Below are 144,179 nucleotides of genomic sequence, written 5' to 3'. Positions count from 1 at the left end.
AACCTGAAGATGCACCAGCTTACAGGGTTCCCACACTGTCAGACAATGAGGGGTGGACTGCCACGGGTTAGCGATGCGCACGGCCCCCGCAGACAACAAAGACACACCACACAACACAACACACAGGGATAAGTGGCAAGGATAGGAGAGCGAAGACGTAAATGATAGGAGCAAGATTATTTCCTACAACTAAGCAGGCAGGGCTGTGATACTCTTCAATTACCACTTTGTATATAGTTTATGCACTCTTTCTCTGTCTCTATTCTCTCCTCTATTCATTTCACTTTTATCCTCTCTCTCTTTTTCTTTGTTTTGCTCTTTGAATCTCTCTGTTGCCTCCCCTCCATCTCGCTCAATCTTTCATCATCTTTATCGCAGGACCTGTCCATCCACCTCACATAGTTACACTTTCTCTATGTCCCTCTCCTTTCCCGGTCAGTAAAATTCTCAGTCATTCCACGTAGCTAAAGTATGGGTCACTTGACTTCAAAATAATTCAGTTGCCAGGTAGGATAAAGGCCAACATGACAATGTATAATATTTACATTTACATTTTACATTTTACAGTTTGTATTGTTATTGAGAGAAGTGTTGTTGTGATCGGGGAAAAAATCGAAACAGTTACATATCGGAATATTACTTTGGACTATACATATTTTGTTTCTTCTAGGTAGCGTTAGCTAGCGCTAGTTGGCTGTACCTGCGCCATAACTTGTTTCTATTATGGCTCTTTCTTGTCTCTCTGCAGCAAGGAGCAATATGTTTGGAACATCAAATCGCAAGAAAATCGCATTATCGAATTGCAATACATATAGAATCGTGAGAATCGCAATACATATCGTATCGGCACCTACAGTGGGGGAAAAAAGTATTTAGTCAGCCACCAATTGTGCAAGTTCTCCCACTTAAAAAGATGAGAGAGGCCTGTAATTGTCATCATAGGTACACGTCAACTATGACAGACAAAATGAGAAAAGAAAATCCAGAAAATCACATTGTAGGATTTTTTATGAATTTATTTGCAAATTATGGTGGAAAATAAGTATTTGGTCAATAACAAAAGTTTCTCAATACTTTGTTATATACCCTTTGTTGGCAATGACACAGGTCAAACGTTTTCTGTAAGTCTTCACAAGGTTTTCACACACTGTTGCTGGTATTTTGGCCCATTCCTCCATGCATATCTCCTCTAGAGCAGTGATGTTTTGGGGCTGTCGCTGGGCAACACGGACTTTCAACTCCCTCCAAAGATTTTCTATGGGGTTGAGATCTGGAGACTGGCTAGGCCATTCCAGGACCTTGAAATGCTTCTTACGAAGCCACTCCTTCGTTGCCCGGGCGGTGTGTTTGGGATCATTGTCATGCTGAAAGACCCAGCCACATTTCATCTTCAATGCCCATGCTGATGGAAGGAGGTTTTCACTCAAAATCTCACGATACATGGCCCCATTCATTCTTTCCTTTACACGGATCAGTCGTCCTGGTCCCTTTGCAGAAAAACAGCCCCAAAGCATGATGTTTCCACCCCCATGCTTCACAGTAGGTATGGTGCTCTTTGGATGCAACTCAGCATTCTATGTCCTCCAAACACGACGAGTTGAGTTTTTACCAAAAAGTTCTATTTTGGTATCATCTGACCATATGACATTCTCCCAATCCTCTTCTGGATCATCAAATTGCACTCTAGCAAACTTCAGACGGGCCTGGACATGTACTGGCTTAAGCAGGGGGACACGTCTGGCACAGCAGGATTTGAGTCCCTGATGGCGTAGTGTGTTACTGATGGTAGGCTTTGTTACTTTGGTCCCAGCTCTCTGCAGGTCATTCACTAGGTCCCCCCGTGTGGTTCTGGGATTTTTGCTCACCGTTCTTGTGATCATTTTGACCCCACGGGGTGAGATCTTGCGTGGAGCCCCAGATCGAGGGAGATTATCAGTGGTCTTGTATGTCTTCCATTTCCTAATAATTGCTCCCACAGTTGATTTCTTCCAACCAAGCTGCTTACCTATTGCAGATTCAGTCTTCCCAGCCTGGTGCAGGTCTACAATTTTGTTTCTGGTGTCCTTTGACAGCTCTTTCGTCTTGGCCATAGTGGAGTTTGGAGAGTGACTGTTTGAGGTTGTGGACAGGTGTCTTTTATACTGATAACAAGTTCAAACAGGTGCCATTAATACAGGTAATGAGTGGAGGAGAGAGGAGCCCCTTAAAGAAGAAGTTACAGGTCTGTGAGAGCCAGAAATCTTGCTTGTTTGTAGGTGACCAAATACTTATTTTCCACCATAATTTGCAAATAAATTCATTAAAAATCCTTCAATGTGATTTTCTGGATTTCTTTTTCTCAATTTGTCTGTCATAGTTGACGTGTACCTATGATGAAAATTACAGGCCTCTCTCAACTTTTTAAGTGGGAGAACTTGCACAATTGGTGGCTGACTAAATACTTTTTTTCCCCACTGTAAGTATCATGATAATATCGTATCGTAATGGCAATTCCCTCCTCAAAACCAACATTTTCACTTCACGCCATTAAAAAGGCAAAACGAAAGAAAGAAAAAAAGAAATGAAGAAAGTAATTTGTCTTCTCTTTCAAGGATGAATAGTTGTCACACCGCAAAATATAATATCTCTGGGAACTTTGGCTCATGAGTCTGGTAAAATGATAATAGCTGATTTTCTGATGATTCACCAATGGCAATTGCTTTCTTGGGTTTTTGTCTTTTCAGCGTTAACCTGGGAGTTTTTGGGATCTGTATTTATTTGCCTATTGATTCACAGGAGACCGTAGGAAATTCGAGAATAGGTGTAGCTGTGGCAAAACAACCTATTAGATTAAAGATTAATCTACTCTTAATTATGAGGACATCGTCATTGGTGGAAGACTTTCTTGGTGCGGCCAAGAAAGACCACAGGAGTTTGGTGGCACCTTAACTGGGGAGGACGGGCTTGTGGTAATGGCTGGAGCGGAGTACGTGGAATGGTATCAAATACATCAATCACATGGTTTCCATGTGTTTGATGCCATTCCATTTGCTCCGTTACAGACATTATTATGAGCTGTCCTCCCCTCAGCAGACTCCACTGGTTAATACTAATCAAATGAATTAAATGTGCTTCCCAGTCTTCACATCAAAGATGCAAAGAGAGCCCCTGAACTGTCTTGTCACATGCCAATGAAAGGAACAGCGCCATCTTGTGGAAGACCAAGTCACCCCTGCAAGACGATGCACACACACAGACCACTGTCTCATCTTCAAACTTCTTCCCCACGTTCATTTTCATTAAGACAAGCCAGAACAAGGTCAAGCCCCTCTCTGAAAACCCCCCTGATGCAATGTTGTGTAAGTGGTTGTATAAAAAATATTCCACTGGAATTGCATCGAAAAAATGAGCTGTCTATGTAATGCGATACGTAGCGAACCTTGTTGGACACAGAATTTCATGGGTGGGTCATGGATATAAGAGCTATTTGGCCATACCGCTGAGTGGTAAATCAACAAATTGATGCAGGGAAAATATTTTTCCAAGCCTCTCTTCTCTTGCTCGTTGGAATGAATGATGGTACAGTTAGTTCCATAGAACAGAGATACTTTTATTTTTATTTCTGGCCAATGACTGAACTTTTCAAATATTTTCTCCAGACTTTCAGGAATAGTAGCTGTGGTTTCAGAATGTAGTTACATAATTGATGTTACATTTCAAACCATGAATAGCCTAAGCAATTAATACATTTCTAATAAACAACTAGGGACACTAATAGTATTTTCTCCATCTCCAATCGCCATGCCCTGCGTTCTTGAAATTAATACTAATATTAGAACTGGAACGCAATGGGAATGTTGCTGAAACGTCTCCCTCCATTACTATGTGTAAAGCGGGTGGGAGCGAAATAAGTGGCGTGTTTAAGAAACCGCATTGCTTCGCCTTTGGCCGGGATCCAGATTGCGGGCCATGCTTGGAATATCTCCCTTTTATCGAATTACTCTCGGCAAGATTGTGGAGAGACCCATTTGCACACTAACCATAAACATCAGCACTGACTCCACACTTCTCGCACAACCGGTGCCATGCAATAGGTTGTTTTGGCCCTCTGTCCCTTTCAGGGGAAGAAATCCAACGCCATTTCGTGATATTGCACTGTCATCAAAAACTGGTCCCAGATCTGTTTGTGCTGTCACACAACTCTGCATGTGACAATGACCATAGGAGTTGGCAAGACACAAACATATCTGGGACCAGGCTTGGATCATCATGGGTCATGCACCTAACACTTTTGATGGAGATTTGATGGTTCAGTTTGAACCACCCAAAAACATTTTGGAACGATTAAAGGTGAGTGTATTGGAGATCTCAGTGGCCCTTCAAACACCATTAGGCTTACAACGTTGCATGGCCCTAAGTGAATGGTTATTTTCAGTCATCCCTCTTCCCTCTCTTCATATCTCTCATTCATACCAGGACATGATGAACCCAATACATTCCTTGATTTCTAGGTGGGGTGTGTGTGTGAGAGAGATGGGGGGCTATTTGGGGAATTGGGGGTGTGTCAACGTGTGTACGTGTGGGTGTGTGTAGGGTGATAGTCATCTCGTGACAAACGCATTGGTGACTCAAAGAGGGGTGTAAGGCAGAGGAGGCTTGTGGGAGGAGCATAGGAGGATGGGGAATTTCATCTGTGCAATGTCAGCCCTTACACAAGAGGAGGCTGGTGGGAGGAGCTATAGGAGGACAGGCTCATTGTAATGGCTGGAATGGAAAATGGAACAGTAAAAACATAAAAGATATGAAACCACATGTTTGACTCCATTCCATTAATTCCATTCTAGCCATTACAATGAGCCCATCCTCATATAGCTCCTCCCACCAGCCTCCTCTGGTGTAAGGGCTGACATTGCACAGATGAAATTCCCCACTAAAGCCCCCCTTCTCTATCTCTTTCTCTCACTCACTCTCTCTCTCTCACACACACACACATTAATATTGGCTGCTAGAGTCTGGCCAGTCCAGAAAAGCCCCCCTTTCCCTACACCCATAGCAACTCTTTGAGTAGCCACAGCTGCATGGGGCAACATAGGTATTCCATAAATGAAGTCTGGGATTCGCTATATCAAGTTTAATCAGTCATAACCTTGACCATCACAGCCTAGAACAAGACCAAACCAAACAGATGTAACTGGACCATTATTTTCTTTATCTCTGTATTGTTGGGAGGGGCCCGTAAGTAAGCATTTCACTGTTAGTCTACACCTGTTGTTTACCAAGATGAGATTTTATGTACTTGTGGCTTTAAATTTTGTCATTGTTTGTTTTAACAAACTACATTTGTGCATGATAGTCCATTAATTGAGGCCAACTGAAGTGCATTGTCACAACTTTGATTTTCTTCACACCCTGAGGTTGCTTTCTATTCAGTAAAGTATATTTCCATGGCTTTAGAAAACTGTCGGCAGCTTGCCCCACAGGGCAGATAGATCTAGATAAGCTTCTCCATCAATAGAGAGAACACGTCAGTGTGTCTCACCCAAGACATCTGAAAAGGACCATTTTGAAAGAAGCTCCTGTTTCTCACAGCCTTTAAATGGGCCAACGTGGCTTTAGTTCCTGGTTCTCATAAGACGTGATGTATACTGTGGTGTATAGGGAGTTGGGACTATTATGACTGATAGAGGCTCAGCTATCACTGGCCACTTAAGCCCAACTTCTTCATTGTACTGCTGCTACCTTTTGTTCCCAACCACATTGTAACTAACCAGAACCCCACTGGATGCAAAATGTCCCTAGGTGACATTTCTTCTGGGATGGGCAACTCCAGTCCTCGGGTGCCGGAGTGGTGTCACACTTTTTCCACATATCTAATCAACACAGCTGATGAAACTAATTGCATTCTAAACTAAAGATCATGATTAGTGGATTATTGGAGAGATGTGCTATCTGGGGCTGGGGTGGCAAGTAGCTTAGGCAGGTAGCTTAGTGGTTAAAGAGCGTTGTGCCAGTAACCGAAAGGTCGCTGGTTCTAATCCCCGAGCCAACTAGGTGAAAAATCTGTCGATGTGCCCTTGAGCAAGGCACTTAACCCTAATTGCTCCTGTAAGTCGCTCTGGATAAGAGTGTCTGCTAAATGACTAAAGTGTGACAACAATCAGGCCCCCGAGGACTGGTGTTGCCCATCTCGATTTAGCACATACTTATATTTTTAGCTTTAGGCCTAACTGAATAAATTATTTGGTAACACTTAAAATAAGGCCAACAGGTACTGTATAGGCTAATGCATTATTATGTGATCATTTACAATGCTTTGAGGTCATACGTTGTTGTGCTTGCACCCCCAAAAAATATACAGTTGAAGTCGGAAGTTTACATACACCTTAGCCAAATACATTTAAACTCAGTTTTTCACAATTCCGGTCATTTAATCCTATTAAAAATTCCCTGTTTTAGGTCAGTTAGGATCACCACTTTATTTTAAGAATGTGAAATGTCAGAATAATAGTAGAGAGAATGAGTTATTTCAGCTTTTATTTCTTTCATCACATTCCCAGTGGGTCAGAAGTTTACATACACTCAATTAGTATTTGGTAGCATTGCCTTTAAATTGTTTAACTTGGGTCAAAGGTTTCAGGTAGCCTTCCACAAGCTTCCCCCATAAAGTTGGGTGAATTTTGGCCCATTCCTCCTGACAGAGCTGATGTAACTGAGTCAGGTTTGTAGGCCTCCTTGCTCGCACACGCTTTTTCAGTTCTGCCCACACATTTTCTATAGGATTGAGGTCAGGGCTTTGTGATGGCCACTCCAATACTTTGTTGTCTTTAAGCCATTTTGCCACAACTTTGGAAGTATGCTTGGTGTCATTGTCCATTTGGAAGACCCATTTGCGACCAAGCTTTAACTTCCTGACTGATGTCTTGAGATGTTGCTTCAATATATCCACATCATTTTCCTTCCTCATGATGCCATCTATTTTGTGAAGTGCACCAGTCCCTCCTGCAGCAAAGCACCCCCACAGCATGATGCTGCCACCCCTGTGCTTCACGGTTGGGATGGTGTTCTTTGGCTTGCAAGCCTTCCTCTTTTTCCTCCAAACATAACGATGGTCATTATGGCCAAACAGTTCTATTTTTGTTTCATCAGACCAGAGGACATTTCTCCAAAAAGTACGATCTTTGTCCCCATGTGCAATTGCAAACCGTAGTCTGGCTTTTTTATGGCGGTTTTGGAGCAGTGGCTTCTTCCTTGCTGAGCGGCCTTTCAGGTTATGTCGATATAGGACTCGTTTTACTGTGGATATAGATACTTTTGTACCTGTTTCCTCCAGCATCTTCACAAGGTCCTTTGCTGTTGTTCTGGGATTGATTTGCACTTTTCGCACCAAAGTATGTTAATCTTTAGGAGACAGAACGCGTCTCCTTCCTGAGCGGTATGACGGCTGCGTGGTCCCATGGTGTTTATACTTGCGTACTATTGTTTGTACAGATTAACGTGGTACCTTCAGGTGTTTGGAAATTGCTCCCAAGAATGAACCAGACTTGTGGAAGTCTACAACTTTTTTCTGAGGTCTTGGCTGATTTCGTTTGATTTTCCCATGATGTCAAGCAAAGAGGCACTGGGTTTGAAGGTAGGCCTTGAAATACATCCACAGGTACACCTCCAATTGACTCAAATGATGTCAATTAGCCTATCAGAAGCTTCTAAAGCCATGACATCATTTTCTGGAATTTTCCAAGCTGTTTAAAGGCACAGTCAACTTAGTGTATGTAAACTTCTGACCCACTGGAATTGTGATACAGTGAATTCTAAGTGAAATAATCTGTCTGTAAACAATTGTTGGAAAAATTACTTGTGTCATGCACAAAGTAGATGTCCTAACCGACTTGCCAAAACTATAGTTTGTTAACAAGAAATGTGTGGAGTGGTTGAAAAACGAGTTTTAATGACTCCAACCTAAGTGTATGTAAACTTCCGACTTCAACTGTATTGAACAGTTTCCAACTGTCCCAGTCAGAGAAAAATAATCAAAACAATTCTGTGAGTCTGTAATCTTGAATCTGATCTAAAAAGAATGGGGGAGTCGTCCACTTCGAGTAACTGCTTCTACTCTTCACTCATCCTCGGCCAAGTTCAGGCTATAGCAGATGCCTCCTCATTCATTCCACACTAATCCTCTGTCAGTATCTGGTCTGCATCATCTGCGGTTCGAGCCACCACCAAACCTTATCTTTCTACCCCGTGTCACAAGAGTGTTACTGTCCAACTGTTGTGCTGCACAGACAGGCCATGACGCTGCTCCTCATCACCTTCCAGGCCTTGAGCCTTCTACATTCCAGTCCAATGACGGGTGACCTCAATGCAGCTCTATATACAGTATATTCTGTATAGCTACACCCCTTCTCTTTAGACTACATTTTGTGTTCATACTTGTCCATTTTGGCCAAACTGTATAGTAGTAGACAGAAAACAACTGGTTCTGGATTCCACTTGCTTTTTAGTTTCCATGCAGTGTGTAGTCTGTTGACATTGTTGAATAGGCCAATTAACCATGTTAGCTTATTTTACATGCCTGCCTCCACAAATATTTTTACAATATTTAACATTTTTTCCTGAAATCTGGGTCGAGAGACAGAGAGGAAGAGAGCGAGAGAGAGAGAGAGAGAGAGAGAGACAGAGAGCATCCATCTGGCAAGAATTACACAGGCAGACAGCTCCCTCTGCTGGCCCAAACCTCTAATCGATTTTAGAGCGCTTCAGAGAGACGTGTGTATTAATGTAACAATGATGAATTGTCAACATTTAACCAGCCAAATGAACATTCATTTAGCTTAATAAGCACATAGCTTCTGCTTACCACTTCAACATGACATTGTGAAAACGCAGGAACACAGTTTCTCGTCCTGGCAAAGTTGTAGTCATTTAGCAGAGGCTCTTATCCAGAGCGACTTACAGGAGCAAATAGGGTAAAGTGCCTTGCTCAAGGGGACATCCACAGATTTTTCACATAAACCAGTGACCTTTCAGTTACTGGCCCAACCATAGAGATAGAAAGAGGCCTCATCATTGTATCTGTGCCATTATGGCGTCTGTTATTGAATGTTTTTGTTGTTGTATTCTTTTGGTATTCTTTCTTAAAATTGCATTGTTGGTTAAGGGCTTGTAAGTAAGCATTTCACTGTAAGGTCTACACCTGTTGTATTCGGCGCATGTGACAAATAACATTTGATTTGATTTGACAGCATGGGCAGTGCCATTGAGGCTAACTCCATTTTGAAGTAGTCTATTTTCTTCTTCACAATTGGCTGATCCCTCTTGATGACCCAGTTTCACATGACTCCAACAGGGTCACCAGGATGGAACAGCCAATGAAGTTGGAAGTCCCACCCAGTTGACTTCATTAAAATGATGGCAGCACTCAATGGTACTGCCCATGCAAAAATGGCCTTTTGGCCACTAGAGGCCTCTATGATTTTATATTGGCCCAACGCGCTTAACCACTAGGTGGCTAAAATATTGCCTGCAATTATCATTATGTAAAAACGTTTGTTTCAAATATTAAACGGAACATTTGTTTTCAGTGATAACATATTGTTTTCTAATATTTATATAAGAGAGGTTGATTCTCTTTGCTGATATTATCAACATTACACAATTAACTCATGTTCAGGCATCTTCAAGTCGACAATATTGAGAGGACTCAGAAATGGTGGACGTAAGAGAAACAGCTGATTGTTGAAGGTGAGAACTAGCTAGCTAGCTAAACCTAGCCACAAGTTACCAAACATTCAGCTAGCCTGCAAGCTTTTACATTTGGTGAAAGACGACATTACTGAAGGTCACAACATGAAAAATGTGTGTCATTGTATGTATTAAGCATTATTAATTATTAATCTCTGAATGTATCATAAAGTCAGCTGTTTCACTAGCAAAAACGGTACATAACCTAGCTAGCTAGCTATGCTAGGGCAGAGAATAGCCTTGTGCTCAAATGACTCAAATGCCAAGTCTAACCCACCCAAGACAGTTATTCGTGCTATATTGCAATTTGATCACTGTGACCAGTTGAACAATTTAAAACTGTCAAGAAAAAAGAAATGCATGGGACATGACACCCTTTTTAAAAAGTCTACAGTTTGACTGAATAGCAGGTTATAATGCATTAACAAATCAATGCTTCTTGACATACATTTGTTCCTTATGCTTGTGGTTATAGTTGAGCCAAGTGCCTTTCAATCATGGGATTGCAGACGATCTGGAATAATTACAAAGTCTTGATTGTTATGGGCACCAGCCTTGGACTCATACACTGGGGTTGGTACAACGTCAAGTCGCACCCTGCAGTACACAAGAATAAACAGGACTATATTCCTGAACCAGGCATTGTGGCATATGTTTCGCCACCTCAAGCCCCTGCCAAGGCAAAGTAGCTGGTGAAGGAGAGTGAGGTAAGCATGTTGGAGCACTTTATTATTGTTATGATTATCATCCTATCAATCTTGTTGGAGTATGTGACATTTTCTTTCTTCACTCTAATCTAAGGCATGTCAAGGTCTTGTAGCAGCCTATTCATATTTCAAGTAATTCCTAAGTGACACATCCTTCAGATGTGTAGATCACCTTCATTCTGAGTTGCCATGGTAGGGAACCACAAGTATCTTGTATCCTAATTTTTCTCTCTTTTGTCCAGTGACGTACACATCCTTCAGAAAGGACAACACCTACTAGGCTATTTAGTGGACTGAGACTATGAAGCCCCAGAGCTGGTTGAGGAAGAACTGGCTGTGGGTGGCTGGGGGGTCCTTCCTCGGCATCCATTTAACCACCTGGCTCATGCAGAGGGCTATGAGAAGTGTCGCTCGCTCTGAGATGGCACTGAAAGAGAAGGATTCCCAGGAGTGACTGATGGTGAGGCATTTTGCCATGGGACTGCTATCTATTTAATGACTCACGTGTGGAGTAAATGGAATTTAATTCTGAACTCAAGATAATGATGTAATTACCTGTGCTTGATTAGCTGTAAATGTTATTCCTCTGTTAGAGATCAAATAAAATGATGAATTTCATAATAAGTCAAACTGCAGAGTAACTTGCTTACAGGTGAACATATTTCAGCCAGGGAAGACTAGGGCTACATCTCAAGACACTTTACAGACATCACATAATCGGTTACATTTAAAATGTCAGCCATGAAACACAAACATTTGATTCTTTCCATTGAAGCAACATTTGAGATCATATTAAATTAGGACAAGGAGTGGGTTTAAGTACCATTGCAATTGAGTCCAATATTGGGACCTCCATTCCTAACATGTTCCATCCCTAACATCTCTAAGGCCTTTTTCACACTATTGTGCTGACCCAAACCGTACTGTGCTGGTTCAGGAATTTTATTTTCACATGCCCCTTTCCAGCATGGTTCCAGCAACTATGGTGAATGCGTAACCAGGCCTGTGCAATACAGCTCGGCTGGCTCAGTAATGTGGAAAGAGTTTAATATTTTCCGTCATCAGCACTGCTCTTTCTCCAGAGCAGTGCCAATGAAGGAAATTAGATCAATGTCAATGAAGGAAATTAGAAAGCCACCTTGGATTGAAATATTGATGTGGCCAATGTCTTCTTTTAGTGGAATATGTTGTTGTGCTCTCTAAAACATGATACCCACATGAAAAAGCTTATACTACCCTCTAGGGGTGGAATTGGAGGATTACAACTACTGTCATGTAATAACACATACTGTTAAGCTTGTCTGTCAAGAACCTCAGTGATGCACTAGCTCGACTCTAGTTCCCGAGGGTGGCAATGTTTGCCAACTCTCTGGAACTTAATTGATTGATGAATGTCACTGCTTAGCTAGATATTCCATTTACATGATTTCCAGTAAGCTGAGCCTTTGTCCCACCTAATGAAGGATGACATTGCCTTTGGACTTACCTAATCAACCAAGCAAACATGAAATTCAAAAGTGTAATAACATATGCAGCAGTTATTAATCATATCATATTTGATTAACTGCATAAGAAAAACAGACCATGTTCTTTTTTCAGACCCAAGGTAAATAAGCAGAGCTTTAATGAGCCTTTCCAAAAGTGAAGTAGTTCATCTATCCAAGAGATCCGTTTTTGCACAAAGAGGAAAAGGCAGTCAGTCATCCCTTTCGATATAAAAAATGTTTTTCCTTTATTCTTTCAAGACACCCCCACCGCCCCCCTTTCTCTTCCCCATGAATTCTTTATCCATTGAGCTTTGACCATGCTGAATGCTGGCACATAATTCATTCCTCCAAGCCAATGGAAGTATGTAATTACAGATATGTTGCTGTAAGTGTGGAATATCATCTAGCTCTGACTACAATGAGATGATAGGTTCAATATGTCTAGTTAATGAAAGCTAAAGCGTGGTAAAATGGGCTCCACAGAAAATAGCAATTTAGGACAAGCATTTCATTTAAGAGTTCAGTAAACGCCAATATCATGGCTATGACTAATGATTTTAGCTAGGTCAGTCCATTTGTTCAGGCTTCTCTGGTTTGCTGTTCTTCTTAGAATATGAAAGGTATCACAGCTTTCCTCGACCGAGGGTAGTCTTCAAACTTCTCTTGGTAGTACCTGAAAGAGAAGAGAATGTCAGATTGAAGGAATCCTACCACCATGCTTTTCCATTGTAAAATATCAACACAGTCCATGCTTATTGCTTCGCTGAAAGACCTATACATTGTATCAATACCAGTGAACATGAGTGTATCAGTGTGAGGATGAGCATGAAGAGATTACAGAAGGTTCTAGAGGTTGGACCTGTCAGTACCTGTGGTGGTGGTAGGCCCGCGGTCCAATCGAGCACATAGTGAAAAGGGCAAAGGAGAACGTCGGCAGGGACCACGTTGCTAGGGCATACCCGCACCACTCCAGAATCTCTCCAAAGAAGTTTGCTCCGGAGACATACTCAAACATTCCCCCTGGAATAAAAAGTGTCAGACAGTTAATTCAGTAGTAATGAAGTAGGATCTTTACACTCATACCTTGAGAGTAGGTCACAACATTTCAATCCCTGACCTTTCAGACCTTACTTCATGTCTACTACCTTTTTTGGACCCAGCACCCCATGTCAAGGGCTCCATGTTTGAATATACTACTTGGATAGTTAATTCACCCAAAGGTGGGTGAAAACAAATCTGCTGTGGCCTTCATCGCTGTTTCATCTTTCTCCAGCTTTTGCCGTATGGTTCTGATAATAGTTGCAAGATGTTCCTTTTGAACCTTTCCGTGAGGTAATGGCCCAGAAAACTGGAATATTTTCTTCCTGTGTCTGAAGTTTCTTGGCCAAACTTTGAATGCCTTGTTTACATTGCTCACAATCTTCTATGACCCTGGTGATTACATAGGGCACTTAAAAGCCCAATGCAGCCGTTTTTATATCAATATCAAATCATTTCTGGGTAACAATTAAGTACCTTACTGTAATAGATATCTATTAAAATGGGGCAAAAATAGCTTTTTAGGAACAACAACAACAACAATTATTTCTCAAGCAAGAATTTTGCTAGGACTGTCTGTGAGTGGTCTGAGTGGGGAGGGGGAAACTGAAAACGAGCTGTTATTGGCAGAGAGGTTTGGAACTCTGTTATTGGTCTATTAACCAATTTACCACATGGTGATGTCACCATGGAAAGCCAAAACTCCTGCCCATGCAAACCTGCTGAATAGAAGGTCCTGTGTATATTGTATTTTCAACCAGCAATTATCAGGAAATATTATTTCTTCATAATTTTACAGTGTTAGTTTCATCAGCTGTTGTATAGTATGATATAAAACACAGGAAATACTTAATTTTGACTGCACTGGGCCTTTAAACATCTTTTGATCAACACAGGCATAGTGCTTAGGAAGTAGAGATCAATGCAAAAGGTCACATTGACACCAGAATGTTCTGAATATGCTCTGCTTGTTCTGTTTATCATCACATGGCTGTGCAGACAGTGACTAAGTAAAGAGTACAGAACATGGTTATTTGGCAAAAGAGTCACGTTTTTGCTATTGTTTCACAAGACTGGAACAGTTGCCGAAACACTGCCTGGCATCTGTTATACGGAATTCCATCTGGTACCTTTGGGAATCTTATAAACAACCTCTCCGGGTGTTCTCAAATTTAGAAGAATGTGGTCGCTGTGAATGTTGATGGCCATTCCCAGGAAAAACATCAGCAAACCTGAAAAAAATATACAGGCACTTAATGCAAACCACATTCTAGTTATATAAAAACAAGCTGTTAAAAGCTTTCATGCTGGCAGAAGCTTGTACAATGCGACCCCAAACTCAGACTTTGTCAACAAATCATTATTTATATTATTGTGGAAGAATACTGTCAAAATTGTCGTCCCATATCCTGCTGGGACCAAAAAATGCATGTTTTGAAGAATCTAGCCTCATTAACTGACCAATAAACACAGAACGTTGATAAGGAGGAAGCGAATGCCAACTTGTTTTGTCACAGTTCCAGGCTGAAAGCCTCAAAGTTCTCTGGCCAGATTAGAGTCCCAGACTGCACGGCTGGTTTTCCCGTTGTGTGTTTTCCTAACAATTTTTGGGAGAACTGTTTTTGATCTCACTTAATCTACAGTAGCTCTAGCAGTTATCAAATGTTACCCTTTAAAGGGTGAAATTAATTACTTTGGAAATTAATCTATAGCATTTATTTAGGGCTTCAACATAGGATACCAAATGACTGTCAAATGTCTGTGAACATCATCCAGGCACTGTAATATTCAGAATAAGTGCTGGGAAAAGACTGCTAAACCATTTCCGCTTGGATCTCACTTACCGGTGCCCAGACGAATGTCGGTCTGCCACGCATCATCGTACGTGGCACAGTGGAGCATGTAGTGGCCTTGGAGAAAACCGTTGACGGTGCAGAAGACTACCGCAGAGAAGACAATGTAGAGAGGGGAAGGGCGGCCTTTGGTCAGCAAGGAGTAGATGAACGTTCTTGCAAAAAATAAAACAATATTGATAAAGAAGTCAAAGATTAGTCAATATAGCACTGCTGTGTAGAAACAATGTGAGTAACTGGAAGCCATGCAGGGCCGTGTTTCTTAACGTAGATAGAAATAGATTATGTAGAACAAACATTCCCCTGTAACAAGTAGAATAAGGGATCACGTCATCTCTTCATTACATTTCTATCTGTGACGTTCTACAAAGTTGTGCCCTATACTGATCGAGTAGGTACTGTATAACGGTTCCCCTCCCTTCTCCTTACACCCTGGGCCTCTAGTCAGTCTAGATACCTCCCATTCCCTGTAACACTTGTAAACAGTGGAACATGATTTGAGTCACACCCTGGGGCACTTCTGTTCTGACTTCTGCTCCTTCGTCTTCTGTTATTTGAGTGAGCTCCAGGTAAGGGCTTATGTGCTTGGTGGCTCACAACAAAGCCCTGGGTCATGTTCATTGGGGCACAAAATATTGCAACAGAACTAAAATGATTGTTTCTTATTGGACAAGTTCAGGTATTACCTCCACGTTTCAAAAATGTTTCTCCATACTGGACATGACCCTGTTGAGGAAAGTTTGATATGGCAGCAGATATGATGACGAGAAGAAATGTGGTGACTAACATACATTCATGGCAGTGTGCTGACCTGGTTTAAGGGAAGTTGTGAGTTTTATGCACGTTCAATTCCCTACCATGTAAATATGTTCACACCCGGTCTCCTTTGAGAGTTCTCCACAGGTTTTGACTATGTAAGAGCTCAGACACACCAGTAGGATGGTCAAACGTTTGCCTGCCGACAGTACTTAGCACCTCTGAACAGAGTGTCGGCAGTCAATCTCTTTCGTGTTCACACAGCAAAGACCTTGAAGTCGTCAGCCACTCAGCCTTGTTAAAATACTCCACACCAGAAGGTGGCAGTAGCAATGTTTGGCAAGGCATGTCCATGTGTGTTGCTTTATGGTCAAGTCAATGTTAGCTAGCTGCGGTAATGTTGTAGAAAGCCCTTGCTGATACTAGATAGATGGCCACAGCTATATAACTAACTAGCAATATGACAAAGAAACAATTTCATTCACACTCCATAATCGCATACAGCCCAAAGATAAATTTTTAGCTAGCTGGCTAACGTTAGCTAAATGGTTAACATGTTTCGCTAGCTAGCTAGCTCTTGTGCTAGCTAGGTAAAGTAAAGACACTGCATTGACTCTCGGCAGCCAGCTACAGGCAGCTGCTTCATGGAAACTAATCCATTGTGATGTAATTATAATGTTACTAGCTACAGTGGCCAGATAGCTAGCTTGGTAAAGCATTTAGTGTTGTGTGCATTGTGCTGCACTTACTACCCCATTCATTTCATATGAAGTGTGTGTGACTGCCTTGCTCAGTTAGCAAGCTAACGTTAGCTCACTAACTACGAAGCTAGTGCACATTATGAAACCTAACAAAATCATTTTTCAAGCAAAAAACTCCTTAGATAGACGTAAAAGATGTAAAGACTTGCTCTAGAACAAAATATGTATTATGCAGCTTTGTTTTACACTGAACAAAAATATAAACGCAACATGTTTGTGCTATCTGATTGGCTCAAAGTCAAGTTGTCGGCCACTGCCGAGCATTGTGATTCTACAAGTAGAAACGGCAGGTTCGTCAGAACCAGATCGGTATGCAGCAGGTACGTCCAGTGGTGTAGTGGTGCCTGGAGAAGTGGGTATACTCTAATTTTTACAAACATTTCCCAAACGGCCTGCCCGGTGAAGGAAAGGCGCACTGTGTGAAAGATTATATGACTAACAGTGACATACACTTTCACAGTCAGGCCAACCCAAGCTGTTCTGTGCAAGTAAGCTAATAGTAGGCTTATTATTGAAATAGATGAATGAGACTGCCAACTGACTCAGAAATTCACAGGTTTCAGGTTTTTGCTCTCAAAAGCTAGGTTTCCATCCAATTGGCGAAAGATTTTCATGCAATATTCTAAAATCTGCATTAAGAAAATATGCGCATTTTCCCACCAGTAGTGTGTTTCCACCAGGTTTCCACCAAACAGACTTGTTGCGGATAAAAAGCAGTAGGTGATGACATAGTGCACACAAAATGTACTTTTTCATGTACCAAATAAAAATCTATGGTTCAATGTGTTTCCATTGCATTTTCAACTCTACTGATAGTTTTGTCACAAAAACTGTTGCGTTAAATAGCAAATGTGCCTACTCTGGTCTTGCCTACTCACGTGCGTTCTAGCCAACAGCTCACAGATGCTAGGCTAGTCTAGGCTACATGATGAGATTCTTATGGATAAGAGCGAGAATATTTGTATTTGTCAAACGGCAGTCAAGCATCAATCATCATGTCATCAGAATAAGACCCTCGATATTTATTGGAAAGGAGCGTCAAGCTCATCACCGTGCACTTTCACCACCCTGTGTTCATCATAACTTATTTAATCTTTAGCCTAATAAACAACATGGTTTCCCGAATCATAGTGGGAGCACAACACATCATATCATCGTGTGACTCCAAGTTTACTTGGATATGATGGTTATTATATCAATATTTGAGCTTAAAGGCGTTTCCACCGCCATTTCTCACATAATACATTTTACAGACACAAAAAGATCACAGCTAGTCGAATGAACAAATTATCTGTCGACATTTATAAAATTGTACTGAAACTTGTTTCCATCACAGCTGTCCTGATTTTTGTATATATATGCTATGACTTTACTCACATAAAAACTGTGGCTGGTAACCACAAATTAACTTTTAAGAAGGCACACCTGTTAATTGAAATGCATTCCAGGTGACTACCTCATGAAGCTGGTTGAGAGAATGCCAAGAGTGTGCAAAGTGTTCATCAAGGCAAAGGATGGCTATTTGAAGAATCTCAAATATAAAATATACCTAGATTTGTTTAACACTTTTTTGGTTACTACATGATTCCATATGTGTTATTTCATAGTTTTGATTTCTTCACTATTATTCTACAATGTAAAAATAAAGAAAAACCCTGGAATGAGTAGGTGTGTCCAAACTTTTGACTGGTACTGTATATATTTTGTTTTGGTTTTGTTTTGGAGTTTGAAAATGTACTGGCCCAAGCGGGCCATATGAAAGGTTGATTAACTGGCCCGATTAGCCGGCAGCCCTGAATGTTGAGCCTGCAGTCTCTTTAGCTGATCCACTCCCTGTACTCCATGTCATGTGCCAAAGAACAAACGCCACCTGATGGAGAAGACAGATTTTGGGCCCAGTCATCCCTCTCACTTCGCCTCTTCCTCTCTGATGTAACTCAGAAATGTCAGTTAATTACTATAGCTCCAGCCTTCGGCCAATCAGTGTAATCTTGTAAATACCGGATCTCTATGGCATGAAACATCATTCACCCAAGTTTCGTCAAAATCGGGTCAGTGCTGTCTAAGATATAGCATGTGACTAAGGGATAGATGGATGGACAGAGACCATGGGGGACAACAACAAAATGGGATGTTCTAAGTCCACAACAATGCTTAAATAACATCAGGAGACCACTTTTGAGGTCTGGGAAAAATCAAAGAAATGTAGATTCTTGAGTGTAGTTACCCTTTAATTCAACTACCCAGGCACCTAGCTGTGTGTCTGTAGTACACATGAGATGAGTTTGCAAAACAAATGGCCACTGGATTGATGCAAATAATCATAATACCATTCTGCTAGGTCGGCGTAAGATACTTTGTAGCTAGTTAACATTTAATTGAGAAGGTTTTTGGGAAAGCCTTTTCATCTACCAGAAGACAGTTAGGCCTATCATTGGCTTCGCTATATTTTTCCTGTGCCTTAATTGTTTGAAACCTGAACGTTTTACTTCATATTATGAGGCATGTCTTACCTTGCTTCAAAGTAGCCTTTAGGCAAAATCCCACCATAGAAACGTGGCGGCAATTATTTTATAAAGATTTCCTCATATGCCCTCTCCTGTTCTATTGGTTTTCAAAGCAACTTTCATTGTCTAGCAGACAAATGCATTATCCTAGTCATATTAGCAACGGTTAAATAAATAAATACATTTTTTTATTTATTAGCAAAATATATGGCAAATAGAAATCAAATATGGATGGTGTTAAGAGATAGATGGGTGGTGTTGAATGGAGTTGAAGGATGGGACTAATAACAACTAACAACAAATAATAACAAGATAACTAATAATGTAAGCATACTGTGTCCATAGTAGGTATAAGCTGGAAGTAGAGGCCTAAGCATTGTTGTTCACTAGTTTACTCCAAGTAGGGAAAGGGTGGTGGGGTTGGAAAGTAATAATAATGTAAGCATACTGTGTCCATAATAAGTATATAGGTTATAGGTTGAGAGCTTTTGTGAAGATATGTTAGAAATATATGGCATATAGAAGCAAACCGGATGGATATCATGAAAATGATCGGAGAGGTTGAGGGTAAAGGAAGTTCAGGAGTAAAAACAAACAAAATAATTATTGTAAAATTGACTGTGTCCATAAAATGTATATAGTATGTATAAGCTGGAAGTAGAGGTCTAAGTTGTTTACATTTTAGTCATTTAGCAGACGCTCTAATCCAGAGCGATTTACAGTTAGTGAGTGCATCCATTTTTTTTTTTTCATACTGGCCCCCCGTGGGAATCGAACCCACAACCCTGGCGTTGCAAACGCAATGCTCTACCAACTGAGCTACATCCCTGCCGGCCATTCCCTCCCCTACACTGGGCCAATTGTGCGCTGCCCCATGGGTCTCCCGGTCACGGCCGGCTACGACAGAGCCTGGATTCGAACCAGGATCTCTAGTGGCACAGCTAGCACTGCGATGAAGTGCCTAGTTTACTCCAATTAGGGAAGGGGTGGTTGGGTTGGAAAGTAAAAGGATATGTATATGTATGTGAATGTATGTATGTGTATATATATATATATATATATATATATATATATATATGTATATATTTGCGAGAAAAAAAACATGGGGGATTGGAAGTGATGCAGACAATTACATTGATGGAAGTTACAATCTATCTGCAATATTAAAGCTGATCTACCACCTAAAAAAACAAACAAACATTTTTTTTTTTTATCTAACATTCTGATCTGTTCTATCAGTCTTATTAATTGATATGACGTATACCTCCGCTACACTACTTTGATACGCATCGTGGTAAGAAGTGAGTATACGCAATGCTCACAAAAAAAAGTGGATATACGTAAGGAATAAACGCTGACGTTCTGTACATTATCTTGGAAATAATGGACGACGAGGCAGAGCCGAGTAGCTTTCTGTAACTTTGAAGCAAGTATGGTCTGCATGTCTAGGCGCATATTACATATTTTGTTTCAAGAAAGAGATGGAATGGTCTCCTACTGTGATAAGTACCTATCGGCAGTCCATCAGCAGTCATGCTTAACTGAGTTTCAAAATATTTACGTTGCTGAGATTTCTTACTTTTATTTTCAAATTACACAATTCAGAACAGTGGCATACATGGAACCTCCAGAACAAGGACATTTACCAACCAAATTAGTAATGTTCTGTTGAATGTGATTCATCCCGTTATTAGGACCATGCAGAGTGACGCTGAGACTCAAAAAAGTATTGCAAATTAAACAAACCATACAACTATATGCACAAGTATTAATTTATACAATTTCCACTGGAAATTGTACAAAAACATTTACTTGAAGTACAATGCAAATGCAAAGTTTTGTAACAGATTGATGTTTTTTTCTGTTTATACCGTCATACATTTTAAAGAGAAAAATCTGAGTCTAAGCCTCACTCTTTTACCGGGGCGTGGAATGTCCCTCTAGTCTTCACTCAAAAATAGTGAATAGGGGACTCTTTAAAAAAAATAGTGAATAGGGGACTCTTTTCATTGAATGGCCTGCATTGGTATTGCACACACAAAGATCAACTGTGTAGGAGGCAAAGACATATGTTCAACACCTTTTAAGTGAAATGACTGCTGTTGTCCATGACATGTTGTCCATGTGTTTCAGCTGATTTAATGAGTTAAAAGATTCCAGACTCCATTGCAAGTTGGTATGTGGACATAGTCTGGTCCCACCATCACATATCTAATTCTGCTGTCTAGCCAAGTGGGGACCAGGCTAATGTGGACACATACCTTTGGAAGTAGTGCAGACAGAAGGTCCAGAGAAGCAGGTCTTTGCCCAGGCTGGGCTGTGTGTCGGTGGAGAGCAGAAGGAGCATGGGCACCAGGAAAGAAGGCAGCTCCTGGAGGAACCAGGCCAGCTTGGCAGGGCAGGTCCTCCCTGGGGTCCCATCCGAGGTCACGTAGCGTCCGTACTGGGTCTGGGTCCTGGTCTGCCGAAGGAGATACGCCACCCCACCGACGATGAACCCCCAGCTGAGGTAGTGGATCACATTCTCCTTGCACTCCATTATTATCCCCCTCTCCTTCTCTCCTTTCTTCTCCTTCTCTTCCTTCAGGTCCTCGTGTCCAGCAAAGCTTCCACGATCTCCACGCTTTGTCAAGACCGAGTAGCCTCCATCTGTGTATGCTGGTGTGTGAATGGGAAAGGAACACTTACTACTCCCAACTCCTCCCCTTTAAAATAACGTGAGGCTCTCATGCTTCAGTCACTGTTGAAATCTGAGAAGGATTGTGATCTTGCTGGATAAGTAAGCGTGCTTTATGTAAGTAGCTTGTAAGTAACTTCTCAGCACTACTATGAGTGTGAAACATCACCAAGATGAAATAAAAAAAACTTAATGAGTGATTACTTGATATAATTATTTTAAATTTTTTAAGTGAAGGATAACTTCCACTTACAATTGCAGAACAAATAGACCTAATCAAAACCATTAAAAACATTGCCCTCCAGTCCTTGCATACTACATGTACCACTATACTGATGTTTTTCTAATAGTAAAAATGATGAGTGATCAAAGTTGGCCCTTGACCATTCAATCTTCTCAAGAATGTAGAAAATTTGCCACGAGGCACTCTGTCTGGAAAGGGGTAAATTGTTTCAAAAGGAGCTTGGCCTTTTTCCAATATCAGTGACATTGTACTGTGAGAGAAGAGCAGGGTTTGGTACTAACGCATAACAGGTTTACATAATCAGATTTTAAAAATGAAGTAACTGAAATCAGACCAGATTACTTTAAAGAAATTGTTTAATCAGATTACAGTTACATTCTTAAAAGCAGTTGATTACATTTTAGATTACTTCATCTAATATCAAGATGCAAGTGTTTGCCTCAAACACACTAAAATGGCAGGTTTTCTGAAAGCTGTGCTGAGCCACACAGCCCGGGAATTGCTGTTCTAATCTATTTGAAATGTAAACACTGCCAAATTTGCTCTCCTTGGTTGCATTCCAAAGAAACGATTAAACCAAAAACATCAGATCACCACTTATGGAGAACTGAATCATTCCATCTTTCATCAGAATCTTTGTGTCAAAATGACAGTAGTCAACACAGCTCCACCCAGTTCACTTCTCATGCACTGGGATGACACACATTACAAATCAGCTGCTTACTGGTCCTCTGTAGCTCAGCTGGTAGAGCACGGCGCTTGTAACGCCAAGGTAGTGGGTTTGATCCCCGGGACCACCCATACACAAAAAAATAAAAATAATGTATGCACGCATGACTGTAAGTTGCTTTGGATAAAAGCATCTGCTAAATGGCATATTATTATTACTCAGCTAAATCTCTAGTTTCCATGAAAATGTGTACACTAAAATCTACCTGTCTGTCTTTGCAGACAGATATACTTGTTTTTGCAATTGTATTTGCACAATTGATCATCCAAATCGTGAAATAATCAGATATCTCTTGGATCCGTTGCATCTTTTGTTATTGAAGTCTTTATCATACCAGACTGTTATGCTAGGGTGGGTCAGACATTCAAATTACCATTTCCTCTTTTACTGGCCACAATTTACTTGACTACTCGGTGTAGAAGGCCTATTATTGCGCAATCAAATAATGAGGGTTGGGAATGCTTTTCCTGGAACATGACAGTGAAGCTGATATTTTAGCAGTGATGCTATTTAATCAACAAGATGCAGCAGACAGCTGAGCCAGCACTTGCCCAAAGATGCTGGGAAGTTTGGGGGGAGCAGAGTTAGAGAGGAAACTGATTGGTCTGCATCATAAACTGAGGAGGCAGGTGCTGTCTAACCAATTAAGTAATCCCCTATTTTTGAGTAATCCAATAGATTTTGTTACTGCATTTTTCAAGTAATCTGCCCAACCCTGGAGAAATCACATCCAAACGTACCAATGTGCATATACAACTTACTTATCATAATATCTAAACATTATTGTTTTTACTTTAGTATTTTAAGTCATTCCACATTTCTTAACTGTTTTGAATTATTCAATAATGTTTCAAAGACATACAGTGCTTATAGAAAGTCTACACCCGTTGAACTTTTTTCACATTTTGTTGTGTCAGCGCAATTTCATGCATTTAAGGATTTTTCCTTTCCCCTCACTTGTCACGTGTCTTAGGTCAGTTAGGATCACCACTTTATTTTAAGAATGTGAAATGTCAGAATTATAGTAGAGAGAATTATTTATTTCAGCTTTTATTTCTTTCATCACATTCCCAGTGGGTCAGAAGTTTACATACACTCAATTAGTATTTGGTAGCATTGCCTTTAAATTGTTTAACTTGGGTCAAACGTTTCAGGTAGCCTTCCACAAGCTTCCCACAATAAGTTGGGTGAATTTTGGCCCATTCCTCCTGACAGAGCTGGTGTAACTGAGTCAGGTTTGTAGGCCTCCTTGCTCGCACACGCTTTTTCAGTTCTGGACACACATTTTCTATAGGATTGAGGTCAGGGCTTTGTGATGGCCACTCCAATACGTTGACTTTGTTGTCCTTAAGCCATTTTGCCACAACTTTGGAAGTATGCTTGGTGTAATTGTCTATTTGGAAGACCCATTTGCGACCAAGCTTTAACTTCCTGACTGATGTCTTGAGATGTTGTTTCAATATTTCCACATAATTGTCCTTCCTCATGATGCCATCTATTTTGTGAAGTGCACCAGTACCTCCTGCAGCAAAGCACCCCCACAGCATGATGCTGCCACTCCCGTGCTTCACTGTTGGGATGGTGTTCTTCGGCTTGCAAGCAACCCCCTTTTTCCTCCAAACATAACAATGGTCATTATGGCCAAACAGTTACAATTTTGTTTCATCAGACCAGAGGACATTTCTAAAAAAAGTAAGATCTTTGTCCCCATGTGCAGTTGCAAACCGTAGTCTGGCTTTTTTATGGTGGTTTTGGAGCAGTGGCTTCTTCCTTGCTGAGCTGCCTTTCAGGTTATGTCGATATAGGACTCGTTTTACTGTGGATATAGATACTTTCGTACCTGTTTCCTCCAGCATCTTCACAAGGTCCTTTGCTGTTGTTCTGGGATTGATTTGCACTTTTCGCACCAAAGTACGTTCATCTCTAAGAGACAGAACGCGTCTCCTTCCTGAGCGGTATGACGGCTGCGTGGTCCCATGGTGTTTATACTTGCTTACTATTGTTTGTACAGATGAACGTGGTACCTTCAGGCGTTTGGAAATTGCTCCCAAGGATGAACCAGTTGTGGAGGTCTACCATTTTTTTTCTGAGGTCTTGGCTGATTTCTTTTGATTTTCCCATGATGTCTCACAAAGAGGCACTGAGTTTGAAGATAGGCCTTGAAATACATCCACAGGTACACCTCCAATTGACTCAAATTATGTCAATTAGCCTATCAGAAGCTTCTAAAGCCATGACATCATTTTCTGGAATTTTCCAAGCTGTTTAAAGGCACAGTCAACTTAGTGTATGTAAACTTCTGACCCACTGGAATTGTGATACAGTGAATTATAAGTGAAATAATCTGTCTGTAAACAATTGTTGGGAAAATTACTTGTGTCATGCACAAAGTAGATGTCCTAACCGACTTGCTAAAACTATAGTTTGTTAACTTGTAAACGAGTTTTAATGACTCCAACCTAAGTGTATGTAAACTTCCGACTTCAACTGTATCTACACACCATATTGTTTTTATTGTGAAAAAAAGTATATATAAAAAGTACAAAAATGAAATATCATAATTGGATAAGTCTCCAACCCCCTGAGTTAATACTTAGTGGAAGCACTTTTGGCAGCAATTACAGCTGTGAGGCTGTTGGGATATGTCTCTACCAACTTTTCACATCTAGATTTGTCAATATTTTACTGTTCTTCTTTACATAACTGTTCAAGCTCTGTCAAGTTCCTTGGAGAGCGTTCATGGACAGCAATCTTCAAGTCATGTCACACATTTTTCGATTGGATTTAGGTTGGGACTCTGACTGGGCCACTCAAGGACATTTACCTTTTTATTCCTTAGCCCCACCACTGTAGCTTTGGCTGTGTGCTTCGGGTCGTTGTCATGCTGAAAGGTGATCTTCCATCCAAGTATCAGCTTTTTTGCAGAAGGAAGCAGGCTTTCTAAACACACGGAAGTGCAAACACACCAAGCCAGTCGTGAAGAGGGCACGACAAAGCCTATTCCCCCTCAGGAGACTGAAAAGATTTGGCATGGGTCCTCAGATCCTCAAAAAATTATACAGCTGCACCATCGAGAGCATCCTGACTGGTTGCATCACTGCCTGGTATGGCAACTGCTTGGCCTCCGACCGCAACGCACTACAGAGGGTAGTGCGTACGGCCCAGTACATCACTGGGGCCAAGCTTCCTGCCATCCAGGACCTCTATACCAGGCGGTGTCAGAGGAAGGCCCTCAAAATTGTCAAAGACTCCAGCCACCCTAGTCATAGACTGTTCTCTCTGTTACCACACGGCAAGCGGTACCGGAGTGCCAAGTCTAGGTCCAAAAGACTTCTCAACAGCTTCTACCCCCAAGCTATAAGACTCCTGAACAGCTAATCATGGCTACCCGGACTATTTGCACCCCATCTTTTTACGCTGCTGCTACTCTGTTAATTATTTATGCATAGTCACTTTAACTCTACCCACATGTACATATTACTTCAACTACCTCAACTAGCCGGTGCCCCCGCACATTGACTCTGCACCGGTACCCCCCTGTATATATAGCCTCCCTACTGTTATTTTATTTTACTTCTGCTCTTTTTTTCTCAACACTTTTTTGTTGTTTTATTCTACTTTCTTTTAATTAAAAATAAATGCACTGTTGGTTAAGGGCTGTAAGTAAGCATTTCACTGTAATGTCTGCACCTGTTGTATTCGGCGCATGTGGCCAATAAAATTTGATTTGATTTGATTTCCTCAAGGACTTTTCTCTACATTGCTCCATTTATTTTACCTTATATCCTGGGGCCTTATTTATAAATGTTGTGCCCATTTTAAAGTAATTAAATATCAATTTCTGAAAAGACTGTGTACGCACACAAATATTGAGATTCATAAACTTGGCGCACGCCATACATACACGTTTCCCATTATAAATCAGACCTGTCGTAAAACTGTGCGTGCATGAACGAGCATTATGACTCCACCTGAGTAATGACCATCATTCACCTTTTATGGTGACAATAACGTTCTCACGTCAAGTTCAGTTTTTTTTGCGTGAAAACTGCCGCATGCATGTTTTGGGGCATATTTTGTGCTTACACAACATTTAGAAATGAGGCCCCTGATGAGTGCCACAGTCTCTGACGATGAGAAACATCCCCATAACATGATGCTGCCACCACCATGCTTCACAGTAGGGACAGTGTTGTTTGGGTGATGTGCCATGTTGGGTTTGTGCCAAATATAACACTTGTCATTTAGGCCAAAAGGTTCCGTTTTAGTTTTCGTCAGACCACAAAACTTTTTGCCACATGGCTACAGAATCTCCCAAGTGTTTTTTTTGTTGCATACTTCAAATGGGATTTAAGGTGGGATATCTTGAGTAATGGCTTCCTTCTTTCCACCCTATCATACATGCCAGATTTGTGGAGCAGAGGAGGCTGGTGGGAGAAGCTATAGGAGGACATGCTCATTGTAATGGCTGGAATGGAATAAATGGAAACTGAGTCAAACGTGGTTTCCATATGTTTGATGTTTGATACCGTTCCATTAATTCCATTCCAGCCATTACAATGAGCCAGTCCTCCTATAGCTCCTCCCACCAGACTCCACTGTTGTGGCATGCTTGGGATATTGTTGTCACATGCACACTTTGACCAGTCTTGGCCATAAAAGCCTGTAGCTCTTTCAAAGTTGCCATTTGACTCTTGCTAGCCTCTTTGATCAGTCTCCTACTTGCTCGGTCATCCAGTTTGGAGGGACGGCCTGATCTAGGCAGGGTCTTGGTCTTGCCATACACCATCCACTTCTTAATAATCGTCTTGACCGTACTCCAAGGGATATTCAAGGCCTTTCAAATATTTGTATACCCATCCCCTGATCTGTGCCTTTCCACAACTTTGTCCCGGAGTACTTTTGAAAGCTCCTTGGTGCTCATGGTTGAGTGTTTGCTTTGCAATTCACTACCCAGCAGAGGGAACCTACAGGAACTGCCAAATGTATCCTGAAATCATATGAATCACTACAATTTAACAGAGGTGGAGGCCAATTAACTTGGTGTGTGATTTTGAAGGTGACTGGTTAGCCTGAGCTAATTTAGGATTGCTATTACAAGGGGGGTGGACACTTATCCAACCAAGCTATTTTTGTTTAATGTTTTTATTGATTTTCCAAAAACAAAATCTGAATATTTTTCTTCACTTGGAAGTTGTGGGGTAGGATGTGTAGATCAGTGGAGGCTCCTCAGAGGAGGTAGGGGAGTACCATCCCCCTCAGTGAATTTCATAAAAATAAACATAGTGAAACATTAGAAAGGTATTATTTTTATATAAAACTATACTAAATATAATCACGTCACCAAATAATTGATTAAAACACACTGTTTTGAAATGAAAGTCTACAGTAGCCACAACAGCACTCTCTGGGGTACCACCATGGTGTAGCCGGAGGACAGCTAGTTTCCGTCCTCCTCTGGGTACATTGCAATGTTCCCTCTAATTTATTTCGGCACTGAGCAAATTTCAGGTCTGCAGAGCGCAAACATGAACTTGTGAAAATTCTGTGCAACTTCCAGCACACGTTTACTGTGAACACTGAGGCTGTACCCGCTTTAAGTTACAGTTTCAGACAGTGGTCAAGTTGGCTACTGTGGTTATTTGATCATAATGTAGGCCTACCAGAGTGGCCTACTATCAAAAACAATGGAGAAAATGCATCCCATAACATTTTAACATGGAAACAGCTGTTCTATCATTCAGCCTACAGTAGCAGCCAATGTGTGGTGTTCAATGTAGGCCTATATTCCATGAGACCTTTGAAAAAAACATGCAGGGCTTGACATTAACCTGTTTATTCACTTGTCCTTCAGACAAGTAGGTGACTGAAATGTTGTTGTGTTGTTTGATTCAAGAAACCACTTTACAAAATAAAATGCATTATAATTCCCATACAATTATTACAGAGAATCAGACAAATTATGATACTTTCTGCCTTTTGGCTACTTAGCTTATTCAAGAACGTCTCAAAATACAACACTGCCCCTTTAAGACAAAAAATAGCTCTTTACCCGACTTGTTTTTCAAAGATGTCTAGAAATGTACACGTTTTGTGCTCTTGTAGGAAGCAATCGAGTGGCGCAGCGGTCTAAGGCACTGCATCTCAGTGCTTAAGGCGTCACTACAGACCCCCTGGTTCGATTCCAGGCTATATCACAACCAGCCGTGATTGGGAGTCCCATAGGGCGGGGCTGAGTCGTGTCACTGTGCCAATGCAATAGAATCCTACTCCAATGTGTTCTGCCTACAACAAAATCTCTTGCAAAGTTTGCTTTGTTTCGGTATATTGCATTGAAAGTGGCTAATATTATGTTGATTCGGTCACAATTCCCATAGTAAAGGGAAAGTTGAGTGAAGTTCAATCTCGTGCTTCTCTGCGTGGGCTGATATGCTGATATTTCTTCTGCATGGCAGTCCCGGGGAGCTGCGCCCATGCGCACAGTTTAGAGGAAACATTGGTACATTGACGTCAATACAAAACCTAGGAGACTCATGGTTCTCACCCCCTTCCATAGACTTACAAAGTAATTATGACAACTTCCGGAGGACGTCCTCCAACCTATCAGAGCTCTTGCAGCATGAACTGACATTTTGTCCACCCAATCAAAGGATCAGAGAATGAATGTAATACTGAAAGCATAAGCTACAGCTAGCTAGCACTGCATTGCATAACATGTGGTAAGTAGTTGACTCAAAGAGAAAGACAATAGTTGAACAGTTTTGAACAAATTAATTTCTTCAAAAATGAAGGAGAAGCAAGAGAGAGAGAGCTAGCTATATTTCATCATTTTTTCACTTTCACTTACTTAGCTAGCGAATGCAGCTACCTAGTTTCAAACACCCGACTCAAACAGAGAGGGATGCGATGTTCGGTAGCTGGCTATGGCTATCCAACACTGGAACTCTTCCAAGTCAAGGTAAGCTTTTGGTTTGATTAATTTATTGCCACTTGGGCCCACCAGTGTAACTGCTAAACTGCTTGCTGTACACTGTACTGCATGATTGTAGCTAGCGGGTTTACTAATGCATTAGTTCTAGTAGTTATGTTGACTATGACGTTAGCTAATTTGGTGACAACGATGTAGACTGTGTGTAGCAGTTATGGTATGAAGGTTTGGCTTGGAACGTTTTTTTCACCTGGTCACAGACAGCTGTTGTGTTGTGCACTGAGGTCCACAAGCGAAGGGAAAAGGTGAGAGGAGGATAGTGCGTAGATGCGAGAAGGAATTATACAACGAGCAATGTGATCACGCTGTTTGTATGTGGGCTGCTATGAAAGTGAACTGTGTTTGCGGGTGATCAGGGGTGTATTCATTACGCCGATTTTGTTGAACAACGTTTCTTAAATGGAAGCGAACGAAACGGGGATAAACATACCTACATTTGTCCAATAAAAACTCTTGTTTGGACTAATGATTACACCCTAGATGCAGGCAAGAGTGTGCAAGGTGGTATTGAATGTGTCACTGTCTGTCACCTTGATTACTAAAACATTTCTCTCCACCTGTGCACCTACGTTTTAAACTTTAATTCGTAGGCTAGGTTGTACCAACCTCTTGATGGGTATAGGGAAAATTAGAGTATTTGGTATTTTATTAGCAGTTGTGGAAAAAGTACACAATTGTCACATACTTGAGTAAAAGTAAAGATACCTTAATAGAAAATGACTCAAGTAAAAGTGAAAGTCACCCGGTAAAATCGTTTTAAATATACTTAAGTATCAAAAGTAAATGTAATTGCTAAAATATACTTAAGTATCAAAAGTCAAATAAAAGTATACATTATTTCAAATTCCTTATATTAAGCAAACCAAACGGCACCATTTTCTTTTTATTTATTTACGGATAGCCAGGGGCACACTCCAACACTCAGACATCATTTACACACAATGCTTTTTTGTTTAGTGAGTCCGCCAGATCAGAGGCAGGAGAGATGACCAGGGATGTTCTCTTGATAAGTGTGTGAATTGGACCATTTTCCTGTCCTGCTAAGCATTCAAAATGTAACGAGTACTTTTGGGTGTCAGGAAAAATTGATGGAGTAAAAAGTACATTATTTTCTGTAGGAACAGTGGCGGCTCCTGAAAAAATTCTCAGGGGGGGCAATTTTTCTGATGATTTAGGTGACCTACACACATTTTAAAAAAAGATATGTCCAGCAACAACATGAAGACAGGGGCAGCATATAAGTCAATACCAGAAGCATTTATTGACTGATCTCAAAAGTGTTGGCTTACAAAAGCAAAATAAGTTATCACAGTAAAAATAATGAAGGGTGTTCTTTCACATTCCTCAACACTGCATAAACAATATGCATTTCCATAAAACACCTCATCTAATTGTGCCACAAAGTTGAAAAGTCCAAGAAAAATACCAGGGTTGGTGGAGCCCTCAGTTTCATCTTTGCCTCGCAAAGCTAACTCAAACACTCCGCAAAACTTCACACACTGGATTAGCCGGCTGAGGATGTGGCGGTTCTTGCTAACCTCATCGTTGTGGCGGCGGACAGCTAGCCTGTATCCCTCATCCAGTTGAGTGGCAATGTTCACTCTCCCCAAAGCAGACAATCTCAAACAGCTATCCATGTGGGTCTTTGACAGCTCATGTTTCTTAATCTTTTCTGAAAGATGGTGCATGTCCGTTACACCAGTCGCTGTCCAAGCGGTGCTGTCTGCCGTGCCGCCTTCAGGGTGAAAGAGTAAGCAGGGGTAGCAGAAGACTGCATTAGCTACATCGCAGCCTGCTAGCCAGGTTTTTCGTTCGTACCAATTTTTGGAAAATCCTCGGGTGTAGGACTTTCCCCCTTTAGTAGAAACCTGTTGAATTATAAAATTTGGTCTGGGAGGTCCTAATTGTTTCGTTGCCAATTTATCTTGATTTGTTCGCCGACAAAAAGGAACTTCTTTCAAAGAGACAATCGAGTTGCACTGAACGCTAGCCATCTTGACAGTAGTACGTGAATTGATTGACGCTGCTACCCGCTCTTTTCTTAGTTACGTTCATGGTTATGTTACGTATGACGAAAGCGCGTAAGTGCAAGCCCTCCCGGAACCCATAGAGATTGTATTGAAAGCTCTGATATTTGAAAAAAAAAGATTTTACATGAGAGACTTCTGGGGCGATTTTCAACCTGACTGAAATCGCCCCAAAAGGGGCGGGGCCATTTGAAGCACGACTTTAGCCTGATTGGACATTTAGTGGCAGATCAGACGTCTAGATTAGAACACTGATAACTACTGTTGCCGTGATATAATTGATTAGAAAAAAAATCCCTTCCTTTTCCCGTTTGGCAGTGCGTCGCCCATATCGCCCTAATGAACACACCGCCCCTGTGTAGGAATGTAGTGAAGTAAAAGTAAAAGTTGTCAAAATTATAAATAGTAAAGTACAGATACCCCCAAAAACTACTTAAGTAGTACTTTAAAGTATTTTTACTTAAGTACTTTACACAACTGTTTATTAGGATCCCCATTGGCTGTTACGAAAGCAGCAGCTACTCTTCCTGGGGTCCACTCAAAACATGAAACATGACATAATACAGGACAATAATAGACAATAACAGCTCAAGGACAGAACTACATACATTTTAAAATGGCTAGGTCAAATAGGGGAGAGGCGGTGTGCCGTGAGGTGTTGCTTTATCTGTTGTTGTTTTTTAAACCAGTTTTGCTGTTCATTTGAGCAATATGAGATGGAAGAGAGTTCCATGCAATAATGGCTCTATATAATACCGCATGCTTTCTTGAATTTTTTCTGGATTTGGGGACTGTGAAAAGACCCCTGGTGGCATGTCTGGTGGGGTAAGTGTGTGTGTGTCAGAGCGGTGTTTAAGTTGACTATGCAAACAATTTGGAATTTTCAGCACATTGTTTCTTATTAAAAGAAGTGATGCAGTCAGTCTCTCCTCAACTCTTAGCCAAGAGAGACTGGCATGCATAGTATTTATATTAGTCCTCTGATTACAACGCAGCTCTGTTCTGGGCCAGCTGCAGCTTCACTAGGTATTTCTTTGCAGCACTTGACCACTTGACTGGACAATAATCAAGATAAGACAACTAGAGCCTGCAGGAGTTGCTTTTTTGAGTGTGGTGTCAAAAAAGCAGAGCATCTCTTTATTATGGACAGACCTCTCCCCATCTTCACAACCATTGAATCAACATGTTTTGACCATGACAGTTTACAATCTAAGGTAACACCAAGTAATTGAGTCTCCTCAACTTGTTCAACAGCCACACCATTCATTTCCAGATGCAACTGTGGTCTAGAGTTTAGGGAATGATTTGTACCAAATGCAATGCTCAAATATCATGTAGCAGCCTAAACCTATCGATGTTACATTGAGCTGGGTGAATGGAATATGAAGGACAGTCATCCAATATGCTGAAATAGAAATAAGGCCATGCTCATAAACATTATTGATCGTCCTCCCAAATCTTAAACGGCACCGACTGCCACTGGTGCCTATTTTAAAACCTATTTTAATGTATTTGAATTCTAGGCAATAAGGCAACAAAACATTTGAAAGGGGGTGTAGACTTTATATAGCACTGTAAGATGAGGTGGTTGTATTTGCACACAAAAAAAATGGTTACAAGTTTAATCGAAAATGATTTTTTCTATATTTTTACTTTTAACATTCTTATTTTTTTTTTGTATTTTTACGAAGCAACATTTTTTTGAAGTCACAAGTTGTCTAGTGACGTTTCAGAAGCACGGATCACGTGGTCCACCAGACATCAGCTGATGACTTCCGTTGTTGCCATTCTGCTTGTCGTTGGAGATAAGAGCAATTGCAGAAGCGCTTTATTTCATCCAAGAACGGACTCGGTTTCCCTGGTCTTGTTGATGTCAAATTAAGGATTAAGAAGGTACTTTGACACGTTTAAAAACGAACTTTAATATAGGATGTACAGCTTTTTTTCTTATACTAATACGCTTGCTAGCTAGTCAGTAAACTAACTTCCACTTCTCACAAACTGATCTAAATACCAGACTGTAGTGGCTAAATCAATCCATTGCGTTAAGTCTCCTTTTAGCTAGCTACATAACGTTAGAATATCCTGAAATTATGTATACATTTTTAGCCTACGTTTTTCGATGTCAACATACTCGATAATGCAGTCAGTCAAAAAAAGAGTGCGGGACTATAATGATTGGGCGTCAGTAAAGTTGCAGTTCCTTCGGGTTTTTTTGTCAATAACGTCGCAATGAATTTTGTCTTGACTCATTTGTAAAAAGAAATTGCAGCAGTGTCCCTCTCCTCAGTCGTCGCTAACATTCCATCAATGAGTGCTTCGGACAGTGAAGAGGACTCCTACAATGAGAGGACAGCTCTGGTTGCATCCAAGATACCGCCTGTGCCATCTTACCAACAAGACCCCGACCAACCCCAGCCTGCAGACATGGAGCCCAGGGTAGGTGTCCTCTGCACTGTTGGGCAAGTGCCCTTTCCCGGAGCAGGGACACCTTGGATCATTTCAATGGCTCTATCTCAATTGGTTTTTGTGATTCCTTGCATCCTATCTCCTCACCTCCTTCGCAACCGTATTGGAGGAGATGGTCCAAGGTCCCTCCCAGGACCGTCCCCAAAGCATTTTGAGAAGTAGGCGAGGAGAGCGGATGCAATGAATTGAGAAAGAGCCTTTGAATAAAGTGTCTGCAACTCTTAGATAGTGGTGATTGTGATGAAGATATACAGTTGTGGTCAAAAGTTTTGAGAATGACACAAATACTAATTTTCACAAAGTCTGCTGCCTCAGTTTTGATGATGGCAATTTGCATATACTCCAGAATGTCATGAAGAGTGATCAGATGAATTGCAATTCATTGCAAAGTCCCTCTTTGCCATGAAAATGAACTTAATCCCAAAAACACATTTCCACTGCATTTCAGCCCTGCCACAAAAAAGGACCAGCTGACATCATGTCAGTGATTCTCTCGTTAACACAGGTGAGAGTGTTGACGAGAACAAGGCTGGAGATCACTCTGTCATGCTGATTGAGTTAGAATAACAGACTGGAAGCTTTAAAAGGAGGGTGGTGCTTGAAATCATTGTTCTTCCTCTGTTAACCATGGTTACCTGTAAGGAAACACGTGCCGTCATCATTGCTTTGCACAAAAAGGGCTTCACAGGCAAGGATATTGCTGCTAGTAAGATTGCACCTAAATCAACCATTTATCGGATCATCAAGAACTTAAATGAGAGAGGTTAAATTGTTGTGAAGGCGTCAGGGCGCCCAAGAAAGTCCAGCAAGCGCTAGGACCGTCTCCTAAAGTTGATTCAGCTGCGGGATCGGGGCACCACCAGTGCAGAGCTTGCTCAGGAATGGCAGCAGGCAGGTGTGAGTGCATCTGCACGCACAATGAGGCGAAGACTTTTGGAGGATGGCCTGGTGTCAAGAAGGGCAGCAAAGAAGCCACTTCTCTCCAGGAAAAACATCAGAGACAGACTGATATTCTGCAAAAGGTACAGGGATTGGACTGTTGAGGACTGGGGTAAAGTCATTTTCTCTGATGAATTCCCTTTCCGATTGTTTGGGGCATCCGGAAAAAAGCTTGTCCGGAGAAGACAAGGTGAGCGCTACCATCAGTCCTGTGTCATGCCAACCTTAAATCATCCTGAGACCATTCATGTGTGGGGTTGCTTCTCAGCCAAGGGAGTGGGCTCACTCACAATTTTGCCTAAGAACACAGCCATGAATAAAGAATGGTACCAACACATCCTCTGAGAGCAACTTCTCCCAACCATCCAAGAACAGTTCTCAAGAGGCGGGTGGACAAACAAAAACCCACACATTTTGACAAACTCCAAGCATTGATTATGCAAGAACGGGCTGCCATCAGTCAGGATGTGGCCCAGAAGTTAATTGATAGCATGCCATGGCGGATTGCAGAGGTCTTGAAAAAGAAGGGTCAACACTGCAAATATTGACTCTTTGCATAAACTTAATGTAATTGTCAATAAAAGCCTTTGACACTTATGGAATGCTTGTAATTATACTTCAGTATACCATAGTATCATCTGACAAAAATATCTCATAACACTGAAGCAGCGAACTTTGTGAAGACAAAAATTTGTGTCATTCTCAACTTTTGACCACGACTGTACTGTGGGTACCACAGCCACTACTTGCTATTTTCTATTGACTCCTTCATAGTGCAATAATAACACTTATTCACACCATGTACTATTTCCATGTAATAAGCAATGCTAAAAAATGCTCCATTACCTTGCAGCGGCACCCGGTGGCCCCAGAGCCTGCAGCTGAGCCCCCCAGCCTGGACAGGAGTGTCGTGGAGCGGGAGCCCGTAGACCTGGAGGACGACGAGGAGCTCACCCTCAAGTACGGCGCCAAGCATGTCATCATGCTGTTCGTCCCCGTCACCCTTTGCATGGTGGTCGTCGTAGCCACCATCAAGTCGGTCAGCTTCTACACTGAGAAGAACGGACAGCAGCTGTAAGCGTTTTTTTCCCTTCCGTTTAGTAGCCTACCTTGGGTTATGTTCATGAGGCATCAAACGGAAGAAAACAGACAGAAGCGGGGAGGGGCTGCTACCTGGACCTGTCCAATAAGAAATACACATTTTCGTGTTCTGTTTCAAAAAGTGTTCTGTTGTGTGCCCTAATGAACACGACCCAGTGTAATATGAGAAGAGATGCTTCTTTGCGTGATGATATGAGATGAGCTGCTTCTATGCAAGACATTATGAGACGAGGTGGTTCTCGCAGATCTTTATGACAGCTCCTTGAGGGAACTTTTCCTGGGATTTGACACTGACATGCTTAGAACTTAATAGTCTTTATAACTTGAGTATGTTACGCAACTGGTTTTCCCACACTTTAGTACAAGCTAAGTTCATATCTAGCTCACTGGAACTAAGGCTAAATTAGGGGTGGCCCACCCTCCCTCTGGACATGGTGTGCAGGCTTATGCACCAGCCCTACTATAACATAGCTTGAAATCCTGAACCTGAAGGTGTGTTCGAGTAGGGCTGGAGCAAAATCCTGCAGGAGGGTAGCTAGCTAGAAGGGTCACTGAGAAGGGTTGGCCACTTATGAGATAAAGATTAGGTGTAGATAATATTAGGTTTAGAGTTAAGTTGCCCCTAGATGCTGATCCAGGGTCAGTTCTGCATTTCCCCCACCAATAGTTAAGGTTAGGCTTGGGGGAGGGGACGCTGATCCTAGATCTGTACCTAGGGGGAAACTACACCAAGGAGCATAGTATTAGTGTCAGGCCGATTTCATGATTGTTGATTTGACTCTGGCCCTGTTAGGATCTACACGCCATTCACAGAGGACACAGACACGGTGGGCGAGCGGCTGCTCAACTCTGTGCTCAACACCCTCATCATGATCAGCGTCATCGTGGTCATGACCATCTTCCTGGTCGTGCTTTACAAATACCGCTGCTACAAGGTGAGACAGGCCAAGGGTGTATTCAGTGATGTGAAACATTCTGAACGTTGCAGATAGAAATAGAATGAATACAGCGGACACGATTCCCTGGTATTCTATCTGACAGGGAATCATATCTGTTGTTTTACACCGTACATTTCTATCTAAACGTTCTGTAACGTTACATCCTCCTGAACAGGCCCCAAGCTTGGAGTGCTACATTCTAAATCTGTGTGTCATGGTTCATTCTGTTCTAGTTCATTCACGGATGGCTCATCCTGTCCTCACTGATGCTGCTCTTCTGGTTCAGCTTCTTGTACCTGGGGTGAGTGGCCCTCCCTGCAATTGTTTGTAGTCAGCCCTATGGTATCATGTTGCCTGGCTGTTATGGTTGTTTCAAGGAGAGAGCGGGACAGGAAGGCTGTCTCAAATAATATATAGGCTCTTTATATGGGCTTAGTTCATGGCTCTGGTCAAAGGTAGTGCACTATATAGGGAATAGGATGTCATTTGAGATGTCACTTGTTTTACACCCCAACACACCATATGCATTTTGGACAGTAAACTGGAAGTGCCTCTCTGAGCTATGGTTATTCTGGGCAAGTTAAATTGTGTGTGTGTGGCCTACTTGGCCCCTGCCTGTTCAACAATGCTTGCGTTAGCCCGGTGTTATTGATACACGAAGCAAGGGGAACTGATACTGCTGCCTCATTGGAAGCAGAACCTGTTAATATGTATTTTGCTGCCACTTTTCTCTGTGGCTATTGACACTTTTCCAAAAATATTGCCTTATAGCAATTTCCACCACACTAGTGTATTTTTTTATTTTATTTTTTTATTTCACCTTTATTTTACCAGGTAAACCAGTTGAGAACAGGTTCTCATTTACAACTGCGACCTGGCCAAGATAAAGCAAAGCAGTGCAATAAAAACAACACAGAGTTACATATGGGGTAAAAAACATAAAGTCAAAAATACAACAGAAAATATATATACAGTGTGTGCATATGTAGCAAGTTATGGAGGTAAGGCAATAAATAGGCTATAGTGCAGAATAATTACAATAGTATTAACACTGGAATGCTAGATGTGCAAGAGATTATGTGCAAATAGAGATACTGGGGTGCAAAAGAGCAAAATAAATAACAATATAGGGATGAGGTAGTTGGGTGGGCTAATTTCAGATGGGCTGTGTACAGGTGCAGTGATCGGTAAGGTGCTCTGACAACTGATGCTTAAAGTTATTGAGGGAGATAAGAGTCTCCAGCTTCAGAGATTTTTGCAATTCGTTCCAGTCATTGGCAGCAGAGAACTGGAAGGAATGGCGGCCAAAGGAGGTATTAAGTAACTTTGTTATTGAAATGAAAAATATTATATTACAATGCTTGTGTTGTTAGCTAAAACTTCTACCCCCTCAGCTTTTCTTATTTAAAGAACTGTCTGACAGATCTGAAAGATCACCTTAGTCCCTGGGCCAGAGATTTAACTTAAACAGAACCCCACTGTCTTCACTTACATCAAAGGCAGCATTCTAATTCCTCAGTTCAAACTCTGGATGGGAGCATCTCAACAGTTTAATGTGAATTCCTCATCCTAAAAGACAGGACAGATGAAAGGAAGGGTATTCATCTGACCTACTCAGATCACTATGGATGAAGGATAGGAGGTGAGGAAAGGAAGCCACTAGTGACCATTGAGATACGTCCCTTGTCTGTAAAGCAGTTTGAGGTTTGAATGCACTTTAAATAAAGTTTGATTTGACATATCGCTCTCCTCCTATCCAGGGAGGTATTTAAAACCTACAACATGGCCATGGATTACCCCACAGTAGCCATGATCATCTGGAACTTTGGGGCAGTGGGAATGATCTGCATACACTGGAAGGGGCCCCTGCAGCTGCAGCAGGCCTACCTCATCGCCATCTCGGCCCTCATGGCCCTGATGTTCATCAAGTACCTGCCCGAGTGGTCCGCCTGGGTCATCCTGGGAGCCATCTCCGTCTACGGTGAGTAGGAGGGCTCAGAGTACATATTGCTTGTGGTTTCTACTGTCTGGGAAACAACCCCTAGCAATTTAGTCTCTAGTCTAGACACTAAGGTGATTTGAAACGATTGGATAGGTATAAGGTCCTTGAATAGGTATAATCATTTCCACTTAGCATATCCCTAAAGTTGTGGTCAAAAGTATTGGTCTTCACAAAGTTTGCTGCTTCAGTGTTTTTAGATATTTTTGTCAGATGTTACTATGGTATACTGAAGTATAATTACAAGCATTCCATAAGTGTCAAAGGCTTTTATTGACAATTACATTAAGTTTATGCAAAGAGTCTATTTGCAGTGTTGACCCTTCTTTTTCAAGACCTCTGCAATCTGCCCTGGCATGCTGTCAATTAACTTCTGGGCCACATCCTGACTGATGGCAGCCCATTCTTGCATAATCAATGTTGGTCAGAATTTGTGGGTTTTTGTTTGTCCACCCGCCTCTTGAGGATCGACCACAAGTTCTCAATGGGATTAAGGTCTGGGGAGTTTCCTGGCCATGGACCCACATTTTGGATGTTTTGTTCACCGAGCCACTTAGTTATCACTTTTGCCTTATGGCAAGGTGCTCCATCATGCTGGAAAAGGCATTGTTCGTCACCAAACTGTTCTTGGATGGTTGGGAGAAGTTGCTCTCAGAGGATGTGTTGGTACCATTCTTTATTCATGGCTGTGTTCTTAGGAAAAATTGTGAGTGAGCCCACTCCCTTGGCTAAGAAGCAACCCCACACATGAATGGTCTCAGGATGATTTAAGGTTGGCATGACACAGGACTGATGGTAGCGCTCACCTTGTCTTCTCCGGACAAGCTTTTTTCCGGATGCCCCAAACAATCGGAAAGGGAATTCATCAGAGAAAATGACTTTACCCCAGTCCTCAGCAGTCCAATCCCTGTACCTTTTGCAGAATATCAGTCGGTCCCTGATGTTTTTCCTGGAGAGAAGTGGCTTCCTCGCTGCCCTTCTTGATACCAGGCCATCCTCCAAAAGTATTGGCCTCACTGTGCGTGCAGATGCACTCACACCTGCCTGCTGCCATTCCTGAGCAAGCTCTGCACTGGTGGTGCCCCGATCCCGCAGCTGAATCAACTTTAGGAGACGGTCCTAGCGCTTGCTGGACTTTCTTGGGCGCCCTGATGCCTTCACAACAATTGAACCTCTCTCCTTGAAGTTCTTGATGATCCGATAAATGGTTGATTTAGGTGCAATCTTACTAGCAGCAATATCCTTGCCTGTGAAGCCCTTTTTGTGCAAAGCAATGATGACGGCACGTGTTTCCTTACAGGAAACCATGGTTAACAGAGGAAGAACAATGATTTCAAGCACCACCCTCCTTTTAAAGCTTCCAGTCTGTTATTCTAACTCAATCAGCATGACAGAGTGATCTCCAGCCTTGTTCTCGTCAACACTCTCACCTGTGTTAACGAGAGAATCACTGACATGATGTCAGCTGGTCCTTTTTTGTGGCAGGGCTGAAATGCAGTGGAAATGTGTTTTTGGGATTAAGTTCATTTTCATGGCAAAGAGGGACTTTGCAATTAATTGCAATTCATCTGACCACTCTTCATAACATTCTGGAGTATATGCAAATTGCCATCTTAAAAACTGAGGCAGCAGACTTTGTGAAAATTAATATTTGTGTCATTCTCAACTTTTGACCACGACTGTAGGCAAGGTGGAGGTTCCATCTTTTGTCTAGAAACGTAGCAGATTTGAAAGTATTGGAGTGGTGCAAGGTCCTTGGATGGGTATAACTTCCACCTAGCCTATCCCAGTGCAAGGTGAATCTACCATTTTATTACGTATACCTATCTAATCCTTTCAGATCTTCGTGAATAGCCAAGAGGACGGGCCCTTTGTAATGGTATAGGTGTTAAATTGACACTTATTTTTATCTGTAATGGTGGAGCAGTTATGCTGCTGTACAGACATTGACTATTAGCTGAGCACCACCTATCAAAAAGTGTGCGATTTCATCATGTATAAATGTTGCAATCATTCTTCCAGTAGTTCAGTACTTTTTTTGCTCATTCAGAAATTCCTGTGTCATGCTGTTGTCCTTTGTTTGCAGATTTGGTTGCAGTCTTGTGCCCCAAAGGTCCTCTCAGGATGCTTGTAGAGACAGCACAGGAGCGCAACGAGCCCATCTTCCCTGCACTCATATATTCATGTAAGTACAAGGTTTTGTTCATTGGGGCACACCGTAGAAAACTGTTTTGCAACAGAAAGTGTTTCTTGTTAAACAAGTTCAGGGGTGTGTATTATCTTGAAACCAAATGGAACGAATTTGTCCAATAAACTCTCATTTTTGTTGCAAATTGTTTTGCTACGGTGCAAAAGGTTTTGTTACCATTTGAGTTTTTTTTTCATTTTCGTTCTTACAATTTTATTTTAAATATGGTGGGTGCAGTGGGGAGAACAAGTATTTGATACACTGCCGATTTTGCAGGTTTTCCTACTTACAAAGCATGTAGAGGTCTGTAATTTTTATCATAGGTACACTTCAACTGTGAGACGGAATCTAAAACAAAAATCCAGAAAATCACATTGTATGATTTTTAAGTAATTAATTTGCATTTTATTGTATTACATAAGAATTCCGACTCTCACAGACCTGTTAGTTTTTCTTTAAGAAGCCCTCATGTTCTCCACTCATTACCTGTATTACCTGCACCTGTTTGAACTCGTTACCTGTATAAAAGACACCTGTCCACACACTCAATCAAACAGACTCCAACCTCTCCACAATGGCCAAGACCAGAGAGCTGTGTAAGGACATCAGGGATAAAATTGTAGACCTGCACAAGGCTGGGATGGGCTACAGGACAATAGGCAAGCAGCTTGGTGAAAAGGTAACAACTGTTGGCGCAATTATTAGAAAATGGAAGAAGTTCAAAATGACGGTCAATCACCCTCGGTCTGGGGCTCCATGCAAGGTCTCACCTCGTGGGGCATCAATGATCATGAGGAAGGTGAGGGTTCAGCCCAGAACTACACGGCAGGACCTGGTCAATGACCTGAAGAGAGCTGGGACCACAGTCTCAAAGAAAACCATTAGTAACACACTACGCCGTCATGGATTAAAATCCTGCAGCGCACGCAAGGTCCCCCTGCTTAAGCCAGCGCATGTCCAGGCCCGTCTGAAGTTTGCCAATGACCATCTGGATGATCCAAAGGAGGAATGGGGGAAGGTCATGTGGTCTGATGAGACAAAAATATAGCTTTTTGGTCTAAACTCCACTCGCTGTGTTTGGAGGAAGAAGAAGGATGAGTACAACCCCAAGAACACCATCCCAACCGTGAAGCATGGAGGTGGAAACATCATTCTTTGGGGATGCTTTTCTGCAAAGGGGACAGGACGACTGCACCGAGGGGAGGATGGATGGGGCCATGTATCGTGAGATCTTGGCCAACAACCTCCTTCCCTCAGTAAGAGCATTGAAGATGGGTCGTGGCTGGGTCTTCCAGCATGACAACGACCTGAAACACACAGCCAGGGTAACTAAGGAGTGGCTCCATAAGAAGCATCTCAAGGTCCTGGAGTGGCCTAGCCAGTCTCCAGACCTGAACCCAATAGAAAATCTTTGGAGGGAGCTGATAGTCTGTATTGCCCAGCGACAGCCCCGAAACCTGAAGGATCTGGAGAAGGTCTGTATGGAGGAGTGGGCCAAAATCCCTGCTGCAATGTGTGCAAACCTGGTCAAGACCTACAGGAAACGTATGATCTCTGTAATTGCAAACAAAGGTTTCTGTACCAAATATTAAGTTCTGCTTTTCTGATGTATCAAATACTTATGTAATGCAAATTAATTACTTAAAAATCATACAATGTGATTTTCTGGATTTTTGTTTTAGATTCCGTCTCTCACAGTTTAAGTGTACCTATGATAAAAATTACAGACCTCTACATGCTTTGTAAGTAGGAAAACCTGCATAATCGGCAGTGTATCAAATACTTGTTCTCCCCACTGTATTTGTCCTATTTCACACATGTACAAGTGTGTATTATACGCATGTGTGAATTGGAAATATAATTTATAGATATTTTTTTTTCAATCTCTCAATTCCCCGAGACACCCTCGGAGAGTAGGGTCACAGCCACGGTCTGCCATTATCATCTGGAGCAATTTAGGGTTAAGTGCTTTGGTAAAGGACACATAATGAACACTACCCAGCTTTGAGGGAATAGGCATCATACAAAGCAGTGGCTCGTTGTCTTGGTGCCCTTTATGTGTGTTTGTTTTAGTTCAATTCAGATTTGACCAAAATGTTTGTTCGGTTTCTTTGAGCTGGTTCTCGAGCCTTTGGTATGGTTCGTAATTTCCTTCCATAAGGATGCCTTTCGACCAAAATTACGAGTCTTGCAGAATTGCACCAGTTTCCTAATAAGACTTTCATTTATTTTTAGCTGCCATGATATGGATGGTTGGGATGGCCAACCCAGCAATAAATGCAGAGCCCACAAATGAAGAGACAGGTACGTGTCGTATAATTTCTGCTTATAACCCTTTGGCTTTAACAATGCTCAGTTTGTTCCTAGTCTCAACCATAGATATAGTTATATTGTCTATGGTATCAACAGTCAAACAGTTTAACATTGTAACGTTCAAGTCCATTGTAGATTTGAATGAAGGACTTAAAATGAATAAACTGTTGCCATTTTCGGTTCCTCAGACGAGGAAGCACATCAGAGTGAGGGCAGCGCCCTGGCGGGAGACTGGGCGGAGCCAGAGACCCAAGTGTCCTCAGGGATGAACAGGTCCTACTCAACCGAGGACGACCTAGACGAGGAAGACCGTGAGTACTTTCTGAATCCTAAATCAACCACTAGCCCCTACCCCCTAGGCACGTCTGTAGGATCTGAAAGGATCAGATAGGTGTAAGCAATGGTGGTGAACATTACACCAGGCCTATCAGAGGGCAAAATGTAGTCATTTGCCATTTCTAGCCAATCCTTTAAGGGCTCCACAAATGCATAGGGGGTAGGGGTTGATTGGGCAAACATCTCCCATAGCAACATTTTCTCTCAATTATTTTTAGAATGCATTTTTGTTTTTATTTTATAATAAATGTGGTCTCTTGTGGTGTGAAACTAATAAAAATCGACATGCTGTGGTGTGGTATAATCTGCAGGAGGAGTCAAGCTGGGACTGGGGGACTTCATCTTCTACAGTGTGCTGGTGGGGAAGGCTGCCACCACCGGAGGAGACTGGAACACCACGCTGGCATGTTTTGTGGCCATTCTCATAGTGAGTGTTGCAGCCAGACCTAGGGCTGTTGCAGTGACCGTATTACCGCCACACCGTCAATCATGAGTCATAACCGCAGTAAAATTCCATGTGACTGTTGAGTAATCTCCTTTTATGCACTCTGGGCATGCGTTGGTAGTACTCAACTCGCTAACGACCATCAAGTTGCTAATGGTCTGGTACTCAGGGCTCTATTGTCCCTCTAACCACTCTGACATCAATGCAAAATCATATCAAACACTTATCATCAAAACAGTATCGTGCTTTTAAAACTCACCTCACTGAAGTTCAACAACTGTTTGAAACTGAGTGGAAAACATGGTCTTTGTGGATGTTGTTTCAAATTGAACAGCACTTTCTAAGGTGATGATTAATTCAAAACACCAATAAGCATATTAGAGCTTATTTATGCATAGGGCTATATATGAGCCCAAGCTTAAATCAAAATTAATTAAAATAATGATTGTCCCATAATATACTAAACATAGCCTACCGCATATTATGCACAGCAGTAAAACATAGAAAAAAAAAAAAAGATTTAAGATGTCTTTGGTACATAATTGGTCTAACCTATACTCCAAAATTAAACACATTTTAGTAATTACCTTTGAGTGTGAACTGTATTATTATGCATACTGGATGGACTGGTTACCGTATTCTACGTTCCAAATGTTCTATCCATGAGTCTGGGAGTGAACGTATAGACCTAGGTGATGCTGTTGGTTCATTGATTAGGCAGGGTGGCTTACATTTACATTTTAGTCATTTAGCAGACGCTCTTATCCAGAGCGACTTACAGTTAGTGAATACATATATATTGTTTTTATACTGGCCCCCCGTGGGAATCGAACCCACAACCCTGGCGTTGCAAACGCCATGCTCTTATCAACTGAGCTACATCCCTGCCGGCCATTCCCTCCCCTACCCTGGACGACGCTGGGCCAATTGTGCGCCGCCCATGAGTCTCCCGGTCACGGCCGGCTGCGACAGAGCCTGGATTCGAACCAGGATCTCTAGTGGCACAGTTAGCACTGCGATGCAGTGCCTTAGACCACTGCGCCACTCAGGAGACTACACCAATAAGCATATTGAGTTAGACTACAATTATAGTTTATAACTTTATTAGTTTTTTCTAATTGTATTTATGTATTTTTAACTGCTCAGTTGCAAGTCTGAACTAAGGTTCGTGATAAGCAGACCCATAGTAAACTAGAAAGGTAGTTTCAGCAGAAACTTTGGAATGGGTGTTGATTGCTAGCCTATTTAGTGTGGTGGCTAAGCTGAAATAGCCCTAAAAACTGTGTGATAAAGCACCAAATGTGGCCCATTTGTGGATTTGAAATGTTCTTTAATGACCCCTTCTGTGTCTCACAGGGACTCTGCCTCACTCTTCTACTGCTGGCCATATTCAAGAAGGCCCTCCCAGCTCTCCCCATCTCCATCACCTTTGGCCTGGTCTTCTACTTCTCTACAGACAACCTGGTCCGCCCCTTTATGGACAACCTCGCCGCACACCAGTTCTACATCTGACTTCCCCTCTGGGGGGTCAGTGGAACGCACAACCATTTTTTCCCCCACGCCTGTTCTCGTGTTTTCCACCAATGGTAGTCTGTGAGCAAAGATTTGATTGGGGGGGCTATAATGCTTTTAAATCAGATTGTGTATATTTTGCTAACAGGTCACCACAAACGAGGGTAAAATGCATCAGGGATTGTTTCATGTGGCCTTCAATGTGGCAGATAGACAGATACACTTGTCTTGTATCAATGTGTCTCAGTTCTTATTTTCCAGATATAGGATGGCGTCAAGTTTCTTCTCATTAGATAGGTCAATTTCGATAAGATGCAGGTCAGAAACAGGACATTATCAGGAGAAATCACATTTAAGTAATTTAGCAGACGCTCTTATCCAGAGCGACTTACAAATTGCACTATTGATCAATTTGAATTAGGCGTTGATGTCCCTCTCAACCAACTTTGGGTTCTTTTGAGGATAACTTGGCACTCCAATAGATCACAAGTGAAGTGGTAACTTGAACAGTCAAGACATGCTGCAGTGATCCATTCAAGTCAATTCCCCCTCAAATCTCTGCTCAAGGCTACTGGTTTTCAAAGGGGCAGTGCAGTCAAACTAGATTTTTATTTTTTAATGATATTTTCACACTGAAATTGTGAAAATGATGATAATGCCCTTTTTAGTGTAAGAGGTATTTTTTTATGCCTGTTCAAGTGGGATGGCGTTTTTGGCCCACGGTATGACATCACAATCGGATCTGAGTATTCTGACCCATTAACAAAAATGGTTCGCTCCTACAGACATTGAATCCCGTGGCTGTGGCTTGCTATATAAAGCAGGCAGACAGGTTACTGGGTGTATTTGGTGTTATTTTCATGAAATAAAGTGATTTATTAAACAGATGATTTAAAAATGTAATAAAAAAAAGACTGCATGGGAGCTTTAATGTCTGAGGAAAGCAGAAACCCAGAAAGTCCAATACACTGCTAAAAAAAATAAAGGGAACACTTAAACAACACAATGTAACTCCAAGTCAATCACACTTCTGTGAAATCAAACTGTCCACTTAGGAAGCAACACTGATTGACAAATTGCACATGCTGTTGTGCAAATGGAATAGACAACAGGTGGAAATTATAGGCAATTAGCAAGACACCCCCAATAAAGGAGTGGTTCTGCAGGTGGTGACCACAGACCACTTCTCAGTTCCTATGCTTCCTGGCTGATGTTTTGGTCACTTTTGAATGCTGGCGGTGCTTTCACTCTAGTGGTAGCATGAGACGGAGTCTACAACCCACACAAGTGGCTCAGGTAGTGCAGCTCATCCAGGATGGCACATCAATGCGAGCTGTGGCAAGAAGGTTTGCTGTGTCTGTCAGTGTAGTGTCCAGAGCATGGAGGCGCTACCAGAAGACAGGCCAGTACATCAGGAGACGTGGAGGAGGTCGTAGGAGGGCAACAACCCAGCAGCAGGACCGCTACCTCCGCCTTTGTGCAAGGAGGAGCACTGCCAGAGCCCTGCAAAATGACCTCCAGCAGGCCACAAATGTGCATGTGTCTGCTCAAACGGTCAGAAACAGACTCCATGAGGGTGGACGACGTCCACAGGTGGGGGTTGTGCTTACAGCCCAACACCGTGCAGGACGTTTGGCATTTGCCAGAGAACACCATGATTGGCAAATTCACCACTAGCGCCCTGTGCTCTTCACAGATGAAAGCAGGTTCACACTGAGCACGTGACAGACGTGACAGAGTCTGGAGACGCCGTGGAGAATGTTCTGCTGCCTGCAACATCCTCCAGCATGACCGGTTTGGCGGTGGGTCAGTCATGTTGTGGGGTGGCATTTCTTTGGGGGGCCGCACAGCCCTCCATGTGCTCGCCAGAGGTAGCCTGACTGCCATTAGGTACCGAGATGAGATCCTCAGACCCCTTGTGAGACCATATGCTGGTGCGGTTGGCCCTGGGTTCCTCCTAATGCAAGACAATGCTAGACCTCATGTGGCTGGAGTGTCAGCAGTTCCTGCAAGAGGAAGGCATTGATGCTATGGACTGGCCCGCCCGTTCCCCAGACCTGAATCCAATTGAGCACATCTGGGACATCATGTCTCGCTCCATGCTTTAGTCCAGGTCTGGGAGGAGATCCCTCAGGAGACATTACATTACATTTTAGTCATTTAGCAGACGCTCTTATCCAGAGCGACTTACAGGAGCAATTAGGGTTAAGTACCTTGCTCAAGGGCACCGACAGATTTTTCACCTAGTCGGCTCGGGGATTAGAACCAGCGACCTTTCGGTTACTGGCACTACGCTCTTAACCACTAAGCTACCTGCCGCCACCTCATCAGGAGCATGCCCAGGCGTTGTAGGGAGGTCATACAGGCACGTGGAGGCCACACACACTACTGAGCCTCATTTTGACTTGTTTTAAGGACATTACATCAAAGTTGGATCAGCCTGTAATGTGGTTTTCCACTTTAATTTTGAGTGTGACTCCAAATCCAGACCTCCGTGGGTTGATAAATTTGATTTCCATTGATCATTTTTGTGTGATTTTGTTGTCAGCACATTCAACTATGTAAAGAAAAAAGTATTTAATAAGATTATTTCATTCATTCAGATCTAGGATGTGTTATTTTAGTGTTCCCTTTATTTTTTGAGCAGTGTATATTTTAGTGCTTCACTTCGAGAGTAGTTTTTACTTGATCAATGAAATTAGGTATCAAGATTCCAACCCCGTTGCCCTTCTGTAAATAAGCTGAATGAAATGAATAGAATAAGACACAAGAATCAAGCATAGATTAAACTGAAAGTTTTGTTTGAGGCGTTCTGTTCGTCAACAATTGATTCAATCTTGTAGGACTCGTAGGAAATTATTTAACTTGACATTTTCTAATAGTTGGTTTGTATCCAAATGGAAGTCAAATCATACTCCCTCCATTTTGCTAATTGCTGCTGAGTTGCCATGTATGGTGAAGGAGGGCGCCAAAAGGTGTAGGGTGAAGTTGCCCATAGACGCTGATCTTGGGTCAGATTTGCATTTCCCCTCTAATGATTAAGTTTAGGATTGTGGCAGAGGCTGATGCTAGATCTGTACCTAGGGGAAACATTATCCAGGAGTGCTCAAAAACAGAAACATGAAGCATGCTGGTCCTAACTAGCCTGAAATCCAAACTGACATTCTGTTTATCAGTTTGTTTTGCAGTCTAGATTCTAACTGCTCACTGAAGACTAAAACTTGTTGGTGGTAGCTTGAAAAACTCAAATGCTGGTCTGCTGTTTGAATGGAGTGCTTTTATATGCACCGAGAGTGTGTAGTCTTTATATCGAAGATATATATTTTATAGAATGTAATGTAACATTTTATTTTATTTATCTTAATACACTTAAATGAAGTTCTCGATGGATTTTATTTTATTATTGTTGTCTACTGTTTTCATTGTGTTGTGCAATAAAGTGGTACTTCTGCTAAATTAATTCCAAGAGCACAAATCTCACAAGATGAAAGGGTGATTCCAAAATTATATTTAGAGTTATTTAGCACAAACTTTCCTGTTTGTTGTATTTCTTATGATTAATAGAATGGAGGTTGGGGCGTCTGCGATTTGACCCTTTTATCAAAGGGGTTCATCACCAGCTCAACTAGTGGTATAATAAAACAAGGCACTGGAATAATACATGCGTCATTTGGCAATATAAAACATGGACTGGACTGGTTCTCAACATTACATCACAAAACATAGAAAACAGGACATTGTTCATTAAAAAGCAATGTTTCCAGTTGTATGCGTTTTGGTAAATGGACTGAATTTGAATTTAAAATATTTTGACCTGAAGGGGACCATGATGCAAGGGAAGTTGAGGTGCAAACTAGTGTGTTTGTCTGTTTTGTAGATATTAATTTACCTCTGACATTTGCACTAAAAGAAGAGTACCATATTTCCCTGCAGCACCATCTTTATTCTGGTTTAAAAAAAACGACATACAGTATCATTAGCAAACATAACCAATGACAGAAACAACAATTTTCTTGATTTTAAACATATGGCCTCAAAGTGCACATTTCCATCCGCCCGGGGCTTAATTTCGATCTTCAAACTGTGATTTGTTCTTGAGAAGGAAGGCTGCTAAGAATTCAATAGGATTTGCAGGTCTGAAAGAAGACAACATGGAGAAAGGCACATCTTTAAAGTCTGGTAGCTTGACAGTTACTTGAAACTCAAATGCTCTTCCCTTTTCATAGTACTGCCTGTTCTATACATTTTTGACAAATGCATTGCCAAACATGTCACTCAGAAATGTGAATGAGGAAAAAAATCTGAGCCCCTGCACAGACATTTTCAACATACCTTTCCTTGGCCAGCACAGATAAGCCTTGAAGAAGAATGGGCACCACTGTCTGATCCAAATATGCCCTGGTGGGGAGCGACTGCAGATCCACCTTCTGTTTGGAGACCTTCTCTGTGTTGGCTTTCTCATTTTCAACTATTCTCTACACAATGAGGTGGTGAAAGAGGAAGCAGAGATACAGAAATGTCAACAGTTACCACTACTCAAGCCACTATCCATGTATGTTAGCATCTTAAAAGTGTACTGTAGTGTCTAAACAATGTATGACTTTGCTGATGTTTGCAAATGGTGTGTTAGAGGAAGTTGACTCAGCTTGAGGAAGCATCTGGAGAGCATTTCTATAGGGGCACCCTAAAACAGAGGAAGTCTGTTAGGTGGCGTCCTGGGATTGGTCTGTAGGGGAAACCACCCATATCATGTCACAGATTATAAATACTATGGTTGGGACAAAGGAGGGGGGTAACAACATATTAGAGATTGGGCCAGTTGTTCTCCAGATGTCTGCAGAAGTCTGTAAATTGGCGCTGAAATCTTCAATGTAAATAAACTATTATAATCGAGGACAGTGTCAGCGGATTCCTTGTCATCACAGCATAATTAGCATCATTATTTAGGTACCACAGAATGGCGACGAGGACCTTTGGGACGTGTTGAGTCTCTCCAGCGTTCCATTCATGAGCTACGAAGTGACACCCGCTCAAGACGCCGGCACATAAGGTGAGATTTCTCAGAATTTTGTGCGCTGGTCGGTTCGTTTGCTTATGTGGGTGTGTGCGCTGAGGAGATGTACCGTTTGAAAGACTTATGTGTGCACTTTGCTGTTATTTGCTGTGGGATAAGAGTCCGTTCTAAATTTGTTTGCGCTGGAAACAACGCAAACAGGGGGGAGTGTCTATAGGTATTGATAATACTGGACACAGGGATATTTTGCTTGAATAAAATTCAAAAAGAATACAATGAAGGAATAAGGCCAAGGAAAATGTATACAAATTAGGACGTCGTTGATCTATGGTAAGCCCTCAAACGAGGCGATCATTAGGATGGGCCGAAAATCCTGAAAACTCACTAGGTTAATTTTTGAGGTCAGTTCTGGGGACTGGTGTTTGTGGTAGATACATTCGGTTGCAAGTTACCTCTCGACTTATAGTTGACGAGGTATATGTTCGATGTAACCTCTCATTTGAATATCTGCAAACTCGAGGTAGCATAAATTTGGGAAGGAACAATGAGAAATAAGGAACGACGGTAGCATGCTTTAGAGGACCGTAGGAACGGATACAAGACTCTTGAATTGTGTGTGTGGAAGAGAGCCTGAGTGTGTGTGAAAAAATAATAAAAATAAAGACGTCTCTGTTGTGTTTAAACTGTGTGTCGACTCATGTTAGGATAAGATTTATGTTAGAGATATATATATATTTTGGTTGAGAACAGGGTTTTTTGTTTTTTGTAAGGAAATATGTAAGTTAAGGTTAAAATCTTATGAGTCTCCGTTGGTGAGAACGTTAATAATTGTTAACTATATATGAGCCCCCTGGAAGGATGTTAAGGTTAAAATATTATGAGTCTCTATAAAAAAGAGAACGTTATATAACTGTTAGAAGATCATGAGCCTACAGGGAGGAGTTTAAAGAGTGTATAGAGATGTTTTGTAATGGATAAGAAAATAACTATAAATCTGCAGATTAGGATAAGTGAAGTTAAGAAACTTCAAAGTAGGATTTGTGTTCTGTTTTGTGTTGGTTTGTGAGTTCTGTGAAGTGTTACTGTTTGTCTGTGTTGGGGAAATAACGGAGGGACAGCTGGTCTGTCTACTTTCTGTTGTTTAGCTTGGAGAGAGCTGCTTGGGAGCTCTTCTCACTCTGAAATCGCACTGGTGAATGAACTGCGCATGTGTGGGATTTTATGAGTTTAGAGTTACGTAGAGCAAATATGCCACTCCCCTGCCTGCACTGAGCTGCTGTGACATGCAGACAGAGAAGAAGGGGGAGACTTACACACAAATAAAGTATTCTGTTTGTTAAATCGGTTGTTGCTTAACGATGAAACTATTTGATTGAGATCTATTGAATTGATAAATGAGAGATATGTTGACGGATTAAAAATAAATAAAATAAATGTTATTGAGCTATTTATAATATTCCTGAGTTAAGCTGTTTGCTTATTTCTTAGCGCGAATGTGAACAAAGGGTATTGCATGGTTGAAATAACCCAGTGAGTGCATAAAATACTAAATTCTTGTCTGTTCCTTTGTTCTTCTGTCATATGAGAGACGAGAAGGAGGAGACAGAGAGAGAGAGAGGAGGTGCTGACAAGTGCGTCACGCGACAGTGTGGGCTGCAACGGATCCAGTCTAATTAAGGCCAGTACTGTTCTGTTTACAAAACTTACCTTCCCATACAGGATATTTTGTGTGCCTAGCATATTTCATGTTGTGACAATTTGACAGAGACTTGGCAACAGACTGATCAATTGATGTAATTGAGAATTGCATATTGGAGTTTTTTGTGCATGAGTTGGTTTGATTAGAGTTGTGTTGGAAATCCAGCACTGACATTATTCTGTAAAATTAAGGTAAGTGGGTGCTTATTAAGCAATTGGTTTGTGAGTGCTGTAGTGTTGCTGGATTAGAGGTCTTTCTTTTTTGGATTGCTCTGAAGTTGACTACTTTCCTTTACTTTTCCTGATCGGATGTGGTAAGATTGCCACTAATTAATAATTTGGTAAAATAAATAAAAAATAAATACATATATTGATTGATTAATTAATTAATTAATAAAAAATAAAAAAAAAGGGGGAGGGAACCATAAGCTACATAGTCTAAAATAATACAATAATTCACAAGAAGATTTTTTGAAGCAGGCTAAGAGATGGGAGAAATTTATTGTGGCAAATATGCCAGATGTGAGGCTTCCGGAATATTCATTTCATTGTACGCTCAAGTATTTCAAGAATGCTGCCCATTCGAACTCAGAGGAATGGTTGAGTCATCAACCAAAGAAAGTTCAACTCAGCTCATGTTGCATAATTTTAGGACCACAATGAGCAGCTATGAAGATAAACACAGACGATTATCTGGATAAAGAATTGGAGATTGAGAAGAGTGTGCCACATGTGACCTAGTTGGTTTCTGAAGGCTATGAGCAGAAGCAAATAGGAGAAATTATGACAAAAGCAGAGAAAGCTGTTTTCGTACCGATGAAAGAGAATTTGGGGGATTTGGAGGAGTGAAGATCAGCGATTTCTCAAAATAATGATTTCGGCTCAAGGAGAGCCACAAGCTGTACGGATGACACATGAATTTATTTGCAGTGTGAAGATGGATTCAGACCCTATGAAAGAGATGTTGCAACAAGTTCAAGAATGTTTGTTGTCTTTGGAGAAACCATGAGGGGTTGATAGTAGCGCCTCTAGACCTATTAGGTCTGATGATTTAGGAAGCTATGGGTTAGCTCATCTTGCAAGGGGGGAGGTTAGGAGAAAGATCACAAAGGAGTATGGTTTTTGGGCACCATATTTGCTTGAACAGGTTGACTATGTCATAGGCAGGTGCACAATCTGTCTAAAAAAATAATGTTTACAGGGGTGTGACTATTATTCTTGGTTACATTCCTACACCAAGAGGTGCATAGGATGTCAAACTAAGCTAAAATATGCTCAATCGTTTGCCAAGTTCTTGTGTAAAGAAGTCATAAGGGCGGCAGGTAGCTTAGTGGTTAAGAGCGTTGTGCCAGTAACCGAAAGGTCGCTGGTTCTAATCCCCGAGCCGACTAGGTGAAAAATCTGTCGATGTGCCCTTGAGCAAGGCACTTAACCCTAATTGCTCCTGTAAGTCGCTCTGGATAAGAGCGTCTGCTAAATGACCAATTATTATTATTATTTTTATAAGCAGGTGGGGATTATCCGATCGAATATCCTCAGATAATGGGAAGGAATTTGTGGATAAATCAGTGAAATTGATGTTGCAAAAATTGGGAATTAAGCAACGTCTTGGAGCAGTTTATCACCCACAAAGTCAAGGGATTTGTGAAAAAATGAACGGTGTCTTGAAAAATCGCATTGTCAATTTGTCAGCATACGGGTCTAAACTGGATAGCGCCGCTTCCTTTAGCATTAATGGTGTGTCGCTCAAGTGAGTTGCGTGATCTACGTATGACACCCCATGAACTGGTAACAGGAAGAAGGATGCCTACGCCTTGTTTGCGAACAAGCGGAAAGGGTCCAAGCTTGGCTCTTTTGGAAGATGAAATGAGAGCGTACGTTACATATATGGCCAATTTCCATAAAAAGTTGTCCACATATGTTTCTGACAGGCAAAGAAAAGAAGAGGTGCAGGAGGAGCTTGATGAGCAAAAAAGGAGTACAGTGCAACCTGGGGACAAGGTGTTCGTGAAGGTATTTAGAAGGAAGTGGTATAACGAACGTCGTGAAGGACCATTTGAAGTTGTTCTTAGTACTGGAACAGCTGTCCAGGTTAAAGGGTCTCCAACGTGGTATCATTTGTCACATTGTGTTAAAGCGCCTGGAGAAGAGGTGCCACGCGCAGAGAGACAGGATGTTGAAGGCTCAAGAGAGCAGGATGGAGATAGGGGAGAACAGGCAGAAGGTGAGATGCATGACAATATCCAGAGTGAAAACCCAGAAGGAGAGATTGTCCATGTTGTGGACAACGTTGATGATAATGTTTACACTTCTGATGATGCCAGAGATGACTCTGCAATGGATGGAAAGGAAAGGAGATTTGGGGACATTGATTTTCAATACGTCCCAGAAACAACAGGGAATATTTCAGTGGAATGTGAAGCAGCGGAGATCACCAAGGGCAACTCTGTTACAGGAGAAGCTGGTGATTCGGTTAGACAAAGTAGGCCCAGACCAGTTAGAAGAAAAGTCAGACCAAAACGTTACGAAAACTAGGGTTGAAGTAACTCTAGGACGGTCAGCTCAGCTCCCATGTAAGTGCACGAGAGAGAACAGTGGTGAAGGGAAATTTAGAGTTCAGTGGGAAGATAGATATGGCAGGAGTTTAGATCTGTTAGGAGCAGTTGCATTGAGAAAGTATGCGTTGCTGAATGATAAGAGAAGAATGAAGATTGAGGGTGATTGCAGTCTCTATGTGTACAATTCCCAGCAGGAGGATCAAGGTGATTATAAATGTATTTTTTATAATCAACAGTTTGAAAGTGAGGGATTGGAGTTGGGACTGAGAGTTAATGTAGTGACACTAGTGGTGATAGATGGAAATATAAGTAAAGAGTTCAAAGCTTTAGGGAAAATAGATGAATCAACAACAATGACATCAACACTTCAGCCTATTACAACAACAGTGAGAAGCAATTCAACTCTTTCAACATTGACAGTTATTAAAGCTATAAATGTATCACATTTGATTATAATGGAGCCAATCGCTCCAACACCAATTTTAGAGGAAAAGACTGTCATTAGGGTTAGGATGGGTGGTACAGCTCATCTTCCTTGTGAGAGGAGGAGGGTGGGTGGTGACATTCCTCCCACGTGGAGAGATAATTATGGAGAAGTAGAAGCTGTGCCCCCTAGTCAGAGGAAGTATATTTTGTACAACGATATGAAGTGGAAGAGGGTTATGAGTGATTGCTCACTTATTTTGCGTAATGTTACATGGAAAGATCAGGGAGAATATATGTGTACTTATTTGGTGCAAGCATTAAAATTTGTTCTGGTTAAGAATTATTGGTTAAAAGGCTATGTAACTCGTAAGGTGACGCTTAAGTCTGTTGAAGCTTCCACAGTCACCAAAGGAGTTAAGGAGCAATATATTACAGTAGCCACTCCAACAGTAAATAATACACAGAGGACATCTGTCACTTTCCCACTGGAAATAATCAAGAGTGTTAATACATCAACTAAAGCAACTATTTTAACAGTAACTTTGAAAGAGATTAATGTTACGACGGCAATAACAAATTTAGGGAATGTGAAACAGACACCAACAACAACTTTTCTGAAAATAAAGGATGTAGTAAGAGTGACTCAGGAGTTTATGATACGGATGGAGAGTGCTGTGAATGGTAGTAAGGATAGTGTTGAAATAGGAGAGCAGATGGTAGTAGAGAATGATGTAGATTCATCTGAAATAGTGCAGAATACTATCATGGAGGTACAGGATGAGTTCTTTGATTTTGATGGAAGACAAGAAGATATATCTGATCAATACCGCTCGTTAGGGAAGAGAGAAACTAAATGGAAGGCATATGGATTTGATTCTTCTGTTTTGCAAATTAAAGATGGATGGGCAGGTAGGAATCTATGGTTCCAGCAGTTAACTCATTCTGTAAGATCAGTGAGGAATCTTGAGGGTCCATGTCTGTTGAGAATTCCAGCACCAGGCACATGGGGTTCAATCTTAGAGACGGTGGCTCAACCTCTATCATGTCCGTGTCAATCTTATGCTTTATCATGGCTGTTGTATCAGCAACAATCATTAACAGATACAATAATGTCGTTGTCGAAGCATTTGTTTAGGCCTAGGTTTAAGTGTTCTTGGTTAAATGAATTACCCTATGTGAATTAGTTAGATCGGAAGGAAAATCAGTTAACAGCGATTCCTGAAGCATTGGAGGTGAAACCTGTGAGGGCTAAAAGCTGTTTTTGTTCAAATAAAACATATGATGGAAAGGGTATGTTTATGGGAATATCAGATTGTGATGATTATATGATGACTTTGGGTAAGCATGAACATAAGGTTAGTAATGAGAAATATAATGTAACTTTTTATGTTCCAGTTAGTAAGAAGAGCAGGACTTTGATGGTGAAAGATCAGCTTTTGCCTGGTAATGTGACTATTGGGAATTTTAGAGATATTTGGTGGGTTTGTGGTGATAAAGCATATATATTCTTACCCTATGGATGGACAGGATGTTGTTACATGTCGACGTTGAAGCTTCCATATTAGGTTTTTACCATTAAAAGAGGGGAAGCACCGGACACAGATAAATCGGATTCTAGATTTGGAAATAGGGTGAAAAGAGACATGGCGAAGTTTCATAGTCTGGAAGCCTACCATTGGAGGATAAGTCTAGGAGAGAAGTGGGGACTTGGACTTTTTCCATGGTATGGTGTAACATTTTTGGCAGATCACATTGATAATATTACCTATACCTTGCAGGGTTTTACAAATGAAACGATAAGAGGGTTTAACCTTCTGTCAAATACTCAAAGAAGTCACAGACTGACGCTGTTGAAACATGACATGGCTCTTGACTATATTTTTAGCAAAACAAGGTGGCTTATGTTTGGCTATGAACTTGACGGGGGATGATTGTTATACTTTGATCCCCGATAGTTCCGATAATATCACTAGTGTTATAGATGCATTGAAGAATATAAGGGATGCGTTTGGTAGATCTGAAGGAGCTGGATGGTCAGCGAAGGCTTGGTTGCAAGCTCAGTTAGGCCCAGTGGGAGCAGTGATAGTTCAGATTTTAGTAGCAGCTCTTATAGCGCTGTGTGTGATGTTTTGCTTTTGTACTTTGTTATTGACTTTTACGAAGGCTATGATATTGAGATGGGTTGGGGTTGTGATGCCTGGAGAAAACACTCAGATGCCGTTGTTAACTGTTACTGATCTAGATGGAGATGAACAAGTGGGACTGGATGGAGTATTGATGGATAGATATCCATTTTGAATATCCGATCATTTCCCACATGTTTTTACATATATTTTGCATATATTACATATATTTTACATATATTTTGTTATGAATCAAAGGGGGGAAATGGAATGTGATTCATTTTATATATCATTTTTATATTATTGTTTATATTGATGTTTTAATTTGCATGTGTTGTTTTGCAAAAGATACTGGTTGGTGTTCTCTTTTCTTCCAGAAGCATATGGGGGAATGTGTAGAGGGGATTCAAATACTCAAACATGGACAATATGAATGGACTGGAGGAAGTGGAACAAGGAAGGTGTGGAAATGTTCAGATTACATCATCGACGTTTCATTGAAAGTCGACACTGCTGAGGAGATGCAGTGTAGTGGACTACATTCCAGTGTCTGCAATGATATAGACATATTTGCATGTGTAATACATAATTTGTGTCATATTCTTTCTGTATTAATTTTTGAAGAATTATATTTGCTGTTGTTGGGTACATGTGGGGATCTCAGATGTTTTTGTTTATTTCGTGGATGCTTAGGGATATTGGGTCTAGGCAGGGACAGAGAGAATCCACAGGAGGGTCCGATGGGTCGACCAGCCTGAATGTGGACATTTTTTGATTGTATTTTGTTTTCTGAGGCTTTCATGTGTATTCAATTGTATCATAGTTTAAAATGCATTGATAAAGATTTATGAATTGATCTGGAGTACTTAGGTGGTCGCCTGGGGCAGAGGGGCCGTGAGAGAATTTTACTGTCTTGATTGATTGATGGATATTTGGAAAGAAAGCTGCCAGACAGGTTTTTCGCTCTCACACTCCATAAAGATTTGTTCATATTTCATAGAAATGTATTTACACTCCATAGAAAAATGTGTTTACTCTCCATACATTTTGGTTTATTGTTAAAGTTACTCAATAAGAAAAATTGTTACTTGTCATAATCCTATTCTTTTTGTTTTCGAGACTTAATTAGTCTCGAAGGGGGGAAATATGTAGTGTCTAAACAATTTATGACTTTGCTGATGTTTGCAAATGGTGTGTTAGAGGAAGTTGACTCAGCTTGAGGAAGCATCTGGAGAGCATTTCTATAGGGGCACCCTAAAACAGAGGAAGTCTGTTAGGTGGCGTCCTGGGATTGGTCTGTAGGGGAAACCACCCATATCATGTCACAGATTATAAATACTATGGTTGGGACAAAGGATTGGGCCAGTTGTTCTCCAGATGTCTGCAGAAGTCTGTAAATTGGCGCTGAAATCTTCAATGTAAATAAACTATTATAATCGAGGACAGTGTCAGCGGATTCCTTGTCATCACAGCATAATTAGCATCATTATTTAGGTACCACAGTACTCTGAATTGCAATCTCATGCTTTTGTACCAAAAAGCAGAGTTTCACACATTAGTGCCTGCTATGTTAGAGAACTGTGCATAAATTGCTTATTCAGTAGACAATCAAGGTTACCATAACTCTCACAATTCAGTGTGATAGTTTGAGTCTTTGAAAGGACCCCCTTTTCATGGACATGATTTTCTGAAAGGCACATTTTGCATCCAGAAAAATAATCGTATTGATTGTCATACCTGGATGTTTTCTGTCAGTCCAAATTCAGAATGTGGGTTTTCAGCAATCTAAAAAGGAGCAGGAATATGTATTCATTTAAATTAGTGTAACTATCAAACACGACATTTAAAATCAAGAGAACCACTTAAAATCCCTAACTACATTTGTATTAGACTTACTGGAGTGTGCCCCTCCATAGATTGGTCTGCGTCCGTGTGATCTGAGAGAAACATACATTAATGTCAGCTACCTACATTCTAGGCAACATGAAGAGGATAGTCAGTCAGTTAACGTAAATGTCTTCAGAATCATTCGGAGACAGATCAGCAGCAATATCAAAACGTCAACAACCGCAAGGACGGTGGTTCTGCCATCGTTTATCTATAACGTAAAATACACACACTTACTCCAGATTAAGTTCAGGTAGCTAACTACATAGTATGACCATCCATTCTTCAAGCCAAATAAGGTACCCTACATGTAGGCTAGCTACAGTAATGTCGAATGAATATATGAATTCAAGTGGCGGGTTAACGAACGTTACTTTAGCTACTTGACTAGCTAACGTTATCATGTTAGCAACGACCTTCCACTGTTAACCACGGACTGTTACCGAGATAACAGACTGGATTAAACTAATTGTTGGGATATAAGAAAATATTTCAAGCTAAATGTACCACTAAAATTGACAACAACTATACTAGAACGTACAAAAGTGCCAATAAACGAACCACATTTCACTTACCATCCGCCATGTTTGTTGTTAGTATTTACGCAATGTGCGTGGTCTCTACGTAAAATCTTGGTTGCAGTTACGTACTGTCTCTGATAGGACAAGAGTGCGAGTGCCCCTCCTCTCTTACCCTTTTGTTAATTTGGTAATCGCCCCGTCCAATTTGATCAACATTTGGACCACCATGTCGGAGAATATGTGGCAATTGTAGACGCTGCAAAAGTTGAGAGGCAACCCAAGCAAAAGGCAAGACCGTTATGTTATGGATACGATAGCGAGTCGTCGGGTGAATGAGTTCTCCAGGAGGAAGAGGCAGCAGAAAGAAGCGAGGCCCTGCAGGGTCCCCGCCCGACGGAGGGGACACCTGCGACCAGGTTACACGATATAAACGAAATTTGTACTACTTCTCCTACCCACTGCTGGCGTTGTTTGCAGTGCTCCGTGTCCTCGTCTTGCATTTTGGCGTACTCTTCGCCTGGCTGTGCGAGCGGCTGTCTCGTGCTATGGCTGCGAGACACAAACAACGGGCAGCAGACGAGCATGGGATCAAGGTGTGCGAGCAGGACAGCGGCGAGCAGATCCAAAACCACCACAAACAAGCATTCGAGTACATCTCAGTGGCTCTGAGAATTGACGAGGATGACAAAGGTATGCTACTTGCAGCAGCACCACTGACTGTTGGCTAGCTGGGCTTAGCTTTAGTCACTTTACCTCTACCCACATGTACATATTACCTCGACTAACCTGTGCCCCCGCACATTGACTCTGTACCGGTACCTCTTGTATATAGCCTCGCTACTGTTATTTTACTGCTGCTCTTTAATTATTTATACTTTTTCTTATATATATATATATATATATATATATATATATATATATATATATATATATATATATATATATATATATATATATATATATATATATATATATATTTTTTTTTTTTACTTAACACTTTTTTTTCTTAACTGCATTGTTGGTTAAGGGCTTGTAAGCATTTCACGGTAAGGTCTACCTAGACCTGTTGTATTCGGTGCATGTGACAAATACAATTTGATTTGATTTAACAGCAGTTGTCAAGCTATCAACTGTTATACACCCATGTGTGGATAATGCAAACAAAGATACTACTGTCAATACAGATTGAAACAAAACTTGTTCAATTTAACTAGGCCTATTGCTTCAAACACAGGCTCTGTACCCAAACAGCAAAGCAATGGAGCATGTCAAAATATTATGACGTTCTAAATGCAAACCAGGAAGTAAAGAAAGAGAGAGGTCTGTTTTCTTACTAGTTCAAGTTGTGATTTTCTGCATGATGAAAGGTGTGGTTGTCAAAATTGTCAAAGACTTCAGCCACCCTAGTCATAGACTGTTCTCTCTGCTACCGCACGGCAAGCGGCCAAGTCTAGGTCCAAAAGACTTCTCAACAGCTTCTACCCCCAAGCCATAAGACTCCTGAATAGCTAATCATGGCTACCCAGACTATTTGCACTGCCCCCCCACCCCATCTTTTTACGCTGCTGCTACTCTGTTAATTATTTATGCATAGTCACTTTAACTCTACCCACATGTACATATTACTTCAACTAGCCGGTGCCCCCCTGTATATATAGCCTCCCAACTGTTATTTTATTTTACTTCTGCTCTTTTTTTCTCAACACTTTTTTGTTGTTTTATTCTACTTTTTTATTAAAAATAAATGCACTGTTGGTTAAGGGCTGTAGTAAGCATTTCACTGTAATGTCTGCACCTGTTGTATTCGGCGCATGTGGCCAATAACATTTGTTTGATTTGGTGCTGAAGTGTTGATCCCATGACATGTTGTGTATTTATGGGGATTTCCATAGAAACCGCCACATAGTTTTTATAAAGTCATCATGCAGACAAAGAGAGAAAAGTTGTTCTGTCAATGACATTCAGTCTGCAATCACATACCGATATTAGCTTATTGGACTACAGATACATATCTGTCCATTATACCGCCACACTATTACTACAATAGCTTACTGTTGAGCTGGTTGACAGAGTTATGCAGACTGTTCAATATGGCTAGGATAATGTGCCTGCCTACTCAAGCTAGGTCTCAGACTGGCTGAATGCAGTCAGGCATATGGTAGGCCCAGGGGCGAAAGGGGCCAATAAGTTAGCGGCTAAGTGCGGGGGACAGCCACCAGTAGACCCAGCCCACTATTTTTTTTTTGTTATCATGATGATCTAGTCTAACTAGCCTGCATAAATTAAGGTGCCAATGAATATTTTACAGTTTGTTAAAAAAGGAAAATAAGAAAGATGGGCAATAATGGATATGCAAAAACCAGCAAATAAGTATGGTTGGTCCTCCTTCGTGCCACCGTGTTTTGGAAACCAGGACGGTTCACATTCCCAATATACTGTTCACACACACACACACACTGTAGCCTATACAATACAACAGCAGAGCTACTGCCTATCTGCATGTGCCTTGCTCCAATCTGTGTGATCCCAGGGGATCAATAGACATGTGCTGGGATGATGTGAGCCGACATTAATTGGTATCGTCAGCAGGGTGGAAAATGCCATCCGATTCCCTCTCCTCTCAGAGTTGGCCGTGTCATCATGCATGGGTGAACAGAATGAATCAAGTTCCTTCCTGACTATTTACAATGTTCCAATGTACTGTAACTGGGGTGTAATCATTAGTCCAAACAGTTGGAAAAAGGAAGGTTTTGCAACTAAAACAAGAGTTTCTATTGGACAAATTCAGGTAGGTCCCTCCCCGTTCCGTTTGTTTGCATTTAAGAAACTCTTCCCCTCAATACACAGGGGCCGGATGGCAGAGAGTAGGAAAACAGGCTACAGTCAGTGGGGCCTCTTGCTATGTTTTGAAAGGCCTAGGCTATTCTTTCGTCAAGTTGGTGAGTTTGGTTAGTTAGACCCACGTTTTCAATGCACACACCCAAAATGTATTGATTATGTTTCTCCCAGACTCCTAGGTCTGTCATAAGCTAACCTCGTCCCCTATTGAGCACAGCAGTGTATTGAGTCAGGCTATAGATAAGCCAAACCCTTACTGTGCTGAAGGCAGAATTTTAAGACATCTGATCATCTGCTTTAGCATAGTAGTTGGAGTCCAGCCTAATCTTCCAGCCCTGGAAACCCCCTACATCTGCATCCTCGTCTTCTCTGCCAATGTTCGATTGACCTTCTGAACTGTCTGGAGCGACGTGCCAAGGGGCTTACTGTACTCTACCGCTATACTGTACATCCTCAGGTTTAGCCTAGTGCACACAGTCACACCAGTCCCAAACCATTGCATACATTCAGGGGTTGACTGTATATTGTATATTTCTACCACTCAGTGTTTTTTTCGAGTAGGCTTATACTGCAGTGTTGGAAGCCTCTTGTGCTCTTTTCCAACTAGACCACTCCCGTATCAGACATCCAGTTTCCCTGTGTAGCACCATTGTGATGGCATGGGGAGAGAAAATGGTTTTGGGATCACGGAACAAAGGGCCCGATTCAACCGAGGGCCTTGGACTCTTTTGTGAGGCTTTTGTACGCTTAGCTCTCCCTCTGCCATCACTTTGAACACGAGTCCCCCAGTATGCCGCACTGTTGGCCCACATCTTTTGAAACAAACGAAATTTAGGTTTGTTGAAATCTAGGTTTGTTGGTTTGTCTCACTTAAAGATGGGGCATTCCCAGTCCCTGTCTTGGTCTATCTAAATGTCCTACTTTGTTTTTACCATGGTTGGACATTAGCTTATATATGGAATTAGATCTGGAATCTTTTCATATCTTATCATGAGTCATGACCTTTTCAATGAAGGCTAAGCTTATATCACATCCATCTATTTATTAGCAATAAAAGGCTCTGGCCTATATCATGCCCCTAAGTAACCTAAATCTGTAGAGATGAGTGGTGATTTGAAGTGAAAGTCGAAAATCCATCTTAATTATTTATTTATATATTGACATGGGGAGGGCCAGAGTGGCAGCTATCATTGTCCTTAAATGGCTAGAGAGGATACAATGACAGTTCGCATATTGCTAAGATCCCAATAGAAGCAATACATAGGCCACAGCAGAGTCTTGTTCATCAGGGCATACAACTTAATAAAAAACCAAAACATTTTGCAATGGAAAAACTAAAATCAGCGATTCTTATTCGACAATTCCTCCCTGTTTCAGCCTGTTTTCTCATTTTAGTGCCTAATGAACACAACTCAGCTGAACCCAGTTTAATTTTAGGGCCTGTCTGACTGCCTTGGGGATTAGGGAGCCCCGGTCTCAAAAATACTCAGAATCACTCATGAGGAGTGGATATCCTGTATATTCTCACAGCTATGAAAATCAGTCCCATGACTTGACACTGCTCCAGGCCAGGGGGGTTTAAGAGACTGGGTCAGTCATGTGAAATGATTCATTATAGTTCACTTCATTATGGTTTACACACTGATTGATCCATGAGTCTCTGTCGCTTTGTTTGAGGTCATGACTGTCTGTTATGCCATGCAAATGTCTGTTTTTACTACACTTCCCATGCCTCTTGAGATGCTATACCTTTAGGCAACACATAAAGCATGTAAAATATGTAGCCTAAAACATGAAGGCCTAATGCATGGCAAATATGTATTGTAGACTAAAGGATGCTTAGCCTACTGCAAAAGTACTAAATAGCCTATCTCATGCTTTTACATTGGCTTTTGTTGGATCTTATTTGACTGTGAGCAATTTCTTTGTATGTACTCTAACCTCCAAATGCTATTTTTCTGGACCTGTCTGACCTTGTGGTTTGTGTGTTACTAGTGCACAAGGAGCAGGCAGTCCAGTGGTACAAACGCGGAATCGCAGAGCTCGAGAGGGGCATCGCGATCGAGGTAGCTGAAAGCGGTGAGTGACTGTGGATACTTTGCTGTATTTTGTATTTCCTAGGACCTATAGTGCAGATTTCTTCAACAACTCTGCTCCTGGAGAGCTAGTGATGTAAAGGGTTTTGTTTCAGGCTAGCACTAACACACATTGTTCAGCTAATCGTGGTCCTGATTGAAAACCATGCTCAGCTGATTATTTGAAACAGCTAGTGTGTGGCTGCTGGGCTGGAACAAAAACCTGCATACCCAGTAGCTCTAGGACCGGAGTTGGAGACCTCTGCTATAGCAACAAAAAAAAACAGAAGTGGAAAACAAGGATGAAAACTGCTATTTTACTTATTGATTTGTTTTTAATCTCTCTTCTCTTCCAGGCGAGAAATGTGAACGTGATAAACGTCTACAGGCCAAGATGATCACCAATCTGATCATGGCAAAGGATCGCCTGGAGCTTTTAGGTGAGAATCATTAGGACAATTTTCGAATGTCTTGCCTCCGTGTCCGCATTGATACCGCATGGCACCTTCTGACCGGCTACATGCATGTTGAATGCGTGGCAGGACATTGTTTGATTGTGTGACATAATGTTTGATTGTGTGAAATTTGTTGCTTTTCATGCTAGCTTAGATACAGTACATCTGTTAGCTTTGTATGGAGTGATTTCAGTGCCAACAGAAATTGTATTTGAAATCCATAATTTTGAATTTGTAATGCACAAATTTAATCATTGAATTCATAAATTGAACTTGTATTTCAGGATTTGAAACTGAATTGAATGAATATTGCATTCAGTTTTAAAATTCAATTTCAATTTGATTTAATATTAAAATTCAATATTTTAATCAATTTTTAATTGTCACATGGTTCGTATACAGGTGTAGACTAACAGTGAAATGCTTACTTACGGGCCCTTTCCAGCAATGCAGAATACAATAAAAAAATGTTAGAATGATAGCTCAATTGGTAGAGCACGGCGCTTGTAACGCCAGGGTAGTGGGTTCGATCCCCGGGACCACCCATACGTTAAAATGTATGCACACATGACTGTAAGTCGCTTTGGATAAAAGCGTCTGCTAAATGGCATATTATTATATTATAATTTATTTTGTAAACGAGGAATAAATACACAATGAGCAATGATAGCTTGGTATATACGTGGGGTACCAGTACGAGTCGATGTACAGGGTTACGAGGAAATTGAGGTAGATACTGTATTTACATATAGGTTTGGGTAAAGTGACTAGGCAACAGGATAGACAATAGACAGTAGCAGCAGCGTATGTGATGAGTGTGGAAGTGTGTGTGTGTGGGGCGAATGTGTGTACGTGTTATGTGTGAGGTGAGTGTGTGTGTGTTGGAGTGTCAGTGTAAGTACTGTATGTGTGAGTGTGTGGGTAGAGTCCAGTGTGTATGTATAGAGTCAAAGTTAGTGCAAAAAGGGTCAATGCAGATAGTCTGGGTAGCTATTTGGTTAACTATTTAGCAGTCTTATGGCTTGGGGGTAGAAGCTGCAGGAGGCTTTTGGTCCCAGACTTAGCGCTCCGGTACCGTTTGACGTGTGGTAGCAGAGAGAACCGTCTATGACTTGGGTGGCTGGAGTCTTTGACAATTTTTAGGGCCTTCCTTTGACACCGCCTGGTATAGAGGTCCTGGATGGCAGAGAGTTTGACCCCAGTGATGTACTGGGCCGTACGCACTACCCTCTGTAGCGCCTTGCCGTCGGATGCCGATGCAGCCAATCAAGATGCCCTCAATTTGAGGATCTGAGGGCCCATGCCAAATCTTTTCAGCCTCCTGAGGGGGAAGAGGTTGTCGTGCCCTCTTCACGACTGTGTTGGTGTGTTTGGACCATGATAGGTCCTTAGCGATGTGGACACCGGGAAACTTGAAGCTCACGACCCGCTCCGCTACAGCCCCGTTGATGTGAATGGGGGCGTGTTTGGCCCTCTGTTTCCTGTAGTCCACTATCAGCTTCTTTGTTTTGCCCACATTGAGGCAGAGGTTGTTGTCCTAGCACCACACTGCCAGGTCTCTGACTTCCTCCCTATAAACTGTCTCGTTGTTGGTGATCAGTCCCACCACCGTTGTCTGTGGATTAATCATCGGAGTAGTGCGCTCCAAAATTATTTGGACAGTGATATTTATATATATATTTTGGGCTCTGTACTCCAGCACGTTGGATTTGAAATGATACAGTGACGGAGGTTAAAGTGCAGACTGTCAGCTTTAATTTGAGGGTACAGTGAGGGAAAAAAGTATTTGATCCCCTCCTGATTTTGTACGTTTGCCCACTGACAAAGAAATTATCAGTCTATAATTTTAATGGTAGGTTTATTTGAACAGTGAGACAGAATAACAACAAAAAAATCCAGAAAAACGCATGTCAAAAATATTATAAATTGATTTGCATTTTAATGAGGGAAATAAGTATTTGACCCCTCTGCAAAACATGACTTAGTACTTGGTGGCAAAACCCTTGTTGGCAATCACAGAGGTCAGACGTTTCTTGTAGTTGGCCACCTGGTTTGCACACATCTCAGGAGGGATTTTGTCCCACTCCTCTTTGCAGATCTTCTCCAAGTCATTAAGGTTTCGAGGCTGACGTTTGGCAACTCGAACCTTCAGCTCCCTCCACAGATTTTCTATGGGATTAAGGTCTGGAGAGTGGCTAGGCCACTCCAGGACCTTAATGTGCTTCTTCTTGAGCCACTCCTTTGTTGCCTTGGCCGTGAGTTTTGGGTCATTGTCATGCTGGAATACCCATCCACGACCCATTTTCAATGCCCTGTCTGAGGGAAGGAGGTTCTCACCCAAGATTTGACGGTACATGGCCCCGTCCATCGTCCCTTTGATGCAGTGAAGTTGTCCTGTCCCCTTAGCAGAAAAACACCCCCAAGGCATAATGTTTCCACCTCCATGTTTGACGGTGGGGATGGTGTTCTTGGGGTCATAGGCAGCATTCCTCCTCCTCCAAACACAGCGAGTTGAGTTGATGCCAAAGAGCTCCATTTTGGTCTCATCTGACCACAACACTTTCACCCAGTTCTCCTCTGAATCATTCAGATGTTCATTGACAAACTTCAGACGGGCATGTATATGTGCTTTCTTGAGCAGGGGGACCTTGCGGGCGCTGCAGGATTTTAGTCCTTCACGGCGTAGTGTGTTACCAATTGTTTTCTTGGTGACTATGGTCCCAGTTGCCTTGAGATCATTGACAAGATCCTACCGTGTAGTTCTGGGCTGATTCCTCACCGTTCTCATGATCATTGCAACTCCACAAGGTGAGATCTTGCATGGAGCCCCAGGCCGAGGGAGATTGACAGTGTTTCTTCCATTTGCGAATAATCGCACCAACTGTTGTCACCTTCTCACCAAGCTGCTTGGCGATGGTCTTGTAGCCCATTCCAGCCTTGTGTAGGTCTACAATCTTGTCCCTGACATCCTTGGAGAGCTCTTTGGTCTTGGCCATGGTGGAGAGTTTGGAATCTGATTGATTGATTGCTTCTGTGGACAGGTGTCTTTTATACAGGCAACGAGCTGAGATTAGGAGCACTCTCCTAATCTCAGCTCGTTACCTGTATAAAAGACACCTGGGAGCCAGAAAAATCTTTCTGATTGAGAGGGGGTCAAATACTTATTTCCCTCATTAAAATGCAAATCAATTTATAACATTTTTGACATGCGTTTTTCTCGATTATTTTGTTGTTATTCTATCTCTCACTGTTCAAAGAAACCTACCATTAAAATTATAGACTGATCATTTCTTTGTCAGTGGGCAAACGTACAAAATCAGCAGGGGATCAAATACTTTTTTCCCTCACTGTATTTTCATCCATATTGGGTGAACCGTTTTGAAATGATAGCACTTTTTCTACATAGTCGCCCTATTTAAGGGGACCAAATGTATTGGGACAAATTAACTTATGTGTATTAAAGGAGTACAACATTTTGTATTTGGTCTCATATTCATAGCACACAATGACTACAGCAAGCTTGTGACTCTACAAACTTGTTGAATGCATTTGCTGTTTGTTTTGGTTGTGTTTCAGATTATTTTGTGCCAAATAGAAATTAATGGTAAATAATGTATTGTCATTTTGGAGTCACTTTTATTGTAAATAAGAATAGAATATGTTTCTAAACACTTCTACATTAAATGTGGATGCTACCATGATTACGGATCATCCTGAATGAATCGTGAATATTGATGAGTGAGAAAGATGGAGGCACAAATATCATACCCCTAAGACATGCTAACTTGTCACCATTACAATAACAGGTGAGGTTAGCAGTTTTGAGGGGGTACAATATTTATGCCTCTAACTTTCTTGGTAACACCAAATGGTTAAAACGCTAGAGCCAAATTCATAGGAAGAAAATAAATTAAACATGCCACACTGGCTTTAGAAACAACCAGACGTTTCTATTTTCCACAGAGAGCGTTTGATTCTATCTGTTCTCCTCTACCATTCCTGGCTGGCAAAGTACCATGATGTTGTCTCTGGTTTTGAATTTTAATTTAGAGGGCTGAATAAAAAAAATGGAATCTGAATGCATCTGAGAAGTTGAATATCTGAAACTTTGATAAACTTGAAATGATAGTTTGTAAACTTGATATACAAGATAATGAATGCAATATTTACCACATTGAAACTGAATGTATAAATATTGAATTTGAACATTCAATTGAATTTTAAAATAATTCATTACATTAGGGGCGGCAGGTAGCTTAGTGGGTAGGAGCGTTGTGCCAGTAACCGAAAGGTCTAATGACTAAAATGTACATTTGTGATGTACAAATTGACAAATTCAAAATGATTTAACTGAAATTAAATATCCAAATACAAATTAAAAATGATGGAATTCAAATACAGTTGCTGTTGGCACAGAAATCATTCCATAGCTTTGTATCTCTTGGAGAGAAAAAAACATGTAGGGCCTGTATACACTGAGTGTACAAAACATTTCCATGACATAGACTGACCAGGTGAATCTGGTGAAAGCTATGATCCCTTATTGATGTCATCTGTTAAATCCACTTCAGTCAGTGTAGATGGAAGGAGGAGACAGGTTAAAGAAGGATTTTTCAGAGAGACATGGATTGTGTATGTGTGCCATTCAGAGGGTGAATGGGCAAGACAAAATATTTAAGTGCCTTTGAACGGGGTATGGTAGTAGGTGCCATGCGCACAGGTTTGAGTGTGTCAAGAACTGCAACGCTGCTGGGTTTTTCACGCTCAACAGTTTCCCGTGTGTATCAAGAATGGTCCACCACCCAAGGGACATTCAGCCAACTTGACACAATTGTGGGAAGCATTGGAGTCAACATGGGCTAGCATCCATGTGGAATGCTTTTGACACCTTGTAGTCCATGCCCTGATTAATTGTGGCTGTTCTGAGGGCAAAAGGGTGTGCAACTCATAGTATATTTCCGCATACATACTTTTTGTATTGACATTACTTGACTTCCAAACTACAATGTACTTTATGCACCAAAGTGATTAGGCCATAAATACTCCAGTGCCCCCCCCCCCCCCCCCAAAAAAAAATATTAATATAAAATGTCATCCTTTAAATGACAGAATTAGTAAGTTATGGTATAAATCCACTCAGTGGTCCCCCAAAGCTGTTTCAGAAGCTTCTCATCATTCCACAGCTGGCTGCAACATTATCCTGAGTCATGTTCATTAGGCACCAAACCTAAGATAACAAACCTAGACTTGTCCAATAAGAAACGCTCATTTTCCTTTTGCGTTGCAGAATGTTTTAAATCATTTCCCTAATGAACACAACCCTACTCTTTGTGTTTGATTCATCCTGGTTAGAAATGGCTGCTATGTTTGGCTTTGCTGCCTAAGAAACTGAAATGTTGACAATCCTCTCTGTCCTACCCTATATGCCTCATTCTTGGATGTGGCATGACAACTTAACTTAGGATCCATCCCAAAACATTGCTGTTCATCCCCCATTCAAAGAATCCTGGCGTAGGCACCCCTTATTTTATTTGTTTATTTTAAGCATAATTTCCTTTTCTTCTTTTCCCTCCCTTCTCCGATTCTCCTATTCCCTTTCCCAACCTCGTTTTGTTGTTGTCGTTGTCATTCCTGTTGTGTAGCAAAGCTGCGTTCAGGGCCAGCTCAGAGAGACATCTATACAGAGAGCTCAAACCAGTCGTACCATAACGGGCATCTACGCTCAGGTGGGTGCTACCGGGAATCTTAAAAGTGTTTTCAGGGGTGTCATTGTTCCTGAATATTCAGGAAGTATTCTCTTCATACATCATTGAAATTGATCTACCTCCAAACCAATATCCTACTTTTCCTGACCTTTCCTGGTTTTTCCATTTAATCTCTGAATGCCTATGTACAGTAAGCTCCCTTCAAGTTGTGTTACCGATTTTTATTTATTTTACTCTTTCTGCTGCTTTGTCTGTGTATTTATCAATATGTTATTCACACTGACACTGATAGCTACCTCAAACTACAGTCATATTTCTCACACATAGAAACACTGCTGGCGGATGTTTATCCAGCTTTGTCCAGTGACTACATGGACTTGAAGTGTATTTAACCTGTTCAGATTCACACAGTCTAAGACTAAATCAGGCCTGGAGAATCATATGCCTCTACTGAAGGGACACTAGCTCACACACAGCTTAATTAAATGTCCTAACCTACCATACTGATAAATAATCGATAATGTATCTTGATGGTTCTAAATGTCTCCTTGCTCTTGGCAGTAAGTGGAGCCGTACCCAAAAAGAGGGACTCCCTGACTACTCACTCCAGTCACTCCCTCCCACGACCAAAGCATACGCCAAAAAAAACCTTGACGGCAGGCCACAGGGGCCACCAGCACTCCCTCAGCTTCAGTGGGCCCTCTAGTAGTCACACACAGCACAGACCGGCCCCCCAGTCCAACAGCAACAAGGTGAGACCCAGATTGTCTTTCCTCAACTAACTCCACATCTAGCCAAGAGTCCAGGGCCCATATTGATAGTGTATCAGAGTAGGAATGCTGATCTAGGATCAGTTCCTCCCTGTCCATGTAATCTTATTAATTATGCTCTAAAAGGAATAGCTAGACTAGCACTATAGCCATGGACTATAAAGGAGCTGGAATAAAAAACGTAATGCTAATAGAATCTCTCCAGACTATATCCATTTTTAATGAAGGGAAGACAAAATAGGAGAATTTCCAATCATCATTCCAAGAGATTAGCTTGTTTAAAATCGTAACCAAATCTGATGTCATTGTTCTTTTGTTATAGGGTAAAGTGGGCAACCGGCAAAACTGTAAACCTACCACTCCCACATCCATGTCCCCACTGAAGAAGAGGGACGTGAAGAACTTGAAGAATGTGGACAGCAAGCTTGCCAACCTCATCCTCAGTGAGATCATAGACAGGTGAGAGACAATGATTTGGAGTGTCTTATAAATAAATTCAAGGTGTCTCAGTTTGGAACACAATAGATGTTGACTGCTTGACCTGGGTTGTGTTGAATAGGGCACACCGATGCAACACTTTTTATAACGTTCTGACATGGAAAAGTCCTGCCTGCCTGTTTCAGTCTATCTTTGCTGCCTAATGAACACAACCCAGGCAGAGTTGAGTATGTCTATATTTCTGTATGGGAATGACCACTCAGACCAGTCTCGTGTGTGTGTTTCAGTGGCTCATCAGTGAGGTTCGAGGACGTTGCTGGCCAGGAGCTGGCTAAGCAGGCCCTACAGGAAATAGTCATCCTGCCTGCACTGAGGCCAGAGGTGAGATTGGAGAGGAACAGCAACTCAATGGATCATGGAGTGATGTGAATATGGCAGTCTTTTCACAGGCTACAAAGTATCACCTGTCAGTAACGTCGTCAGTAAAAAATTTGAGCAGCAACTGTTCATGTGGGCAGTCCTAACATAATGGTCTGTATTTTTTTTATTTAACCTTTATTTAACTAGGCAAGTCAGTTAAGAACAAATTCTTATTTACAATGACGGCCTACAAAAGCGTAGGAGTGCTGATCTTGGATCAGTTTTGCCTTTTAGATCATAATGAATAAGAGGGGGAACCGTGGATACGAACACATGTGTTCAAGCTTAATAGGAGAGCCTATTTTGCTGTTCAACATGTAATGTTTATATTGGAGCACCAGTGCACCTAGAAAAATAGCCACCCGAGCCACGGCCTGTTCACCCGCTACCATCTAAAAAGCAGAGACTGTACAGGTGCATCAAAGCTGGGGCCGAGAGACTGAAAAACATGTTCAATCTCCAGGCCATCAGACTGTTAAACAGTCACCACTAGCCAGCCTCTGCCCAGTACCCTGCCCTGAACCTTAGTCACTGTTCAAGCCGGCTACCACCTGGTACTCTACTCTGCACCTTAGAGACTGCTGCCCTATGTACATAGTCATTGAACACTGGTCACTTTAATAATGTTTACGTACTGTTTTACCCACTTTATACTGTATGTATACAGTAAATGTTAAATAGGCTATGTATTGCTCTGTAATTTTGAACTTCAGGACTATGTACTATGAAACATAAGTGCTGAGTAGATGTTGTTTTTTTCCAGTTGTTTACAGGCTTGAGGGCTCCAGCACGAGGCCTTCTCCTCTTCGGTCCTCCTGGCAACGGAAAGACGATGCTGGTGAGTGTGGTGCAGTACCATTTGGTATTGGCAAGAGACCAAATGAGAAATGACTAGTTGGAGTGGGTCTTGGTTAGGCTCACAAAGACCACAAGTGATCATGAAATAGATTAACAATTTTCATAGAAAAACGCACAAAACGATACATTTGTATTGTAAAATCTTTATAATACAAGACTAATATAATACTTATAATATAGACAATGGACAGTCCTTTCACTGGATTTGCTGGTTTTGACATCCTCTAACTGTGATGCTTTGTTCAAGAGTAGAATTGGTTTAGGTCTTATGAGTATTTTATGTTTTTACATGGTGGTACTTTGACTGTAGAGTACTATGACCGATGACACAGAATGTATGGGTAGGCTAAATCCCGGGGAATTTATATTTAGTGTTTTTCTGTCATACAAAATTGCATTATCCATCATGAATGTAGTTTAGCCATCATTAATGTACTCAATCTCCCAAAATGTGTCTGAACTGCATTAAAAACAAATGGTGATTCTATAGAGCAGGAATATGGGTATGCTGTAATCAAATGTAAAACAAAGCGAACCAACAAAAAAAAAAGTGAATTTAAGGATTATAGAGCATTTTTTTATTTTTTTATTTATTTATTTAACCTTTATTTAACCAGGAAGGGCTCATTGAGATTTAAAATCTCTTTTTCAAGAGTGTCCTGGCCAAGATAGGCAGCACCAAGTCATTACAAAAAATTACAGACAGACAACATGAAAAACTACAAGTAATCTAGTAAAAACCATTCATGAATTCACAAGAGTATAACAATATCAAAAACAGCAAATTAAAAACATTGACAGGTCAGGGAATCAGCCTCAAAATCCTTCATCAGAGATTTAAAAACACCAATCGGGACAAGTTCTTCCAGTTTAAAATTATTTTGTAAGGTGTTCCAAGACGATGGCGCAGAGTACATAAAAGACCTTTTACCAAATTCAGTTCGGACATTTGGAACAGTTAGCAGGATAAAGTCCAGTGAACGAAGAGAGTACCCACCACATTTCTGAACAATAAAAATGCCCAAATAAAAAGGTAGTAAACCCAAAATGGCTTTGTAAATAAAAGTATACCAGTGACTGAGCCTACGAGTGACTAGAGAAGGCCAGCCAACCCTGGTATACAAAGTACAGTGGTGCGTAAGGGTTTTGCAGTTTAAAATAAATCTCAAAGTACCATGATAAAGAGTGTCAATTGATCTCAAACACTGAGCGGAAGCATTCATATATAAAATATCCCCATAGTCTAGTAAAGGCATAAATGTAGCTGATACTAGATATTTAGTTGAAAATATCTCCAAAATAAGGATAATGTTCTGCATTTAAAATTTTAGCTCATCTTTTTTTACTGATAGGCTAAAGCAGTGGCCATGGAGTCCAACGCCACGTTCTTCAACATAAGTGCAGCCAGCTTGACCTCGAAATATGTGAGTACATTATTAGCGGAACGATCTCTTTACACTTTAATTTGTTCCATTTTACATTTCTTTGTATGTTAGTTATTTAGCAGATGCTCTTATCCAGTGCGACTTAGTCAGTGCATTCAACTGAGTTTAGTAGAAAAACATATATCAGTCATTTCAAGTAGACCCTTGTAGAAAAAGAGTAAACTCACTATATTCAGAGTAAACTCACTATATTCAGAGTAAACTCACTATATTCAGAGTAAACTCTCTATTCAGAGTAAACTCGCTATTCTTTTGGTCTTTCCCTGTAGGTGGGGGAGGGAGAGAAGCTGGTGCGAGCTCTGTTTGCCGTCGCCAGAGAACTGCAACCCTCAATCATCTTCATAGGTAACTTTTACTTTGTTAGATAAACCAAGAAGAATACGTAACTGCAATGAACTGGTCAAGGAAGCACATAACGATAATGTTTCATTACCTGCAATCTAATAATAAGCACAGATATTGTATGCAAGAAAGTTGCATTATAGCATGTTGGGAAGAATTTTCTATTTAATAACTGATGGAAACAGAGAGTGCGACTATGCATAGACTACTAGGATAATGGGACCCTTCCATTCAGATTGTGACTACTGTTACTTACCCCACACAGATGAGATCGACAGTCTACTCTGTGAGAGGAGAGAGGGAGAGCATGATGCCAGCAGACGTCTGAAGACTGAGTTCTTGATTGAATTTGATGGGGTAAGGAGGTCTCCCCCGTGTGTGTTTCTACGCATGCACACGTGTGTTCCAGTGTTAATTCTGTCACCTGTTTTTAATTTTCTTTTATTGAGTTAATGAGCGCGTGTACACGTGTGTGCAATGTTTGTCCCTGGAGGGATTCTGTCTGTTTTGGCCACATCCTGCATCCTGCCATGTCTTTTTAGGAGCTAGTAACACAAGAATTTCGCTGCACCTGCTATAACATATGCTAAACTGTGTACGCGACCAATAAACTTTGATTGGATTTTTTGTCTTGTCCATATCCTGCATGAAGATTTGGCCTCTTCCACATTAAATCTGTCCAAGAGATACAGCGCCTTCAGAAAGTATTCAGAGCCATTGACCTTTTCCACATTTTGTTATGTTAGCAATCTACACACAATACCCAATAATGACAAAGGAAAAAACATTTTTTTAGAAATGTAAAAACAGAAATACCTTATTTACATAAGTATTCAGACCCTTTGCTATGAGACTCGAAATTGAGCCCCGGTGCATCCTGTTTCCATTGATCATCCTTGAGATGTTTCTATAACTTGACTGGAGACCACCTTAAATTCAATTGATTGGACATGATTTGGAAAGGCACACAACTGTCTATATGAGGTCCCTCAGTTGTTAGTGCGTGTCAGACCAAAAACCAAGCCATGAGGTCGAAGGAATTGTCCGTAGATGCTCCGAGACAGGATTGTGTTGAGGCACATAACTTGGGAAGGGTACCAAAAAATGTCTGCATTATTGAAGGTCCCCAAGAACACAGTGGCCTCCATCATTCTTAAATGGAAGAAGTTTGGAACCACCAAGACTCTTCCTAGAGCTGGCCACCTGGCCAAACTGAGCAATCAGGGGGAGAAGGGCCTTGGTCAGGGAGGTGACCAAGAACCCGATGGTCACTCTGACAGAGCTCCAGAGTTCCTCTGTGGAGATGGGAGAACCTTCCAGAAGGACAACCATCTCTGCAGCACTCCACCAATCAGGCCTTTATGGTAGAGTGGCCAGACGGAAGCCACTTCTCAGTAAAAGGCACATGACAGCCCGCTTTGAGTTTGCCAAAAGGCACCTAAAGACTCTCAGACCATGAGAAACCAGATTCTCTGGTCTGATGAAACCAAGATTGAACTCTTTGGCTTGAATGCCAAGCGTCACATCTGGAGGAAACCTGGCACCATCGCTACAGTGAAGCATGGTGGTGGCAGCATCATGCTGTGGTGATGATTTTCAGTAGCAGGGACTGGGAGACTAGTCAGAGACGAGGGAAAGATGAATGGAGCAAAGTACAGAGAGATCCTTGATGGAAACATCTCTGGAGAGACCTGAAAGTAGCTGTGCAGCAACGCTCCCCATCCAACCTGACAGAGCTTGAGAGGATCTGCAGAGATGAATGGGAGAAACTCCCCAAATACAGGTGTGCCAAGCTTGTAGCGTCATACCCAAGAAGACTCAATGGTGTAATCGCTGCCAAAGGTGCTTCAACAAAGTACTAAGTAAAGGGTCTGAATACTTATGTAAATGTGATATTTATTAATCTGTAATACATTTGCTAACATTTCTAAACCTGTTTTTGCTTTGTCGTTATGGGGTATTCTTTGTAGATTGATGAGGGGGAAAAAACAATTTAATCAATTTTAGAACAAGGCTGTAACGTAACAAAGTGGAAAAAGTCAGGTCTGAATACTTTCCGAAGGCACTGTCTGTGTTGCTGCCAATAATATTTATTTTGGTGTGTGTTTAGGTGCAATCTGGTGGTGATGAGCGGGTGTTGGTGATGGGTGCCACCAACAGGCCTCAGGAGCTGGACGAGGCTGTTCTTAGGTACTGTAGGCCAGTGTGGTTGGGGCAGGGGATGCCCAGTTTGTACCTCCCTACCTGTTTCATACATTTTTGTGTGCCTACTGAACACAACCCAGGTTTACTTTTCAGTGAGGTCTCTCTGCCAAAAGGTAGCACTGTTAAAGGGCAACTCCGCCACATTTAACATTTGGTTTGTTATTATGAAGTATTTAGTGATGTCATACACACCGTTTTAGTGTAATTTGATGATTTCATGGCTATTGACTGTTTAGTGATGTGCAAAACTGGAAATTGCTTCTCAAGTAGGATGCCTGAGAGAACTAATAAAATAAATGATGGACAGTCATTTTCAGCTATCTATATAACATGTCTATAGTTTCCTGATCATATTGGAATTCCCTGCTATATGTTGCTCTGGTTGTCTTCGTCTAATACAGCGATGGGCAACTGGCGGCCCATGCCCCCCCCCCCCCCCCCCCCCCCCTTTGTAGGCCATCGGACCAATACATTTTTTATTTTTTTATATATAATATATTTTGGGGGGTCTCAACTCACTGTTGAGAGTTAGAATAATATACTTTTTTTATTTGGTTGTGCATCAGCAGTCACTTAATTAGTCCATGTCAGCTAAAATGTTTTAGATTGGTAAGTTAGGATACAAGTTAGGATACAAGTTAGGATACAAGTTAGGATACAAACTAAGGATACAATATGATTAACAACAGCATGGCTAACACTCGCATAAAGTTCTCCTTCATGCTCGCTAGCAAGTTAGCTAGATAGCTTACTGGCAAAAGTGAAAGCTAACTGGCTATCTTCACAATTCAGCAATAAATACTTACTTTTTGTTGTCCGTAAAGAACCTTGTTTGTAACTGAGACATGTCTCTTCTGATGTTGAATACTAACTCTTTAAAACTGCTTCCTAGACTGCGTTGCTATACACATCAAGCAGTACGTCATGCCATGTGGTTCAGAATCAGCGTGCCTGCGTGAGCTGTGGCAGACATATTAGTGGATCACAGAAAAGTCAAAACTCCTACTCCTCTAGTAATGTATTGGGGGGTGGGTAGGCCTAAACATAAAATAGTTTTTTTTGTCCTGAAAGCAGCCATCGAGCACCCCTTAGCATATTTAGGGACATTTTCTGGCCATACACCTTATATTATAGACGAGATGATAGCCAGCAATGCATGTTAAAAGGCCTTTTCACACTGCATTGTTCCTAACCCCAGGCTATCTAAGAATGGCTCTGCGCTAGCATATCCAGTGTTCACACAAGCGTTTGTTAACCCTGGGCTAAACTCAGCCCTCAGCTGATGATTTACACTTGTATTCCAAAGCCCTGGGCTTACGGACAAACAGATTTGTGACCAATGTTAAGCAATAAGGCATTCATTAACATTCTTTCCTCTTGCTTCTAAATCAAATCAAATGTATTGGTCACATACACATGGTTAGCAGATGTTGAAAAATGCATGCACTCACTAAAACTGTAAGTCGCTCTGGATAAGAGCGTCTGCTAAATGACTAAAATGTAATGTAAATGTAAGTTAGTCTAGCAGCCAGCTATCTGAACTTGTAGTAAGCATGATCAAATTACCGACCGGGGTGCGGCCCATTGATCATCAGTTATCATATTAAAAACTGCAAACATTTGCCTCCACCCTATGGCAAAATGTGTAGAATTGAAGGAATTTAGCTGTAAAACTGCACATTTTTCTCTCCGCCCCATGGCAAAATGAGTAGAATTGCATGAAGTGAGTTACAAAATTGCAAAATCTTCTCTCCTCCCCATTGCGAAATGTTTAAAATAGCAGAAAATGAACTTTAAAACGTAAATGTTTCTCTTCGCTGTCATGAGCGAGGCTGCTAAAATGTTTTGCTCGCAAGGTGACGCTCAAAAACCTATAGAATGATATTTATAGTCTGCGTACTCCAATATTTTTCTGTTGTTCAAGGCTCATTCGGCAGAACCACTCCCACCATCACTGATGAAGTTGCAGCTCCGGCGGCCATTGCGCCCTTTCCAAATAGCCTATATTTTCGTAGTGAATTACTTGTAAACTTCATACTTTTTATTAGTTCTAATAGGTCTACAGTGTAGCTGGATGGTTGCTTGGACAGTCGCTAAGGCTGTATTTTGCTGTTAATGTTGAAAAACACTTTTTCAGATGCAGCAGGGTTAGCTACTTAGCTAGCATTGCTAATGTTTGCACCAAAGATACAGGCTTCAATCATGAGACTAGGATTCCATAGTGATTTGCCTGTAAATGTCATAATAAATGTTGTTCTAACAGGCCTACATGTTGTTTGGACATTTGTTTAAGACAGTCGCTAAGATTATGACAGCTGGTAGAGCACGGCGCTTGTAACACCAAGGTTGTGGGTTCGATCCCCGGGACCACCCATACACAAAAAAAAATGTATGCACGCATGACTGTAAGTCGCTTTGGATAAAAGCGTCTGCTAAATGGCATATTATTATTATATTATTAAACTTGACTGTTATTGTTGGAAACACTTATTTTGGATGTAGAAGTCAGGCTAGCTAGCATGCTAGCTAACCATCAGATACAGTAACTTATGGTTAGCATTCGTTGGCATCTAAATTAGAATATATTTTGAGTGTAATGCAGTTGATTGGTGATAATAACATTAACATATATTCAGAATTATATTCCAGGAAGCATTACAATATATGATTACAACCCAAAAGGAATGGGAAATGCACTTAACTTATGACATAAGCTTCGTCTTGGCTTGCTAGCCAGCTAAGCTAACTGCAGACTGGGCAGAGCATTGCATCGTGGGAGGTGAAATGTACCCTGGGAATTGTTTACTTTTTTTCGTACTTTAGTTTATTTCTATATTTTTTTGCAAATATTTTCTTACTTACTTTAAAATAAATTCTGCGTTGTTGGTTTAGGGCTTGTAAGTAAGCATTTCACTGGAAGGTTGTATTTGGCACATGTGACAAATAAAATGTGATTTGAGTATACTGTAGACTAGGGCAATGCAGAAGCTTAAAAAATGACAAACTAGGAATCGTGCAGTATGACTAACAAAAACTATAAAACATCAAAATGTGTATCAAATCGTACAGTAGTTCATATACACTGAGAGTCCTTTGGTCTAAGTTGCACACCCTTTTGCCCTCAGAACAGCCTGAATTTGTCAGGGCATGGACTCTATAAGGTGTTCCACAGGGATGCTGGCCCATGTTGACTCCAATGCTTCCCACAGTTGTGTCAAGCTGGCTTGATGTCCTTTGGGTGGTGGACCATTCTTAATACACACGGGAAACTGTTGAGCGTGAAAAACCCAGCAGCGTTGCAGTTCTTGACACAGACAAACCGGTGCGCCTGGCACACACTACCATACCCCATTCAAAGGCACTTAAATATTTTGTCACCCTCTGAATGGCACACATACACAATCCATGTATTTTTTTGTCTCAAGGCTTAAAAATCCTTCTTTAACCTGTCTCCTCCCCTTCATCTACACTGATTTTAAGTGGATTTAGCAAGTGACATCAATAAGGAATAAAAGCTTTCACCTGGATTCACTATGTCATGGAAAGAGCAGGTGTTTCTAATGTTTTGTACACTCAGTGTATCCTAGCAGCATAATAACTGGTTATAAAGTGGTGGAATTGTCCTTCAAATCTTCAAGGCCTACCCAATGGCAACACGTTCTCAAACTGTTTCTATTCACAGACGTTTTGCAAAACGGGTGTACGTGGCTTTACCAACAGAAGAGGTATGTTAAGAAACCTATTAATTCCATTTACAATTGTAGCCATACAGTAAACAAATCACATTCCCCAATGCAATTTCCCTGCAAAAATGTATATAATTGTGTGTCGTGTATAGACACGGCTAAAACTGGTCAATAACCTTTTGGGGAAGCACGGGAATCCTCTCGCACAGAAAGAACTGTCCCAGCTCGCCAGGTAAATTGAATTGGAAACCTACCTAATATGTTATGTACTTTTAGATATCCTTTACCATGGTTTGAATGAACTTTGTACAATAGGTAGTTGATAGAGCTATAGATAATGATATCCATCTATCTTTATAATTATATAATGTTTTGTCTCTGTAATCCTTTCAAAATGATGGATAAATAAAGAGATACCAATAGATATATTGATATATAGAGATGAATAGAGACATAATGCTCTTTATGCTTTCAGAATGACATACAGATAAAGAGTTAGTGATAGGTATAGAGATATACAGTCATGTCTAAAATGATTGGCAACCTTGATAAAGATGAGCAAAACTATATTATTGTATACTAATACAATTACTCAGAGAAAGAGATTTTGTTTAACAAGTAATCTAAAAAAGAGACACTACCGGTCAAAAGTTTTAGAACACCTACTCATTCAAGGGTTCTTCTTTATTTTTACTATTTTCTACATTGTAGAATAATAGTGAAGATGTCAAAACTATGAAATAACACATATGGAATCATGTACTAACCAAAAATGTGTTAAACAAATCGAAATATGTTTTATATTTGAGATTCTTCAAACAGCCATCCTTTGCCTTGATGACAGCTTTGCATACTCTTGGCATTCTTTCAACCAGCTTCACCTGGAATGCTCTTCCAACAGTCTTGAAGGAGTTCCCACATATGCTGAGCACTTGTTTGCTGCTTTTCCTTCACTCTGCTGTCCGACTCATCCCAAACCATCTCTATTTGGTTGAGGTCGGGGGATTGCGGAGGCCAGGTGATCTGATGCAGCACTCCATCACTCTCCTTCTTGGTAAAATAGCCTGGAGGTGTGTTGGGTCATGGTCCTATTGAAAAACAAATGATAGTCCCACTAAGCCCAAACCAGATGGGATGGCATATCGCTGCAGAATGCTGTGGTAGCCATGCTGGTTAAGTGTGCCTTGAATTCTAAATAAATCACAGACTGTGTCACCAGCAAAGCACCCCCACACCATAACATCTCCTCCTCCATGCTTTACGGTGGGAACTACACATGCAGAGATCATCCGTTCACCCACACCGCGTCTCAGAAAGACATGGCGGTTGGAACCAAAAATCTCAAATTTGGACCCCAATATTGGACCCCAGTTACATATCGGGATATTATTTTTGACGATATATCATATTGTTTGACAATGTCGCAATATGTTTGTGCTAGTTGGCTGTAACTGCACCAAAACTCCAGTATTTTTCCTTCATAGCTTGTTCTCCATCTTCTTTTTAAATAGGGAGCCAATTTGTTTTCAGCACTTTTATTTCCATGACTGATCAAAATGTGTTTTCTCATGGCTATCTCTTGTCACTCTGCAGCAGACATGTGGTGAGCAATATGTTTGGACCATGGAATCTCAATAAAATCACAGTATTGAATCGCAATACATGTAGAATTGTGACAATCGCAATACATATCGTCGACACCTAATTATCGTGATAATATCCTATTGTGAGGTGCCTGGCAATTCCCAGCCCTAGTAGGTATGAAGTTATTTTCTTCATATGCATCCTTCTTTCAACGCCAAGCTCTATTTTTGTGTCATCTGACCAGAGCACCTGTTCCAATCCAAGTGCCAATGCCGTTTAGCAAACTCCAGGAGTTTACATTAGTTGGTTGCTCTTTCTGGCAACCCTTCCAAAGAGCCTATTGGCATGGAAGTGGCATCTAATTGTAGATTTGGAGACTTGGTGACCCCAAGATGTGACCAAGTTCTGTAATTTTCCAACTTTGGCCCTTGAATATTCTTTGCCTCGCAAACTATCTTCCTTACTGTGTGTGGGGACAATATACACTTGTGTCCAATACCAGGCAAGTTTACCACTGTTCCAGTGGTTTGAAACTTCTTAATTGATGCCCTAATAGTTGTGTTCTTTTTTTAGCAATTTCTTTGTACCCATTGCCTGATTTATGATGTTCAACAACCATTTGTGGCTTTTTGTTTGCGAATTTTCCCATGGTGATGGATAACTGTCACAAGTGTAGAGAGGAGTAGGCAGGAGGCAGTCGCAGGTTTAGAACTACTGAATTTATTAAAGCACCATAGCTTAAAGCGGGACGAAACCCACAGTGCAAAATATAAAGTACTCAGGAAATAGTAGGAGAGATTCCTCTCAGGAAAACAAGCAACATATACAATGACCGACCGACAAAGACAAATGACAGAGGGGGTATATATACACAGTGATAGCGTGGGGATTGGAACCAGGTGTGTGTAATGATGACAAGACAAGTCCGGGGTTGATGAGTGAAGGGCGTTTGCCAGCAGCAGGTTCGGCCGAAGCTAGAAGGCCGGCGACGCCGAACACCTGAGCTGGACAGAAGGGGGAGCCAAAGCGAAGGCTGGTCTAACAATAACAAAGGGATTTTACATGCGTGTTACCTCATTGTTATACCCCAGTGAAACAGGAAGCCAGGGAAGGCAACAATACAGTTCCTTAAAATGAGATCAACTTAAAATAGTAGAATGTAAATGCAGATAGAATATTTAGGGTTGCCAATCATTTTGACACCGGTCTTAAAAATGATATATATATTACTTGTATGACTTGTTAAACAAAATCTATTTATCTGAGCAATTATATTAGTATAATATAAATAAATAACAATTGGAGCATACAATATAGCTCAGTATTTGTATTATTTATTTTAGTCGTTTTTGCTCATCTTTATCAAGGGTGACAAGAATTTTGGACCTGACTGTATAGAGATCTAAGAGATGTAGATAAAGATATTGTGGTATAATGGAAATGATTGGTATATGTGTAATCCTTGCAGAATGACAGAAGGCTACTCTGGCAGTGACCTGACCTCACTGGCCAAAGATGCGTCCCTCGGTCCCATCAGAGGTAAGCGGCACAATTAATTGAAACCTTTTGGATCGGAACAGTAATTGGTCTCTTTACAAATGTGTCTATTTGTTTCCTAATGCAATCTCTTTCAATTCTCAGAGTTGCGTCCAGAACAAGTCAGGAATATGGCCGCAAACGAGGTACGTTTACACTATTCACTGTATACATCACACTAAAGCTGAATAATAAACCAAACGCTTTGACCAATCGACCGCTTGTCAATATTCCAAACCCATTTGCGAGCATTGTCTCCTTCTGCGACCTGTTTTAGTACACTTATAAAAACTAAACGGCATCTCTCTACTCCAGCACAAAAAAGCACCAAAGGAACTCGCCAGTGACTTCATAAGCTGAACTTAGCCTGCCTGTTCATAGTGCCTGCTAGCTAGTTCTAACAGCTAGCTTCACTGACAAACACAGGGATGGAACTTAACAAGCTAGTGATTTTGGGCACTGATAAACAGTGTGTAGCTTGTCCTTTATTTACAGCTTGCTGATAAAGTTGTGTTCTCATAAATCAGTCTGTAGAACCGCATGTTTCTCTAAACAGTGTCGGGTCAGCTGAACGCAACAGCTGCTGACTCTATACTGCACTGACTAGTTTTCATGCACTTTTCATGCACTAAAAGCATACTACTCTTTCAAGCACAAAATACCTTAAGTAAAATTGCACGACTAAGACCTCAGCAAATAATTAAACATAAATGATTATCTTAGATTTGTTATGACTATTTTGAGGGCAAAGTAGTAGTGGCCATGTTGTTGCTAGGTAACGGGTTAAGATTCATGGGTAGAAGTTGCTGCCAGGGGCGCCGAGTCGGCACAGGATGCCCACTCGGTTAAGAGGCTGCTGAAGGGTGCAGTGGAGGCCTCATAGACTTGACAACTAGCCATTGAGATTGACTCATGAACGCGCATATTGAGTGATAGTGTTCGGTTTGAGATTCAATGGCTAGTTGTTGAGTTGTTGACTGCACCCTTCGGCAGCCTGTCTACAGAGTGGTCATCCTGTGGCAACTTGGCGCCCTTGGCAGAAAGTTCTACTTATGAATCTTGGTGTGTTATTTATAAGAGCATATTTGGGGTTGGGCGATATTAAACACTAAACAACCTTAATACAACATCTAGAGATCTCACCTTAACCTTTTGGTATAATACTTTTTGAATTAGTCGCAGGGACCAGGGTTTGAGTTAATAATTGCTGGGGTTGAGTGTGCTGACTCTTTGACACAGACGCGACCAGAGCAGACGGAGCGTTTGATAGATTTCCCTCAAGTTGTTAGATGCAGGGGCTGGGGTGGGAATTGACCCTTCACTAAGCCCACCCCAGAATTTTGTGCAACCAATCGCAGCGCTCCATTGGATAGCAACCGTCACTAACCAGACTCCAGTCCGACCATTTCACATTTGAAATCGAATCCAAAATTATACCTTTGTTCCATTGTTTGCTAGCTGGTTAGCTAGCTGCACTTGCCACCATTGAAAACAGTGCTAACGCTAGCTAGCTAGCCAGTTAATTATAACTTGTTTTCTCCAAATGTATGTTAGCTAGCTAAGTTAGCTATATTATGAATATGCTTTGAAGTACTTTGAACGGCTAGTCATGGCTCACATCAACACCATTATCCCAGAAACCCTAGACCCACTCCAATTTGCATACCGCCCCAACATATTCACAGATGATGCAATCTCTATTGCACACTGCCCTTTCCCACCTGGACAAAAGGAATACCTACATGAGAATGCTATTCATTGACTACAGCTCAGCGTTCAACACCATAGTGCCCTCAAGCTCATCACTAAGCTAAGGACCCAGGGACTAAACACCTCCCTCTGCAACTGGATCCTGGACTTCCTGACAGGCCGCCCCAGGTGGTAAGGGTAGGTAACAACACATCTGCCACGCTGATCTTCAACACTGGGGCCCCTCAGGGGTGCGTGCTCAGTCCCCTCCTGTACTCCCTGTTCACCCATGACTGCATGGCCAAGCACGACTCCATCACCATCATTAAGTTTGCCGACTACACAACAGTGGTAGGCCTGATCACCGACAATGATGAGACAGCCTATAGGTCAGAGACCTGGCTGTGTGGTGCCAGGATAACAACCTCTCCCTCAACGTGATCAAGACAAAGGAGATGATTGTGGACAACAGGAAAAGGAGGACTGAGCACGCCCCCATTCTCATCGACAGGGCTGTAGTGGAGCAGGTTGAGGGCTTCAAGTTCCTTGGTGTCCACATCACCAACAAATGATCATGGTCCAAACGCACCATGTCAGTCGTGAAGAGGGCACGACAAAGCCTATTCCCCCTCAGGAGACTGAAATTATTTGACATGGGTCCTCAGATCCTCAAAAGGTTCTACAGCTGCACCATCGAGAGCATCCTGACTGGTTGCATCACCGCCTGGTATGGCAACTGCTCGGCCTCCGGCAAGCAGTACCGGAGCGCCAAGTCTAGGTCCAAAAGGCTTCTTAACAGCTTTTACCCCCAAGCCATAAGACTCCTGAACAGCTAATCAAATGGCTACCCGGACTATTTGTGTTGTTGGAGATTTTTGGTTCCAACCGCCGTATCTTTGTGAGAGACTGTGTGGGTGAACGGATGATCTCTTCATGTGTATTTCCCACCGTAAAGCATGGAGGAGGAGGTGTTATGGTGTGGGGGTGCTTTGCTGGTGACACTGTCTGTAATTTTATTTAGAATTCAAGGCACGCTTAACCAGCATGGCTACCACAGCATTCTGCAATGACATGCCATCCCATCTGGTTTGGGCTTAGTGGGACTATCATTTGTTTTTCAACAGGACAATGACCCAACACACCTCCAGGCTGTGTAAGGGCTATTTTACCAAGAAGGAGAGTGGAGTGCTGCATCAGATGACCTGGCCTCCACAATCCCCCGATCTCAACCCAATTGAGATGGTTTGGGATAAGTCGGACCGCAGAGTGAAGGAAAAGCAGCCAACAAGTGCTCAGCATATGTTGGAACTTCTTCAAGACTGTTGGAAAAGCATTCCAGGTGAAGCTGGTTGAGAGAATGCCAAGAGTGTGCAAAGCTGTCATCAAGGCAAAGGATGGCTGTTTGAAGAATCTCATCTCAAATATATTTTTATTTGTTTAACACTTTTTTGGTTAGTACATGATTCCATATGTGTCATTTCATGTGGTCCTCTGTAGCTCAGCTGGTAGAGCACTGCGCTTGTAACGCCAAGGTAGTGGGTTCGATCCCCGGGACCACCCATACACAAAAATGTATGCACGCATGACTGTAAGTCGCTTTGGATAAAAGCGTCTGCTAAATGGCATATTATTATTTATTATTATTATAGTTTTGATGTCTTCACTATTATTCTACAATGTAGAAAATAGTAAAAATAAAGAAAAACCCTTGAATGAGTAGGTGTGTCCAAACTTTTGACTAACCTGTGCCCCCCGCACATTGACTCTGTACCGGTACCCCCTGTATATAGCCTCGCTACTGTTATTTTATTGTTGCTCTTGAATGATTTGTTATATATCTTATTTTATATATATTTTTTACTTCAGTTTATTTTAGTAAATACTTTCTTAACACTTATTTTTCTTAACTGCATTGTTTGTTAAGGGCTTGTACAGTGGGGAAAAAAAGTATTTAGTCAGCCACCAATTGTGCAAGTTCTCCCACTTAAAAAGATGAGAGAGGCCTTTAATTTTTATCATAGGTACACGTCAACTATGACAGACAAATTGAGGAAAAAAATTCCAGAAAATCACATTGTAGGATTTTTTATGAATTTATTTGCAAATTATGGTGGAAAATAAGTATTTGGTCACCTACAAACAAGCAAGATTTCTGGCTCTCACAGACCTGTAACTTCTTCTTTAAGAGGCTCCTCTGTCCTCCACTCGTTACCTGTATTAATGGCACCTGTTTGAACTTGTTATCAGTATAAAAGACAGCTGTCCACAACCTCAAACAGTCACACTCCAAACTCCACTATGGCCAAGACCAAAGAGCTGCCAAAGGACACCAGAAACAAAATTGTAGACCTGCACCAGGCTGGGAAGACTGAATCTGCAATAGGTAAGCAGCTTGGTTTGAAGAAATCAACTGTGGGAGCAATTATTAGGAAATGGAAGACATACAAGACCACTGATAATCTCCCTCGATCTGGGGCTCCACGCAACATCTCACCCCGTGGGGTCAAAATGATCACAAGAACGGTGAGCAAAAATCCCAGAACCACACGGGGGGACCTAGTGAATGACCTGCAGAGAGCTGGGACCAAAGTAACAAAGCCTACCATCAGTAACACACTATGCCGCCAGGGACTCAAATCCTGCAGTTCCAGACGTGTCCCCCTGTTTAAGCCAGTACATGTCCAGGCCCGTCTGAAGTTTGCTAGATTGCATTTGGATGATCCAGAAGAGGATTGGGAGAATGTCATATGGTCAGATGAAACCAAAATATAACTTTTTGGTAAAAACTCAACTCGTCGTGTTTGGAAGACAAAGAATGCTGAGTTGCATCCAAAGAACACCATACCTACTGTGAAGCATGGGGGTGGAAACATCATGCTTTGGGGCTGTTTTTCTGCAAAGGGACCAGGACGACTGATCCGTGTAAAGGAAAGAATGAATGGGGCCATGTATCGTGAGATTTTGAGTGAAAACCTCCTTCCATCAGCAAGGGCATTGAAGATGAAACGTGGCTGGGTCTTTCAGCATGACAATGATCCCAAACACACCGCCCGGGCAACGAAGGAGTGGCTTCGTAAGAAGGATTTCAAGGTCCTGGAGTGGCCTAGCCAGTCTCCAGATATCAACCCCATAGAAAATCTTTGGAGGGAGTTGAAAGTCCGTGTTGCCCAGCGATGGCACCAAAACATCACTGCTCTAGAGGAGATCTGCATGGAGGAATGGGCCAAAATACCAGCAACAGTGTGTGAAAACCTTGTGAAGACTTACAGAAAACGTTTGACCTGTGTCATTGCCAACAAAGGGTATATAACAAAGTATTGAGAAACTTTTGTTATTGACCAAATACTTATTTTCCACCATAATTTGCAAATAAATTCATAAAAATTCCTACAATGTGATTTTCTGGATTTTTTTTCCTCATTTTGTCTGTCATAGTTGACGTGTACCTATGATGAAAATGACAGGCCTCTCTCATCTTTTTAAGTGGGAGAACTTGCACAATTGGTGGCTGACCAAATACTTTTTTTCCCCACTGTATGTAAGCATTTCACTGTTTTATTTGGCGCATGTAACAAATCAAATTTGATTTGATTTGAACTCTCATCTGCTGTCGACATCAGGATATAATTTGAACTGGAGATAGCGTCCAAGATGGCCGATCGTTGTTTTCAACGTAATCTACTCACGGTCGCATATGCCATTTCGTGGTCGCTGCCATCTGTTTTACAGAGCCGATAACACCTGCGCATTAACACTCAGTGGTGAAAAAAGTACTTTACTTGAGTAAAAGTAAAGATACCTTTATAGAAAATGACTCAAATAAAAGTGAAAGTCACCCAGTAAAATACTACTTGAATAAATCGTTTAAAGTTTCAAACATAAATGTAATTGCTCAAATATACTTAAGTATCAAAAGTAAAAGTATAAATAATTTCAAATTCCTATATTAAGCAAACAAGACAGCACCATAATTTTTTTTAGAAAAAAAACGGATAGCCAGGGGCACACTCCAACACTCAGACATAATTTACAAACGAAGCATGTGTGTTTAGTGAATCCGCCAGATCAAAGGCAGTAGAGATGACCAAGGATGTTCTCTTGATAAGTGTGTGAATTTGACAATTTTCCTGTCCTGCTACAGTAAGGGAAAAAGGTTCGAGTTTTCTGTCTCCGCACCACGCACCACAAGCTGTCTCCGCACCACATGCTGTGGTGTCTCCGCACCACATGCTGACTTGGTGTATAGGGAGAAAAGGAGAGGGCCTAGAACTGAGCCTTGGGGGACACCAGTGGTGAGAGCACGTGGTGCGGAGACAGCTTCTCGCCACGCCACTTGGTAGGAGCGACCGGTCAGGTAGGACGCAATCCAGGAGTGAGCCGCGCCGGAGATGCCCAGCTCGGAGAGGGTGGAGAGGAGGATCTGATGGTTCACAGTATCAAAGGCAGCAGACAGGTCTAGAAGGACAAGAGCAGAGGAGAGAGAGTTAGCTTTAGCAGTGCGGAGAGTCTCCGTGACACAGAGAAGAGCAGTCTCAGTTGAATGACCAGTCCTGAAACCTGATTGGTTTGGATCAAGAAGGTCATTCTGAGAGAGATAGCAAGAGAGTTGGCTAAAGACGGCACGCTCAATAGTTTTGGAAAGAAAAGAAAGAAGGGATACTGGTCTGTAGTTGTTGACATCAGTGGGGTCGAGTGTTGGTTTTTTGAGAAGGGGAGCAACTCTCGCTCTCTTGAAGACTGAAGGGACATGGTCAGCGGTCAAGGATGAGTTGATCAGCGAGGTGAGGTAGGGGAGAAGGTCACCGGAGATGGTCTGGAGAAGGGAGGAGGGGATGGGGTCAAGCGGGCAGGTTGTTGGGCGGCCTGCAGTCACAAGTCGCAGGATTTTATCTGGAGAGAGAGGGGAGAAAGAAGTCAAAGCATAGGGTAGGGCAGTGTGAGCAGGACCAGCAGTGTCATTAGACTTAACAAACGAGGATCGGATGTCGTCAACCTTCTTTTCAAAGTGGTTGACGAAGTCATCCACAGAGAGAGAGGAGGGGGGGGGGGATTCAGGAGGGAGGAAAATGTGGCAAAGAGCTTCCTAGGGTTAGAGGCAGATGCTTGGAATTTAGAGTGGTAGAAGGTGGCCTTAGCAGCAGAAACAGATGAAGAAAATGTAGAGAGGAGGGAGTGAAAAGATGCCAGGTCGGCAGGGAGTTTAGTTTTCTTCCATTTCCGCTCCGCTGCCCGGAGCTCTGTTCTGTGAGCTCGCAGTGAGTCATCAAGCCACAGAGCTGGAGGGGAGGACCGAGCCGGCCGGGAGGATAGGGGACACAGAGAGTCAAAGGATGCAGAAAGGGAGGAGAGGAGGGTTGAGGAGGCAGAATCAGGAGATTGGAGGGAGAAGGATTGAGCAGAGGGAAGAGATGATAGGATGGAAGAGGAGAGAGTAGTGGGAGAGAGAGAGCGAAGGTTGCGGCGGCGCATTACCATCTGTGTAGGGGCAGAGTGAGTAGTGTGGGAGGAGAGTGAGCGAGAAAAGGAAACAAAGTAGTGGTCGGAGACATGGAGGGGAGTTGCAGTGAGATTAGTAGAGGAGCAGCATCTAGTGAAGATGAGGTCAAGCGTATTGCCTGCCTTGTGAGTAGGGGGGGACGGTGAGAGGGTGAGGTCAAAAGAGGAGAGGAGTGGAAAGAAGGAGGCAGAGAGAAATTAGTCAAATGTGGACATAGGGAGGTTGAAATCCCCCAAAACTGTGAGGGGTGAGCCATCCTCAGGAAAGGAACTTATCAAGGCGTCAAGCTCATTGATGAACTCTCCAAGGGAACCTGGAGGGCGATAGATGACAAGGATATTAAGCTTAAATGGGCTAGTGACTGTGACAGCATGGAATTCAAATGAGGAGATAGACAGATGGGTTAGGGGAAAAATTGAGAATGTCCACTTGGGAGAGATGAGGATTCCTGTACCACCACCCCTCTGACCAGATGCTCTCGGGGTATGCGAGAACACATGGTCAGACGAGGAGAGAGCAGTAGGAGTAGCAGTGTTTTCAGTGGTGATCCATGTTTCCGTCAGCGCCAGGAAGTCGAGGGACTGGAGGTTGGCATAGGCTGGGATGAAGTCAGCTTTGTTGGCAGCAGAACGGCAGTTCCAGAGGCTGCCTGCGACCTGGAACTCCAGGTGAGGGGTGCGTGCAGGGACCACCAGGTTAGAGAGGCAGCAGCCGCGCGGTGTGGTGCGTTTGTGTAGCCTGTGCAGAGAGGAGAGAACAGGGATAGGCAGAGGCATAGTTGACAGGCTGTAGCAAATGGCTACAAAAATGCAGAGGAGATCGGAATGAAATGAGCTAAGCATCTGGGAGAGGAGAGAGCAGGGCCTCCCTCACCAAAAACTTCTACCTCAGAAACTAAAATTGTTTCACTGAACCACCCGAACAAAAACTCTCCCAACTTCCACCTTTAGAAATCAGAATTGTTGTGAACCACAGCGGTTCAATGTTTAAAGGAATAGACTCAACCCACTTTATTCAGCTAGCTAACTATGACACCATAGCTAACTAGCATGCTAGCATCCAATAACACACAGTTAACACACAGTTTAGCACCAACACTTGGTCACAACAAACCACCAATAGTGTGTTAACTAGCTAGCTAGACAGTCCCTACACCCAAACGAGGGCATTGCGCTCATCCACCTCTGGCCTGCTGGCTCCCCTTCCTCTGCGGAAGCATAGTTCCCGCTCAGCCCAGTCAAAACTGTTCGCTGCTCTGGCACCCCAATGGTGGAACAAGCTCCCTCACGACGCCAGGACAGCGGAGTCACTCACCACCTTCCGGAGACATTTGAAACCCCACCTCTTTAAGGAATACCTGGGATAGGATAAAGGAATCTTTCTACCCCCCCCCCCCCCCCCCCAATTGTAAAGTGGTTATCCCACTGGCTATAGGGTGAACGCACCAATTTGTGAGTCGCTCTGGCTAAGAGCGTCTGCTAAATGACGTTAATGTGCCCTTGAGCAAGGCACTTAACCCTAATTGCTCCTGTAAGTCGCTCTGGATAAGAGCGTCTGCTAAATGACTAAAATGTAAAATGTAAATGTAAAAAAGTATTTGATCTTCTGCTGATTTTGTATTTTTTCCCACTGACAAAGACATGATCAGTCTATAATTTTAATGGTAGGTTTATTTGAACAGTGAGAGACAGAATAACAACAAAAAAATGCAGAAAAACGCATGTAAAAAATGTTATGAACTGATTTGCATTTTAATGAGGGAAATAAGTATTTGACCCCTCTGGCAAAACCCTTGTTGGCAATCACAGAGGTCAGACGTTTCTTGTAGTTGGCCACCAGGTTTGCCCACATCTCAGGAGGGATTTTGTTCCACTCCTCTTTGCAGATCTTCTCCAAGTCATTAAGGTTTCGAGGCTGACGTTTGGCAACTCGAACCTTCAGCTCCCTCCACAGATTTTCTATGGGATTAAGGTCTGGAGAGTGGCTAGGCCACTCCAGGACCTTAATGTGCTTCTTCTTGAGCCACTCCTTTGTTGCCTTGGCCGTGTGTTTTGGGTCATTGTCATGCTGGAATACCCATCCACGACCCATTTTCAATGCCCTGGCTGAGGGAAGGAGGTTCTCACCCAAGATTTGATGGTACATGGCCCCATTCATCGTCCCTTTGACGTGGTGAAGTTGTCCTGTCCCCTTAGCAGAAAAGCACCCCCAAAGCATAATGTTTCCACATCCATGTTTGACGGTGGGGATGGTGTTCTTGGGGTCATAGGCAGCATTCCTCCTCCTCCAAACATGGCGAGTTGAGTTGATGCCAAAGAGCTCGATTTTGGTCTCATCTGACCACAAAACGTTCACTCTGAATCATTCAGATGTTCATTGGCAAACTTCAGACTGCCCTGTATATGTGCTTTCTTGAGCAGGGGGACCTTGCGGGCGCTGCAGGATTTCAGTCCTTCTTGGTGACTATGGTCCCAGCTGCCTTGAGATAATTGACAAGATCCCCCCGTGTAGTTCTGGGCTGATTCCTCACCGTTCTCATGATCATTGCAACTCCACGAGGTGACATCTTGCATGGAGCCCAGGCAGAGGGAGATTGACAGTTATTTTGTGTTGCTTCCATTTACAAATAATCGCACCAACTGTTGTCACCTTCTCACCAAGCTGCTTGGCGATGGTCTTGTAGCCCATTCCAGCCTTGTGTAGGTCTACAATCTTGTCCCTGACATCCTTGGAGAGCTCTTTGGTCTTGGCCATGGTGGAGAGTTTGGAATCTGATTGATTGATTGCTTCTGTGGACAGGTGTCTTTTATACAGGTAACAAGCTGAGATTAGGAGCACTCCCTTTAAGAGTGTGCTCCTAATCTCAGCTTGTTATTTGTATAAAAGACACCTGGGAGCCAGAAATCTTTCTGATTGAGAGGGGGTCAAATACTTATTTCCCTCATTTAAAATGCAAATCAATTTATAGCATTTTTGACATGAGTTTTTCTGGATTTTTTTGTTGTTATTCTGTCTCTCACTGTTCAAATAAACCTACCATTAAAATTATAGACTGTTCATTTCTTTGTCAGTGGGCAAACGTACAAAATCAGCAGGGGATCAAATACTTTTTTCCCTCACTGTAGATTATGTTTTACTGTTGCCGCATCGACGTCAAAGCTATAAAGGTATCTTTTCAAAGCTTAGCATTTACGTCCCCCTGCGGAGAACGGGGGCGGTATCACGGAATCCATACATTTAAAAAACGGAATTCAACAATATTGAAAAATGTATTGAACTTGTATTCATTCATAAAACAAAATGCATCAGTGATTAGCATTTTCCTTCAACTTTCTGAGGCAACACGGGAATGACCCGGTCTGTGTGTGCGCGTTTGTCTACTTTGTTTAGCCGTTAGCGATGATGCTAATGATGACGTCAACTGGTTGATGGAAATGCTTTCCCAAAAACCTTCTCAATTAAATGTTAACTACAAAGTAGCCTATGCCTACCTGGCAGAATGACATCATGATTATTTGCATCAATCCAGTGGCGATTTGTTTAGCAAACTGCAATCACATGTGCACTACAGAAACACTGCTAACAAAGTCTCTTTCTGGTGCTCACTTGAATTAAAGGGTGTATCTACCAGGGTTGGGATCAATTCCAATTTAATTTGAAATTAAAATTCTTGAATTAACTCATGAAGTTGAGAATTTACAGTGAATTAAATTCAAATGTAAAAGATCTTAATGTTATGGAATTGGAATTAGACTGTTTAGACTTTTTGAATTGGAATTGTAAAAACATATCAAATTAACGTTTATTGGTTGCGTACACAGATTTTCAGATGTTATCGCAGGTGCAGTGAAATGCTTGTGTTTCTAGCTCCAACAGTAACTGTATTGCAGTAATACCTAGCAATACAAAACAATACACACATAATCCCAAAATAAATTAAGAAATGTCAGAACAAATCCAATTAACAATGCAAATAGCACTGTAACAGTAATCCAAATGGAATCTATACATATCTACACCGGATACATGTACAAAAGATATACTAGGAATTATATTTACACTATTAGATATATTAGAGCAGGCGTTCCCAAACTTTTTTGGCCCACTACACCATTTTGATATCTGAAAACTCTTGCGACCCCAACCATGTGAAAATAATTATGTAAATAACAGCCAATGTTTAAAAAAAATTATTTGGGCTATGGCAGTCGATTGAAAAAACATTCTAACAGTATTTCTGATTGTCTTAACTCACCATCACATACTTTTATTGTCGGGCTATGACAGTCATTTGCAAATTAGTCTGACATAATGTATCTTATCTCACCACCACTAATGAGATGGGTGTGCTTGATGCATGTTGCGTTGGCGCTTCTCAAAGTCAGCGAGCATGTCGACAGTGCGCACCTCATCTTTGCTGTCACATCCAACCTGGATCGATATTTGGTTTTAATGCAGACGAGAGCACTGAGTCCAGCCACAGATATGAGCTAGCGAAGGGTACCATCACAACTGGGAACTCAGGAAAAATACAAGGTGAAATCATGACGTCAGTGATCTTCAGGTCAGAAAGTCGGAGCTCTAGAAAGAGGCCAGAGTTCCCTAGTTGGAATTCTGAGTTGGATGACCGTTCAAATCAATTTTTCCCTGTCGGAGCTCGTTTTGTTCAGAGTTCCCAGTTGTCTTGAACGCACAAGTCAGAAGTCGGAGATTTCCAAGTTGTTTTGAATGCGGCATTAATGCTCAGGGGGAGACCAAAACTCCTCCGTAGTGGCCTGTGAATGCGTTCGGTCACATGACCGCTCAATCAGCTGTTCGATTTCACTTACCAGCATTAAAACTGAGCCAGAATCACAGTCAAACGGATTGGGAAGTAGGTCCCATAGTGCTCTTCCAAGCGTTGGAGGTGAGCAGTCATCACTCGTGTGGGACAGTTACTGATGCTGTTTTCTGTTAGAAACATGCACAGCCGAAGGAAGGGGGCGTGGTTCGCTTTTGAAAGACTCTCCAATGAGAATTCTCTCCTCTGAATCAACTGATTTGGTAACTCATCTGTATACTGTTTTTGTATTTCCCCTGCATGCTTGCGTTCAGTTTCCCAAATATGTCTGTTACATAGGCAAGGAGACACGTTTTATTTTCATTACACAGAAAGTCAACCAAGTCAGTTTTTTTTTTACATCCATTGTGAATGACAACAGTTCCTCTCTCAAGGCGCAAAATCTTTCCAACACTCCCCCTCGATAACCACCAAGCCTCAATGTGAAATAGAACGTTGTCATGCTCTGATCCCATATCGCCACATAGTTTTGCGAACTGGCGTGCGCGCAGTGGATGTGGTTTGATGTAGTTTACAATCGAAGTTACCTGCTGCAGTATATTTCTGAGTTCTGTGCTCAGCTCTTTTGCCGCCAGTTGCTCTCGGTGTATCATACAATGCATCCATACGGCAGAGGGAGACACATTCATAACTAGAGTGCAGAGGCCTGCCCGCTGTCCCGCCATAGATTGAGCCCCATCTGTGCAAAAGCCCACCATTCGATCCCATGGAATCCGTTTTTTGTCAATATAGCCACGCAGCACACTGAACATCCCCTATGCTGTTTCATGCTCGGGAATCGTGAGACAGAACAATATGTCCTCATGAATAGCATTCCCCGACATGTATAGCAAACATAAGTCAATGCGTGGGCATCTCGGGCCTCACAGCTAACGTCCATTTGGAGAGCATAAGCTGGGGAGTTTAAGTCGTTCATTCAGTTTCCTCTTGATTGCTAGCAATATAATACATTATTTGTTTAACAGTGCTATCTGACAAAGGTATTGATGTGAGTTTCTGTGCCTCTGCCTCCCCACATTGTTTTCACCATATCAATTGCGGCCGCTAATATCAGTCTCTGCAATAGTGTGTGATTTCATAGTATAGCGGGCCTAGCCAATCACTGTGGAAATGGGGTCGCGACCCCTAGTTTGGGTACCGCTGTATTAGAGTGAGCTATGTCAAGAATCCAGTATATAAATAAATATGCAGTGTGTATAAACAGTGTAACTAAAATGCAATGTACAGTAGTAGAAATATTAGAATGAGCTATGTCGAGAATACACTATATATTTACACAGTACAAAACTTTATTTAACTAAAGTAGCTTCTGAACCTGAGTCCAGAATATAATCAATATACAGTGGGGAAAAAAAGTATTTAGTCAGCCACCAACTGTGCAAGTTCTCCCACTTAAAAAGATGAGAGAGGCCTGTAATTTTCATCATAGGTACACGTCAACTATGACAGACAAATTGAGAAAAGAAAAATCCAGAAAATCACATTGTAGGATTTTTTATGAATTTATTTGCAAATTATGGTGGAAAATAAGTATTTGGTCACCTACAAACAAGCAAGATTTCTGGCTCTCACAGACCTGTAACTTATTCATTAAGAGGCTCCTCTGTCCTCCACTCGTTACCTATATTAATGGCACCTGTTTGAACTTGTTATCAGTATAAAAGACACCTGTCCACAACCTCAAACAGTCACACTCCAAACTCCACTATGGCCAAGACCAAAGAGCTGTCAAAGGACACCAGAAACAAAATTGTAGACCTGCACCAGGCTGGGAAGACTGAATCTGCAATAGGTAAGCAGCTTGGTTTGAAGAAATCAACTGTGGGAGCAATTATTAGGAAATGGAAGACATACAAGACCACTGATAATCTCCCTCGATCTGGGGCTCCACGCAAGATCTCACCCCGTGGGGTCAAAATGATCACAAGAACGGTGAGCAAAAATCCCAGAACCACACGGGGGGACCTAGTGAATGAACTGCAGAGAGCTGGGACCAAAGTAACAAAGCCTACCATCAGTAACACACTACGCCGCCAGGGACTCAAATACTGCAGTGGCAGACGTGTCCCCCTGCTTAAGCCAGTACATGTCCAGGCCCGTCTGAAGTTTGCTAGAGTGCATTTGGATGATCCAGAAGAGGATTGGGAGAATGTCATATGGTCAGATGAAACCAAAATATAACTTTTTGGTAAAAACTCAACTTGTCGTGTTTGGAGGACAAAGTTGCATCCAAAGAACACCATACCTACTGTGAAGCATGGGGGTGGAAACATAATGCTTTGGGGCTGTTTTTCTGCAAAGGGACAAGGACGACTGATCCGTGTAAAGGAAAGAATGAATGGGGCCATGTATCGTGATATTTTGAGTGAAAACCTCCTTCCATCAGCAAGGGCATTGAAGATGAAACGTGGCTGGGTCTTTCAGCATGACAATGATCCCAAACACACCGCCCGGAATACGAAGGAGTGGCTTTGTAAGAAGCATTTCAAGGTCCTGGAGTGGCCTAGCCAGTCTCAACCCCATAGAAAATCTTTGGAGGGAGTTCAAAGTCCGTGTTGCCCAGCGACAGCCCCAAAACATCACTGCTCTAGAGGAGATCTGCATGGAGGAATGGGCCAAAATACCAGCAACAGTGTGTGAAAACCTTGTGAAGACTTACAGAAAACGTTTGACCTGTGTCATTGCCAACAAAGGGTATATAACAAAGTATTGAGAAACTTTTGTTATTGACCAAATACTTATTTTCCACCATAATTTGCAAATAAATGCATAAAAAATCCTACAATGTGATTTTCTGGATTTTTTTTCCTCATTTTGTCTGTCATAGTTGACGTGTACCTATGATGAAAATTACAGGCCTCTCTCATCTTTTTAAGTGGGAGAACTTGCACAATTGGTGGCTGACTAAATACTTTTTTTCCCCACTGTATATGTGAATGAAAAGGTGTGTGTATAGCAGTAGTTACACTATATAGGATGAACCATGACCACAAATAAAGTGGGTAAAACACTATCAAATCAAGCGTTATTTATACAGCACATGTCAGACATGGAATGCAACGCAATGTGCTTCACAGGAAAAAAACAAAGAAACAATAAAAAAAAACAAATTTAATATTTGGCCAATATTCAGCCTCCTGAGGTTGAAGAGGCGCTGTTGTGCCGCCTTCACCACACTGTCTGTGTGAATGGACCATTTCAAGTCGTCAGTGATGTGCATGCCGAGGAACGTGAAGCTTTTGACCTTCTCCACTGCGGCCCCTCTGCTGTCTCCTGTAGTCCACGATCAGCTCCTTCGTTTTGTTGACGTTGAGGGATCTGCTGTCTCCTGTAGTCCACGATCAGCTCCTTCGTTTTGTTGACGTTGAGGGATCTGCTGTCTCCTGTAGTCCACGATCAGCTCCTTCGTTTTGTTGACGTTGAGGGAGAGGTTATTTTCCTGGCACCAGTCCGCCAAGGCACTCACCTCCTCCCTGTAGGCTGTCTCGTCGTTGTTGGTAATCAAGTCCAGGCTCTGGCTGGGCCACTCAAGGACATTCAGAGACTTGTCCCGAAGCCACTCCTGTGTAATCTTGGCTGTGTGCTTAGGGTTGTTGTCCTGTTGGAAGGTGAACCTTTACCCCAGTCTGAGGTCCTGAGCGCTCTGGAGCAGGTGCTCTGGAGCAGGTTTTCATCAAGGATCTCTCTGTACTTTGCTCCGTTCATCTTTCCCTCAACCCTGACTAGTCTCCCAGTCCCTGGTGCTGAAAAATATCCCCACAGCATGATGCTGCAACCACCATGCTTCAAATCAAATCAAATCAAATTTTATTGGTCACATGCGCCGAATACAACAGGTGCAGACATTACAGTGAAATGCTTACTTACAGCCCTTAACCAACAGTGCATTTATTTTAAACAAAAAAAGTAAGAATAAAACAACAACAAAAAAGTGTTGAGAAAAAAAGAGCAGAAGTAAAATAAAGTGACAGTAGGGAGGCTATATATACAGTAAAATAAAGTGACAGTAGGGAGGCTATATATACAGGGGGGTACCGTTGCATAGTCAATGTGCGGGGGCACCGGCTAGTTGAGGTAATATGTATATGTGGGTAGAGTTAAAGTGACTATGCATAAATACTTAACAGAGTAGCAGCAGCGTAAAAAGGATGGGGTGGGGGGGCAGTGCAAATATTCCGGGTAGCCATGATTAGCTGTTCAGGAGTCTTATGGCTTGGGGGTAGAAGCTGTTGAGAAGTCTTTTGGACCTATGCTTCACCGTAGTGATGGTGCCAGGTTTCCTCCATATGTGATGCTTGGCATTCAGGCCAAAGAGTTCAATATTGGTTTCATCAGACCAGAGAATCTTGTTTCTCATAGTCTGAGAGTCCTTTAGGTGCTATCGTATATGAAGATTATGACGTTGTTAATGTTTTAAGTGGAACCGGAGAGGACGTTGATTTTAGTATCAAGAGGGAATGTTTTAGTGTAACGCCACATACAACAGACAGGAAGTGTGTTGTAGACAGGGGATTGGACAGTAGAGGGAGCCACCCACATCTTGGGGAGATGATATATACTGGGGGAAAAACGAAGAAGAGTCAGAAGCATTCAGATTAATTTGGGACGGGGCTTCTCCAGACACCGCGGGTCTGTAACTTATGCTGTAACCTTGTGATATTAATAAAAGCCTCTAATCCCGGTGCAGCCTAAGCGGACTCTTTGTTGACAGCAATAATTGCCAGCATTCACCCGATACGACAGTGCCTTTTGGCAAACTCCAAGTGACTGTCATGTGCCTTTTTACTGAGGAGTGGCTTCCGTCTGGCCTGATTGGTGGAGTGCTGCAGAGATGCTTGTCCTTCTGGAAGGTTCTCCCTTCTCCACAGAGGAACTCTAGAGCGCTGTCAGAGTGACCATCGGATTCTTGGGCACCTCCCTGATCAAGGCTCTTCTCCTCCGATTGCTCAGTTTGGCCGGGTGGCCAGCTCTAGGAAGAGTCACTGTGTTCTCGGGGACCTTCAATGCTGCAGAAATGTTTTGGTATTTTGCTCTGACATGCACTGTCAACTGTGGGACTTTATATAGACAGGTGTGTGCCTTTCCAAATCATGTCCAATCAATTGAATTTACCACAGCTGGAATCCAATCAAGTTGTAGAAACATCTCAAGGATGATCAGTGGAAACAGGATGCACCTGAGCTCAATTTCGAGTCTCATCGCAAAGGGTCTGAATACTTATGTAAATAAGGTTATTTTTTTTATTTTTAATACATTTCAAAAATTAAAAAACACAATTTTGTTATTATGGGGTATTGTGTGTAGATTGAGGGAATTTTTATAATCCATTTTAAAATAAGGCTGTAACGTAACAAAATGTGGATCAAGTCAAGGGGTCTGAATACTTTCCGAATGCAATGTAGGTGTTCCTCTTATACAGGTGGGATAGGGCAGTGTGCAGTGCAATGGCGATTGTGTCGTCCGTGGATCTGTTGGGGTAGTATGCAAACTGTAGTGTGTCTAGGGTAAGGGCTATCTCATTATACTCGGATCCATTTTATCACACTTGATACTTGTAATTGGATCTACTACTGCACTATCACTCTCAAAGCGCATGGTTATGTTCCTTCACTCATTCACACACAATGTTCAATGGTAAACAACCCCGACTGATGAAAATGCACGATTTACTTACTTAGTCCTATTCGATTATCAATGAAATAGGCTAATAAATAGCCTAATGCATGGCTGGCTACTACTGCCTGCATTTATTCCAGACACAGATTTTGATGAAGGTAGGCTAATTCGCTTGCGCCATATAGCAAAACATTTGTACAATAAAAATACATTATCTACATTTTGTAATTTTATTTTCGAATGATCTGTCGGTCGGTAAACATGCCAGGGCGAGAATAAATAATAATAGCAAGTAAGCATGAGCTTGGATCACGACATAACGACAGATGAAATAATGATATGGACAAACAAAGTAGCCTACTAAACAATGCCAAGTAAACGGACAAAAACAACCATATGGCCTCCACAAAGTCAACAGGAAATAACCACATTGAACAACAATGCTTAGCTATTGATTCTGATTCATACGGGATGATTGGAGAAGGGGCAGAAGTCTCTTCATCTCCAAACATTGTGTATGAATCAGAATCCGTAGCTAGTAATTGTTGTTCAATCTAGTTATTTCCTGTGAGTGAGTGAAACAGAGCTGTCTGGGGAAATTAGAGCAGAGGGAGAGCGGCTTGTTCTAATCCAATCGTTGCTGCAGGCTCAACCGATACCCCTCCTGTTTCTTTACAGACAGGACTAGCCAATAGTTGTTTAGGGCACACAGCGCTTCACACTGTTTGAGTGAAAGAGATGCGTGCTGGCAGAAAAAAATAAAAGTAATTGATCACGAATAATTTAAGAAAATACTTGTGTCATAATCTTATTTGGAAAATTCTCCATATCCGTATCTATACTCGTTTTGTCCGAGTACTCGGCACACCCCTAGTCTAGGGTGGCAGGTAAGCTGGTCGATGATATGGTCCTTAACTAGCCTCTCAAAGCACTTCATGATTACGAGGCGATAGTCATTTAGTTCAGTTACCTTCGATACAGAATTAAGCAAAAAATCCTCTGAAGTCTCTGTCGCCTTTTAAAAGGTAAAATGATTGCTTCAGGATTCTGATTTTTTTTCCATAGCCGCAGGAAGTAGGGGTGCTGAGGGTGCTGTAGCACCCCCTGAAAAATCGGATAAATATATTGATACAAAATATATATATATATTTTTTTCCACTAAAATAGTGCACTGGGCCTTTACTAGTCCTGTATTGGTGGACCAATATAGCCGTCTGTAGCACAGACATCTTCCCCCAAACATCTTCCCGCGGCTATGACTCTTCTGAACCTCTAGATGCCTCGGCACAGTGAGTCATGGTTCCTCTGACATAATGGATCCGAGTCCCGTCCTTCTTCAGACTCATTCCATCGTCCTTCAACTTGGCCCCTTCGTCCTTCAACTTGGCCACTTCCTCCTTCGACTTGGCCCCTTTGTCATTCAACTTGCTGCGGCGGTGGTGTGGCCCCTGCAGGACCGCTATTGGTTCCATTGCAACAGGCAAGCTCAAGTATTTGCAGCATTCAAACGTGCAGCATTCACAACGTTAAATATAGACATTTAATGAAAAACCCTACCTGTCATATATCGTCCCAATTACCGTATTTTGCGCACTATAAGGCGCACCGGAGTATAAGCCGCAGCAGCTAAATTGAATGATATTGAATGATGTGTACATATATAAGCCGCACTGGACTATAAGCCGCAGGTGTTTTAATGTTTAATTACCATATGTAAGGGTTCGTGCACAGAGGGGATTGTCGGGAAAGAGACAAACTGTCTCGCTCTCGTAATGTCTGTCTGTCTTGCTCTCGTTCTGTCTCTCGTACCACTCTCGGTTCCACTTTAACTTTTGCGCGCTACCTGTCTCACTCTTTTCCGGCCTCCATCTTTTCCTGCTGGAGCCCGCCGCTTAAAGGTGGGGGGCGCGGACCGGTCATAGAGCCCATAGAGTTAAAGTTGGTGGACTGTAACCTGTAAAATCCATAGATTTAGGAGGTCTTCTAGTGGCCGTTAGCTGTAAAAATCCATAGATTAGCCGCACCGTTATATAAGCCCCAGGGTCGAAAAATTGGAAAAAAAGGCGCGGCTTATAGTCCGAAAATTACGGTAGTTCTTAATTGATGGCCTGGTAAAATAAAGGTAACATTTTTTTAAAGAACTCTTAATGAGTGCAAAACTTTTATCTACAGAAAAAGAGCGCTTCTCATTGGACAGGTTCAGGTGTTCCCTCGCAGTTTCAGTCCGTTTTCTTCCGTTTGCTGTGAATGAACCACCCTGCTGTTGTTGCACTCTTCATCACTGTAGTGTTCTGTGCCCTTGTGCAGGTGAGGAATATCCGGTTCTCTGATTTCGTGGAGTCACTGAAGAAGATCAAGAGGAGTGTCGGACCACAGACGCTGGGCCTGTATGTGCGCTGGAACAAGGACTATGGGGACACCACGGGTATATGAGACGAGAGGGGACACACATACAGCCTCTGTCCTAAACCTGAACCTCCATTGAGGCAGTGGCTTGAAAAGTATTTTAAACAGAGATTTGTTTGTTATTTTTTGTTATTGTTTTACGTTAACTCTAAGGTCATAGGACTGTTCTAAGAAACAATGTATTGTGTGTTATGATATAGCTGTCTTCCAAACTATTATAGTCAGTGATTTTATAAATAAATATGAATATCCTTCAATTTGAAACAATTAATAAAACGGTACCTTGAGACAAGGCACATGTACAGTGCATTCTGAAAGTATTCAGACCCCTTTACTTTTTCCACATTGTTACGTTACAGCCTTATTTTAAAGTTGATTTCAATTGTTTTTTCCCCTCATCAATCTAAACACAATAACCCATGATGACAAAGTAAAAACAAGTTTTTAGAAATTTTTGCACATTTATATTTAAAAAAAGAAATTTACAAAAGTATTCAGACTCTTTACTCAGTACTTTGTTGAAGCACCTTTTGCAGCCTTGTGTCTTCTTGGGTATGACGTTACAAGCTTGGCACACCTGTATTTGGGGAGTTTCTCCCATTCTTATCTGCAGATCCTCTCAAGCTCTGTCAGGTTGGATGAGGAGCGTCGCTGCACAGCTATTTTCAGGTCTCTCCAGAGATGTTTGATCGGGTTCAAGTCTGGGCTCTGGCTGGTCGTGGTCAAAAGTTTTGAGAATGACACAAATACTAATTTTCACAAAATCTGCTGCCTCAGTTTTGATGATGGCAATTTGCATATACTCCAGAATGTCATGAAGAGTGATCAGATGAATTGCAATTAATTGCCATGAAAATTAACTTAATCCCCCAAAAACATTTCCACTGCATTTCAGCCCTGCCATGAAAGGACCAGCTGCCATCATGTCAGTGATTCTCTCGTTAACACAGGTGAGAGTGTTGACGAGGACAAGGCTGGAAATCACTCTGTCATGCAGATTGAGTTAGAATAACAGACTGGAAGCTTTAAAAGGAAGGTGGTGCTTGAAATCATTGTTCTTCCTCTGTTAACCATGGTTACCTGCAAGGAAACGTGTGCCGTCATCATTGCTTTGCACAAAAAGGGCTTCACAGGCAAGGATATTGCTGCTAGTAAGATTGCACCTAAATTAACCATTTATCGGATCATCAAGAACTTCAAGGATAGAGGTTCAATTGTTGTGAAGAAGGCGTCAGGGCGCCCAAGAAAGTCCAGCAAGCGCCAGGACCGTCTCCTAAAGTTGATTCAGCTGCGGGATCGGGGCACCACCAGTGCAGAGCTTGCTCAGGAATGGCAGCAGGCAGGTGTGAGTGCATCTGCACGCACAGTGAGGTGAAGACTTTTGGAGGATGGCCTGGTGTCAAGAAGGGCAGCAAAGAAGCCACTTCTCTCCAGGAAAACATCAGGGACAGACTGATATTCTGCAAAAGGTACAGGGATTGGACTGCTGAGGACTGGGGTAAAATAATTTTCTCTGATGAATCCCCTTTCCGATTGTTTGGGGCATCCGGAAAACACCTTGTCCGGAGAAGACAAGGTGAGCGCTACCATCAGTCCTGTGTCATGCCAACAGTAAAGCTCACTCACAATTTTCCCTAAGAACACAGCCATGAATAAAGAATGGTACCAACACATCCTCCAAGAGCAACTTCTCCCAACCATCCAAGAACAGTTTGGTGACGACCAATGCCTTTTCCAGCATGATGGAGCACCTTGCCATAAGGCAAAAGTGATAACTAAGTGGCTCGGGGAACAAAACATCGACATTTTGGGTCCATGGCCAGGAAACTCCCCAGACCTTAATCCCATTGAGAACTTGTGGTCGATCCTCAAGAGGCGGGTGGACAAACAAAAACCCACAAATTCTGACCAACATTGATTATGCAAGAATGGGCTGCCATCAGTCAGGATGTGGCCCAGAAGTTCATTGACAGCATGCCAGGGCGGATTGCAGAGGTCTTGAAAAAGAAGGGTCAACACTGCAAATATTGACTCTTTGCATAAACCTAATGTAATTGTCAATAAAAGCCTTTGACACTTATGGAATGCTTGTAATTATACTTCAGTATACCATAGTAACATCTGACAAAAATATCTCATAACACTGAAGCAGCGATCTTTGTGAAGACCAATACTTGTGTCATTCTCAACTTTTGACCGCGACTGTAGACCTTTACAGAGAAATGCTTACTTACAAGCCCTTAACCAACAATGCAGTTTTAAGAAATACATTTAACAAAAAATTAAAGAGCAGCAGTAAAATAACAGTAGCTAGGCTACAGTTGAAGTCTGAAGTTTACATACACTTAGGTTGGAGTCATTAAAACTAGTTTTTCAACAAATTTCTTGTTAACGAACTATAGTTTTGGCAAGTCGGTTAGGACATCTATTTTGTGCATGACACAAGTCATTTTTCCAACAATTGTTTACAGACAGATTATTTCACTAATAATTCACTGTATCACAATTCCAGTGGGTCAGAAGTTAACATACACTAAGTTGACTGTGCCTTTAAACAACTTGGAAAATTCCAGAAAATGATGTCATGGCTTTAGAAGCTTCTGATAGGCTAATTGACATAATTTGTGTCAATTGGAGGTGTACCTGTGGATGTATTTCAAGGCCTACCTTCAAACTCAGTGCCTCTTTGCTTGACATCATGGGAAAATCAAAAGAAATCAGCCAAGACCTCAGAAGAACAATTGTAGACCTCCACAAGTCTGGTTCATCCTTGGGAGCAATTTCCAAATGCCTGAAGGTACCACATTCATCTGTACAAACAATAGTACGCAAGTATAAACACCATGGGACCACGCAGCCGTCATACCGCTCAGGAAGGAGACGCGTTCTGTCTCCTAGAGATGAACGAACTTTGGTGCGAAAAGTGCAAATCAATCCCAGAACAACAGCAAAGGACCTTGTGAAGATGCTGGAGGAAACGGGTACAAAAGTATCTATATCCACAGTAAAACGAGTCCTATATCGACATAACCTGAAAGGCCGCTCAGCAAGGAAGAAGCCACTGCTCCAAAACCGCCATAAAAAAGCCAGACTACTGTTTGCAACTGCACATGGGGACAAAGATCATATTATTTTGAGAAATGTCCTTTGGTCTGATGAAACAAAAATATAACTGTTTGGCCATAATGACCATTCTTATGTTTGGAGGAAAAAGGGGGTGCTTGCAAGCAGAAGGACACCATCCCAACTGTGAAGCACGGGGTGGCAGCATCATGCTGTGGGGGTGCTTTGCTGCAGGAGGGACTGGCGCACTTCACAAAATAGATGGCATCATGAGGAAGGAAAATTATGTGGATATATTGAAGCAACATCTCAAGACATCAGTCATGAAGTTAAAGCTTGGTCGCAAATGGGTCTTCCAAATGGACAATGACCCCCAAGCATACTTCCAAAGTTGTGGCAAAATGGCTTAAGGACAACAAAGTCAAGGTATTGGAGTGGCCATCACAAAGACCTGACCTCAATCCTATAGAAGATTTGTGGGCAGAACTGAAAAAGCATGTGCGAGCAAGGCCTACAAACCTGACTCAGTTACATCAGCTCTGTCAGGAGGAATGGGCCAAAATTCACCCAACTTATTGTGGGAAGCTTGTGGAAGGCTACCGGAAACATTTGACCCAAGTTAAACAATTTAAAGGCAATGCTACCAAATACTAATTGAGTGTATGTAAACTTCTGACCCACTGGGAATGTGATGAAATAAATAAAAGCTGAAATAAATCATTCTCTCTACTATTATTCTGACATTTCACATTCTTAAAATAAAGTGGTGATCCTAACTGACCTAAGACAGGGAATTTGTACTAGGATTAAATGTCAGGAATTATGAAAAACTGAGTTTAAATGTATTTGGCTAAGGTGTATGCAAACTTCCGACTTCAACTGTATATACAGGGTGTACCGAGTCAATGTGTGGGGACACTGGTTAGTCGAGGTAATATGTACATAGGTAGAGTTATTAAAGTGACTATGCATAGATAATAAACAGAGAGTAGCAGCAGCGTAAAATAAGGGGGGGCAATGCAAATAGTCTGGGTAGCTTTGATTAGATGTTCAGGAGTCTTATGGCTTGGGGGTAGAAGCTGTTTAGAAGCTGGTATAGAGGTCCTGGATGGCAGGAAGCTTGGCCCCAGTGATGTACAGGGCCATACGCACTACCCTCTGTAGCTCTTTGCGGTCAGAGGCGAAGCAGTTGCCATACCAGGCAGTGATGCAACCAGTCAGTATGCTCTCGATGGTGCAGCTGTAGAACCTTTTGAGGATCTGAGGACCCATGCCAAATATTTTCAGTCTCCATAGGGGGAATAGGTTTTGTCGTGCCCTCTTCACAACGGTCTTGGTGTGCTTGGACCATGTTAGTTTGTTGGTGATGTGGACACCAAGGAACTTGAAGCTTTCAACCTGCTCCACTACAGCCCTGTCGATGAGAATGGGGGCATGCTCGGTCCTCTTCTTTTTCCTGTAGTCCACAATCATCTCCTTTGTCTTGATCACATTGAGGGAGAGGTTGTTGTCCTGGCACCACATGACCAGGTTTCTGACCTGCTCCCTATAGGCTGTCTCGTCGTTGTCTGTGATCAGGCCTACCACTGTTGTGTCATCTGCAAAGTTAATGATGGTGTTGGAGTCGTGCCTGGCCATGCAGTCATGAGTGAACAGGGAGTACAGGAGGGGACTGAGCACGCATCCCTGAGGGGCCCCCTTGTTGAGGATCAGCGTGGCGGATTTGTTGTTACCCTTACCACCTGGGGGCAGCCCGTCAAGAAGTCCAGGATCCAGTTGCAGAGGGAGGTGTTTAGTCCCATGGTCCTTAGTTTAGTGATGAGCTTAGAGGGCACTATGGTGTTGAACGCTGAGCTGTAGTCAATGAATAGCATTCTCACATAGGTGTTCCTTTTGTCCAGGTGTGAAAGGGCAGTTTGGAGCGCAATAGAGATTGCTTCATCTGTGGATCTGTTGGGGCGGTATGCAAATTGGAGTGGGTCTAGGGTTTCTGGGATAATGGTGTTGATGTGAGCCATGACCAGCCTTTCAAAGCACTTCATGGCTACAGATGTGAGTGCAATGGGTCGGTAGTCATTTAGGCAGGTTACCTTAGTGTTCTTGGGCACAGGGACTATGGTGGTCTGCTTGAAACATGTTGGTATTACAGACTCAGACAGGGAGAGGTTGAAAATGTCAGTGAAGACACTTGCCAGTTGGTCAGCGCATGCTCGGAGTACACGTCCTGGTAATTTACATTTACATCATTTAGCAGACGCTCTTATCCAGAGCGACTTACAAATTGTAATCTGTCTGGCCCTTCGGCCTTGTGAATGTTGACCTGTTTAAAGGTACAGTGTATAACCAGCCAGCTGTATGTTATTCATGTCGTCGTTCAGCCACGACTCGGTGAAACCAGATATTACAGTTTTTAATATCCCGTTGGTAGGATATACGTGCTTGTAGTTCGTCCACTTTATTATCAAGCGATTGTACGTTGGTCAATTAGTATCGATGGCAAAAGCAGATTTGCCACTCGTCGCCAGCTCCTTACCAGGCACCCCGATCTCCTTCCGCGATATCTCCTTTTCTTTCTACTGTGAATGACGGGGATGAGGGCTCTGTCAGGTTTCAGGAGCAAATCCCTCTAGTCCAACTCATTTAAATAAACATTATTTGTCCAGTTCAAGGTGAGTAATCGCTGTTCTGATGTACGGAAGCTCTTTTCGGTCATAAGAGACGGTAGCAGCAACGTTATGTACAAATTAAATTACAAACTGTGAAAAAACTAACAAAATAGCACGATTGGTTAAGAGTCTATAAACGGCAGCCATCCCCTCCGGCGCCATTCTCACTCCTGCGTTGTCTTGGCTGTGTGCTTAGGGTCGTTGTCCTGGTGGAAGGTGAACCTTCACCCTAGTCTGAGATCCTGAGCACTCTGGAGCAGGTTTTCATCAAGGATCTCTCTGTACTTTGCTCCGTTCATCTTTCCCTCGTCCCTGACTAGTCTTTCAGTCCCTGCTACTGAAAATCATCACCACAGCATGATGTTGCCACCACCATGCTTCACCGTAGCGATGGTGCCAGGTTTCCTCCAGATGTGACGCTTGGCATTCAGGCCAAATAGTTCAATCTTGGTTTCATCAGACCAGAGAATCTTGTTTCTCATTGTCTGAGAGTCCTTTAGGTGCCTTTTGGCAAACTCCAAGCGGGCTGTCATGTGCCTTTTACTGAGGAGTGGCTTCCGTCTGGCCACTCTACCATAAAGGCCTGATTGGTGGAGTGCTGCAGAGATGCTTGTCCTTCTGGAAGGTTCTCCCATCTCCACAGAGGAACTCTAGAGCTCTGTCAGAGTGACCATCGGGTCCTTGGTCAACTCCCTGATCAATGCCCTTCTCCCCCGATTGCTCAGTTTGGCCGGGCGGCCAGCTTTAGGAAGAGTCTTGGTGGTTCCAAACTTCTTCCATTTAAGAATGATGGAGGCCACTGTGTTCTTGGGGACCTTCAATGCTGCAGACATTTTTTGGTACCCTTCCCCAGATCTGTTTTTTCAACTGTGGGACCTTATACAGTGGGGAAAAAAAGTATTTAGTCAACCACTAATTGTGCAAGTTCTCCCACTTAAAAAGATGAGAGAGGCCTGTAATTTTCATCATAGGTACACGTCAACTATGACAGACAAAATGAGAAGAAAAAAAATCCAGAAAATCACATTGTAGGATTTGTAATGAATTTATTTGCAAATTATGGTGGAAAATAAGTATTTGGTCAATAACAAAAGTTTCTCAATACTTTGTTATATACCCTTTGTTGGCAATGACACAGGTCAAACGTTTTCTGTAAGTCTTCACAAGGTTTTCACACACTGTTGCTGGTATTTTGGCCCATTCCTCCATGCAGATATCTAGAGCAGTGATGTTTTGGGGCTGTTGCTGGGCAACACGGACTTTCAACTCCCTCAAAATATTTTCTATGGGGTTGAGATCTGGAGACTGGCTAGGCCACTCCAGGACCTTGAAATGCTTCTTACGAAGCCACTCCTTCGTTGCCCGGGCGGTGTGTTTGGGATCATTGTCATGCTGAAAGACCCAGCCACGTTTCATCTTCAATGCCCTTGCTGATGGAAGGAGGTTTTCACTCAAAATCTCACGATACATGGCCCCATTCATTCTTTCCTTTACACGGATCAGTCGTCCTGGTCCCTTTGCAGAAAAACAGCCCCAAAGCATGATGTTTCCACCCCCATGCTTCACAGTAGGTATGGTGTTCTTTGGATGCAACTCAGCATTCTTTGTCCTCCAAACACGACGAGTTGAGTTTTTACCAAAAAGTTATATTTTGGTTTCATCTGACCATATGACATTCTCCCAATCCTCTTCTGGATCATCCAAATGCACTCTAGCAAACTTCAGACGGGCCTGGACATGTACTGGCTTAAGCAGGGGGACACGTCTGGCACTGCAGGATTTGAGTCCCTGGCGGCGTAGTGTGTTACTGATGGTAGGCTTTGTTACTTTGGTCCCAGCTCTCTGCAGGTCATTCACTAGGTCCCCCCGTGTGGTTCTGGGATTTTTGCTCACCGTTCTTGTGATCATTTTGACCCCACGGGGTGAGATCTTGCGTGGAGCCCCAGATCGAGGGAGATTATCAGTGGTCTTGTATGTCTTCCATTTCCTAATAATTGCTCCCACAGTTGATTTCTTCAAACCAAGCTGCTTACCTATTGCAGATTCAGTCTTCCCAGCCTGATGCAGGTCTACAATTTTGTTTCTGGTGTCCTTTGACAGCTCTTTGGTCTTAGCCATAGTGGAGTTTGGAGTGTGACTGTTTGAGGTTGTGGACAGGTGTCTTTTATACTGATAACAAGTTCAAACAGGTGCCATTAATACAGGTAACGAGTGGAGGACAGAGGAGCCTCTTAAAGAAAAAGTTACAGGTCTGTGAGAGCCAGAAATATTGCTTGTTTGTAGGTGACCAAATACTTATTTCCACCATAATTTGCAAATAAATTCATTAAAAATCCTACAATGTGATTTTCTGGATTTTTTTTTCCTCAATTTGTCTGTCATAGTTGACGTGTACCTATGATGAAAATTACAGGCCTCTCTCATCTTTTTAAGTGGGAGAACTTGCACAATTGGTGGCTGACTAAATACTTGTTTTCCCCACTGTATACAGTAGACGTGTGTGCCTTTCCAAATCATGTCCAATCAATTGAATTTACCACAGGTGGACTCCAATCAAGTTGTAGAAACATCTCAAGGATGATCAATGGAAACAGGATGCACCCGAGCTCAATTTCGAGTCTCATAGCAAAGGATCTGAATATTTATGTAATAAGGAATTTCTGTTTATAATAAAAATTTCAAAAAATCTGTTTTCGCTTTGTCATTATGGGGTATTGTGTGTAGATTGATGAGGGAAAATTGTATTTAATAAATTTTAGAATAAGGCTGTAATGTAACAAAATGTGGAAAAGGTCAAGGGGTCTGAATACTTTCCGAATGCACTGTATATAACGATCCCATTGTACACAACGTTTGTGCGTGACGTCCCTCCAACGAGCGAGGCCTTAGTCGTGTGCATGGTAGCATGGATCTGTGCCTTAGTTTTTTGGTTTTCACAACACAAAATGGTGCTTCTTCCCTTTTCTCTGGCCATTCACCTTACAGTGACAGCAGCTCTTACAAAAAAAGATTGCTGCAGTAAAAGTGCAGTAAATGCAGTCGACTGTGGTATTTTGGACTAAGTAATTGCTGAATAACTGCAGCATAATGCAGTTATACTGCACTCTAACTGCAATCTTTTTTCGTAAGGGAGGGTTTTTAAAATGGACACTGCCTTTTGACTGAGATGCATTGGAATAATGTGCCAATATGCTTGACATCAAGACTCCAATTAAATCAATGACAGATAGGGATACCAAAATGTGGCTTCTCTCTGAATGTTAACACAGTTACAGGTGTGGTTTGGCGTCAATATAGAACAATATCCGTGAAAACAGCTCATTGGGGTATTGATTTAAACTTGATTCAAACTTCCGATACAGCATAAACATTCTGAATTAATCCCCAATGCAATTTAACTTTATCTGCAACTGATTTAAAGGGGTCTTGTGTTTCCTTTGTGTAAACCAGCTTAAACTGTTTTGAGTAGTATCCCACTAGGCACACATTGGTTGAATCAACATTGTTTCCATGTCATTTCAATGAAATTATGTTGAACCAACGTGGAATAGACATTGAATTGACGTCTGTGCCCAGTGGGATACTTTTACGATGTCAAACATAAATCAGGGCTTTTGTAATGCATTTGTGTAAAATAAGACCGGGTACTCCCTCCCACTTTACAAATGATCTGTTTCTGCGTATAGAAGGATTTGCTGTGAATGATTCTAGCTTCTTAGTAAAAAAAATAAATATGTTGCAACCAGTTGCTTGGTTAACTTTTTTTGCAATGCTTGTTCCGCTTGATAGTTATGATGCAGCGCACCACTACATTATTTGTTGCTTGTTTACGCTGTACTGAATTTGATTGTTACATTTGGACTTCATGGTTTGAAGTGAATCGCCTATTCCCCTCAAACTCAATACTGGACCACGAAGCCAGTGCCACTGCATTTTTCATTGTTCCCCTCTAATCAGGGACTGATTTATACCTGGGACATCAGGTGTGTGCAATTAATTATCAAGTAGAACAGAAAACCAGCAGGACCTTATACATGTCACACATACAGGACCTCATATTCAGGCATGCTTCATTCACAGCAATGCGTTGCACGTCACTGAACGATATTACTATTTAAATTATGTGTTGACTGTAAATTAATGTTTCTTCAATAGCAGTTTGGAAATGTAAAGCTGGAGTGTCTGTATAAATGATTTCCTCCTGTTTTTTAAGGAATATTTACTGAAGTGACTTGAAATAAGTAATTTATATGTGTGGGAGTGCGTGTGGGAGTTTAATACAATTATTTCCATATTTTTTTTATGTGTGTTTTGTTGTTTGCCCTGCCTTTTCAGCATATTCACCATTAACACAACTTCTGGAGATATTGAGTTGCACCCTCCCAACCCCCGGAAAACTGTTGAGTGTGGAAAAACCCAGACGCGTTGCAGTTCTGAACACAAACTGGTGCACTTCAAACCTATTACCATACCCCGTTCAATGGCATTTAACATTTTTTGTCTATTATTCCACTATTTGGATCAGTTTCAATGGGGGACTTTTATTTTGAAGGTGAAGTGCAAATTACACTATCGTGGTTAATCCTTATTTTGGCTAGCTTCACACAGCAAAGACAACAAATACAGCCTGAATCAAATGTGAGAAATCTTGTGCCTGTTGCATGAACTGTTTCAAGGCAGGTTCCTTAAAGACAGGGCAGCCCTGTCAAAATGAGGATGGGACTATTTAATGTTAGATCGCTCTAATAAATCTTAGTTACAATATAGTAACTAGTAATCTTAGTCACAATATAGAACTATATGTTTCTAACTGAAACTTGTCTTATTGAAGCTTCTCCCCGAAATATAGTTTTGTCATTCTTTGAGACAAGGGAAAAAAAGGTAGAGGGGACATTCACTATTTTTCGAATGCTCGAAATGGCAGGGACATCTCTGTCGGTCACTTAAGTTCCTTTAAACATTATGCTGTATTGTTAAAATGTCAACCATCTGTCCTTGTCGAAACCCTCTATAGACCACCAAAGCCATGTCCCACTTGCTTAAAAGATTTTTCAGAATTTCTGTTCATCATTCATTCAAATTATAACAAAATTGTGATCTCAGGTGATTTCAATTTAAATATACAGTGCCTTCAGAAAGTATTCACACCCCTTGACTTTTTCCACATTTTGTTGTGTTACATTTGATTAAATTTGTTTTTGTCACTGGCCTACACACAATACCCCATAATGTCAAAGTGGAATTGTTTTCTTTTTCTTTTTACAAATTAATTAAAAATGAAAAGCTGAAATGTCTTGAGTCAATAAGTATTCAACCCCTTTGTTATGGCAAGCCTAAATACATTCAGGAGTAACAATTTGCTTAACAAGTAATATAAGTTGCATGGACTCACTCTGTGTGCAATAGTGTTTAACATCACTTTTGAATGACTACATCATATCTGTACCCCAAGCATACATTTATCTGTAAGGTCCCTCAGTTGAACAGTGAATAATTAAAAAAAATACATTGAATATCCCTATGAGCATGGTGAATCAATACACCCAGTCACTACAAAGATACAGGCGTCCTTCCTAACTCAGTTGCTGGAGAGGAAGGAAACCGCTCAGCGATTTCACCATGAGGCCAACAGTGACTTTAAAACAGAGTTTAATGGCTGTGATAGGAGAACTCAGGATGGATCAACTATGTAGTTACTCCACAATACTAACCTAATTGACAGAGTGAAAGAAGGAAACATGTACAGAATACAAATATTCCAAAACATGCATCCTGTTTGCAACAAGGCACTAAAGTAATACTGTAAAAAATGTGGCAAAGCAATTCACTTTTTTTCCTGAATACAAAGTGTTATGTTTGGGGCAAATCCAATAACACATTACTGAGTCCCACTCTCCATATTTTCAAGCATAGTGGTGACTGCATCATGTTATGTGTATTCTTGTAATCGTTAAGGCCTGGGGTGTTTTTCGGGATTAAAAATAAACTGCAAAATCCTACAGGAAAACTGGTTCAGTCTGCTTTCCAACAGACACTGGGAGATTAATTCATATTTCAGCAGGACAATAACCTAAAACACAAGGCCAAGTCTACACTGGAGTTGCTTACCAGGAAGACCGTGAATGTTCCTGAGTGACCGAGTTAGTTTTGACTCAAATGTGCTTGAAAATCTATGATAAGACATGAAAATGGTTGTCTAGAAATGATCAACAACCAATTTGACAGAGATTTAAGAATTTTGAAAATAATAATGGGCAAATATTGTACAATCCAGGTGTGCAAAGCTCTTACGAGACGTACCCAGAAAGACTCCTGTAATAGCTGCCAAAGGTGATTCAAATATGTATTGACTTAGTGGTGTGAATATTTATGTAAATGAGATATTTCTGTATTATATTTAAAGCAGGTCTACAAAAATGTCTAAACATGTTTTCACTTTGTCATTATGGGGTATCGTGTGTAGATGGGTGAGAAAAATATATATTTAATCATTTTGAATTCAGGCTGTAACACAACAATAAGTCAAGGGGTATGAATACATTCCGAAGGCACTGTAGATAATCAGACCAAAACTATGACGTTTTTGAGTCTATTGAATTCAATGTACCCACAACCATGGCCATACTTTGGACCTAGTGAGTACACACGGGCTCAACATTCAAATATCCTCTTGTTGATGTAGCTTTGTCTGACCATTACTGTGCATTTTTCACTGCATTGACTCCCACAATGCAATATGTTAGAGAGTATTGTTAAAAGGCGTTGTCTTACCTCTGAAGTAGCTAAGAGGTTATATAAATGATATGCCACTGCCTAGTCTACCCTCCTCTTGTGATGATCTAGTAAGTTACTTTTATACCAAGTTAAATGTAACTGTTGCACCAATCAAATTAAAAAAGGTAATCCCTAAACGGAAACCTCCCTTGGAGGAATGAGGATATAAATCAACTCGAGAAACTTTCGAAAGGCTGAATGGGTATGGAGGAAGTTGAAATTACAGGTCCACTTTGATATTTTAATAGAACACATTGCTAATTAAAATAAGGCAACTTGAAATGCTAGACGAGCTCATTTCTCCATATTGATATCGGACAATCAGAATAATCAGAGGGTGCTTTTCTCAACTATTGAGAGCCTTATTAATTTTGTCCCCTCTACCCCTTATGATCTGCTTTCCACTTCTAAATGTGAAGAGTTTGCAGGGTACTTCAGAGATAAGATGTCGTCAATTAGGTTTTAGCTTAGGTGGACAATGTGAAAGGCACTTTAAACTGTCTTAGTGAATCCACTTCTTAAGAACAGCACACTAGATCTGTCAGCCCTCAGCAATTATAGACCAATTTCTAACCTCCCTTTTCTAAGCAACATTTTTAAACAGCTCAATGACTTCCTCAGTAATAATTCCAGAAAAATTCCAGTCTGGTTTTCGCACCCACCACAGCAGACGGCACTTGTCAAGGTAGTGGACGTCTTTAGGATTAACACAGATGCTAAAAAGCTCTCTGTCTTTGTACTCCTGGATACTGAAGATCATGGTATCCTCTTGGACAGACTACAGAATAGGGTTGGCCTCTCAGGCTCAGTACTGAACTGGTTTAAGACATATCTGACTGACAGAGAATATTTTATTGCCCTGGGTGACCATGCATGAAAAGTAGAGATCTAATGTGGTGTCCCTCAAGGATCGATTTTGGGCCCTATACTGTTTAGTTTAAATATGTTACCCCTTGGCAGCATTATTAGGAAGCATGGTGTTAATTTCCACAGCTACGCTGATGATACACAGCTGTACACGGAGTGTACAAACCATTAGGAACACCTTCCTAACATTGAGTTTCACCCCCTTTTGCCCTCAGAATAGCCTCAATTCATCAGGGTATGGAATCTACAAGGTGTCGAAAGCGTTCCACAGGGATGCTGGCCCATGTTGACGCTAATGCTTCCCACAGTTGTGACAAGTTGGGATGGTGCCTAAGTTAAGTTGTCTTGCCACATCCAAGAATGAGGCATATGGGGTAGGGCTGAGAGGATTGTCAACATTTCAGTGTCTTCGACAGCAAAGACAAACATAGCAGCCATTTCCAACCAGGACAAATTAAACACCAAGAGTAGGGTCGTGTTCATTAAGGAAATGTTTTAAAACGTTCTGCAACGTAAAATGAAAATGAGCATTTCTTATTGGACAAGTCTAGGTTTGTTATCTTAGGTTTTGTGCCTAATGTACATGACCCAGGATAACGTTTTAGCCAGCTGTGGAATGACGAGAAGCTTCTGAAACCACTTTGGAGGACTGCTGAGTGGATTTTTACCATAATTAACTAATTCTGTCATTTAAAGAATTAAAACATGTTTTGGGGTGTCCATTATGGGTATAATAAAAAGGCACTGGAGTATTTATGGCCTAATCACTTTGGTGCATAAAGTACATTGTAGTTTGGAATTCATGTGATGTCAATACAAAACGTATGTATGCGAATATACACTGTGTACAAAACATTAGGAACACCTTCCTAATATTGAGTTTCACCCCCTTTTGCCCTCAGAACAGCCTCAATTCGTCAGGATATGGAATCTACAAGGTGTCGAAAGCGTTCCACAGGGATGCTGGCCCATGTTGACTCTAATGCTTCCCACAGTGTCAAGTTAGCTGGATGTCCTTTGGGTGGTGGACTATTCTTGATACACACAGGAAACTGTTGAGCATAAACAACCTAGCAGTGTTGCCGTTCTTGATACACTCAAACCGGTGCGCCTGGCACCAACTACCATACCCCGTTCAAAGACACATATTTTGTCTTGTCCATTCACCCTCTGAATGGCACACATATACAAACCATGTCTAAATTGTCTCAAGCATTAAAAATCCTTCTTTAACCTGTCTCCTCCCCTTCATCTACACTGATTGAAGTGGATTTAACAGGTGACATCAATAAGGGATCATAGCTTTCACCTGGATTAACCTGGTCATGGAAAGAGCATATTTTGTACACTCAGACCCCTTCACTTATTCCACATTTTGTTACGTTACAGACTTATTCTAAAATGGATTAAATCGTTTTTTTCCCTCATCAATCCACACACAATACCCCATAATGACAACGGAAAAACAGGTTTTTAGATTATTTTTGCAAAAACAAACAACTCAAATATATCATTTACATAAGTTTTCAGACCCTTTACTATGAAACTCCAAATTGAGCTCAGGTGCATACTGTTTCCGTTGATCATCGTGGAGATGTTTCTACAACTTGATTGTAGTCCACCTGTGGTAAATTCAATTGATTGGACATGATTTGGAAAGGCACACACCTGTCTATACAGTGAGGGAAAAAAGTATTTGATCCCCTGCTTATTTTGTATGTTTGCCCACTGACAAAGACATGATCAGTCTATAATTTTAATGGTAGGTTTATTTGAACAGTGAGAGACAGAATAACAACAAAAAAATCAAGAAAAACGCATGTCAAAAATGTTATAAATTGATTTGCATTTTAATGAGGGAAATAAGTATTTGACCCCTCTGCAAAACATGACTTAGTACTTGGTGGAAAAACCCTTGTTGGCAATCACAAAGGTCAGACATTTCTTGTAGTTGGCCACCAGGTTTGCACACATCTCAGGAGGGATTTTGTCCCACTCCTCTTTGCAGATCTTCTCCAAGTCATTAAGGTTTCGAGGCTGATGATTGGCAACTCGAACCTTCAGCTCCCTCCACAGATTTTCTATGGGATTAAGGTCTGGAGACTGGCTAGGCCACTCCAGGACCTTAATGTGCTTCTTCTTGAGCCACTCCTTTGTTGCCTTGGCCGTGTGTTTTGGGTCATTGTCATGCTGGAATACCCATCTATGACCCATTTTCAATGCCCTGGCTGAAGGAAGAAGGTTCTCACCCAAGATTTGACGGTACATGGCCCCATCCATTGTCCCTTTGATGCGGTGAAGTTGTCCTGTCCCCTTAGCAGAAAAACACCCCCAAAGCATAATGTTTCCACCTCCATGTTTGACGGTGGGGATGGTGTTCTTGGGGTCATCCTCCTCCAAACACGGCGAGTTGACGAGATCGATTTTGGTCTCATCTGACCACAACACTTTCACCCATTTCTCCTCTGAATCATTCAGATGTTCATTGGCAAACTTCAGATGGGCATTTATATGTGCTTTCTTGAGCAGGGGGACCTTGCGGGCGCTGCAGGATTTCAGTCCTTCACGGTGTAGTGTGTTACCAATTGTTTTCTTGGTGACTATGGTCCCAGCTGCCTTGAGATCATTGACAAGATCCTCCTGTGTAGTTCTGGGCTGATTCCTCACCGTTCTCATGATCATTGCAACTCCACGAGGTGAGATCTTGCATGGAGCTCCAGGCCGAGGGAGATTGACAGTTCTTTTGTGTTTCTTCCATTTGCGAATAATCGCACCAACTGTTGTCACCTTCTCACCAAGCTGCTTGGCGATGGTCTTGTAGCCCATTGCAGCCTTCTGTAGGTCTACAACCTTGTCCCTGACATCCTTGGAGAGCTCTTTGGTCTTTGCCATGGTGGAGAGTTTGGAATCTGATTGATTGATTGCTTCTGTGGACAGGTGTCTTTTATACAGGTAACAAGCTGAGATTAGGAGCACTCCCTTTAAGAGTGTGCTCCTAATCTCAGCTCGTTACCTGTATAAAAGACACCTGGGAGCCAGAAATCTTTCTGATTGAGAGGGGGTCAAATACTTATTTCCCTCATTAAAATGCAAATCAATTTATAACATTTTTGACATGCGTTTTTCTGGATACTTTTGTTGTTATTCTGTCTCTCACTGTTCAAATAAACCTACCATTAAAATTATAGACTGATCATTTCTTTGTCAGTGGACAAACATACAAAATCAGCAGGGGATCAAATACTTTTTTCCCTCACTGTATAAGGTCCCACTGTTGACAGTGCATGTCAGAGCAAAGACCAAGCCATGAGGTCGAAGGAATTGTCCGTAGAGCGCGGAGACAGGATTGTTTCGAGACACAGATCAGGAGAAGGGTACCAAAAAAATTCTGCAGCATTGAAGGTCCCCAAGAACACAGTGGCCTCCATCATTCTTAAATGGAAAAAGTTTGGAACCACCAAGACTTTCCTAGAGCTGGCCGCCGCCAAACTGATCAATTGGGGGAGAAGGGCCTGGGTCAGGGAGGTGACCAAGAACCCGATGGTCACTCTGACAGAGCTCCAGAGTTCCTCTGTGGAGATGGAAGAACCTTCCAGAAGGACAACCATCTCTGCAGCACTCCACCAATCAGGCCTATATGGTAGACTGGCCAGATGGAAGCCACTCCTCAGTAAAAGGCACATGACAGCCCGCTTGGACAGAGCTTGAGAGGATCTGCAGAGAAAAATGAGAGAAACTCCCCAAATACAGGTGTGCCAAGCTTGTAGCGTCATACCCAAGAAGACAAGGCTGTAATCGCTGTCAACGGTGCTTCAACAAAGTACTGAGTAAATGGTCTGAATACTTATGTAAATGTGGAAACAAACGCAACTCGCCCCAAAATTCTCGTCGCCAATTTCTGTGGTGTCCGAACAATGATGCGGCGATGATGTGTTGATAAGAAATCCGCTGACACTGTACTTTGATTAAAGGTTTATTATATCAAAGATTTCAGCATCAATTTACAGACTCTGCAGAATCTGGAGAGCAACGAAACCAATCCCAAATATGATCGCTCTTCCCTCTTTTGTTAAAACATGGTATATACAGTGGGTGAAAAAAGTATTTAGTCAGCCACCAATTGTGCAAGTTCTCCCACTTAAAAAGATGAGAGAGGCCTGTAATTTTCATCATAGGTACACGTCAACTATGACAGACAAAATGAGAAAAATAATTCCAGAAAATCACATTGTAGGATGTTTAATGAATTTATTTGCAAATTATGGTGGAAAATAAGTATTTGGTCAATAACAAAAGTTTCTCAATACTTTGTTATATACCCTTGGTTGGCAATGACACAGGTCAAACATTTTCTGTAAGTCTTCACAAGGTTTTCACACACTGTTGCTGGTATTTTGGCCCATTCCTCCATGCAGATCTCCTCTAGAGCAGTGATGTTTTGGGGCTGTCGCTGGGCAACACGGACATTCAACTCCCTCCAAAGATTTTCTATGGGGTTGAGATCTGGAGACTGGCTAGGCCACTCCAGGACCTTGAAATGCTTCTTACGAAGCCACTCCTTCGTTGCCCGGGCAGTGTGTTTGGGATCATTGTCATGCTGAAAGACCCAGCCACGTTTCATCTTCAATGCCCTTGCTGATGGAAGGAGGTTTTCACTCAAAATCTCACGATACATGGCCCCATTCATTCTTTCCTTCACACGGATCAGTCGTCCTGGTCCCTTTGCAGAAAAACAGCCCCAATGCATGATGTTTCCACCCCCATGCTTCACAGTAGGTATGGTGTTCTTTGGATGCAACTCAGCATTCTTTGTCCTCCAAACACGACGAGTTGAGTTTTTTTGGTTTCATCTGACCATATGACATTCTCCCAATCCTCTTCTGGATCATCCAAATGCACTCTAGCAAACTTCAGACGGGCCTGGACATGTACTGGCTTAAGCAGGGGGACACGTCTGGCACTGCAGGATTTGAGTCCCTGGCGGCGTAGTGTGTTACTGATGGTAGGCTTTGTTACTTTGGTCCCAGCTCTCTGCAGGTCATTCACTAGGTCCCCTCGTGTGGTTCTGGGATTTTTGCTCACCATTCTTGTGATCATTTTGACTCCACGGGGTGAGATCTTGCGTGGAGCCCCAGATCGAGGGAGATTATCAGTGGTCTTGTATGTCTTCCATTTCCTAATAATTGCTCCCACAGTTGATTTCTTCAAACCAAGCTGCTTACCTATTGCAGATTCAGTCTTCCCAGCCTGGTGCAGGTCTACAATTTTGTTTCTGGTGTCCTTTGACAGCTCTTTGGTCTTGGCCATAGTGGAGTTTGGAGTGTGACTGTTTGAGGTTGTGGACAGGTGTCTTTTATACTGATAACAAGTTCAAACAGGTGCCATTAATACAGGTAACGAGTGGAGGACAGAGGAGCCTCTTAAAGAAGAAGTTACAGGTCTGTGAGAGCCAGAAATCTTGCTTGTTTGTAGGTGACCAAATACTTATTTTCCACCATAATTTGCAAATAAATTCATAAAAAAATCCTACAATGTGATTTTCTGGAAAAAAAATTCTCATTTTGTCTGTCATAGTTGACGTGTACCTATGATGAAAATTACAGGCCTCTCTCATCTTTTTAAGTGGGAGAACTTGCACAATTGGTGGTTGACTAAATACTTTTTCCCCCACTGTTTATCCTATGCTTCATAAGATGGCGTGCTTTGAATAAATTTACATTTTAGTCACTTAGCAGACGCTCTTATCCAGAGCAACTTACATGAGCAATTAGGGTTAAGTGCCTTGCTTAAGGGCACATCGACATATTTTTCACCTAGTCGGCTCGGGGATTAGAACCAGCGACCTTTCGGTTACTGGCACAACGCTCTTACCCACTAAGCTACGCTCTTACCCACCAATCCCTGGGCTCCACATATCCGAATCTCCACTGTTTTAGGGGGCCCCTATAGTAACACTTTCCAGATGTTTCAGCAAAGTAGAGTAAAGTTCATCTAACCAACAATATGAAAACCTCATGTGGGGATCTATTTTCTTATAACTAGATGTGATGCCTAGCTTAGAAAGAATACATTAATGATTAAACATAAAAGGTTTGTACTGTACTGATATAAATTGTTTAACCTAACAAGCTGTGATTAATGTGAGGAGCTGTTAGGGAGTAGGGGAAGATAAGGCTTATGACTCACACTGCCTCTTTGTTGAACCGTCCAAGGACGTAGGTACAAAGAGTATAGTTAGGGTGGGAAAGTACAGGGAAACTGTGTCTATGGGTGCTGACTCTCGGGACAAGTTGTGGAGATAATTAATGCCTGGCAACAGTGAAGCGCCAAGGGGCTGGGACCAGCCTGTGCGCCAACGATAGGTTGAGTAAGTCTAAACCACGCTCAGTCTCTACTCTGATAGGCCAGCAGGGAGCGGGAACTATCTCTGTCAGAGTATTTAAAGAAGAACTTATAACAATGGCTTAGTTCTCTGTCTGCCCTGTGTGGTATTTCAGTGGACCCGTATATACGAACATCATATTTACCATTGAAGTGTTTTTTGCATTAATTAAAATACTAGTCTATTTTAGAAGACGTGTATTGACCTCTTTTTGTTCCAATACCAGATTTGAATTGACGCAACTTATCACTCAGATACTACATATACATATATAAAGTCTCCAGCTACCAATCCAACTTTGTCAGATCAAGCAGGGAAAAGGAAAGATGGAATGATACATTTAAGAATTTTAACAGGACGATGAGTTGAATAGTTGTTTTTTACCCATCAAACCTTCTCAGTGTATTGCTCCAGAGGGAAAATAGATGATAGGAAGCTATTCAAGACTACTGTGACACAGCCAGCCAGCAATTCTGGGTGATATAGCTTGTCTCTGGAAACCAGGCCTGGACTTTTTACATTGCTGGAAATTCCACTTTTACATCAACATCTGTTTACAATTTGTATCAGAGTAATAAGTCAAAAATACCTAATACAGTTTGTTTTTGGAGTTGATAAAGTTGTTCAACATACTCTAATTCCTACATGTTTATATCACACAAGGACAAGTAATCTTAGCAATCAGAAATAGTACAGATTGTGCCTTAAACATTGTTGAAGAGTGACAACAAAGTAGAAAGACAAGCCATGTCTCGTTAAGTGAGTATATGTCTATATTGGATGAGTCAAACAGAAACGTTAACATCCATTAACAGCTATAAAAACTCAAACGTAATGCATTTACAAACAAAAATCATTTATTGATGAAAATAACATTTCAATGAAACTTCAACAGAATCATCTTGCATCTCTAAAACACAAAACTAAAGAAGTGCAAATAAGATCTGGTACACAGTGCTGAAGGAACATCTGTGGTGTGTGTGTTTAAGCGATGTGTCCTGATACATTTCAGCTCAATTCTAGAGAGGTGTGTAACATCTGGAAAGAATCCAAATGAACACTTTTTACAAAAGCAAAGACTGGAACTACTCAGTGTGTGTGACTTGGTAGATGATGATACCATAGGTGATGAAGAGGAAGAGCAGGCCGAGGATTACCAGGGTCAGGGTCACAGTATTAAAGCAGCGTGCAGTATTCCCGTGTTTTCTTGCTCCTTCCAAGTATCCAACCATCTTCCTATCCCTGGACTGGAAAACAAAATGTAGAATAATTTATATTATAGAATCATTCATGTGTTGCTGATTGAGTTTATGTAGCTATGCATATTAGTTAACAACATGCACACAACATAACATGTCACACTAATGGGAGGCTGTCATGTGAATTTCTATCTCTAATTCGACCTAAGCTTGAATCATTACCAGAGGTTGTAAAGCTCTGGTTTTAATCATCAATGATTCAAGGTCCACAATCCACAAGTAATTATCAGTAAATTTATTCATGGAGAGCTCTCCTCAAAAACACAAATATCCTGTTTTTTATACTCCTTGACAAACAAAGACACTATGCTCCTCCCACCTTTCTTAAACAGTTCCCGCCTTCCCCCTTGAATGGTTAGTAAGGGGGACACTTAGTGGGTTGACACTACATGATAATTATAACATTTATACTGTGTTTGGGGTGAAATTCTTTAGTCATTATTCTTAAAATCCAAATTAATCTAACAATCCACCCCTTTGACTAAATATTCCCACATTCAGGATAAATGTATTTTACAAGCATGATTAATCTCAGAGATCACATCAGAACTAATAAAAATTTCATCCAATTGCGGTCTTTCAGGGTCCAAATCCTCGTCATCCACCAAGCCTGGAGGATTGTTTTTCACATTCCCCTGGTCAGAGTCCGGAGTCAGTCCATCTCTCATCATTGTTTAGATACTGCATTTCACCAACGCCTGACTCACCAATCCTCGGACACAGGGAACAAGACAACAACCACATAATACAAGAATACCCATACAAACACTGATCGCTCCTAAGATGGTGGCTGCTAGGGTTTTCCATTTACCAAATATTTAATCAAACCACCCTATCCACAATGTACTAACTTCTGAGTTCAGTTCATCCTTCACTTAGTGCAGTTAATTCTGTAAGAGCTCTGGTGACTGTCCCATCCGGTGTGGTGTTGTTAGGGATAAATATGCAACAATTATCTTTCTATAGACACCGGCCCTTTCTGCCTGATCTAGAACCAACCTCTACTAAGTTATGAGCGGGATGGCGGATAATCGCTCAGAGATCTCCTTTACTGCATCTCTAGTCTTGTCAATAAATTGTTGTTGGTTGTAATAGATATATTTTATCCAATCCATATTTTTGTTTGTCCCCCACCAGAAAAATGTTGTAGTAAAACTCTCCCATATTTGATTTATAGCTTTGTATTCGTCTGGAACACCCCTGGGGATGCCTATACCATCTATCCAAATTGGGCTATTTCCTTCCTGACTTATTTATTTTTCTCCTAATTATTCTTCCTGTCACTGGTCTTTGATGACCAATTCTTACAGGTTGGACCAACAATACTGCACAAGTACCCACCCATCCCTCTGGTAATGTCTGCCGAATGCTCCCTTTTTTAGTGCATGCCCACCACACATCAGTCAAAGGGATGGTTAGGTTCCTAATTTTTTTTTCCCTTCCTTCCTTATCTAAATCAGTCACATTAATTATCTCCTTACAGCCATCAAAATCACCCAAGTTACGGGTGCCATTTCTATGTCTGTAACACTGGTATTCGCCAGGAGTTAAAGTGAATCTAGGTGGGCTGGCCGAGTATGTCAATTTTGCCAGCCCAATCCCTGTGCAATTTGGCTCTTTTTGATTGGACCCCAGGTCTAATACACAGGGAAACATTGCCTTTGGCATTGGGGCGGTCAACATTGTTGGTCGCCCAATGGAGCATGCATAACAATTGGTCTCCCCCAAGGCCCTAGCGGTGTATTTCATCCACTTTAACCAGAGATTCTCATCAGGGACCCCCTCCACTTCCCCATTGTTCCATTCTTGGAGGAGAAAATCTTTCATAGTGGACGGGTTAGTCAAATTGACTCCGTCATCCCTTGACTGATTTACTCAGTCTATTGCTGTTAGTGGATTAATGACAGTACCTGCTCCCTCTATATCTTTTGACTCCATCAAATATAATCTTAGACAAGTATGCCGTCCGTATACGTCCGCGCAAGCCCAGTAAGTTCTTCTCATGTCCTCTTTAGTGACTTTTACTATTGTTACTACCATTTCCGTGGGGATGTCGTTATACCTTCTTATCCTCCATCTTGACGTCCAGCCCCCCCCCCCCCCCCCCCGTCTCATATCTCCTTCCCCCAGTATGTCTAAATACCTGAGCCCAGGAACAATCCGCTGAGGGGGCTGAACATAAATACAACGGGATCTTATAATCCCATGTTGCTTGCTTATCCACTCTGATAAGATCCCTAATCATAATTTTGAATCTTACTCCCCACCCTTCTCTGACTCCTATTTTGTAGATCACTCGCCCTTGATGGTCAGTATGTCGGGTCGCTTTCCCTTTATTTCTTAATAATGGTAAGGCCATAGTGTAATTGGTGCGAGGTGGTGGTGGATTTTGACCTACCACGACTATTGCCGAGACTATGATGCAGCTCAGGGTCACCCATATTCCCCAAAACCCCCAACCCTCTCCTGTCTTGAGTCCTTCTGCTCGGTACCACCCCATACTCACACCCTAGGAACACACTACAGTGATGATAGGTCTGGGTAGGAGATCTTCGTTGACAGAGGTGACCCCCGCACCCTGTGGCGCAGTTCCGCTCGTCAACTCTGCATGTGCTAAGCGGTGCTTGTATGTGGTCTTACCTTCTTGCAGTGGGTAACATGGACCCAGGTTCCTCTCTCTGCTATTCTAATGGCCAAGGTGGTTACCAACATAACCTGATAGGGCCCTTCCCAACAGGCCTGCTTCCAGTTTTCCTTCTAGTGACTGGATGCTCATCAGTCACCTGGTTAGATAGTGGGTCACCTTCTCCTTTAGTTCACCTGTGGGGCACAAAACCTCTGACATACGGGTGTGGTTAATAAACTATCTTCACACATGTTCAGATTAATGTAACAATTTCTGACTGCATTCTCTTTTTAGACTATCTAAAAAATGTTTTTTTTTAAAGTATTTTGTCCTCTCCTTCGTATATTATCTAATACAATTAGCCTCTTCCCCCCTCTTGACACATAGTTCTGCTTATGTGTCAATTTTTTCCACCTTCCTAAACATTCCCTTAGGTTATTTATCAACCAATTGCCATGCCTTTCATTTTTGAGATTCTTTTTTGCTTCTTTATTGCTCCTCCCACTTCCTTTGTCTTTATGGCGGCTAAATTCGACTTTCATTCAGTTCAGAATCAATTAGTAATCCAATCAAACAATCTCTTATCTTGTAAAAACACTTATGTTTAGTTCAACCTCTGTTCTACCCCGGCTCTCCTGGGCTTGACCTGAAGACTGATTGTTGGACATGACAAGTCCATTTTTTAGGTCACTTAAGTATTCTGCCTAGCAACAAAGAATAAAAACCTCTATGTTCGTGATTAACCCAGTTATCTCTAATAGCCCACCAAAAAAAAAACATCATCTTTAAACCACGACCAATGTCATCCCTCTTTACTCTCTACCATTTGGGTAACATCCCTGATATATTTATTAAAAGCTAAGACTGTTTGGGAAGAGAGCAACAACATAACCTGTTCTTCCTTCTCAGAGTTCCAAATGATTTTACCATGGGCTGCCATTGCCTTCCCATAGATAAGATCACTTAATTTACCCGTATGCAGTACCTAATGACGACCCAAGCTTTACAGAAGTCTATCCTTACCAAAAAGCTCATCATTCTTCATCTAATTTTTTTCCTTCTTTTTTTTTCTAGTCCTTATCTACCTGACCCTATTGCTAAATCAATGATCTAGGCAATAGTTGTCTCGCCTTAGATTGTACATTCTTCTGATTACTGCAGCTTATTCCATGAATTTAGTTTCAAATATCACCCAATAAACCGTTCCATCCCACAGCATAGTAAACACCACCTATGAACTGTTGAAAATTCCCTAAATTCAACATAACAACCCTTTATAAACATCATGCTGGGTGTATTTTTATTTTATTTGAAAAACCCAATTGAAAAATAACAATCAAAGATAGTTAGGCTCAACTTAATTTGGTAGCTCCCTCTTATGACCTAAATACTGCCTAACTTCATAAAATCCCTCAAAATTCCTCGAGTATACAATGATTATTTAATTGATTACTCTAAATCTGCTACATGTGATCTCATTCAAATGATCCATTATCAATTATTTGATCCACCCCCTAGTAAAATCTCTCTCAGCCTGCTTGTTTTTCAAACCTAAACAGTTTCCTTCTCTCTTTTTCTTTTATTCTCTCCCTCTCTAACTTACTCTGTCTCTGCGTCTCCTTTTTCCAGCCAACCAGAGCCACAAATCATTCTCCTTGTCCTCAACTCAACCCTCACAGCTTTATCGCTACTTCCCTCCTATCATTACTGAATCAATGATAATACATTTACATTCTAGTCACCCAGCAGACGCTCCTATCCAGAGCAACCTAGTGAATACATTTTTATTATTTTAATCTTTATTTATTTTTTACTGGCCTCCCCCCGTGGGAATCGAACCCATAACCCTGGCGTTGCAAACACCATGCTCTATCAACTGAGCTCCATCCCTGCCGGCCATTTTCCCCCCTACCCTGGACGACGCTGGGCCAATTGTGCGCCGCCCATGAGTCTCCCGGTCGCTGCCGGCTGCGACAGAGCCTGGATCCGAACCAGGATCTCTAGTGGCACAGTTAGCCCTGCGATGCAGTGCCTTAGACCACTGCGCCACTCAGGATAATAATAACTGCAATAACTATCAATAATAATTATAATAACTATTACGGATTATATTGTCCTTTTTCTGATGTTCCAATTGTAGTCTATTCATTTTAGTTTAAAATATAAAGTTATTTATAACAAATTCAGAACCCACCACAGGCTGGCGCTATTCCCCCAGCACAACAGCCAATGCCACTTGCTTCCTTGTAACGAAAATAAATTATCGTTTTAAAATTTTCCAATTATTTGTATTCCATGCCTTTCATTTTCAGTTCGCTATTCAATATATTTAACAGTTTTCTCTGATTCAGCCCCAATCAATAAAACAAATGCTTGATATTATTTATCAGCATACACTTAATGACATTCCTACCATTTGAACGATGTTCTGTCTCTCACTCCCCCCCTCTCCTGCTCCTTCCTACATTATGGTGGAGGCGCGGGAAACTTCCCTACAATCTTCCTTCTTAGGAAATAATGTCATTAGTACTTATAACATATTTTCATAGACATATCTAGAATATTACTAAAGCTATCTAATGCAACTTTTAATACACATAAAAAAACTCTCTCTCTCCACCCATTCCTTTTTGAATAAGTGCGTCTTCCTAGTTACCCCATAACTACGCCTCAAATCTTTTATTTAGCATTTAACCAACCAAATACTAAGTAGTATCCGGTTATCATTCATACCCGCCGTTGAATTTCCTCATACACACATATTTCACCTTCTGCCATTCAAATGCCCAACACAACAGAATAGTTCCATGCAAACCTCTATTGGCTCTTCAAGTCGCTCCGGATTAGAGCGTCTGCCAACTGACCAAAAACGCAAATATTCTCCACCTTCTCACCCATTACGTACGTCTACGTTTGAGTGCAAAAGTCCAGACACACGCATAATAATATGCCATCTAGCAGACGCTTCCATCCAAAGCGACCTACAGTCATGCGTGCATACATTTTTTATTATGGGTGGTCCCGAACCCACTACCTTGGCGTTACAAGCGCCGTGCTCTACCAGCTGAGCTACAGAGGACCACATCGTTGGACTTTATAGGTACCTCTCAAATAATCGCTTTGTGGTGTTTTTAGCCAATTCTTAATTGACACGAATCATTTTGTCAAACATTTGTTCGAACCAAAAATATTGACTGTCATCCTCCTTTTTATCCCCTGCAGTCACGATAGTTAAATATTCCTTTGTCCCCGTTAAAGCATTTTCGCGCTTTAAAAAAACACACTCGCTGTCTTCAGCCCCTCCTTTCGCTTTTTTTTCATCTAATTTTATATGCATCTGCCTACTAACTTTTTTACTTCGAGATGCCCAATAAATTCATACCTCTTCTCCCAAATGGACCCATAAAACATATTTCTCCGATCCCTCCCTAACATATATCTTTCATCTCCCGTTAATTCTCGGACTTGTTTAGAAGATGTCTTTCCCATCGTGGAACAATAAGAAATCCTTCCCCCCCTTTTTGTTTTTTAAATAATTCCCTCCCGAATTATTTTCGTAGGAGCTAATCTCTTAGTGCGCCTCTTGCTTTTGTAATTAACCCTTTAAAATTATTTAACCCCTAACCCAGAGTTTCTATTTAAAACTCCGGTTTCATGAAAAGAGTAAGTTTCCCAATTTTCCTCACACTACTTATTTTTTTCTCCACCCCTGAAATAATGATCACGTCTCCCGAGGGATTAAGTCTCACACATACCCGACTTTATCATCTGATAAACTTGTTTGCAAAGTTCTAGCAAATGCCCAGTCGCATATAGAACTCCCGACATATCCCTCTCATACGATGATAATTATTTCCCTGTTTATACTGAACATTGCAATTCGTACAATGACAATATTAACTTAGTTTACATTTGTGATTGCAATTCACTACCATGTCATTTCGGACTAGTTTTTTTTTGTAATAGCTATTTACCTCTAGGATCAATTGCGGACCCTCCCTGTCGTAATAATTATTACCTTCTTTGACTTTGGTAACTAAGTTCAACTCATTTTACCAAAATCCATGAATAAAAATTGCTGACCTTTTCCTCGCAGTCTGGATTAAAATGCTTTTTCAAACTTGTTAACGTCTTTATCGTTCATAAAGAGTAATCACCGGCCTGTCTTATAACCTTAACGTGGAAGGCCAGGACTATTTTTCACGGATGCGATCACCCGGCCGTGCACGGATTTCGGTGTCTCTAGAACGATAAAGATGTATTAAGATCCGGCTCGAAGGACCAATCTGTCATGTGAATTTCTATCTCTAATTCGACCTAAGCTTGAATCATTACCAGAGGTTGTAAAGCTCTGGTTTTAATCATCAATGATTCAAGGTCCACAATCCACAAGTAATTATCAGTAAATTTATTCATGGAGAGCTCTCCTCAAAAACACAAATATCCTGTTTTTTATACTCCTTGACAAACAAAGACACTATGCTCCTCCCACCTTTCTTAAACAGTTCCCGCCTTCCCCCTTGAATGGTTAGTAACGCCCCCTCTGTTAGTGGGTTGACACTACATGATAATTCTAACATTTATACTGTGTTTGGGGTGAAATTCTTTAGTCATTATTCTTAAAATCCAAATTAATCTAACAGAGGATCTCAGTAATGTATTATCATCTCAGTGGTTTAATACTCCTTAATACACTTTTGGAGGTCAGGTCTATAGAGCCTATAGATTAAGTATAGGCTACACATTTTTATAATATTTTTATCCCGAGTGGCGCAGTGGTCTAAGGCACTGCATCGCAGTGCTAGCTGTGCCATTAGAGATCCTGGTTAGAATCCAGGCTCTGTCGTAGCCGGCCGCGACCGGGAGACCCATGGGGCGTCGCACAATTGGCCCAGGGTATGGGAGGGAATGGCTGGCAGGGATGTAGCGCAGTTGGTAGAGCATGGTGTTTGCAACGCCAGGGTTGTGGGTTCAATTCCCACAGGGGGCCAGTATGAAAAAATAAAATAATAATAATGTATGCACTCACTAACTGTAAGTTGCTCTGGAATAGAGCGTCTGCTAAATGACGTAATAACAAGCAAGCAAAACACGAATTTAGAAATGTTTTATACTATCCTCCATAGTTCAAAGTGGGTCGCCTATATAGTAACTTGCTCAACTTCTAAATCCAGACAATAAAATCACCCACACCAGACATTTCTATAATAAGTAATATAAGGAGAATTCCAACTCACCTTTATGGAGAAATACACAGCTAACAGAATGGGTTGCCGTACACGAGGCTGCAAAGTGACCAGATAATGTGATCCCTGGGCTGAGGTACAACGGCCTGGGGCTGTCCCAAGACGACGGTATGTTGGAACATGGCCGCTCCGTGAGGGTCTTCAAGACGCGTGTACTTATTTCCTTTCATTGGGACAAACTCTGGCTGGTACGGTGGTGGTTGATCCATGGCAAGCGAATATAGCTACTTATTTAGCAGACACTCTTATCCAGAGCGACTTACAGTTAGTGAGTGCATACATTTTCATACTGTGTAATGTTAATTAATAAGTGATAAGCAGTAAGCAGTAATGGGCAGTCACTACCATCATGAGACTTTTATTAATTGTTTTATTCTGTGTTCCAGCATTCAACCCACATAATGCATAGTGCATTTCATGTTACAACATTCATTATTTGTAATAAAAAACCATGATTATTTTTGAATAATTTAACCGACACCAAACTGACCTTAAAAAGCACTAATCACTCAGCACTAATACCAGTCTGTCTATCCTGCCCTCTATCTACCATTCATAGTGACAATAGTGGGAAGTGGATCGTTTGTCCAGTTCTGCAATAGTCTTAACAAAATAGCAAAAGTAGATGATGGCCCAAATAAATTGTAGGTAGATGATGGTCATGTTTAACATAACAATCTTTAAAGGAAAATAAATGGCTACAGTTAACAGATTTGTAGTTATATAATCAAATGTATTTTTTTTTTAGGAAAGGGGCATTTTACCCCGGGAGCTGGGCAAAATGCCCCTTTTCTAAAAAAAAATACTGGGTAAATTGCCCCAATAAAAGATTATGCCATAGGGTTTCACAGAAGTGTCCCTATTTTCTACCTCACCTGCACATACATTATCTTTCTTCTTTTACCTTTTCCTTACACTCCATTATGTACAGTTTAACTAAACTTATTATCATTTGAATAAGGAAAGATTTTAAATCCCAGCAGTTTTTAAAACAAAATTCAAGAGCTAACGATTTTCAATAGTTTGTCATATTTATACAAAAAAAATACATTCATTGGAATAAAACTGATTAAATATTGATTAAACACAAACACACACATTAAACATTTCAGTTGGTAGAGCATGGCGTTTGCAACGCCAGGGTTGTGGGTTCGTTTCCCACGGGAGGCCAGTATGAAACATTTATGCACTCACTAACTGTAAGTCGCTCTGGATAAGAGTGTCTGCTAAATGACTAAAATGTCTAAAATGTAATGACAATAACGACAAAAAATGGCATTTTCTGAGATTATTTTATTGACACAGAGGTCGGAAATTAATCCCACCCTAGTTAAATCTGAGCATATGTAACAGGGTTGAAATAGACATCCTTAGTTCTATTAATTTTGTCATAATTAAGCAGCCAGGTTATGTATATGTATGTATAGTTGTGCAGCCACCTGCTGTATTATCTGAGTAACTGCATCCCGTGTATATAATACATGTGCACATGATCACGCAGCATCCAGCCAAAGAGTTGTTAAACTTTTATGGAGATTGCTTGGTGGGTTTGCAGTGGTCCTGAAGTTTACACAGTGTTGTGTATGTATTAGCAGAATGAACAGTGAAAGAGAACAGCACTGTGTCCTTTGTTGATGAGCCATATGAGAGCCGTTACACACAGCTCTTGAGCCCACCTCTGACACTGCTCACACGGTATCCAGTCCCCACCGCTAACAGAGAAGAGCTCATTACTGAACAAGCATTCTGCATCCCCTTCTTTTAGGGTGTTTCTTGTGGTTTTGGAACCTGGAACAACCTTTTTTCAGTAGTGCCACAGATTTCTTCAGTGTCATAGTTTTCTTTCTCCCTTTGTTTTCTTCCTTCTCTCTTAATCTCACAGGTCTCCCGAGTGGCGCAGTGGTCTAAGGCACTGCATCGCAGTGCTAGCTGTGCCACTAGAGATCCTGGTTCGAATCCAGGCTCTGTAGTAGCCGGCCGCGACCGGGAGACCTATGGGGCGGCGCACAATTGGTCCAGGGTAGGGGAGGGAATGGCCGGCAGGGATGTAGGTCAGTTGGTAGAGCATGGTGTTTGCAACGCCAGGGTTGTGGGTTCGATTCCCAAGGGGGGGTATGAAAAAAATTATAATGTATGCACTAACTGTAAGTCGCTCTGGATAAGAGCGTCTGCTAAATGACGTAAATGTAAGTTTCATTGCTAAATTACAGCTAGTAACACATGATCAACCAGAGGGGGGGCATCTTGCCCCCAACATACAAACCTAACATATTACTACTTTACTCAAAAACAATTAAAAAAATTCTCTCTAAACAAGTGGATGATTTATTTTAAGGCTTCCGTACATGTATATACAAAATAATGGATCTAACTTCATTGGATTATATCTACAACTTTTTCTAAATGACAAAATGTGATCAACTTACCTCAAAATTGTGTTGATGGAATGACTTCAAAAATGTTGATGAAACAGATTACATTTGTAGTTGATCAGGACTAGTGGCAGCAAGAGGAACTGTTTTTAAAAAACAGCGTCTTACCCCAGTGGGCGTCTCGCCCCATAGTACCCTACCACACAATTAAAAGCTGCACCAATTATCTATATAAATCCACAAGAACATAGAGGAATAGCTGATAGGCAGCGGAGAGGCCCGGTGCATCATTGCGCATGAAAGATCAGTGTAGACATGATACATGCAGCTCAAAAAGCTCCCCTATTGATCTTTAGGGACAATACAATTATACTACCTAGACTAGCCTACAACAACACAATGCAATGAACAATTGCATTAGTGTTTTCAAGTGAGTACATCATTCTACTCTAGGCTATAAACTGCAGTGAAAATGTCAATTTGAATAAAGGCCCAAACGCCCTATGATTTGAATGTTTCATTCCATTTGGATCAGTTGTGGGTATACTCTCGACAGTTTATAAGGTCTAGAAAGGCACAGTAACAGGCCAGTCTGATAATGAGATGCGCTGTCTGTTGCGGATCATCACTCTCCCAAGTCGTCCTATAATAATGTGGCCACATAGGCCTATGCTCCCAGCAGGCCCAGTCATTCAGGAAAGCTTAAAGCACGCTCTGCCTCCTCTCCGATCTAAGCGGCTATTCCTTGGCACCTAAAACCATAATGCTATTTGTATCATAAAACTTCAATTAAAAGCAAGGGTCTCAAATAGCCGCCTGTCCCTTTTAATAGCCAGGCAAGGGCACATATTTCAGTAAATAAACACCTGTTTCAAATATACCCTCTCTTGAACAATTGTGGACCTTTTCATAGATGCCAGGTGAACTAAAAACATGCCATTGTAATGATGTGAAATAAATCAATTATCTTTTAATCATTTTCATATGCAAGAATTTCAATACATTTTTGTAATGAAACAGATAATGAGAGCGAGCTTGTCCATGGTAGGTGGCAAACCCGGAATCTTCTGCCGGAGCCTAGCACTCTATCGACCGCACAGCCCAATTCTATTTAGATGATAGCGCACAGTGCTACGGGACAAAAAGGTTGAGAGTTCAACGACCATCGCAGACAAGAATATGGAATTAATGATTAACTAATTAATTGATAATTCATTAATTGGGTGAACTATAATCTTGCCTTCATTCCTATGAAGGCAAGGTTATGGTTATGAATTATTATTTATTAACTCAAGCAATTAAAACATTTGCTAAGTGATATCATATTAATAAATGTCAGATCTCCTAAATGCAAAATATATTCTACGTGACAGGGGCCTGTGATATAATAAATATTATAAACTGGGTGGTTCGAGCCCTGAATGTTGATTGGCTGAAAGCCGTGGTATAAGGGTATGACAAAACAATAATTTTACAGCTTTAATTATGTACAGTGGGGAAAAAAAGTATTTAGCCAGCCACCAATTGTGCAAGTTCTCCCACTTAAAAAGATGAGAGAGGCCTGTAATTTTCATCATAGGTACACGTCAACTATGACAGACAAATTGAGAAGAAAAAAATCCAGAAAATCACATTGTAGGATTTTTAATGAATTTATTTGCAAATTATGGTGGAAAATAAGTATTTGGTCACCTATAAACAAGCAAGATTTCTGGCTCTCACAGACCTGTAACTTCTTCTTTAAGAGGCTCCTCTGTCCTCCACTCGTTACCTGTATTAATGGCACCTGTTTGAACTTGTTATCAGTATAAAAGACACCTGTCCACAACCTCAAACAGTCACACTCCAAACTCCACTATGGCCAAGACCAAAGAGCTGTCAAAGGACACCAGAAACAAAATTGTAGACCTGCACCAGGCTGGGAAGACTGAATCTGCAATAGGTAAGCAGCTTGGTTTGAAGAAATCAACTGTGGGAGCAATTATTAGGAAATGGAAGACATACAAGACCACTGATAATCTCCCTCGATCTGGGGCTCTACGCAAGATCTCACCCCGTGGGGTTAAAATGATCACAAGAACGGTGAGCAAAAATCCCAGAACCACACGGGGGGACCTAGTGAATGACCTGCAGAGAGCTGGGACCAAAGTAACAAAGCCTACCATCAGTAACACACTACACCGCCAGGGACTCAAATCCTGCAGTGCCAGACGTGTCCCCCTGCTTAAGCCAGTACATGTCCAGGCCCGTCTGGAGAATGTCATATGGTCAGATGAAATCAAAATAGAACTTTTTGGTAAAAACTCAACTCGTCGTGTTTGGAGGACAAAGAATGCTGAGTTGCATCCAAAGAACACCATACCTACTGTGAAGCATGGGGGTGGAAACATCATGCTTTGGGGCTGTTTTTCTGCAAAGGGACCAGGACGACTGATCCGTGTAAAGGAAAGAATGAATGGGGCCATGTATCGTGAGATTTTGAGTGAAAACCTCCTTCCATCAGCAAGGGCATTGAAGATGAAACGTGGCTGGGTCTTTCAGCATGACAATGATCCCAAACACACCGCCCGGGCAACGAAGGAGTGGCTTCGTAAGAAGCATTTCAAGGTCCTGGAGTGGCCTAGCCAGTCTCCAGATCTCAACCCCATAAAAAATCTTTGGAGGGAGTTGAAAGTCCGTGTTGTCCAGCGACAGCCCCAAAACATCACTGCTCTAGAGGAGATCAGCATGGAGGAATGGGCCAAAATACCAGCAACAGTGTTTGAAAACCTTGTGAAGACTTACAGAAAACGTTTGACCTGTGTCATTGCCAACAAAGGGTATATAACAAAGTATTGAGAAACTTTTGTTATTGACCAAATACTTATTTTCCACCATCATTTGCAAATAAATTCATAAAAAATCCTACAATGTGATTTTCTGGATTTTTTTTCTCATTGTCTGTCATAGTTGACGTGTACCTATGATGAAAATTACAGGCCTCTCTGATCTTTTTAAGTGGGAGAACTTCCACAATTGGTGGCTGACTAAATACTTTTTTTCCCCACTGTACATTGGTAACCAGTTTATAATAGCAATAAGGCAACTCTGGGGTTTGTGGTATATTGCCAATATACAACAGCTAAGGGCTGTATCCTGGCACTCCATGTTGCATCGTGCTTAAGAACAGCCCTAAGCCGTGGTATATTGCCCATATTCCACACCCCCTCGGGCCTTATTGCTTAGTTCTAAACTGGGTGTTTCTAGCCCTGAAAGCAGACCACATACCATGGGTATGACAAAATATGTATTTTTACTGCTCTAATTATGTGGTTAACCAGTTTGGTAACCGGGGGTTTGTGATATATGGCCAATATACCACAGCTAAGGGCTGGGCCCAGGCACTCTGCGTTTTGTTGTGTTTAAGAACAGCCCTTAACCGTGGTATATTGGCCATATACCACAACCCCTCGGGCCTTATTGCTTAATTATAATGGAACAGTTTAGGAGAATGGGCTTGTCCATGGTGGTCGGCGAACCCACAACCATCTGGCCCGAGGTTGGGGGTGCCGACCACCTCGGACAATTACACAACATGTTGCATAAATGTACAGTGCCTTCGGGAAAGTATTCAGACCCTTTACTTTTTCCACATTGTTACATTAGCCTTATTCTAAAATGGATTAAGAAAAAAAAATCCTCAGCAATCTACACACACAATACCCCATAATGAAAAAGTGAAAACAAGTTTTTAGAGTCCACCTGTGGAGAAGAAAAAAAAATCAATTGATTGGACATGATTTGGAAAGGCATACACCTGTCTATATAAAGGTCCCACAGTTGACAGTGCATGTCAGAGCAAAAACCAAGCCATGAGGTCAAAGGAATTGTCCGTAGAGCTCAGAGACAGGATTGTGTTGAGGCACAGATCTGGGGAAGGGTACCAAAACATTTCTGCAGCATTGAAGGTCCCCAAGAACACAGTGACCTCCATCATTCTTAAATGGAAGAAGTTTGGAACCACCAAGACTTCCTAGAGCTGGTCCCCCGGCCAAACTGAGCAATCGGGGGAGAAGGGCCTTGGTCAGAGAGGTGACCAAGAACCCAATGGTCACCCTGACAGAGCTCTAGAGTTCCTCTGTGGAGATGGGAGAACCTTCCAGAAGGACAACCATCTCTGCAGCACTCCATCAATCAGGGCTTTATGGTAAAGTGGCCAGACAGAAGCCACTCCTCAGTAAAAGGAACATGACAGCCCGCTTGGAGTTTGCCAAAAAGCACCTAAAGACGATTCACGATTCTCTGGTCTGATGAAACCAAGACTGAACTCTTTTGCCTGAATGCCAAGCGTCAACTCTGGAGGAAAGCTGGCACCATCCCTACGGTGAAGCATGGTTGGTGGCAGCATCATGCTGTGGGGATGTTTTTCAGCAGCAGGGACTGGGAGACTAATCAGGATCGAGGCAAAGATGAACGGAGCAAAGTACAGAGCGATCCTTGATGAAAACCTGCTCCAGAGTGCTCAGTACCACAGACTGGGGCAAAGGTTCACCTTCCAACAGGACAACGACCCTAAGCACACAGCCAAGACAATGCAGGAGTGGCTTAAGGATAAGTCGCTGAATGTCCTTGAGTGGTCCAGCCAGAGCCCGGACTTGAATCTGATTTAACATCTCTGGAGAGACCTGAAAATAACTGTGCAGCAACACTCCCCATCCAACCTGACAGAGCTTGAGAGGATCTGCAGAGAAGAATGGGAGAAACTCCCCAAATACAGGTGTGCCAAGTTTGCAACGTCATACCAAAGAAAACTCAAGGCTGTAATCGCTGCCAAAAGGTGCTTCAACAAAGTACTGAGTAAAGGGTCTGAATACCTATGTAAATGTGATATTTCATTTTTTTTATTTTTTATATAAATTCTAAAATCCTGTTTTTGCTTTGACATTATGGGGTATTGTTTGCAGATTCATGAGAGAGAGAAAAAACATTTAATCAATTTTAGAATAAGGCTTTAACCTAACAAAATGTGGAAAAAGTCAAGGGGTCTGAATACTTTCCAAAGGCACTGTATAGCATGCAGACCTGGGTTCAAAATACTTGAAAATTCCTTTCAAATTTGAGTGTTTGCTTGAGTCTGCGTGGAGTGCCAGACGGGCCTGGGTTACAGGGTTGGGACATTTCTATTGGTGTATTAAACCAGATGGCAGGCAAGCTATTTTTACTCCTGCTACGTTAGGCTAGGAAAGCTCAAACAGGCACAGATAAAGTATTTGAAATTATGTTTCAAATATATATATATACAGTGGGGAGAACAAGTATTTGATACACTGCCGATTTTGCAGGTTTTCCTACTTACAAAGCATGTAGAGGTCTGTAATTTTTATCATATGTACACTTCAACTGTGAAAGATGGAATCTAAACAAAAATCCAGAAAATCACATTGTATGATTTTTAAGTAATTCATTTGCATTTTATTGCATGACATAAGTATTTGATCACCTACCAACCAGTAAGAATTCCGGCTCTCACAGACCTGTTAGTTTTTCTTTAAGAAGCCCTCCTGTTCTCCACTCATTACCTGTATTAACTGCACCTGTTTGAACTCGTTACCTGTATAAAAGGACACCTGTCCACACACTCAATCAAACAGACTCCAACCTCTCCACAATGGCCAAGACCAGAGAGCTGTGTAAGGACATCAGGGATAAAATTGTAGACATGCACAAGGCTGGGATGGGCTACAGGACAATAGGCAAGCAGCTTGGTGAGAAGGCAACAACTGTTGGCGCAATTATTAGAAAATGGAAGAAGTTCAAGATGACGGTCAATCACCCTCGGTCTGGGGCTCCATGCAAGATCTCACCTCGGACAGGACGACTGCACCGTATTGAGGGGAGGATGGATGGGGCCATGTATCGCGAGATCTTGGCCAACAACCTCCTTCCCTCAGTAAGAGCATTGAAGATGGGTCGTGGCCGGGTCTTCCAGCATGACAACGACCCAAAACACAAAGCCAGGGCAACTAAGGAGTGGCTCCGTAAGAAGCATCTCAAGGTCCTGGAGTGGCCTAGCCAGTCTCCAGACCTGAACCCAATAGAAAATCTTTGGAGGGAGCTGAAAGTCTGTATTGCCCAGCGACAGCCCCGAAACCTGAAGGATCTGGAGAAGGTCTGTATGGAGGAGTGGGCCAAAATCCCTGCTGCAGTGTGTGCAAGCCTGGTCAAGACCTACAGGAAACGTATGATCTCTGTAATTGCAAACAAAGGTTTCTGTACCAAATATTAAGTTCTGCTTTTCTGATGTATCAAATACTGATGTCATGCAATAAAATGCAAATTAATTACTTAAAAATCATACAAATGTGATTTTCTGGATTTTTATTTTAGATTCCATCTCACAGTTGAAGTGTACCTATGATAAAAATTACAGACCTCTACATGCTTTGTAAGTAGGAAAACCTGCAAAATCGGCAGTGTACCAAATACTTGTTCTCCCCACTGTATGTATATATATATATATATATATATATATATATATATATGTAAATCAAATAAAAGTCTGATACCATGGCTTCAATTGAGATGTTATGTTTAATTGATAGTTTAAACAAGTACATTATAAAGCAAAGTGTGGAAATATACAACATAATAAAGCTAACTCATTCCCCCACATGACCTATAAAATATTATCAACTGGTTACACTGTGTGAAGAAATAGCTAGCTACCTACTCACTATTCAGACATTGTAGGCCTATAGTTGAAAATGAATTGATGGGAACAAAGTTTGAACCTGGCTTAAATGTTTTGTACAGTTGAAATCAGTCATTGTCAAAGTGTTTACCCTTAGCGCTGTCTGTTGAGTGTCTGGTATGCTTACTTTAAAGTCTTAAACTACTCTCCTGTGTCTGTTTGCATTTGTAAATCTTCTAATGGACCTGAATATATTGTTGAAATGCTGGGACCTCCAAAGGACAAACCACCATTCACGGCTTGAACAGCAGCACAGATGACAAACCTATAAAAATTCTCAATGTATTCAATCCTGGTCCTGGAGACCAACAGGGTGTGCAGGCTTTTATTCCAGCCTAGTAACACTCCTCTATCAACTAATCAAGGGCATGATATGTAGAATCAGGTATAGTCCTGGGCTATAACAAAAGCCTGCATAACCTGGAGGTAAGATAGGCCTTCTTTAAACCAGACACACACCAAAACCACACATTACCTTTAAAAAAATAAATATGCCATTTAGCAGACGCTTTTATCCAAAGCGACTTACAGTCATGTGTGCATACATTTTTACGTATGGGTGGTCCCGGGGATCGAACCCACTACCCTGGCGTTACAAGCGCCATGCTCTACCAATTGAGCTACAGAGGACCACTAACCTTTTGATTTAGTAGCATCTCATTTTGTGGTTCAAAGCTGTTCACAATTTCATGTTAATATAACAAATTACTTCTCTTCAGACGGGCGATATGAGCGGGAAGGCTACCTAACACTGAAACACTAACAGTGATAAGCTGCAACATAGCAATCGAGTCTGGAGGCTTGTGAGAAGAGATGGACTACGTTTCCTGTACAGGAAACAGTGGTGGTTCTTAATTCCCCAGCCCTAACTCAACCAAACTACAACTCTTCAGTGATTCATTCTGGTACAGAGTATCTACCAAATCAACACTAATATACACTAAACATTTAGTACATGACCATTTTGTTTTATAGCGAGTCTAGGCAAAGCCCTGATCCTGCCATGGTGTTAGGGATTTGTGTCTAACCCAAAAGGCACTGCTGTGCTGGTTTGGCTGCGAGGACGATGACTTAATCACACTGATCGATGGCCTGAAACCATCTAATATAACCAAGAAATATGGTGTAGGCCTAAGCACTGAAAAATGTTTGAAGAGAACTCAGAAGCTTGAAGAGAACTCAGAAGTTTAAACTGCTACATACTGTAAAATAATTCTGAATCTTATTTGAACTAGGATATAGGCTAGTTAACACATACCTGTTTATTAAGCTAACTATCAGGGCATACATGAGGCATGGACACATACACAATAAGTAATTGGGAAAGAGATGAAACACTATACTGACAATGGAATGAAAATTATACTATAAACAACTGAATAAATGCATGGCTTTTCAGATAGCATATGTGTATTTGATCTTCTCCCATAGGGCTGCAGTCTGACTATATTCATTTATGTGTGAACTTAGGCAAAATGGGCAGGAAACTACATGTAAGAACTGACTCTCTAGTCATCTGTGCAGTAAGTAGCCTGAGGAATTACGAAATAAATCATGATAGTTTGCCATTTAATTATCTATAGCATTTACGGACGGTTGGTAGTACGATCTTCTATAGTGGATGGTAAGCGCAACAGGTGGAACTGCCCCCAGGTGGAAGTTAAGGCATCACATCTTGGAGGAGGCAGCGATGGCAGAGGCACCTCCACGGGTGTACACTCTCACAGTGTCCTAGTAGAGAGGAGGAGGGAAGGAGACAAAGGGAGAGAATGAGAAAATAGATTTGTGGATATAAACCAGAAAAAAACACAATCTTGTTTACGAGAG

General features: G+C 41.7%; 5 protein-coding genes and 1 long non-coding RNA gene across 10 annotated transcripts in view; 3 read left to right on the top strand and 3 right to left on the bottom strand.

The window, feature by feature from the left end:
- The first annotated feature begins 9,499 nt into the window (after positions 1-9,499).
- Positions 9,500-11,051, top strand: LOC311130878. Of its 2 annotated transcripts, none has more exons than XR_014613405.1 (3): positions 9,500-9,720; positions 10,196-10,427; positions 10,670-11,051. It is a non-coding gene; the product is annotated as an uncharacterized lncRNA (long non-coding RNA). The 2 variants fall into 2 exon arrangements; XR_014613406.1 differs by lacking the exon at positions 9,500-9,720 and adding an exon at positions 9,744-9,844.
- Positions 11,052-12,023: 972 nt separating this feature from the next.
- LOC311130716 (3-oxo-5-alpha-steroid 4-dehydrogenase 2-like) lies at positions 12,024-21,483 on the bottom strand. The gene is made up of 5 exons (XM_084163506.1): positions 21,091-21,483; positions 14,797-14,960; positions 14,083-14,184; positions 12,784-12,934; positions 12,024-12,587 (listed from the first exon to the last, which is right to left on the bottom strand). The coding sequence occupies exons 1-5, from the start codon at positions 21,366-21,368 to the stop codon at positions 12,521-12,523; spliced, it is 762 nt and encodes a 253-aa protein (XP_084019632.1). The 5' UTR covers positions 21,369-21,483; the 3' UTR covers positions 12,024-12,520.
- An 11,768-nt stretch (positions 21,484-33,251) lies between these two features.
- Positions 33,252-46,743, top strand: LOC311130829 (presenilin-2-like). Of its 2 annotated transcripts, none has more exons than XM_084163632.1 (11): positions 33,252-33,388; positions 33,759-33,934; positions 35,757-35,977; positions 36,798-36,939; positions 37,176-37,243; positions 38,703-38,923; positions 41,028-41,126; positions 43,365-43,433; positions 43,631-43,753; positions 44,090-44,205; positions 45,580-46,743. In XM_084163632.1, the coding sequence occupies exons 2-11, from the start codon at positions 33,806-33,808 to the stop codon at positions 45,733-45,735; spliced, it is 1,344 nt and encodes a 447-aa protein (XP_084019758.1). In that variant the 5' UTR covers positions 33,252-33,388; positions 33,759-33,805; the 3' UTR covers positions 45,736-46,743. The 2 variants fall into 2 exon arrangements, with proteins under 2 accessions (XP_084019758.1, XP_084019759.1); XM_084163633.1 differs by having other exon boundaries at positions 33,266-33,388; positions 33,786-33,934; positions 45,580-46,734.
- A 1,774-nt stretch (positions 46,744-48,517) lies between these two features.
- LOC311130830 (protein dpy-30 homolog) lies at positions 48,518-60,127 on the bottom strand. The gene is made up of 5 exons (XM_084163634.1): positions 60,017-60,127; positions 59,451-59,491; positions 59,292-59,339; positions 50,068-50,210; positions 48,518-49,871 (listed from the first exon to the last, which is right to left on the bottom strand). The coding sequence occupies exons 1-5, from the start codon at positions 60,024-60,026 to the stop codon at positions 49,799-49,801; spliced, it is 315 nt and encodes a 104-aa protein (XP_084019760.1). The 5' UTR covers positions 60,027-60,127; the 3' UTR covers positions 48,518-49,798.
- Positions 60,128-60,294: 167 nt separating this feature from the next.
- On the top strand, positions 60,295-104,837 carry LOC311130828 (spastin-like; the record flags this gene model as incomplete). 2 transcript variants are annotated; one of them, XM_084163630.1, is made up of 17 exons in its annotated part: positions 60,295-60,652; positions 64,796-64,879; positions 65,232-65,315; positions 70,973-71,056; positions 71,597-71,787; positions 72,128-72,264; positions 72,531-72,624; positions 73,427-73,501; positions 74,874-74,945; positions 75,236-75,311; positions 75,574-75,665; positions 77,419-77,498; positions 81,196-81,238; positions 81,352-81,431; positions 84,252-84,322; positions 84,425-84,465; positions 104,269-104,837. In XM_084163630.1, the coding sequence occupies 17 exons, from the start codon at positions 60,295-60,297 to the stop codon at positions 104,392-104,394; spliced, it is 1,788 nt and encodes a 595-aa protein (XP_084019756.1). In that variant the 3' UTR covers positions 104,395-104,837. The 2 variants fall into 2 exon arrangements, with proteins under 2 accessions (XP_084019756.1, XP_084019757.1); XM_084163631.1 differs by lacking the exon at positions 70,973-71,056.
- Positions 104,838-142,173: 37,336 nt separating this feature from the next.
- LOC311130827 (catalase-like) overlaps positions 142,174-144,179 on the bottom strand; it is a 17,069-nt gene continuing 15,063 nt past the window's right edge. For both annotated transcript variants that reach the window (XM_084163628.1, XM_084163629.1), the window contains one exon: positions 142,174-144,083. In XM_084163628.1, coding sequence (XP_084019754.1) covers positions 144,021-144,083 — 63 coding nt within the window. In that variant the 3' untranslated portion in view covers positions 142,174-144,020. The remainder of the gene's footprint in view (positions 144,084-144,179) is intronic.

The sequence above is a fragment of the Coregonus lavaretus genome (assembly GCF_964263955.1).
Source record: "Coregonus lavaretus genome assembly, chromosome: 6".
In the NCBI taxonomy this organism is placed as follows: Eukaryota; Metazoa; Chordata; class Actinopteri; order Salmoniformes; family Salmonidae; genus Coregonus; species Coregonus lavaretus.
This window is presented reverse-complemented; position numbering and strand designations above follow the sequence as displayed.

Bases quoted from the DNA above. Each gene is read 5' to 3' on its own strand.
- LOC311130716 (XM_084163506.1), bottom strand. From the start codon at position 21,368: ATGGAGTGCAAGGAGAATGTGATCCACTACCTCAGCTGGGGGTTCATC. The intron at 14,961-21,090 runs GTATGTGTCCAC...ATTTTTTGCAAG, and splicing joins TGTCTGCACTACTTCCAAAG to AACGTTCATCTACTCCTTGC. The intron at 12,935-14,082 runs GTACCAGATGGA...TTTTTATTCCAG, and splicing joins TGTTTATAAGATTCCCAAAG to GGGGAATGTTTGAGTATGTC.
- LOC311130829 (XM_084163632.1), top strand. From the start codon at position 33,806: ATGAGTGCTTCGGACAGTGAAGAGGACTCCTACAATGAGAGGACAGCT. The intron at 35,978-36,797 runs GTAAGCGTTTTT...TGGCCCTGTTAG, and splicing joins GAGAAGAACGGACAGCAGCT to GATCTACACGCCATTCACAG. The intron at 43,754-44,089 runs GTGAGTACTTTC...TATAATCTGCAG, and splicing joins CGACCTAGACGAGGAAGACC to GAGGAGTCAAGCTGGGACTG.
- LOC311130830 (XM_084163634.1), bottom strand. The intron at 59,340-59,450 runs GTAAGTCTAATA...GCTCCTTTTTAG, and splicing joins CTATGGAGGGGCACACTCCA to ATTGCTGAAAACCCACATTC. The intron at 49,872-50,067 runs GTATGTTGAAAA...GTCTTCTTTCAG, and splicing joins TCTGTGCTGGCCAAGGAAAG to ACCTGCAAATCCTATTGAAT.